General features: G+C 43.3%; 4 protein-coding genes and 1 non-coding gene across 10 annotated transcripts; 2 read left to right on the top strand and 3 right to left on the bottom strand.

Moving 5' to 3' along the window:
- Window positions 1-11,318: 11,318 nt before the first annotated feature.
- Window positions 11,319-19,705, bottom strand: zdhhc20b (zinc finger DHHC-type palmitoyltransferase 20b). Of its 3 annotated transcripts, none has more exons than XR_008754551.1 (14): window positions 19,549-19,703; window positions 18,911-18,937; window positions 18,517-18,611; window positions 18,181-18,301; window positions 17,984-18,053; window positions 17,837-17,869; window positions 17,616-17,736; window positions 16,872-16,907; window positions 16,519-16,651; window positions 15,889-16,015; window positions 15,108-15,197; window positions 14,828-14,928; window positions 14,676-14,745; window positions 11,319-14,585 (listed from the first exon to the last, which is right to left on the bottom strand). XR_008754551.1 is itself a non-coding variant. In XM_055881553.1 (14 exons), exons 1-13 carry the CDS (start codon window positions 19,664-19,666, stop codon window positions 14,680-14,682), a joined length of 1,116 nt encoding a protein of 371 aa, XP_055737528.1. In that variant the 5' UTR covers window positions 19,667-19,702; the 3' UTR covers window positions 11,319-14,585; window positions 14,676-14,679. The 3 variants fall into 3 exon arrangements, 2 of the variants coding, with proteins under 2 accessions (XP_055737528.1, XP_055737530.1); XM_055881553.1 differs by having other exon boundaries at window positions 14,676-14,723; window positions 19,549-19,702; XM_055881555.1 differs by lacking the exons at window positions 11,319-14,585; window positions 14,676-14,745; window positions 14,828-14,928; window positions 15,108-15,197 and having other exon boundaries at window positions 15,895-16,015; window positions 16,323-16,651; window positions 19,549-19,705.
- Window positions 19,706-27,066: 7,361 nt separating this feature from the next.
- Window positions 27,067-57,762, bottom strand: LOC129822962 (E3 ubiquitin-protein ligase MARCHF6-like). Of its 3 annotated transcripts, none has more exons than XM_055881557.1 (26): window positions 57,358-57,762; window positions 57,046-57,142; window positions 55,935-56,008; window positions 55,478-55,621; window positions 44,330-44,402; window positions 43,933-44,104; window positions 43,653-43,845; window positions 43,417-43,478; window positions 43,271-43,303; window positions 42,823-42,874; window positions 42,642-42,700; window positions 42,122-42,202; window positions 41,455-41,523; window positions 40,470-40,544; window positions 39,640-39,774; window positions 39,178-39,297; window positions 36,468-36,568; window positions 36,144-36,281; window positions 31,756-31,999; window positions 31,582-31,651; window positions 29,535-29,716; window positions 29,222-29,356; window positions 29,044-29,133; window positions 28,245-28,377; window positions 28,005-28,140; window positions 27,067-27,453 (listed from the first exon to the last, which is right to left on the bottom strand). In XM_055881557.1, the coding sequence occupies exons 1-26, from the start codon at window positions 57,374-57,376 to the stop codon at window positions 27,366-27,368; spliced, it is 2,775 nt and encodes a 924-aa protein (XP_055737532.1). In that variant the 5' UTR covers window positions 57,377-57,762; the 3' UTR covers window positions 27,067-27,365. The 3 variants fall into 3 exon arrangements, with proteins under 3 accessions (XP_055737532.1, XP_055737531.1, XP_055737533.1); XM_055881556.1 differs by having other exon boundaries at window positions 57,046-57,145; XM_055881558.1 differs by lacking the exons at window positions 44,330-44,402; window positions 57,358-57,762 and having other exon boundaries at window positions 57,046-57,136.
- Window positions 57,763-58,056: 294 nt separating this feature from the next.
- On the top strand, window positions 58,057-58,130 carry trnat-agu (transfer RNA threonine (anticodon AGU)). The gene has a single exon. It is a non-coding gene; the product is annotated as a tRNA-Thr (tRNA).
- A 17,167-nt stretch (window positions 58,131-75,297) lies between these two features.
- zc2hc1a (zinc finger, C2HC-type containing 1A) lies at window positions 75,298-92,497 on the top strand. 2 transcript variants are annotated; one of them, XM_055881559.1, is made up of 10 exons: window positions 75,298-75,443; window positions 76,419-76,498; window positions 76,578-76,694; window positions 77,072-77,107; window positions 85,711-85,852; window positions 86,415-86,566; window positions 86,692-86,794; window positions 87,116-87,221; window positions 88,790-88,900; window positions 89,390-92,497. In XM_055881559.1, exons 1-10 carry the CDS (start codon window positions 75,428-75,430, stop codon window positions 89,523-89,525), a joined length of 999 nt encoding a protein of 332 aa, XP_055737534.1. In that variant the 5' UTR covers window positions 75,298-75,427; the 3' UTR covers window positions 89,526-92,497. The 2 variants fall into 2 exon arrangements, with proteins under 2 accessions (XP_055737534.1, XP_055737535.1); XM_055881560.1 differs by lacking the exon at window positions 77,072-77,107 and having other exon boundaries at window positions 75,302-75,443.
- Window positions 92,498-92,666: 169 nt separating this feature from the next.
- On the bottom strand, window positions 92,667-105,432 carry LOC129822964 (uncharacterized). The gene is made up of 5 exons (XM_055881561.1): window positions 105,085-105,432; window positions 97,151-97,279; window positions 96,959-97,039; window positions 95,417-95,536; window positions 92,667-95,246 (listed from the first exon to the last, which is right to left on the bottom strand). The coding sequence occupies exons 1-5, from the start codon at window positions 105,187-105,189 to the stop codon at window positions 94,959-94,961; spliced, it is 723 nt and encodes a 240-aa protein (XP_055737536.1). The 5' UTR covers window positions 105,190-105,432; the 3' UTR covers window positions 92,667-94,958.
- Between the last annotated feature and the right edge of the window lie 38,747 nt (window positions 105,433-144,179).

The following is a 144,179-nucleotide window of genomic DNA, read 5'->3' on the forward strand; positions in this document are numbered from 1 at the left end:
AACGAGACCAAAGATAACCCTGAAGGAGCTGCAATGCTCCACAGCAGAGATTGGAGATTCTGTCTATAGGACCACTTTAAGCCATACACTCCACAGAGCTGGGCTTTATGGAAAAGTGGCCAAAATAAATAAGCAAACATGTTTGGTGTTTGCCAAAAGGCATGTGGAAGACTCCCCAAAAATATGGAAGAAGGAACTCTGGTCAGATTGAGCTTTTTGGCCATCAAGGAAAACACTATGTCTGGCGTAAACCCAACACCTCTCATCACCCAGAGAACATCATCCCCACAGTGAAGCATGGTGATGGCAGCATCATGCTGTGGGAATGTTTTTCATCGGCAGGGACAGGGAAACTGGTCAGGAATGATGGATGACACTAAATACAGGGAAATTCTTGAGTAAAACCTATTTCAGTCTTCCAGAGATTTGAGACTGGGATGGAGGTTCACCTTCCAGCAGGACAATGACCCTAAGCATATTGCTAAAGCAACACTCAAGTGGTTTAAGGGGAAACATTTAAATGGCTTGGAATGGCCTAGTCAAAGCCCAGACCTCAATCCAATTGAGAATCTGTGGTATGACTTAAAGATTGCTGTACATCAGTGGAACCCATCCAACTTGAAGGAGGTGGAGCAGTTTTACCTTGAAGAATGGGCAAAAGTCCCAGTGGCTAGATGTGCCAAGCTTATAGAGACATACACCGAGAGACATGCAGCTGTAATTGTTGCAAAAGGTGGCTCTACAAAGTATAGACTTTGGGGGGGTGAATAGTTATGCACGCTCACGTTTTCTGTTTTTTTGTCTTATTTCTTGTTTGTTTCACAATAAAAAATATTTTGCATCTTCAAAGTGGTAGGCATGTTGTGCAAATCAAATGATACACCCCCCCCCCCCCCCCCCAAATCTATTTCAATTCCAGGTTGAAAGGCAACAAAATAGGAAAAATGCCAAGGGGGTGAAAACTTTTACAAGCCACTGTATGTGCATTTTACATTTACTGTAATTTCGCAGGCATTTGTTGATAGCAAAATCTGAAAATACTCTGCAGACATTCAGTAATATGATAAGACTATTCCTGGAAAATGTGGGGTAGGTGCAACATAAGACAAAATAATTACAAGGGCTTGAGTGAGAGGTCTAACTGGTCTCTCCAAGTGACCACACACCTCTCCAAAGTGTGCACAGTTCTTAAGTAATTTCAATGCACTTGTAGAACTCAAAGAAGAGTCTTCAACTATAAGGTCATTTTTAAATCCCTCCTAGCTGTGCTGTTGAGGCACTAGAGCAAGCAGTTGTTTTGTAGCTAAGTTATAAAATATAATCTTCAGCGTTAGTCTTTCACAAGCAGTGGCGTGTATTCATGGATGCCAGGTTTCCCCAAAAGATCTCTGTGTTTCATCATTTTCCTTCAGTTGGTAAGAGGCTGTCTCTGTATGTGCAGGCCATCTATCTGATGCTGTCTGTTCAAAAAGAGTATTACACTGTTGCCGCAAGTAGCATTGAATGCAAAGGAAGCCAGAAAGCATTTGGCTTCCCTTGATTATTTTTAAAATAAAATAATTCCTCTCCAGTATCACTCGTTACTGGAGAGGAAACTTTGCCAATGCCATGCAGCAAATGTACTTCAACAAACCAATCCTTCTTCATCACTTCCTCCCCACTCACAATCAGACAGTTACAAATGTTATTCCACTGTCTATGTCCCAACTGAGCTGGCATAACCATGGCGATGTTAACCCTTTACACTCATGGAATTGGCCTACATGGATAGGGCTAAATTTAAATGTTTCTTACCAAAGAAATATGAAAATAACTTGCATAACTATGGTAGCAATTTAATGGGAACTGTTTGTATATAATGGAAAAATTATTAGAGCAAAGGTGAGTACACAACAGTTCACCTGACACAAGACTGAATCCAAACATTACACTGTTGATTGTATGTGCATTTTATATTTACTGTACTTTCGCAGTATTTGTTGATAACGAAATCTGAAAATACTCTGGAGACATTCAGTAATATGATAAGACTATTCCTGGAAAATGTGGGGTAGGTGCAACATAATACAAAATAATTACAAGGGCTTGAGTGAGAGGTCTAACTGGTCTCTGTCACGCCTGCTCCAACTCCAACATCAGCGTAATATAAAACTCACCTGGACTCCTTCACTTTGTTGATTGCCCCTTTCTATATCTGTCTGTTCCTCAGTTTGTTCCCCGTGTCAGCATTAATGTCATTGTTTTTCATGTCCAGATGCTGTCCTCTCCTGTTTCATGTCTGTTCAGTTGGTAAGAGGCTGTCTCTGTATGTGCAGGCCATCTATCTGAGGCTGTCTGGACAAAAAGAGTATGACACTGTTGCCGGACGTAGCATTGAATGCAAAGGAAGCCAGCAAGCATTTGGCTTCCCTTGATCATTATTTAAATAAAATAATAGACATTCAGTGTTGAGCTAAACTGAGTGAGCTCAACTGTGAATGGTCCTGGCACACCAAAATAGTGTCAAGGGAAGCCAGTTTGGATTTGGCTTCACACCAATCACAAGCCAAAAGTAATTTACAGAAAAAGCAACATTGTGTTGTTGTCCCCCGGTAACTAGCTAGCTAGCTAAAATCGTCCTTTTCCTAAATTAGCAATAGATGGAGACAAGGATTTGGACTTGTGGTTTTACTTAATTCTCTGTACCGGCCAATGAATATAACGTTGATTCTGATTGAACCATAAATTCACGCATTGTGCTCCTGGCTTGAGAGGATGGATATTCAATATGTAGCTACACTGAACAAAAATATAAACGCAACATGCAACAATTTCAAAGATTTTACTGAGTTACAGTTTATTAAGAATTCAGTCAATTTAAATAAATTCATTAGGCCCTAATCTATGTATTTTACATGACTGGGAATACAGATATGCATCAGTTGGTCACAGATGCCAGTCAGTCAGTGTGACCACCATTTGCCTCACGCAGCGTGACACATCTCCTTCGCATAGAGTAGATCAGGCTGTTGATTGTGGCCTGTGTAATGTTTTCCCACTCCTCTTTAATGGCTGTGCGAAGTTGCTGGATATTGGCGGGAATTGGAACACGAGAGCATCCCAAACTTGCTCAATGGGTGACGTGTGGTGAGTATGTAGGCCATGGAAGAACTGGGACATTTTCAACTTCCAGGAATTGTGTACAGATCCTTGCAACATGGGGCTGTGCATTATCATGCTGAAATATGAAGTGATGGCGGCGGATTAATGTCTCGACAACAGGCCTCAGGATCTCGTCACGGTATCGCTGTGCATTCAAATTGCCATCAATGAAATGCAATTGTGGTCATTGTCTGTAGCTTATGCCTGCCCATACATAACCCCATCGCCACCATGGGGCACTCTGTTCACAACGTTGACATCAGCAAACTGCTCACCCACACGAAGCCATCTGCCCAGTACAGTTGAAACCGGGATTCATCCGTGAAGAGCACACCTCTCCAGTGTGCCAGTGGCCATCAAAGGTGAGCATTACCCACTGAAGTCGGTTACGAAGCCAAACTACAGTCAGGTCAAGACCCTGGTGAGGACGACGAGCACATAGATGAGCTTCCTTGAGACGGTTTCCGACAGTCGGAAACATTAACTTGCTTGACATTGCTGTAGTAGGTCATGTAACAGTTTTTTTGTTTGTGGACTTCATCGGACAGATGTTGCTTTCCAGTTTTGTATTGAAACAAAGGTGTGGTTGAATTTATTCTGCCACTGTGTCTTCTTATTGTCTCGGCCTTAGGTCTATATATTATGGTGGCAAGGGATAGTTAAATAAAGGTTACATTTATTTAATTTTTTTAAATATCAAGTAACAGGTTATAGAGCAAGCGCAATTATCAAAACACATAGGTTGTAATATAGCTTTTTTTCCTGGCTTCGCTTCCCCAGGGATTTTACCCATGCACCGCTACTTTTCCAAGGCAATTCAGAGAAACAGATTGTAATGTTGGTGCTCATAGAAAGGACTCGTGTGCATTCAGGTGCGTGTGCTTTGGCAAATGTTCTTCAGAATAACCCTGGGTATGACAACATGTCATCTTGTAACTTTACATCAAACACAGTGATCAGAAATGTTGAAAATGTATATGGCATGAGTTTTATGATTTGGAGATGACATCAAAGTCGTTTGAGACTGCTGAGGAGAAGAAGGCTCATAATAATGGCTGGAACGGAGCAAGTGGAATGACATCAAACCATGTGTTTGATGTATTTGATACCATTCCACCCATTCCGCTCCAGCCATTACCACGAGCCTGTCCTCCCCAATTAAGGTGCCACCAACCTCCTGTGATCAAATCCGTACTTATTATAATCCTCAAAGTCTCATCTTTTAAGATACATAGAGTCATCTTAATTTACAGAATTTCCCTCACTACAAAAATGTGTAAAAGTTGCCCAATTACCAGGAGGGATGGGGGGCAACTTCTAGTCGTGCATGGTACTCAAGTTCAGTACAGCTGTCAGTCAAAACCCATACAGCGCTGTGAAGCGCAGAGCCTGAGCACTGACTTCATGTATATCAATCACATTTTTTTCAATCAATCAAATGAATTTATAAAGCCCTTTATACATCAGCCGATGTCACAAAGTGCTACACAGAAAACTAGCCTAAAACCCCAAAGACTAAGAAATGCAGATGTAGAAGGACGGTGGCTAGGAAGGAAAAACTCACTAGAAAGGCAGAAACCTAGAGAGGAACTAGGCTCTGAGGGGTAGCCAGTCCTCTTCTGGTTGTGCCGGTTGAGATTGTAACAGTACATGGCCAAGACATTCAAACGTTCATAGATAGAGGGAAAAAAGCCATGAAGTGCTTTGAAAGGTTGGTAATGGCTCACATTAACACCATTATCCCAGAAACCCTAGACCCACTCCAATTTGCATACAGCCCAAACAGATCCATAGATGATGCAATCTCTATTGCGCTCCACACTGCCCTTTCCCACCTGGACAAAAGGAACACTTATGTGAGAATGCTATGCATTGACTACAGCTCAGCGTTCAACACCATAGTACCCTCAAAGCTCATCACTAAGCTAAGGATCCTGGGACTAAACACCTTCCTCTGCAGCTGGATCCTGCACTTCCTGATGGGCCGCCCCCAGGTGGTGAGGGTAGGTAACAGCACATCTGCCACGCTGATCCTCAACACTGGAGCTCACCAGGGGTGCGTGCTCAGTCCCCTCCTGTACTCCCTGTTCACCCATGACTGCATGGCCAGGCATGACTCCAACACCATCATTAAGTTTGCAGACGACACAACAGTGGTAGGCCTGATCACCAACAACGACGAGATAGCCTATAGGGAGGAGGTCAGAGACCTGGCCGGGTTGTGCCAGAATAACAACCTATCCCTCAACGTAACCAAGACTAAGGAGATGATTGTGGACTACAGGAAAGGAGGACCGAGCACGCCCCCATTCTCATCGACAGGGCTGTAGTGGAGCAGGTTGAGAGTTTCACGTTCCTTGGTGTCCACATCAACAACAAACTAGAATGGTCCAAACACACCAAGAGTCGTGAAGAGGGCACAACAAAGCCTATTCCCCCTCAGGAAACTGAAAAGATTTGGGTCCTGAGATCCTCAAAAGGTTCTACAGCTGCAACTTCGAGAGTATCCTGACTGGTTGCATCACTGCCTGTTACAGCAATTGCTCGACCTCTGACCGCAAGGCACTACAGAGGGTAGTGCGTACGGTCCAGTACATCACTGGGGCTAAGCTGCCTGCCATCCAGGACCTCTACACCAGGCGGTGTCAGAGGAAGGCCCTAAAAATGGTCAAAGACCCCAGCCAGGCCAGTCATAGACTGTTCTCTTTACTACTGCATGGCAAGCAGTACCGGAGTGCCAAGTCTAGGACAAAAAGGCTTCTCAACAGTTTTTACCCCCGAGCCATAAGACTCCTGAACAGGTAATCAAATGGCTACCCAGACTATTTGCATTGTGTGCCCCCCCCCCAACCCCTCTTTTACGCTGCTGCTACTCTCTGTTTGTCATATATGCATAGTCACTTTAACTATACATTCATGTACATACTACCTCAGTTGGGCCGACCAACCAGTGCTCCCGCACACTGGCTAACCGGGCTATCTGCATTGTGTCCCGCCACCCACCACCCGCCCCCCCCCCCCCCCCCTTTTACGCTACTGCTACTCCCTGTTCATCATATATGCATAGTCACTTTAACCATATCCACATGTACATCCTACCCCAATCAGCCTGACTAACCGGTGTCTGTATGTAGCCTAGCTACTTTTATAGCCTCGCTACTGTATATAGCCTGTCTTTTTACTGTTGTTTTATTTTTCTTTACTTACCTGTTGTTCGCTTAATACCTTTTTTGCACTATTGGTAGCCTGTAAGTAAGCATTTCACTGTTGTATTCGGCGCACTTGACAAATAAACTTTGATTTGATTTGAGAGGGTGCAACAGGTCAGCACCTTAAGAGTAAATGTCAGTTTGGCTTTTCATAGCCGAGCATTCAGAGTTAGAGATAGCAGGTGCGGTAGCATGCTACTGTACAGCCACTACGTTCCAATTTAGGCACCATTTTCAACACATATACAGCTACGAGTGTAAAGGGCTACAGGTCCAATGAAGCGGTTTTTTATCACAATATCAAATCATTTCTGGGTAAAATGTAAGAACCTTACTGTGATTGTTTTCAATTAAAATTGTCAAAAATAAAACACATTTTTTATTTTTTTTAATTGTTTTAGGGGGTAGATCAGATTTAATATTTCAGATAGACTGTTGCTTCCATCAATGTAATTGTCTTCATCATTTCCAATCCCCTATATATTTTTGGGGTAAATATATATATATACTATATACTGTACTGATGGCGCAAAAGCCAGGGAGACATAGTGGAGTGGTAACGCGCGTGCAAGCAGTTGCTCCCGACGCCACTTGGGTACACTGCAGCATCCACCAAGAGGCTCTTGCTGCCAAGGGAATGCCTGACAGATTGAAAGACATTTTGGACACTACAGTGAAAATGGTTACCTTTGTTATAGCAAGGCCACTGAACTCTCGTGTATTTTCTGCACTATGCAATGATATGGGAAGCGACTATGTAACGCTTTTACAACATTCAGAAGTGTGCTGGTTATCAAGGGGGAAAGTATTGACACGTTTTTTTTTATTGAGAGACGAACTTAAAGTTGTTACTGACCATAATTTTCACTTGTCTGACCGCTTGCATGATGACGAGTTTCTCACACGACTGGCCTATCTGGGTGATGTTTTTTCTCGCCTGAATGATCTGAATCCAGGACTACAGCGACTCTCCGCAACTATATTCCATGTGCGGGACAAAATTGAGTCTATGATTAAGAAGTTGGAGCTCTTCTCTGTCTGCATTAACAAGGACAACACATAGGTCTTTCCATCATAGTATGATTTTTTTGTGTGCAAATGAACTCAAGCTTACAGACAATGTCAAATGTGATATAGCAGAACACTTGAGTGAGTTGGGTGCGCAATTACGCAGATACTTTCTCGAAATGGATGACACAAACAATTGGATTCGTTATCCCTTTCATGCCCTGCCTCCAGTCCACTTATCGATATCTGAACTCATCGAAATTGCAACAAGCGGTTCTGTGAAAATTGAATTTAATCATAAATCATTGCCAGATTTCTGGATCGGGCTGCGCTCAGAGTATCCTGCCTTGGCAAATCGTGCTGTTAAGACACTGATGCCATTTGCAACCACTTACCTATGTGAGAGTGAATTCCCAGCCCTCACTACCATGAAAACTAAATACAGGCACAGGCCGTGTGTGGAACATGATTTAAGACTGGGACTCTCTCCAATACAATGTTGTGCATCCTTTCAAACGCACCCTTCTCATTAACCTGTGGTGAGTTATTCACCATTTTTGATTAAGAAAACATTTTATATGTAAGATGGCTAAATAAAGAGCAAAATTATTGATTATTGTTATACTATTTGTGCCCTGGTCTTATAAGAGCTCTTTGTCACTTCCCACAAGCCAGGTTGTGACAAAAACTCACACTCATTCTTATGTGTGATAAATGTATCATATAATGTGTGTGGCAGGCTTACAATGATGGCAAAAAAAACAACATTTGAGTGTGGGCTGACCCTGGTGCTAGAGGGGGTACGCAGCTGGAGTTTGAACGTTTGAAGGGGTACCGGACTATAAAAAGTTTGGGAACCACTGCTATATACATTTTACAGACACAATTTATTTTACAATAGTTATATTTTGTTTGATTTTAGTCCTGGCCTCCACCTCTAACCTCCACCATCTATTTCTGATGTGATGGCACCAGGCAGGTCAAAGCTCTTTTCAAACAGCTCTTACGCTAAAAGGGCATTATAATAATTTTCAAAATATTATTCCAACCTCACAGTGTGGAAATATATAAAACACAGGATAATCTAGTTTTTGACTGCACTGGGCATTTAACACCATCAGGCAAGTAACACGGTAGCAATCCAGTACAACAGTGTTAGAGGTCGATGAGGATCATGATAAAGATGATCAGTGGCACTGCTCTGACTAACCTGGGATGGGTCCCATCGGAAGTGTGTGTTCTTGCAGATTATGTGTGTGTGTGTGTGTGTGTGTGTGTGTGTGTGTGTGTGTGTGTGTGTGTGTGTGTGTGTGTGTGTGTGTGTGTGTGTGTGTGTGAGAGTGACTAACCAATGTTGCAATACCAAGACTGACTCCTGTCTACCTCTCACTCTTAAAGATGTGCTCCGGAACTTTGGCAACTACTAAGTATTTTTTTATCTTCCCGCTTTGGGCTGGATATGTCAATGTGTAGTTCATACATGCATAGTCTATGAAAAGAAATACCTAAATTAGCCATTAAATCCCTAGTTAGAAAGCAACTTTTCTGGAAGCTGTGCTGTGCCATTTTCCTCCCATGTGGGCCAGCCCCTAGCAATTTGAGGTCAACCAATGAACTTCGGCCCCTCGCCATATGAGTGACAGCTAGCAAGATGCACACACAACAGAGCGAGAGAAAGAGAGCAATGATGTGGTGCACATATGTAATTTAGCAATTTTTGGTGACCACTTTTGGCTCGTGAGTGTTGCTTTCAGAACTACTGGCTAAAAAGTATACAAAAGTACCAGAGAATTCCAATCTCTTTAGAGCAGTGTCAAAAAACTGCTATGTGCAATTTTCTAGTAGTATGTGAATTACGTGCTGTAAAAGAAAATTACTACTTTGCCATGTTACAGTGTATTCAGACCCTTTGACTTTCTCCACATTACAGCCTTATTCTAAAATTGATAAAAAAAAAAAAATTGCTTCATCAATCTACACACAATAATGACAGGTTAAGATTTTACATAAGACTTCAGACCCTTTACTCAGTACTTTGTTGAAGCACCTTTGGCAGCGATTACAGCCTCAAGTCTTCTTGGATATGACGCTACAAGCTTGGCACATCTGTATTTGGGGAGTTTCTCCCATTCTTCTCGGCAGATCCTCTCAAGCTCTGTCAGATTGGATGGGGTCGCGGCACAGCTATTTTCAGGTCTCGCCATAGATGTTCGATCGGGTTCAAGTCCGGGCTCTGGCTGGGCCACTCAAGGACTTATCCCGGAGCCACTCCTGCGTTGCCTTGGCTGTGTGCTTAGGGTCGTTGTCCTGTTGGAAGGTGACCATTTGCCACAGTCTGACGTCCTGAGCGCTCTGGAGCAGGTTTTCATCAAGGATCTCTCTGTACTTTCCTCTGTTCATCTTTGCCGCGATCCTGACTAGTCTCCCAGTCTCTGACAAGCATCCACAAAGCATGATAATGCCACCACAGGGCCTCCTGGGTGGCATTATCAGTGGTCTAAAGCACTGCATCGCAGGGCTAGCTGTGCCGCCAGAGATTCTGGGTTCGAGCCCAGGCTCTGCCGTGACCGGGAGGTCCATGGTGCGATGCACAATTGGCCCAGCGTAGTCCGGGTTAGGGAGGGTTTGGCCGGCAGGGATATCCTTGTCTTATCGCGCACTAGCGACTCCTGTGGCGGGCCCGGCGCAGTGCACGCTGACCAGGTCGTCAGGTGTACGGTGTTTCCTCCGACACATTGGTGTGGCTGGCTTCTGGGTTGGATGTGTTTTGCGTCAAGAAGCAGTGCGGCTAGGTTGGGTTGTGCTTCTGAGGACACATGGCTCTCAACCGTCGCCTCTCCCGAGTCTGTATGGGAGTTGCAGGATGAGACAAGACTGTAACTACTACCAATTGGATACCATGAAATTGGGGGGAAAAAAATATAATTCCACCACCATGCTTCACCGTAGGGATGGTGCCAGGTTTCCTCCAGACATGACGCTTGGCATTCAGGCCAAAGAGTTCAATCTTGGTTACATCAGACCAAATAATCTTGTTTTTCATGGTCTGAGCATCTTTTAGATGCCTTTTGGCAGACTCCAAGCGGGCTGAGTCTTTCACTGAGGAGTGGCTTCAGTCCGGCCACTCTACCATAAAGGCCTGATTGGTGGAATGCTGCAGAGATGGTTGTCCTTCTGGAAGGTTCTCCCATCTCCACAGAGAAACTCAGGAAGTCTTGGTGGTTCCGAAGTTTTTCCAATTAAGAATGATTGAGGCCTTCAATTGCTGCTGATATTTTTTGGTAACTTTCCCCAGATCTGTGCCTCGACACAATCCTGTCTCAGAGCTCTACGGCCAATTCCTTCAACCTCATGGCTTGGTTTTTGCTCTGACATGCACTGTCAACTGTGGGACCTTATATAGACAGGTATGCGCCTTTCCAAATCATGTCCAATCAATTGAATTTACCACAGGTGGACTCCAATCAAGTTGTAGAAACATCTCAAGGATGATCAATGGAAACAGGATGCACATGAGCTCAATATTGAGTCTCACAGCAAAGGGTCTGATTCCTTATGTCACAGGTGTCAAACTCATTCCACGGAGGGCCGAGTGTCTGCGGGTTTTCGCTCCTCCCTTGTACTTGATTGATGAATTAACATCACTAATTAGTTAGGAACTCCCCACACCTGGTTGTCTAGGGCTTTATTGAAAGGAAAAACCAAAAACCTGCAGACACTAGGCCCTCCGTGGAATGAGTTTGACACCCCTGCCTTATGTAAATAAGGTATTTGTTTTTATGTGCAAAAATTTCTACAAACTTGTTAACACGTTGACATTACCGTGTATTCAGTGTAAATTGATGAGGGTGGAAAAAATAGTTCATTTTAGAATAAGGCTGTGAAGTAACAGAATGTAGAAAAGGGTCTGAAAACTGCACTGTAAATTGTGACTTTCCAAAAGAGAATGGAGTCAGCCTGGAGGTTTTAAAAAACATTTATTGTTATTTTTTTTCCCACGTTAATAGTTTATAGTGGCATGTACTTCATTCACAAAATAGGAACAGGAATAATTAAAATCAGACAAGAAAAATAGTTAGGCTGACACCTTTTTTTTTTTTTTTTACATTATCAATATATATATATATATATTACACACAGTACACTTTGTAAAACATGACATTGAAAAAAATTATAAATCAAAGCTTGCAATAAGCAGAGTACAAATACATCTGCACTGTACATGCAGAAGACACATGGGTGTGGGTTAGTAAAATCAACCCCCCTAAAATATGACAAAATGATCCGAATCTTCCTCCGTTTTGACAGGAGTCACTATTGTGGATTCAGGTAAAATGGTGGGAACGGTTGATGGAGTCTTGTAGGGTCAAACTAAATGGATCTAGTTGTATAAATAATATGGCTGTTTTAACACCACAACCTCCCATCTATCCCCATAAACACATTTACAGCTGAGCTCCATGCTGATGAGCGTTAGCCACATGTTATTTACACAGACTTTGATCAAAATCTAATGTAAAGGCCACGTAGGTTTAATGAAGTGTATTCTCCCAGAATTAAAACAGAGCACTCCAATTAATGTCAAACAACGAGCTCTTAGTCTCTGGGTCAAGTAGTTCAGAGTGTAGCTGTAATTAAATCTATTAGGTAGAAAAAAGAGAGTGGCCATATGAAAAGATACTGCAATTTAATTATGGGTTCTAGAACACAAAGTGTAGAACACAGGGATAACTATTCAGAGTTCCAGCAGAGTGAATTTATAAACCTTGGCCGGTAGCAACCTTACCTCAGTATAACCAAGGTCACCATTCTGAGTGAAATAATCCTGTCTCGGGTTCATTGGTTTATGAGGGAGAAGCTAAACAAACAATGACCGTAGCCGGGGTCAGGAGTTCAAACTAGAATAAAAGAACAACTAGAGGAGGTTCAAAAGGCCTCATTCCAAATTGGATCCCTTGCCCCTCAACCAAGGGCACTTGTCGAGATTCAAAAGGACTAGATAGGTATAAGCAATATGGTGGTAGCTTTTCACCATATTGCTTATACCTATCCAATCGTTCCAGAATTACACAAGAACCTAGAGGTAGGGGTTCCATAACTGTATAAAATATCATTATCCCTCCTTATTACATTCAGAACTTAAACCACAATGACACACACCCCTGGTCCTACTACTAACTTACCCCACACCTCTGGTCTGTAAACTTGTACATTGCTATGGCCAAGAGTAATCTACTGGGAATGTCCTATATCAATACCTTTATAACGTTTGTCTTCACTTTTGACTTCAACTGAGGATAAAACTGTAAAGTTTTGAAACGCTTTTCCATTTATCTAAAACCAGTTGAGGAAAATATGCCCCCCCCCCCCGCAGATTCTGTCCACCCTTGTCACTGACACCTTCCAATCACAGCTGTTTTGACACATGGACACACTACACCACCACCTCACAGTTCACGCAAACTGAGCCCCGAACACTTTCACATCACAGGGAATCTTACTGCATATAATACATAGTGGTCCACTTTAGACCTAAACTCGTCTTGTAGGAACAAAAAGTACTGTACAACAGAAGGTCGCTAGACAGCTGAGAGGTGTCACCACCTGCTGGCCAGCATCAATACCGCAGGGTGGCCAAGCCTCAACAGGTAGGCACTGGGCACATATGGGTAAACCTTAAAAACATCAAGTCACAACGATAAGCAGTTTAATTTGGTTTCCATGACACAGGCCAATGACGTGAGAGCAGAGATGTAATCAAGCATAGAACTAGAATGACTAGAATACTAAAATGGACATTCCCATTCAATGGTCTATGATTTTAATTCTATGGCATCCGGTGTTGTAAACACTCCCAGTTCAGAGGTCAGAGCAGCTGATTGGTCAGCCCTTTATTTGGCAATGAATGGTGACCTCGGGCTGATCTCAAATCACAGCCTATTCCCCATATAACAAACAAGTTTAACCACAAACCCTACATAGCTCTGGTCAAAAGTACACTATATGGAGAAATAGGGTGTAGTTTCAGACACAGCCTTCGTAAAAGGTGATGTTCAAGGTTGTAGTCTCTGATTCGTTAAAATAATCATTGATCAACGTCTAATAACTTGACCATGAGCTAGAACTGGTTGAGGAGCTTGAGGCTATATTGTATACTCTCACATAACATACCCTTCAGCAGCTTGTGAATGAATGTAAACCAAACTATCAATCCATCCATCAACTAACATCTGAAGCTGATCCTTCTAGGCTGTTAGTTACAGCAAGCACCTGCCTGCACGCACACACACACTCTCTCTCTCTGTGTCCTAACAAATCTGCCTACATACACTCATGCAGGCACTCCCTCTTTCCCTCTCTTCACAAATCTGACTACACACACACACCCACTCAAGGACACACCTTTCTTAATCTGTTTTTGGACATGAAGAATGCAGCACATGATGGATATTAAAACGTAATCTTGAGAGTGCAAATGCGCCATGTTGTGTGATGACATGATCAAAACCCAGTTGGAGACCCCCCATTTCACTTTAAAATTGGTTTAGTCCAGCATCCCCTCCAATGGGTCTTCTTTGTATAGTCCAGGTTGTCTTTTAGGCACCCCTTGTAACATCCATCGATAGTACAAACCAAACACCACTAAATTATTTGTAAACAAAATTAGGTTTCTTCCATGTAGTTTTATCAGTCTTGGTGATATCTTCCAGCTTCATAGCATCCATTTTATAAACATTGGGTGAAAAATCTGTACAAAATGATTATGTCCCAGTACATCCTAGCTCAAATTGAGTCTTCTCCCAGTCCAGCTACTTCCTCAGCCGTGGTCCATTTAACACCCAGTCTGTTAGCTTTTGGCACAGGCATTCTCAACTCTGAAGCGTGAAGACTGATTACTATTCCTGCCATCATCAAGTGATGCTGAGATCCATTAACAGTCCTGGGTGGACAATCGGGTCACAGTCAACTAAAATAAAAAATATGTTTACAGTAGGCTGTGCGTGGTTCTTCTGTGCAACTGCATAAATAGTTGTGTGTGTGTAACTTTCTGATGATTAAAAACAAGGCTATATCTATGGTGATGCGTGAAAGGAGTCCGTTTCCATGGTTATGCTGAGTGTGACATTTTCGGAACTACAGGGACGCGTTGGGAGTCTGTTTCCATGGTGCCAAAAAAAAAAATGGTGGTATACTTAAGGCATCATATTAGATGGCTGGTTTCTTCTCCTGAGAAGAGAGTGACAGAGATACATTTAGTTGATTAAATCTAGCCTCAGAAGACAGATGTAGTCAGGGGCAGAACTCTGGTTGGCTCACCTTGCTATGACTCCCTCTCCATTATGATTGTGATGGTCTCACTCCCAGCTGTAACACAGACGTCAGAGGTCTTTATGACCAAAACTATCCATTAGCTACCATCAATACCATTCAGAGCAGAACCTACAGATCAATTGTGAGCAGATACCTACTGTCATTCTCCAGGTGTTCTGTGACGTTGTTGGCATGCTGCTCGTTGCCAAGGAGATGGTTCTGAGACTCGCTGAGAGGACTGGCCGGGGCGTCTTCAATACTGGGAAGAAAATAATCGATTTAAAAACATCTGATTGATAATGCATTACTGAACATGTTTAGATCATATTTGATGATATATATAGTGTATGTCAAATAAAAGTTATCAGGTTTCTGCTTAATCTTAAATCTGACCACTGTTTGTTGGCATTGATTGACCTATTGATCATATTTTATTACCTTTTATTGGCCTCCGGCTGCAAGCTGACTGTGGGCTGTTCTGGGTCAATGTTGACAAGCCGTGATGGGAACGTCAGTCCATCACCCTGACTGTATCACAACACATTACACAGTATCACATCACACAGTATCACGCCACACCACACAGTATCACATCACACAGTATCACGCCACACAGTATCACGCCACGCCACACAGTATCACGCCACACAGTATCACGCCACACCACACAGTATCACGCCACACCACACAGTATCACATCACACAGTATCACGCCACACAGTATCACATCACACAGTATCACGCCACACAGTATCACGCCACACAGTATCACGCCACACAGTATCACGCCACATCACACAGTATCACGCCACACCACACCGTGAGAGAGGAGAAAGAAGATAAGAGAAACTCTGGGCTAGAGACTGGAACTCTGGGCTAGAGACTGGAACTCTGGGCTAGAGACTGGAACTCTGGGCTAGAGACTGGAACTCTGGGCTAGAGACTGGAACTCTGGGCTAGAGACTGGAACTCTGGGCTAGAGACTGGAACTCTGGGCTAGAGACTGGAACTCTGGGCTAGAGACTGGAACTCTGGGCTAGAGACTGGAACTCTGGGCTAGAGACTGGAACTCTGGGCTAGAGACTGGAACTCTGGGCTAGAGACTGGAACTCTGGGCTAGAGACTGGAACTCTGGGCTAGAGACTGGAACTCTGGGCTAGAGACTGGAACTCTGGGTTAGAGACTGGAACTCTGGGTTAGAGACATCCCTCACACTAACCTGGTGAAGATGGGTAGCAGCCAGAACTTCTTCTCGTCTCCAAACACCTGGGCGATGTTTTTCCCAAAGCCCAGAGAGAAACCGTTCTTATCAGAACCTGTCCTGAACACTGGAGCCCTGAATGCCTCTGAGGGACAGAGGGGGGTGTAGAGAGAGGGGGGGGGGGGGGGGGGGGGGTGTAGAGAGGGGGGGGGGGGTGTAGAGAGGGAGGTAGAGAGAGGGGAGGTAGAGGGGGAAAGATGGGGAGTGAGAGAAAGAGAGGGGGGGTAGAGGGTGAGTGAGTGAGCGTCTGAGGAGCGAGTGAGTGTGTGTGTGTGTGTGTGTGTTGAGGGACTGTGTGTTGAGGGACTGTGCGTGAGTTATTTCTATTTTAACCTTAACTTTACTTGCCTAGTTAAGTAAAGAACAAATTATTATTTACAATGATGGCCTACCCCAGCCAAACCCGGACGACGCTAGGCCAATTGTGTGCCGCCCTATGGGACTTCCAATCACGGCCGGTTGTGATACAGCCTGGAATCGAACCAGGGTCTGTAGTGACGCCGCTAGCATTGAGATGCAGTGCCTTAGACCGCTGTGCCACTTGGGAGCCCTTAAAAAAAAGAGTGCGTGTGGGACTGTGTGTGTTACCTATGGTGGACCTGTTCTTCCCTACGAGCCACAGGTGGTAGCTGAAGAGGGAGAGAATGCTGATGCAGAACATGGCCGCCACAAAAAAGAGAAACAAGACATGGAATTTGGCGTGAGTGTCTGGCAGCTCATTCTGGGGAGGAGAGGAGGAGAAGAGAAAAAGAGAGAGAGGGAGAGTCAATGTCAAAAACCAAATGGAGGGAGGGGTGGGGGTAAGAGAGAGGGAGAGGCGGGGCGCCTTTAACCATGTCAACACAACAAAACACAGCACACACACAACGCCATCACACAACATCCACAGGTGCACTTCATGCCCTGCAACAGCTACACTAAGGCTCTGGAGGCTGGGTTACCTTGGGGCAGTTCTCTGCCGATTTCCTCCGGCAAAGCTTTAGTACAAACAGAGACAAGACTGTTAGACACCAGGAGAGGTCAGACGGAGGGAGGGAAAGGTAGAGATTGAGGGGGAGGTGGTGAAGTGTTAGAAAAGGGTTCAGGGATCAAATAGGAGTCACTTGGGGTGAAAGAAAACGAGGTGGAAGAAAGAGAGAAGGTGTGTTAAAAGAGGACAGAGGGGCAGGCAGAGTCAGGGCTGGTGAGATGGCATGGACAGGAGGACATGGTAGAAATAAACAGAGAGAGAGGAGGAGTGGGGTAGACAGAACAGAGAACAATAATAATGTCTGTGAGGGAAAGAGAGGGGTCAGAGAGAGAGCAAAATCTGAAAAGCTGGGAGGGAGGCCAACTAAGAAAACAAGGCGCGGAAGGGGGGGAAGAGGAAGGACAAAAGAAAGAAAGAGAAAGAGGGAGCTGCATAACAGTGAAGCAGTACAGCTGTGAGGCCACAGTGTTAAGCAGCAGGATGTGGGAGAACCCAAGCAGTTACAACAAACACAAATAGTAGCATTTGACACACACACCACTGTCATCCACACACAGACTGTAGCATTTCATACACTATCTTACATGTGGGAAAAAGCACGCACACACACCAACATCTGCAGCATTGAATGTATGGGTGGGTGGGGAATAACAAGACTAAAGCAGTGGATGCCAGAACAGATGCAGGCTGCAGTGAATGTGAGACCATTACTCACTGTCCAGAACTTGATGAAATACTGCAGTACGGTGGCTGCAATGAACAAACAGTACACCAGAGAGTAGCACAGGAACAGAATAAAGAACTTGTAGTTGGAGAATCCCACACAGTTGTTCACCCTGAGAGAGGAGACAAAAAGTAAGTTGAGTTATGATCATACTTGCTCTGAACATTAGAATACTATGATCTACTGTGGATGTGAGGAACCAGACAACATACCAGGGGCAGTGATGGTCCATCTTCAGCACACACCTAATACATGGAAGAAGAGAGAAGAGAAGGAAGAATGAAAAAAACCTTCGGAATCAGGCCATTCAACGGGAAAAGCAAGACTGGAAGAGAGGAGACAGGAAATAGCAGACTCACATGTCGCAGGCAGAACAGTGGTGGCAGCGGTCTGGTTTAATCACCTGACACCGGTCACAGTAGCGGATCGCTGTACACAACACATTAATCCAACTGATAAGCTACACACTCAACGGCCAGGGCTGGATCAATCAACTGGGAGAGAGACAGACAGACACACACACAAACATAGATAGACAAGACAGATAGAGACAGACCTCCAGCCCCGGTGCGTGTGTAGAGGGGTAGGTTAGCGGCAGCCCTCCACAGGATCTCCTGCTGCGACTCTGGTCTCTCCTCCTTCACATACTGCTCCTTCTCTGCCTTAGGCAAGCAGAACTAACAGGAGAGAAAGATGGCAGAGAGAGAGAGAGAGAGAGAGAGAGAGAGAGGAGAGATAAACAAAACAGACAAAGGAAAATATGGTTAGTCCCTTAGCAACATTGTCCATCCACCTGTGTCATTGGAATAAATCTACTCAGACATCTATCCAGTGGAGCTGTGAGCTACAGCATTGTGGATGTTTCAGGGCAGGTATCTAAAAGGCAGGGTACCTCTTTGGAGGGGTTGGCTGGCCTGGTGAAGATGGTCTTCCAGTAGGACCACACAAACATGACGAAGGACAGATGGAAGAACACCATGTAGATGACTGTAAGAGACACACAGACAGAGTCAGAGACACATTCACATCTGGCTTCAACATAGTCAAAATATGAATATCTGCTATCTGCACATGCATAGGTCAAGTGTAAGGGCGCAATTTAGTAGTGTCTACAGTGTGTATGTGTGTTTACGTGTGTCCAAATTGAGCCCAGTCCAGCCAGAGTAAATAAAACTAACTTCAGCCATGGCCCTTGAGCAACAATCCCAATGAGCAGCAAATGGGCCCATTTCAGTAAAAGCCAATCAACCAGTAGAAATCAATCCCATCCAATAACTACTACTTACTCTTTTCTGCTATGCTGGGGATGGTGACTGCAGGGGGAAGGAAATAAAATAATGTTAAGTTTGCATCTGGTGTATGTTGTGGGTGTCAGACATACTGTATGCAGCTAGCAACAACAAGACACATTCCTGTGGACATTGTTGAATGGCTCATTCTTTTTCTTGCATTCCTGGCAAGCTTTCACCTGTCCAGTTCTTGGACATCAATGCAGAGGAAGGAGAGGGAAGCCTCGCCCACTTGAAACAAATAATAAGCATTCTCTATCTTTGTTTTTTCCGTCTTTTACTTAGGTACATTGTTCCAGGTAGAAAATAATGTGAACAGTTCTCTACATCTGGCAAGATGTCGACAGAATAACAGATAACTGAGGTTGGTAGTCTATCGTTGTACCAATGTATGATAGCTTTTAATTAAGTGCTAAAATTTAACAGTTTAATTCGCTAGCTAACGGGTAGCTACAGAGACAGATTATTTGGCTAGCTATAGCGCTACATTGACAGGATCAAACTAGCCAAGCCTTTGTTATCTAGCAGCAGTCGCTCCATTCACTTCCTGTGACCAGCTAACGTTAGCTAGCTAGCACAAATATCAACCATAACACAACGACACTCGCAGTGAAAAGCATTTTTTTAATACTTACAAATGCAGAGCTCTACGACGTACGCATAGTAAGACCAACATACGACTAGGGCGATAAAAATCACAGGTATCCAAGCTAAGCCCCGTTGACAGCATCTCAATACGTGGGTGGGCGCCATCTTTACTCTTCCACCCAAACCGAAGGGAGTGTTTGCGTGACGTCACGTACCAAACTCCCATGTGCAATTCCCTTCATCTCCCGGTAGAGTGCGCAAGTGCCCCACACTTGCAAGTGCAGTCCTAATAGCAAAGCTGGCCTGTACAGCCAACTAGTTGTACAGCCAACTGGCTTCAAGTTCCTTGTTGTCCACATCAACAACACACCAAGACAGTCATGAAGAGTGCACGTCAAAGCCTATTCCCCCTCAGGAGACTGAACATATTTGGCATGGGTCCTCAGACCCTCAAAAAGTTCTACAGCTGCACCATTGAGAGCATCCTGACTTGTTGCATCACGGCCTGGTATGGCAACTGCTCGGCCTCCGACCTCAAGGCACTACGGAGGGTAGTGCGTATGGCCCAGTACCTCACTGGGGCCAAGTTTCCTGCCATCCAGGACCTCTATAGCAGGCGGTGTCAGAGGAAAGCCCTAAAAATTGTCAAAGACTCCAGGCATCCCAGTCATAGACTGTTCTCTGTGCTACCGCACGGTTAGCGATACCGGAGCGCCAAATCTAGGTCGAAAAAAAGGCTTCTTAACAGCTTCTACCCCAAGCGATAAGAATCCTGAACAGCTAATCAAAAAGCTACCCAGACTATTTGTATTGTCCACCCTCCCCCTCACACTCTTTTACGATGCTGCTACTCTCTGTTTACTATCTATGCATAGTCACTTTAACTCTACCTACATGTACATATTACCTCAATTACCTTGACTAACCGGTGCCCCCACACATTTACTCTGTACCCTGTATATAGCCTCGCTATTGTTATTTTACTGCTGCTCTTTAATTATTTGTTACTCTTATTTTTTACTTAACACTTTATTTTTCTTAACTGCATTGCTGGTGAAGGGCTTGTAAGTAAGCATTTCACTGTAAGGTCTACTACACCTGTTGTATTCGGCGCATGTGACAAATAACATTTAGAAAAATGCATGGAAATTCTCTCTCTCTCTCTCTCTCTCCCCCCCCCTTAAAAGATTTAGATGCACTGTTGTAAAGTGGCTGTTCCACTGGATGTCATAAGGTGAATGCACCAATTTGTAAGTCGCTCTGGATAAGAGCGTCTGCTAAATGACTTAAATGTAAATGTAAATGTGATTTGATTTCAACAGAGCGACAAATGTTTATTTAATTGTAGGCTATATCATTCGATTAAATGGCTTCTTATGGTAGTTGTATCTATATTTAATTGACTGCAGAAGTGTGTGTGTGCCTGTATGTGTGTTTTACAGGCAGGAACATTTGTCACGACCGTTTAAAGGAGTGGACCAAGGCGCAGCGTTTTGAGCGTACATACTTGTTTAATATAAGAATTCACCACCAAAACAATAAACGAACACGTGAAGCCAACGTAGTGCTCACAGGCAACTAAACATGGACAACTACCCATCAAACCAACATGGAAAATGGCAACCCAGATAGGCTCCCCAATCAGAGACAACGATAAACAGCTGTCTCTGATTGGGAACCCATCCAGGCCACCATCAACCTACATACCCCTAGACAATGCAAAATCCCCATATATAACAAAAAACCCTAGACAATACAAAAACTAAACAATCCACTCTTGTCACACCCTGACCTAACCAAATAATAAAGAAAGCAAATATAACTAAAGTCAGGGCGTGACAACATTACTGAACCTGCCATGAGTACCCCTATTCTTTTCAGATTCCTAAAAAGTAAGTTCTATTCACTCACTGTAATACACTTTGGATTACAGTTAAATTATGACAATATCCCTTTTATTGCAAAAAGTAAACACTTTCTCCGTGTAGCCTACCTACAGTTTAAGTCGGACGTTTACATACACCTTAGCAAAATTCATTTAAACTCAGTTTTTCACAATTCCTGACATTTAATCCTAGTAAAATTCCCTGTTTTAGGTCAGTTAGGATCACCACTTTATTTTAAGAATGTGAAATGTCAGCATAATAGTAGAGAGAATGATTTATTTCAGCTTTTATTTCTTTCATCACATTCCCAGTGGGTCAGAAGTTTACATGCACTCAATTAGTATTTGGTAGCATTGCCTTTAAATTGTTTAACTTGGGTCAAACGTTTCGGGTAGCCTTCCACAAGCTTTCCACAATAACTTGGGTACATTTTGTCCCATTCCTCCTGACAGAGCTGGTGTAACTGAGTCAGGTTTGTAGGTCTCCTTGCTCGTACACACTTTTTCAGTTCTGCCCACAAATTTTCTAAAGGATTGAGGTCAGGTCTTTGTGATGGCCACTCCAATATCTTGACTTTGTTGTCCTTAAGACATTTTGCCACAACTTTGGAAGTATGCTTGAGGTCATTGTCCATTTGGAAGACCCATTTGGGACCAAGCTTTAACTTCCTGACTGATGTCTTGAGATGTTGCTTCAATATATCCACATAATTCTCCTCCCTCATGATGCCATCAATTTTATGAAGTGCACCAGTCCCTCGTGCAGCAAAGCACCCCCACAACATGATGCTGCCACCCCCGTGCTTCACGGTTGGGATGGTGGCCAAACAGTTCTATTTTTGTTTCATCAGACCAGAGGACATTTCTCCAAAAAGTACAATCTTTGTCCCCATGTGCAGTTGCAAACCGTAGTCTGGCTTTTTTATGGCGGTTTTGGAGCAGTGGCTTCTTCTTTGCTGAGTGGCCTTTCAGGTTATGTCGATATAGGACTCGTTTTACTGTGGATATAGATACTTTTGAGCCTGTTTCCTCCAGAATCTTCACAAGGTCCTTTGCTGTTGATCTGGGATTGATTTGCACTTTTCGCACCAAAGTATGTTCATCTCTAGGAGACAGAACGCATCTCCTTCCAGATCGGTATGACGGCTGCGTGGTCTCATGGTGTTTATACTTGCGTACTATTGTTAGATATCTCTCCTGCAGAGGGGGAGAGGGTTGAAGGTGGGGGTTCTATGACGCCTAGTTTGGGTGTCTGGAATGTCATTGTGCCTTATGAAGAGTTTACACCCTGAACTAGAACATCAAATAAATGGACTCTGGGACAATATATTTCATCATCTGAATGGGTGGGAATAATGATGGATGGAATATGAAAATTAATGTTTATTTTACGATGTTATTAAAAGTTAAATGAAGACTTTACAACGAAAACATTGTAACTTGAAGAGTTTTCATAATGTGTATATGATGTTTACATACTTTACGTTGTGTAGAAAATATCCAGATTAAAGAGAATGTTTTTGTGAAGATAAGACACCCCAGGGAACCCTGAGAGCGTGTCATAAAGACGGAAATGCCCCTTTTTACCTGAGGGTATAAAGCATGTGAGTTAAGAATTAACATACTAGACTAGAAGACCAGGCGCTGCAGCCAAGGTTTACGATTAGTCACGACTTCGAAACGCAACACGAGGTTGAAGAAGACAAAGGAACCTCTTAACAATCAATGCTACGGTTGAGTAGCTGTCTTAAGTACTGTATCTAAGAAGGTGAATTCAAGCAGGACCACCCGGTTATTCTCTTCAAGTCATCGTTTGTCTACACTGCTCTCATTCTCACGCTGGAATCATCTACACGGCTGATTAGCAGTCCTGAGAAGACCGCTCTTACAGAACGAGTGCAAGGAAACAGACAACTAAGAGAAAGGACATTGTGACATCTTGTGGACAATCAGAGCCTTACACCTGAGGACGGAAGAGCAGGCCATCCGAAGATATCCAACAGAGAACTTCTTCACGTAAATACATGCATTACACTTCTTACCCATAAAAGCGGCAGTTCGGGGCAAGGTACTAGGGCTAAATTAAGCATAGTTTACAAATGTATCCAAGTGTTGCTTTTCTCTCGCTCTCTCTCTCTCTTTATTTAAATCTCCTTCTTGTGTAACACGTGTCATATTGTGTTGGTCCGCTAGGGACCTGTTGTTGTTGTATTAAGTTCTAATCAATAACCTAGACTGTGTGTATGTGTATCTTATGTTATCATTTAGCTTCTAAGTAAATAAATAATCAACTAAATTTGTGTGGTACGGAATGATTAGTGAGACCCGGGTTTGTGCAGATTTAAAGGATTATGCGATGTTCAGAATGACACTGATATGAGGAAATGATTGACTGCTATGATATCAAGATTCTGATATATTTTTGAGTTCATTCGGGAAATGGTAACTCATTAAATAAACTTTTCCCATGGTGCCCGAAGTTACTAATGAGTTAATTGTTACGTGATTAATTTAGTCACGTAATAATTAAACATAGTTCATTATTTGATAAATAGCATGTCATAACATTAATGATAGTCACGTCACGACAAAGCACTTAACATGGTCCACACACACCCGCACAGTCATGAAAAGGGCACGGCAGCGCCTCTTCCCCCTCAGGAGGCAGAAAATATTTGTCATGGGCCCTCGGATCCTCAAAAAGTTCTAAAGCTGCATCTTCAAGAGCATCTTGACTGTCTGCATCACCACTTGGTATGGCAAATTCACCGCCCTTGACTGCAAAGCACTACAGAGGGTGGTGCAGACAGCCCAGTACATTACTGGGGCCAAGCTCCCTACCATCCAGGACCTCTTTATCAGGCGGTTTCAGAGGAAGGCTCGAAAAATTGCCAAAGCCTCCCGGCACCCAAACCATAGACTGTTCACTCTGCTACCATTTAGCAAACGGTACCGGAGCATCGGCTCTCGGACCAACAGACTCCGAGACAGCTTCTACCCCCAAGCCATAAGACTGCTAAATAGCCAGACAGCTAAATAGTCAATTAATGGTACCCGGACTATCTACACTGACTATATCTTGCACTGACCCTACGCACACTATGTATTCACTCACACACACTATACCAACACTCCCACACACATTAGTAGTTACTGTAGGGTCGCTTATGTCAAACTTTCTTTCACACCTCGTTGATTTATGAGGGGGCGGGACTTCAAACTAGGATGTGAATATCACACCCACGTGACTTCACACCAGGGTGTAAATATCACACCCATGTGACTTCACACCAGGGTGTAAATATCACACCCACCGTTCTGAGTGAAAATTGTCAAAGACTCCAGCCATCCTAGTCATGGACTGTTCTCCCTGCTACTACACTGCAAGTGGTACCGGAGCGCCAAGTCTAGGTCCAAGAGGCTTCTAAACAGCTTCTACCCCCAAGCCATAAGACTCCTGAACATCTAGTCAAACGGCTACCCAGACTATTCGCATTGCCCCCCCCACCCCCTGCCACTCTCTGTTGTCATCTATGCATAGTCACTTTAATTAACTCTACCTACATGTATATGGTACCTCAACTAACCGGTGCCCCCGCACATTGACTCTTACCGGCACCCCCCTGAATGTTATTTTTTACTGCTGCTCTTTAATTACTTGTTACTTTTATCTCTTATTCTTATCCATATTTTTTGAAACTGCACTGTTGGTTATGGGCTTGTAAGTAAGCATTTCACTGTATTCGGCGCATGTGACTAATTTATTTGATACAGTATGTACGTACTTACCAGTTCAAACCATGTATGGCCAAGACTCACAGTTGGAGACACCTAAGGCCCGCTGCTCCCGAGTCTGTAAGGGAGCAACGATAGGACAAGACTAACTACCAATTGGATATCATGAAAAAGGGATAAAAAATTATGAATATGAATACTATATGGCAGTGTTGGGACGTAGTGAACTAAATATATTTCAACTAGTAAGTGAACTACATTTTGTAGTAGCTTGGTGATAGTTGAACTAAATTCAAACATTTGTAGTGTTTTCAGTAGTTCATTACTTGTATGCCATGTAGCTTACTACAGCAGCTACAAACAACTTTTTGGGCAAAATTAAAATATGGGTGAAGTAGGCAAGAATTTCCTTTCTTTTTCAGGCATCCGACCTACCAAATTCTCACTTGAAACATCGTTTAGTGTTAAATAGGATAAATTAAACCTCTGACTACAGAGTGATCTTGTCTTGCAATTAGTATTCTATGACATTTCAGATTATATTATAATTTTTCACAAAAAAAGTTTGGAGTCAACACTTTTTTTTTTATAAGTAGCTTTAGTTAAGTAAACTATATTTTTCTTAACGGTAACTTTAGCGTAGATTAACTTCCAGTGTGATGTAATTCATCAACTATATTTTCAGAGTAGCTTCCCCAACACTGCTATATGTGTAACAATCTTCGTTGGGAGAAAGAGAGGAGGACGAAAGTGCAGCGTGGTAAGTGTTCATGATGAATATTTAATGGATCAAACTGAACACTGAAATACAAAACAATAAAGTGAACGAACGAAAACCGAAACAGTTCCGTGTGGACCAACAACCACCCACAAAACACACCACCCACAAAACACAATAGAAAACAGGCTCCCTAAATATGGTTCCCAATCAGAGACAACGACTAACACCTGCCTCTGTTTGAGAACCATATCAGGCCAAAAGAAAAACCCAACATAGAAAAACAAACATAGATAACCCACCCAACTCACGCCCTGACCATCCTAAAACAAAGAAATAACAAAATAACTCAAGTCAGAACGTGACAATATGGCCACCAGTTACTATTCAGTTGCAATTGAATGGACCCCCAGGTAGCATGCTCTTGTTTGAATGCATAAACCACCTCAAAGTAATTATTCATAGAAATTACTTCCCCGTTCTTTCACTTTCAGATTCACAGATGGGACAGCTACAGTGATTTCAACCGTGACCACAAAGAGTATTTTTCAATTGAAAATAAAGGCAAATTGGTTATTTATTGGTCCTTGGTTTACACCGGTTGTATCAACTATAGGTGACAAATAGGTCTAAACTTTGATTAGTGTGGGAATGTGTGTTTGCTGTCTAGCGTCCACACAGCTGTCACTGATGACTGTCTTTTTTGAGAACCTCACCATGAACAGCGGCGGTCGCGTGCGACTTGAACTCCCGCACCTCTATGATAAAATCTTTAACCACCGCCGCCGAGGGTTCTGCTTTGAGAATAACGGGCTGTTCTCCTGGCTCTTGTCAGAAATGGGATTCGATGTAACCATCCTAGCGGGAGAGGTGAGAAACACCATCACATGGCGATACGGCAGAACCCCAGAAGCAGGGCCACAGAGTATACAGGATCAGACAGGAGGGAGAGATGCTGGATACAAGACACAGAGCAGACTTCATAGAGAAGTGTGGCTACCATCAGAGCTCCATCTTCTGTAAGTCTCTCTGCTCCATCCTGAAGCCCAACAGGAGGCTCACCTACATGGCCCAGACTCATTACCACCCAGTTCCCCTCAGAGGAAGAACAGAACTAAAACCACCAGAGAGCTGACAGATGAGATACCTGACATACTAAAGGAGAAGTTTGGAAATGTACTGGAATCTCCACTTATCCCAAAAGATGAAGCTATCACACCACCCCCATTACGTAAAAACTTTTTTTTAATGTACAATTTTATAACATGACAATCAACAGGACACAAACAGGAGGCAAATTGTCAGTTTGATTTCATAAATACACTTTAAGATGTACAATGGTGATTGCATTAAATCAAGTCTTTTACGTTTCAGACAACCGAGTCTGCATCCAAAGTATTTACACATGTACAATTCTCAGGTTGCACTTAACCAAAGCAAGGCATGAACACCACTGAGAGAACGAGAGAGGGAGGGAGAACACGAGAAGGGTCGTTTCCAAAAGCGTTGACCTCACACAAACATGACTACTCTGGGATATGGTTAGGGGGCGGGACAGAGCTGGCTCCCCTTGCCTTGCGTTCATAGTTGACAAGCCGCTGCCCAACCAGGTACCTGCAGGAAGGCAGAGAGGGAACAGGGGAGAAAAGAGTCATGTCAATCACAATACTAGAGCACTTACATAGTTTGTTTGTGTGTCAGCAGCTGATCAAGACCTTGAATAGTTAAATCAGGTGTGGTAGTGCTTGGCCGAAACAAAACCCTGCATACGCTGAAGCTCCCCAGGACCAGGGTTGTACTATCCTTGAATGAACAGGCCAGATACAGTGGGGAGAACAAGTATTTGATCCACTGACGATTTTGCAGGTTTTCCTACTTACAAAGCATGTAGAAGTCTGTAATTTTTTATCATAGGTACACTTCAACTGAGAGACGGAATCTAAAACAAAAATCCAGAAAATCACATTGTATGATTTTTAAGTAATTAATTAGCATTTTATTGCATTTTCTGGATTTTTGTTTTAGATTCCGTCTCTCAGTTGAAGTGTACCTATGATAAAAAATTACAGACTTCTACATGCTTTGTAAGTAGGAAAACCTGCAAAATCGGCAGTGTATCAAATACTTGTTCTCCCCACTGTATGGAGATATGGGTGGGTGGTTACTTGTCGTTCTTGATGTGTTCGTAAAGGCGTTTGAACTGTCGTATCTGGAAGGAGAGGATGCCAATGATGGACACAACCATCAGGAGGAATGGGTAGATCCTCCTCTGTATCAGAATCTGCATCTCCGGAGTCACACCTGACACACCAGGAGGGGTACAGTGTTATTAGCGCGCACACACACACACACACACACACACACACACACACACACACTCACACTCACACTCACACACGACTGACCTACGGTAGGTACGACACCGGCTGCTATGATGTAGGGGACACACAGGGACAGCAGCAGCACTGAGATGACAGGGGCAGCCAGCTTACGGATAATGAAATGGAGGTCAATGTTCCTGATGCCGTTAGCATACACCTGACAGGAGGAGAGGTGGCAATGTTATCCTTCACTGGTCACTTTACACAGTATCAAAAGATTAAAAGCTATATTGATCATGTAGAGGGAATGGACATGTCTCATTGGTTTCCACAGGTTAAATTACAGTCACAATGTAAGCAGGGTAAACAGTGTGAGATTGAGAATTCTAATTCTATTAGGTTAAGACATGTTGTCTTTTTTAGAAACTCAGTCTGGCTTTCAGATTACTCTTAAATTGTAAATGGTAGAATGCATCAACAGTTTTCCTCGTCATGTCAGTCATTGCATACCTTAGAGCTATTTATAACTTGTCAGAAATGCCCAGATCAACTAGCCCATGTCAGCTAATGTTTTTTAGCCCATATATTTTGTTGTAATGTTTGAGTCACTCAAATATCATATGAATAGACATTAGACATGTCAAAGTGTATAGAACTGGAAGAAAATTAGCTTTAAAACTGCAAAAATGTTCTCTGCACCCCATGACAAAATGTTTAGAATTGCAGGAAATAAGCTTTTTCTCTCTGCCAACAAGAGTGGTGTGAACAGTTTGAGTCATGAACAGTGCTTGTGCCCATAGAAAGAGATGTGGCACGGGATGTTCCCCAATGCTGGAAGGAACGCCAGGATTAAGGAATAATGACGTGGTGTAAGGTAACACACCTGTTCTATGACAGACTTCAGCCACCACTGGGGACCCATGAGGGTGATGGCAGCAATGATTTTGGCATGGAGCACCCCCAGAGCCCAGTCCTACACACACACAGGGTACAATGAGTCTTACAGTTTAAAATACAGTGATCACTACTATTACATTCTAGCTCTCTAACACACTCAGTACCTGCCAAGGGTAGAAGAGAGGTGTCTGGTCCAGAGGAACGCGTAGCGGAGCAACGATGACCAGCTCAAACAGCAGGCCCAGCAGTAGAGGAATAACACCTGCCACCAGCAATGCTACTACCAGGGTCTTCAGAATCTACACAAACCCACACACAAAATTAAAGGCACGAGATGATCGGATGTTGAAATATTACATAAAGTATCTTGGCCTTGGACACCCAACCATATAAAGGTATCCATCCAGCCACCTTCATAACTAGTACAGCCTACCATATCTTTGTCCACATACAGTTCCAGCAGAGAGTAGGTCTTACCATGAGGCTCCACTCCTGGACTTTGATCATGATGATGGTGCGTCCCTGGGGCATCCAGGCCAACAGCACGGTGGCACCGCGGATGGACAGCCAGCACACGTACAGACCACACGCTGCTGTATACAGCTCATGGATCTTAGAGCTACCCGTCCAGAACGACATCAGCCAACGGCCCGCAAAAACTACAGTACACAGATAGGCTTCAGCTACTTATGAAACAGATATACAGTGCATTTGGAAAGTATTCAGACCCCTTGACTTTTCACATTTTGTTACGTTACAGCCTTATTCTAAAATGGTATAAATGTGTTTTTTTCCCCTCATCAATCTGCACACAATACCCAAAAATGACAAAGCAAAAAATATATATATATGAAATATCACATTTACATAAGTATTCAGACCCTTTACTCAGTACTTTGTTGAAGTACCTTTGGCAGCGATTACAGCCTCGAGTCTTCTTGGGTATGACGCTACAAGCTTGGTACACCTGTATTTGAGGAGTTTCTCCCATTCTTCTCTGCAGATCCTCTCAAGACATGTCAGGTTGGATGGGGAACGTCGCTGCACAGCTATTTTCAGGTCTCTCTAGAGATGTTCGATCGGGTTCAAGTCTGGCCTCTGGCTGGGCCACTCAAGGACATTCAGAGACTTGTCCCGAAGCCACTCCTGCGTTATCTTGGCTGTGTGCTTAGGGTCGTTGTCCTGTTGGAAGGTGAACATTTGCCCCAGTCTGAGGTCCTGAGCGCTCTGGAGCAGGTTTTCATCAATGATCGCTCTGTACTTGGCTCCATTCATCTTTGTCTTGACCTAACTAGTCTTCCAGTCTCTGCCGCTGAAAAACATCCCCACAGCACGATGCTGCCACCACGCTTTCACCGTAGGGATGGTGCCAGGTTTCCTCCAGATGTGACGCTTGGCATTCAGGCCAAACAGTACAGTCTTGGTTTCATCAGACCAGAGAAACGTGTTTCTAATGGTCTGAGAATCTTTAGGTGGTGTTTGTCAAACTTCAAGCGGGCTGTCATGTGCCTTTTACTGAGGAGTGGCTTCAGTCTGGCCACTCTATCATAAATGCCTGATTGGTGGAGTGCTGCAGAGATGGTTGCCCTCCTGGAAGGTTATCCCATCTCCAGAGAGGAACTCTAGAGCTCTGTCAGAGTGACCATCGGGTTCTTGGTCACCTCCCTGACCAAGGCCCTTCTCCCTCGATTGCTCAGTTCGGCCGGGCAGCCAGCTCTACGAAGTCTTGGTGTTCTTGGGGATCTTCAATGCTGCAGAAATGTTTTTGTACCCTTCCCCAGATCTGTGCCTCGACACAATCCCGTCTTATAGTTCTACGGACAATTCCTTCAACCTCATAGCTTTTTTTTTGTTCTGACATGCCCTGTCAACTGTGGGACCTTATATAGACAGGTGTGCACCTTTCCAAATCATGTCCAATCAATTGAATTTACCACAGGTGGACTCCAATCAAGTTGTAGAAACATCTCAAGGATGATCAATAGAAACAGGATGCACCTGAGCTCAATTTCGAGTCTCATAGCAAAGGGTCTGAATACTTATGTAAATAAGGTATCTGTTTTTTATTTGTAATACAATTGCTAACATTTCTGAAAAACGGTTTGTGCTTTCTCATTATGGGGTAGTGTGTGTAGATTGATGGGGGAAGAAAATGTATTTAACACATTTTAGAATAAGGCTGTAATGTAACAAAATGTGGAAAAAGTCAAGGGGTCTGAATACTTACCGAATGACCTATCATGAAAATATTTATTCTAGACATTCAGGGTAGAAAAAAGGTATACAATACATTTCCTACAGCTAGAGATGAATCAATTATACACATTTTATTTAAATTAAGAAACATGTCAAGTGTGGCAGCTAGCCTAGTGGTTAGGAGCGTTGGGCCAGTAACCGAAAGGTCGCTGGTTCGAATCCCCGAGCTGACTAGGTGAATAATCTGTCAATGTGCCCCTGAGAAAGGCACTTATCCCTATAAATATCCCTCAATAAATAATGGAGCGTGTCCATGACCATGTCTCACCTGGTAACGTCAGACACACCAGGCTGGCCACCAGCAGAGTGACACACATAAAGCCTATCAGCAAGACGATCTACAGACAGGAGGAAAGAGACATATTATAGGGGGGGACTTTTCCTGAAGTGGTAGGGCTGGAAGCCTCTAGGTCCACCTGCTGTAATGTGTAGTGTAACTCACCCTAAAGGAGAAGCGTAGAGGGCGTTGGTAGGGTTGGAAGCCTATAGGTCCACCCTGCTGTAATATGGCCTGATGGGCTGCATGAAGCCCCTCCCCAACAACATGGGCGGGGTTGTTATGGTGACCGGGAGCAGGGTTGTTGTTATGGTGACCGGGAGCAGGGTTGTTGTTGTTGTTGTTGTTGTTGACAGGCTGGTTGGCCTCATTGTCTTCCTGTTCACCCAGCAGGTAAGAGTGGAGGTCTCTTGAAGGGGGGGAGGGAGGAGGACAAGAGAGGGAAATGAGGAGGGGTAGGAGTGGGGGGGGGGGGGGGGCAGACAGGAGTGTGGGATGGGGAAGGAGGTAGAGAGAGTTAATAAATATATACTATACTGTTTGGGAGTGTGTGTAAATAAGTGTGAATATGCAGTGCAGGGATCATCAACTAGATTCAGCCACTGGCCGATTCTTTCTTGAGCGGATGGTCAGGGTGCCAGAACATGTAGACTTCAAATTGACCACAAGAAGCCCAATATATATATATATATATATATATATATATTTTTTTTTAAATGTCCGCATCAATCTACACACGATGCCCCATGATGACAAAGCAAAATCAGGTTTAGGCATTTTTGCTAATTAGTCAGAATCTTTTTTTGTTGTTGAAATATTACATTAACATAGGTTTTCAGATCCTTTACTCAGTACTTTATTGAAGCACCTTTGGCAGCAATTCGTTTTCATACATACAAACCTTCGGCAGACCAACAAGTTCAATCTTGATTTTATCAGACCAGAGAATCTTGTTTCTCATGTTCTGAGAGTCTTTAGGTGCATTTTGGCAAACTCCAAGCGGGCTGTCATGTGCCTTTTACTGAGGAGTGGCTTCAGTCTGGCCACTCTACCATAAAGGTCTGATTGGTGGAGTGCAGCAGAGATGGTTGTCCTTCTGGAAGGTTCTCCCATCTCCACAGAGGAACCCTAGAGCTCTGTCAGAGTGAACATCGGGCACTGGTGTAAAAAGTACCCAATTGTCATACTTGAGTAAAAGTAAAGATACCTTAATAGAAAGTCACCCAGTAAAATACTACTTGAGTAAAAGTCTAAAAGTATTTGGTTTTAAATATACTTAAGTATCAAAAGTAAAAGTATGAATAATTTCTTAAATTCCTTATATTAAGCAAACCAGTAGGCACAATCTTTTATTTTATTTACTGATAGCCAGGGGCACACTCCAACACTCAGACATAATTTACAAACAAAGCATGTGTTTAGTGAGTCCGCTAGATCAGAGGCAGTAGAGATGACCAGGGATGTCCTCTTGATAAGTGTGTTTAGTGAGTCCTCCAGATCAGAGGCAGTAGAGATGACCAGGGATGTCCTCTTGATAAGTGTGTTTAGTGAGTCCGCTAGATCAGAGGCAGTAGAGATGACCAGGGATGTCCTCTTGATAAGTGTGTTTAGTGAGTCCGCTAGATCAGAGGCAGTAGAGATGACCAGGGATGTCCTCTTGATAAGTGTGTTTAGTGAGTCCGCTAGATCAGAGGCAGTAGAGATGACCAGGGATGTCCTCTTGATAAGTGTGTTTAGTGAGTCCGCTAGATCAGAGGCAGTAGAGATGACCAGGGATGTCCTCTTGATAAGTGTGTTTAGTGAGTCCGCTAGATCAGAGGCAGTAGAGATGACCAGGGATGTCCTCTTGATAAGTGTGTTTAGTGAGTCCGCTAGATCAGAGGCAGTAGAGATGACCAGGGATGTCCTCTTGATAAGTGTGTTTAGTGAGTCCGCTAGATCAGAGGCAGTAGAGATGACCAGGGATGTCCTCTTGATAAGTGTGTTTAGTGAGTCCGCTAGATCAGAGGCAGTAGAGATGACCAGGGATGTCCTCTTGATAAGTGTGTTTAGTGAGTCCGCTAGATCAGAGGCAGTAGAGATGACCAGGGATGTCCTCTTGATAAGTGTGTTTAGTGAGTCCGCTAGATCAGAGGCAGTAGAGATGACCAGGGATGTCCTCTTGATAAGTGTGTTTAGTGAGTCCGCTAGATCAGAGGCAGTAGAGATGACCAGGGATGTCCTCTTGATAAGTGTGTTTAGTGAGTCCGCTAGATCAGAGGCAGTAGAGATGACCAGGGATGTCCTCTTGATAAGTGTGTTTAGTGAGTCCGCTAGATCAGAGGCAGTAGAGATGACCAGGGATGTCCTCTTGATAAGTGTGTTTAGTGAGTCCGCTAGATCAGAGGCAGTAGAGATGACCAGGGATGTCCTCTTGATAAGTGTGTTTAGTGAGTCCGCTAGATCAGAGGCAGTAGAGATGACCAGGGATGTCCTCTTGATAAGTGTGTTTAGTGAGTCCGCTAGATCAGAGGCAGTAGAGATGACCAGGGATGTCCTCTTGATAAGTGTGTTTAGTGAGTCCGCTAGATCAGAGGCAGTAGAGATGACCAGGGATGTCCTCTTGATAAGTGTGTTTAGTGAGTCCGCTAGATCAGAGGCAGTAGAGATGACCAGGGATGTCCTCTTGATAAGTGTGTTTAGTGAGTCCGCTAGATCAGAGGCAGTAGAGATGACCAGGGATGTCCTCTTGATAAGTGTGTTTAGTGAGTCCTCCAGATCAGAGGCAGTAGGGATGACCAGGGATGTCCTCTTGATAAGTGTGTTTAGTGAGTCCGCTAGATCAGAGGCAGTAGAGATGACCAGGGATGTCCTCTTGATAAGTGTGTGAACTGGACCATGTTCTGTCCTGCTGAGCATTAAAAATGTAACAAGTACTTTTGGGTGTCAGGGAAAATGTATGGACAAAAAAGTACATCATTTTCTTTAGGAATGTAGTGAAGTAAAAGTAAAAGTTGCCCAAAATATTAATAGTAAAGTAGAGTACAGATAGCCCAAAAACTACTTAAGTAGCACTTTATTTTTACTTAAGTACTTTACACCACTGCCATCGGGTTCTTGGTCACCTCCCTGACCAAGGCCCTTCTCCCCAGATTGCTCAGTTTGGCCGGGGCGGCCAGCTCTAGGAAGAGTCTTGGTGGTTCCAAACTTCTTCCACTTAAGAATGATGGAGGCCACTGTGTTTTTGGGGATATTCAATGCTGCAGAGATGTTTTGGTTCCCTTCCCCAGATCTGTGCCTCGACACAATCCTGTCTCGGAGCTCTACGGACAATTCCTTCAACCTCATTGGTTTTTGCTCTGACATGCACTGTCAACTGTGTGACCTTATATAGACAGGTGTGTGACTTTCCAAATCATGTCCAATCAATTAAATTTACCACAGATGTTTCTAGAACTTGATTGGAGTCCATCTCAAGGATGATCAATGGAAACAGGATGCACCTGAGCTCAATTTCGAGTCTCATAGCAAAGAGTCTGAATATTTACGTGAATAAGATTTTAGTTTTTTTATTTAGAAAAATCTGTTTTCGCTTTGTCATTATAGGGTATTGTGTGTAGATTGTTTAGGATTAAAAAAAAGGTAATAAGAATAAGGCTGTAACGTAACAAAATATGGGAAAAGTCAAGGGGTCTGAATACTTTCCGAAGGCACAGTATATCTCTCTATTACACGTGGGAATACGTTGGAACCAATTTCCTGGTGTTTTTACAGTCTTCAATGTCCAACAATATATTTTTGCAATTATATAAAATCACTGCCAGTTGGGGTACCCTGAAGTAGTGTGTAAGTGTGTATAGAAGCATGCATAGAATTACAGTAGGTACCCTGAAGTAGTGTGTAAGTGTGTATAGAAGCATGCATAGAATTACAGTAGGTATCCTGAAGTAGTGTGTAAGTGTGTATAGAAGCATGCATAGAATTACAGTAGGTATCCTGAAGTAGTGTGTAAGTGTGTATAGAAGTATGCAGACTTACAGTAGGTATCCTGAAGTAGTGTGTAAGTGTGTATAGAAGCATGCATAGAATTACAGTAGGTATCCTGAAGTAGTGTGTAAGTGTGTATAGAAGTATGCAGACTTACAGTAGGTACCCTGAAGTAGTGTGTAAGTGTGTATAGAAGTATGCATAGACTTACAGTAGGTACCCTGAAGTAGTGTGTAAGTGTGTATAGAAGCATGCATAGAATTACAGTAGGTACCCTGAAGTAGTGTGTAAGTGTGTATAGAAGCATGCATAGAATTACAGTAGGTACCCTGAAGTAGTGTGTAAGTGTGTATAGAAGCATGCATAGAATTACAGTAGGTACCCTGAAGTAGTGTGTAAGTGTGTATAGAAGCATGCATAGAATTACAGTAGGTACCCTGAAGTAGTGTGTAAGTGTGTATAGAAGTATGCAGACTTACAGTAGGTACCCTGAAGTAGTGTGTAAGTGTGTATAGAAGTATGCATAGACTTACAGTAGGTACCCTGAAGTAGTGTGTAAGTGTGTATAGAAGTACATATAGACTTACAGTAGGTATCCAGCGCTAACAGTCCAGGTCCTGACCAGACCTTTGAGCCACTGCCGTGTGTGACCCTGCTCTAGGAGAGCTGGCAGAACCACCTGCAGCAGCAACAGCTCTAGAGAGAGCTCACTGACTGGGGCATCACTGGAGAGTGAGACAGAGAGAGAGGACAGAGGAGCGGGGAGAGAAAGGAGAGGAGGAGGATAGAGGAAGGAGACGGGAGGGTGTTAGGAAACACTCGCATCCAAATACAACACTTATACACACTGCAGCTCTCCAGGACCAGGGGTGGCAACCACTGCTGGCCACAGTTGAGCCACGTAGGTGTACCTGTAGAGGAGGACGTTGTAGGGGAGGAAGGCAGGGAGGAAGACCTTTATGATCCTGATGGGCAACCACAGCATCAGGAGGACGATAGAACCAAACACCACCTAGGGGGACAAGAGGAGAGATCAAACCCAGAGCTGAGCATATAACTACTCGTTAGGAACAATGTAGGTCTGAAATGTAGTGTTCACCAAGTGCTGATCTCAATGTATCGTGCCACAGACAGGATGAACCTGCGGATGTGTCTGTAGATGTACGTACCAGACAGGATGTGTACGTACCACAGACAGGATGAACCTGCAGAGGTGTCTGTAGATGTACGTATCACAGACAGGATGAACCTGCGGATGTGTCTGTAGATGTACGTACCACAGACAGGATGAACCTGCAGAGGTGTCTGTAGATGTACGTACCAGACAGGATGTACCTGCGGATGTGTCTGTAGATGTACGTACCACAGACAGGATGTGTACGTACCACAGACAGGATGAACCTGCAGAGGTGTCTGTAGATGTACGTACCACAGACAGGATGAACCTGCGGATGTGTCTGTAGATGTACGTACCACAGACAGGATGTACCTGCGGATGTGTCTGTAGATGTACGTACCACAGACAGGATGTGTACGTACCACAGACAGGATGTACCTGCGGATGTGTCTGTAGATGTACGTACCACAGACAGGATGTGTACGTACCACAGACAGGATGAACCTGCAGAGGTGTCTGTAGATGTACGTACCACAGACAGGATGAACCTGCGGATGTGTCTGTAGATGTACGTATCACAGACAGGATGAACCTGCGGATGTGTCTGTAGATGTACGTACCACAGACAGGATGTGTACGTACCACAGACAGGATGAACCTGCAGAGGTGTCTGTAGATGTACGTACCACAGACAGGATGAACCTGCGGATGTGTCTGTAGATGTACGTACCACAGACAGGATGTGTACGTACCACAGACAGGATGAACCTGCGGATGTGTCTGTAGATGTACGTACCACAGACAGGATGAACCTGCGGAGGTGTCTGTAGATGTACGTACCACAGACAGGATGAACCTGCGGAGGTGTCTGTAGATGTACGTATCACAGACAGGATGAACCTGCGGTTGTGTCTGTAGATGTACGTACCACAGACAGGATGAACCTGCGGTTGTGTCTGTAGATGTACGTACCACAGACAGGATGAACCTGCGGAGGTGTCTGTAGATGTACGTACCACAGACAGGATGAACCTGCGGATGTGTCTGTAGATGTACGTACCACAGACAGGATGAACCTGCGGAGGTGTCTGTAGATGTACGTACCAGACAGGATGAATCTGCAGAGGTGTCTGTAGATGTACGTACCACAGACAGGATGAACCTGCAGAGGTGTCTGTAGATGTACGTACCAGACAGGATGAATCTGCAGAGGTGTCTGTAGATGTACGTACCACAGACAGGATGAACCTGCGGATGTGTCTGTAGATGTACGTACCACAGACAGGATGAACCTGCGGATGTGTCTGTAGATGTACGTACCACAGACAGGATGAACCTGCGGAGGTGTCTGTAGATGTACGTACCACAGACAGGATGAACCTGCGGAGGTGTCTGTAGATGTACGTACCACAGACAGGATGAACCTGCGGAGGTGTCTGTAGATGTACGTACCACAGACAGGATGAACCTGCGGAGGTGTCTGTAGATGTACGTACCACAGACAGGATGAACCTGCGGATGTGTCTGTAGATGTACGTACCACAGACAGGATGAACCTGCGGATGTGTCTGTAGATGTACGTACCACAGACAGAATGAACCTGCGGATGTGTCTGTAGATGTACGTACCACAGACAGAATGAACCTGCGGAGGTGTCTGTAGATGTACGTACCAGACAGGATGTGTACGTACCACAGACAGGATGAACCTGCGGATGTGTCTGTAGATGTACGTACCACAGACAGGATGAACCTGCGGAGGTGTCTGTAGATGTACGTACCACAGACAGGATGGACCTGCAGAGGTGTCTGTAGATGTACGTACCACAGACAGGATGAACCTGCGGAGGTGTCTGTAGATGTACGTACCACAGACAGGATGAACCTGCGGAGGTGTCTGTAGATGTATGTACCACAGACAGGATGAACCTGCGGAGGTGTCTGTAGATGTACGTACCACAGACAGGATGAACCTGCGGAGGTGTCTGTAGATGTACGTACCACAGACAGGATGAACCTGCGGAGGTGTCTGTAGATGTACGTACCACAGACAGGATGAACCTGCGGATGTGTCTGTAGATGTACGTACCACAGACAGGATGAACCTGCGGATGTGTCTGTAGATGTACGTACCACAGACAGGATGAACCTGCGGATGTGTCTGTAGATGTACGTACCACAGACAGAATGAACCTGCGGAGGTGTCTGTAGATGTACGTACCAGACAGGATGTGTACGTACCACAGACAGGATGAACCTGCGGATGTGTCTGTAGATGTACGTACCACAGACAGGATGAACCTGCGGAGGTGTCTGTAGATGTACGTACCACAGACAGGATGGACCTGCAGAGGTGTCTGTAGATGTACGTACCACAGACAGGATGAACCTGCGGAGGTGTCTGTAGATGTACGTACCACAGACAGGATGAACCTGCGGAGGTGTCTGTAGATGTATGTACCACAGACAGGATGAACCTGCGGAGGTGTCTGTAGATGTACGTACCACAGACAGGATGAACCTGCGGATGTGTCTGTAGATAGGTAGGTGGATCATCTCCTGGACTGGGTTGAAGTCTGGATCGTTCAGGTTTCTCAGAAACCACAGGACCCCAGGCCTCAGCACCTGACCCAACACAGCAACTCATCAACACACTAACAAAGCAGTCAATGAGAATGTCTCCAAAGTCACCCTATATAGTGCACTACTTTATTTTTATAATAATACATGTTTTAAGGGGTTTTATGTATGTTATTAAGATAGGATAGTGACGAGGAGGCAGGAAAGGTAGGAGAGTTTGCGAGTCAGAAGGGCAAGATTCAGATTCTAACCAATGCCCGAATCTGTTAGCACTAGGCTGTACGGTCCACAGAACTAACCCTATGGGCCCCGGTCAAAAGTACCACACTATAAAAGGGAAAAGGGTGTCATTTGGGTCTCAGCCTAAGTGTGAGCCCTGTCCCCTACCTCTCTCAGTAGGAGGATGAAGGATGCGAAGTAGAAGACGTAGACCATTCCCACCAGCCAGTGGAGGAACATGGTGGTGCCTGGAGCAGACTTAAAACTCAGCTCTCTGTCCTTCAGAGACGCATCAAACATCTCCTGCAGAACGGATGGAAGAGAAACGTGTTTTTATTTAAGAAAGCAGGGAGGAAAGATAGAGAGCAATGTTTGATGATAAAAAGGGAGAGAGGTGGAGAGAGACAGGGGGGAGAGAGGTGGAGAGAGACAGGGGAGAGAGAGTTGGAGAGAGACAGGGGAGAGAGAGGTGGAGAGAGACAGGGGGGGGAGAGAGGTGGAGACAGGGGGGAGAGAGGTGGAGAGAGACAGGGGGGAGAGAGGTGGAGAGAGACAGGGGGAGAGAGAGGTGGAGAGAGACAGGGGGAGAGAGAGGTGGAGAGAGACAGGGGGGAGAGAGGTGGAGAGACAGGGGGAGAGAGGTGGAGAGAGACAGGGGGGAGAGAGGTGGAGAGAGACAGGGGGAGAGAGAGGTGGAGAGAGACAGGGGGAGAGAGAGGTGGAGAGAGACAGGGGGGAGAGAGGTGGAGAGAGACAGGGGGAGAGAGAGGTGGAGAGAGACAGGGGGGAGAGAGGTGGAGAGAGACAGGGGGGAGAGAGGTGGAGAGAGACAGGGGGGGAGAGAGGTGGAGAGAGACAGGGGGGAGAGAGGTGGAGAGAGACAGGGGGGAGAGAGGTGGAGAGAGACAGGGGGAGAGAGAGGTGGAGAGAGACAGGGGAGAGAGAGGTGGAGAGAGCAAGAAGAGAGACAGATTAGGAAGAAAGAGGTATGTCTGTACTAAAGAGCAGATGTCGAGCCACCAGCCACAGATGAGGGGGAAAACTCCTATCTCCACGACAACCAGCAAAGAGACCTGGAACACACACACACCATGTTAAACACACACATGCCAACAGGGACTATGCAGGAAAACTCAGACATTTCATAAATCATTCATTGATGTCAAAGGAAGATTCACAGTAAAAAACGTTGCACTACAACCTTCATTTAGTTTTCCTCTTAAAGTCAAGTCGTTCTACACTGAGTGAACAAAACATTAAGGACACCTTCCTAATATTGAGTTGCACCCCTTTTTGCCCTCAAAAATAGCCTCAATATGTTGGGGCATGGACTCTACAAGGTGTCGAAAGCGTTCCACAGGGATGCTGGCCCAGTTGCCTCCAATGCTTCCCACCGTTGTGTCAAGTTGGCTGGATGTCCTTCGGGTGGTGGACCATTCTTTGGGGCGGTAGCGCAGCCTAGTGGTTAGAGTGTTGGACTAGTAACCGAAAGGTTGCAAGATCGAATCCCCGAACTGACAAGGTACAAATCTGTAGTTCTGCCCCTGAACAAGGCAGTTAACCCACTGTTCCTAGGCCGTCATTGAAAATAAGAATTTGTTCTTAACTGACTTGCCTAGCTAAATAGAGGTAAAATATATTTTTTTATTCTTGATAAACATGGGAAACTGTTGAGTGGGGGGAAAAAAACAGCTGTTCCTGGCACCTACTACCATACCCCGTTAAATATTTTGTCTTGCCCATTCACGCTCTGAATGTTAAACATACACAATCAATGTCTCAATTGTCTCAAGGCTTAAACATTCTTCTTTTACCTGTCTCGTCCCCTTCATCTACACTGATTGAAGTGGATTTAACAGGTGACCTCAATAAGGAATCATAAGTCTATGTTATGGAAAGAGAAAGTGCGTTCCTAATGTTTTGTACGCTCAGTGTTGAATTTAATTCAGATTTACAGTAATAGATTTAAAACCGAAATGTTACCTTGACAACAATATAGCAGACCCCTAGTAGACGGCGGGACCTCTGGAACCTGACCAGAGCAGCAAACCCCTGAGAGACACCACTTAAGAAAAAAACACAGGTTGACACGAGAACAAGAGTGAAATTCTAGAGTCAAGTTCAGGACAGGATCAACAGTCCACAGGAACAGGCAGTACAGTCATTTTTTTCAGTGGTGTTATAAGCAGTTATAGAAGGAAAAATCGTTTTGAATGTTTTTTTTTCATCCTTGCCCCTCCTCCCAACATTAAGACACCTTATTCAGTCTTCAAATCACTATTTAAAACTTTATAATAGGCCTTTTATCATCTGGACAGTCAAGGAAAAGTAGATAGCTAACAATTCTCTCTTTGATTTCTTAAACACTGCGCACCCAGCAAAAAACTGGCCTTTGCTATGGAAACTCAATTGCAGCAAAGTGCAGTGAGGGACAGGACAGGAAACAGGACAGGAAAGTCGGGACAGGACAGGAAAGTTGTCGGGGTTATAGAACTGTGGTGGGATCGGGACAGGACAAGACCGGAATGCATTTTTCCTCCCGTATTAACCTCTAAAACACATAATTTTATACACAAAAACAATGGAAAGGTCTCTATGGTAACACTGCATGGTCACAGGAAGTGATCCCCATCAGTAGACGGAAGGATACGTGACAGAGGATGAGCGTCATGGCCAGCAGGATGTACCCCACGATGGTCGTGATCAGGCCCTCGAAATGGGAAGCTTGAACCTAGAGAAGACACACATATTCAATACCATTCTGTGGTGGCAGAATTTGAGGTGAGCTGTTGTAACTTCTCCAGGGATATGTTCTGTGTTGGACTGGGATGTTATGCCTTTAATACACTCCTGGTATGTCTGCAACCTAACACAAGGCCATTGTGCTCCGGGAATGGTTGCTTGTATAAAGACCTGTTGTGTAAACAATATGATAGTATTATTACCTCCCACTAAATAAGGGACATGGAACCATTTACTCTTCGAGTTCTTCCCTGTGAAATCAGAGATAGATCTCCCCTGCAGCTGCTTGATTAAAGATTGTTCTATTACACAATTAAATAGTCACTGTCTTAATCTTTGGATCAAATTTTCCACAAAAATTCCATATCATTATACCTCTACGTTTTGCTCAGAAAGGCAGGAGAGGTATGATACAAACGGTTCCTTACATATTCCTCAAAGCCAAGTCCCACGACAGAGAAGTGACCAATGTGGTATGGACAGAACGCTGGAAGAGAGAACCAGAAGATATATCAAAGCTCCCAGGCTTATCCTGAGCCCTACCACCGTACCAGGCTAGTTGGTTTTAAGAAGGGTATTACGCTAGAGAGTTTGTGTTAGTGTACTCACCGAACACCAGGATGAAGAGGGTGTTCAGAGACACAACCCAGAACACATGCTCCTGGAAGACGAGAGACAACGCAAAATGTCACGTCACTACTTTCTAGTGCCACTGCTTAGAAAACAGACAACCCCTTCCTTCACTGCAATAACATCCCACATTAAGTCTGCTAATCATACTCTATACCAGGTGTGTAAATATTACTCTATACCAGGTGTGTAAATATTACTCTATACCAGGTGTGTAAATATTACTCTATACCAGGTGTGTAAATATTACTCTATTCCAGGTGTGTAAATATTACTCTATACCAGGTGTGTAAATATTACTCTATACCAGGTGTGTAAATATTACTCTATACCAGGTGTGTAAATATTACTCTATACCAGGTGTGTAAATATTACTCTATACCAGGTGTGTAAATATTACTCTATACCAGGTGTGTAAAATACTTACTAAGAACACCAAGGAGCCATCCAGTCCAAGCATCTGAGGTAGAGAGAGACATTACGAGGTGATCGATGTAGTCATGGATAGTGTTGTGTCATGAAGTTGAGTCATGACAGATGTGTTGGAGATTGTTGAAACTAAACCAGTCTTACCCTCTCCCAGGTGAGCTCCTCTGCTGCTCTGTCCCATTCTAGAGCATTCCAGTTCATATCATCTACACATAGACAGAGAGACAGAAACAGAGATGTAGAAAGAGAGAAATAGTGAGAGAGATAAAGATAGAGATTGATAGAGCGAGAAAGAGATGGGGAGAAAGACATATTATATAACTTAGTATTGCCGTTGCCATATGTTACCCGTCAGCTGAGGGCTGGCCCTAGTCTCCTACCTTGAGCTCCATTGTTGGCGTCCGCATCTTCAGCCGCCGCCGCCTCTTCCTCATTGTCTAGTTCTGGTTCCTCCCCCTGTTCTGGGAGGCCGTCTGGGGGCTCTGGCTCTGCCTCGTTGTGAGCTGGAGGGGCGGCGGGGGCAGGGGGGGCTGCAGGGGGGTCATCAGCTGCTCCCTGACCTGCACCTGCAGCCTGGGGGAGGAATGTGGATGGAGGGGCTGTAAGTGGGTGTGAGATCTTGTGTGCGAATGTATGTGTTACTTTGCGTGCGTGTGTTACCTCGTTGGGCTGTTGTCCAGCTGCGTTGGGCTGGGGCTGCTGGTGGTGCTCCAGCCACAGGGGGGGACCACCATGGACAATCTGCTCTCTTAACCACACCAAGCTGATGAAAGCACACAGCGAACACGTCACCACGAAACAGCCCTGTAGACAGTCCGCCAGCAGGTTCTCTCTACCAGGAGGGGGAGGAGAGAAAGACAGATGAATGTTCTACAACACTGTGATTCAAAAAGGCATTCACATCGGAGTTCTTGTTGTAGGTTGGTAGGAATAATGCAACAATATTTTTTTTGATGACCTATAGTACTGGAAATGGATAAAACATCTCATATGAGGAGGGGGTGAGGAGTTACAGAGTCTGATTGGCGAAGGAGGAGGAGACGACATCAGAACTCACGTGGAAAGCATGTCCAATGGCAGCGTCAGGAGCGAGCTCACGGAGCCGGTAAACAGACACTTGTAGATTCGACCTGAAGAGAAGAGGGAGACCGAGAGGAGCTATGGGCATCTCACCATTGAAGGAAACACTGAAGAGAGATGTATATAAAGTACTCTTAGAATCAATTGAACACCTAAAACATTAACTGACAACTGAAGCCAAATGTGTTTAGGAGGGGGCAGCCTAAGTAATTGTATGAGAAACCCTTATATTGTAATCCTGAATGTTTTCCTCACAGTCCTAATAGAGTGGAGAGTGTACAAACTAGTGTAAGATGGCACCGCCAGATATGTTCGCCTCGCTTCGAGTTCTTAGGAAACTACGCAGTATTTTGTTTTTTTTATGTATTATTTCTTATATTGTTACCCCAGGAAATTTGAGGTCTTATTACATACAGCCGGGAAGAACTATTGGATATAAGAGCGACGTCAACTTACCAACATTACGACCAGGAATACGACTTTCCCGAAGCGGATCCTCTGTTTGAACCACCACCCAGGACAATGGAACTAATCCCAGAAGCCGACCCAAAACAATGGCGCCGCAGAAGGGGCAGACAGAGCGGCCTCCTGGTCAGGCTCCGTAGACGTGCACATCGTCCACCGCTCCCGAGTATACTACTCGCCACTGTCCAGTCTCTTGACAACAAGATAGATCAAATTCGAGCAAGGGTTGCCTTCCAGAGAGACTTCAGAGATTGCAACATTCTCTGTTTCACAGAAACACGGCTCTCTCAGGATATATTGTCGGAATCGGTTCAGCCACCGGTCTTCTCCATGCATCGCGCCAACAGAGATTAACTCCTCTCTGGGAAGACGAAGGGCGGGGGTGTATGCTTCATGATTAACGACTCATGGTGTAATCATAACATCATACAGGAACTCAAGTCCTTCTGCTCACCCGACCTAGAATTCCTTACAAATCAAATGCCGGCCATATTATCTCCCAAGACAATTCTTGTCAGTTATCGTCACAGCGGTGTACATTCCCCCTCAAGCAGGTACCACTACAGCCCTCAAGGAACTTCACTAGACTCTATGTAAACTGGAAACCATATATCCTGAGGCTGCATTTATTGTAGCTGGGGATTTTAACAAAGCAAATTTGAGAACAAGGCTACCTAAATTCAAAAAGCATATTGATTGCGCGGGTGTAATACACTCAATCACTGCTACTCTAACTTCCGCGATGCATACAAAGCCCTCCCCCGCACTCCCTTCGGCAAATCCGACCACGACGCCATCTTGCTCCTGCCGTCTTAAAGGCAGAAACTCAAATAGGATGTACCAGTGACTAGAACCATTCAACGCTGGTCTGACCAATCGGAATCAACGCTTCAAGATTGTTTTGATCACGCGAACTGGGATATGTACTGGTCAGCCTCATAACAACATCGATCTATATGCTGACTCGGTGAGTGAGTTTATAAAGAAGTGCATTGGAGAGTTTGTACCCACTGTGACTATTAAAACCTACCCTAACCAGAAACCGTGGATGGACGGCAGTATTCACGCAAAACTGAAAGCGCGAACCACGACATTTAAACATGGAAAGAGGTCTGGGAATATGGCTGAATATAAACAGTGTAGTTATTCCCTCCACAAGGCAATCAAACAAGCAAAATTCTGGTACAGGGACGAAGTGGAGTCGTAATTCAACGGCTCAGACACGAGACGTATGTGGAAGAGTCGACAGGAAATCACAGACTACAAAAAGAAAAGCAGCCACGTCACGGACACCAACATCACGCTTCCAGACAAACTAAACACCTTCTTTGCCCGCTTTGAGGATAATACCATCAAGTTTGCAGACGACAACAGTAGTGGGCTTGATTACCAACAACAATGAGACCGTGTACAAGGAGGAGGTGAGGGCCCTCGGAGTGTGGTGTCAGGAAAACAACCTCGCACACAACATAAAAACACAAAAGGAGATGATCGTGGACTTCAGGAAACAGCAGAGGGAGCACCCCCCTATCCACATCAAACAGACAGCTGTGGAGAAGGTGGAAAGTTTAAAGTTCCTCGGCGTACACGTCACAGACAAACTGAAATGGTCCACCCACACAGACAGTGTGGTGAAGAAGGAGCAACAGCAGAGTATGTTACAGTCCCTGGTGTCTCTCTGGAAGGAGATCCTCGCCCTGAGCTTGTCTACCTTATTGTCCAGAGACTGAACATTAGCGAGTAATATACTCTGCCGGCAGCGTCTTGGAGCAGGCTCTGGTATAAGTTCAATTGCCCTGGGGGGCACGAACAAAGGATCCAATTCCGGAAAGTCGTATTCCTGGTGGTAATGCTGCTGAGTTACCAGCAGTAGTTACCGCTCTTATATCCATAAGTTATTTCTGGCTGTATGTAATCACACAAAAAACATTCTGGGCTAATAATGTAAGAAATAACACACAACAAAAAATACTGCAAAGTAGCTTAGGAGCTAGAAGCAGAGCTGCCATGTCTGTCGGCACATCTTTTTAACAATGGGGTGCTTTAGGACCATGCAGATGCCTCTGAGTGGTTGAGTAGATAAAAATGGTGCCGCCCTCCCCCCAAACGTGGCTTCCGGACAAGTCTCTTGCAAGGACTTAAGCAAGGACTTAAACCCGATCTAACATCTCTGAAGAGACCTGAAAATAGCTGTGCAGCGACGCTCCTCTTTCAACCTGATAGAGCTTGAGAGGATCTGCAGAGAAGAAGGGAGAAACTCCCCAAATACAGGTGTTCCAAGTTTGTAGCGTCATACCCAAGAAGACTCGAGGCTGTAATCGCTGCCAAAGGTGCTTCAACAAAGTACAGGGTCTGAATACCTATGTAAATGTGATATTTAAGATTTTTATGAATTTGCAAAAGATTTAAAAAATAAAACAGTTTTTGCTTTGTCATTATGGGGTGGTGTGTGTAGATTGATGAGGAAATGCGGTTTGTTGCTAACCTTACTTTGCTACCTGCCAACTTCACAGTTTTTACTTTTTAATTACCGTTTTATATTTTCGCTCGCTCTACTTTTTGATTTAACTTTTTCACCCCGGACGCTTTATCTCGACGTGGTTCATCAGGACCTCCACCAGCCGAAGCTAAGTAGTAACATTAACATTATGCCTTCTAATTGCAGTCGCTGTACTCATTATATACAGGAGAATGATCGCCTTATGGCGAGGTTGCTGTGCTGCAAGCCCAGATTCAGACGCAATCGTTAGGCAAGGGCAATTTAAGTGTCGGAAAGGATGAAACAGCGTCTGTGCCACCAATAAGTACAGATAGTAGCATAAATCCCCTCGCACAGTCCCCGCAGCCGGACAATTTTCTCATGGCTTCTGGAAGGAAATGCTGTAGGAATGCTCAACCGGTGTCACTCATTCAGGTGACAGAAACTTTCAACCGGTTCTCTCCAGTAAGCAGCGAGTCAGTCAGAGCCTTCTCTGGTCTCAACTCCTCCCGTTACGGGGTCTGAGACGCCGAAGCCTCCCACCATTAGCTCTGACAAATTGAAAACCCTAGTCATTAGTGACTCCATTACCCGTAGTATTACACTTCAAAATAATCCTCCAGCGATCATACACTGTTTACCAGGGGGCAGGGCTACGGACGTTAAGGCTAATCTGAAGATGGTGCTGGCTAAGGCTAAAACTGGCAAGTGTAGAGTATAGGGATATTGTTATCCACATCGGCACCAATGATTTTAGGATGAAACAGTCAGAGGTCACCAAGCGCAACATAGCTTCAGCTAGCTTTGTAAATCAGCTAGAAAGATGTGTCAGCATTGAGTAATTGTCTCTGGCCCCCTCCCAGTTAGAGGGAGTGATGAGCTCCACAGCAGAGTCTCACAACTCCATCGCTGGTTGAAAACTGTTTTCTGCCCCTCCCAAAATATAGAATTTGTCGATAATTGTCCCTCTTTCTGGGACTCACCCACAAACAGGACCAAGCCTGGCCTGCTGAGGAGTGACGGACTCCATCCTAGCTGGAGGGGTGCTCTCACCTTATCTACGAACATAGACAGGGCTCTTACTCTCCTAGCTCCACAGTGAGATAGTGTGCAGCAGGCTGTTAGCCAGCCATCTTAGTGGAGTCTGCCACTAGCACAGTCAGTGTAGTCAGCTCAGCTATCCCCATTGAGACCGTGTCTGTGCCTCAATCTATGTTGGGCAAAACTAAACATGGCGGTGTTCGCTTTAGCAATCTCACTGGAATAAAGACCTCCTCCATTCCTGTCCTTATTGCAAGAGATTGTGATATCTCACATCTCAAAACAGGGCTACTTAATGTTAGATCCCTCACTACCAAGGCAGTTACAGTCAATAAACTAAACTGATCATAATCTTGATGTGATTGGCCTGACTGAAAGATGACTTAAACCTGATGAATTTTCCTGTTTATACTAGTGACCATATCCCCCGCACATCGCACAAAGGCGGAGGTGTTGCTAACATTTACGATAGCAAATTTCAATTTACAAAAAAAGAAAACGACTGAGTTTGTCTTTTGAGCTTCTGGTCATGAAATCTATGCCGCCTACTCAATCACTTTATATAGCTACTGTTTACAGGCCTCCTGAGCCATATACAGTGTTCCTCACTGAGTTCCTATCGGACCTTGTCGTCATGGCAGATGATATTCTAATTTTTGGTGACTAATATTCATATGGAAAAGTCCACAGACCCACTCCAAAAGGCTTTCGGAGCCATCATCGACTCAGTGGGTTTTGTCCAAAATGTCTCCGGACCTGCCACAGTCATACTCTGGACCTAGTTTTGTCCCGTGGAATAAATGTTGTGGATATTAATGTTTTTCTTCATAATCCTGGACAAATGGACCACCATTTTGTTACGTTTACAATCTCAACAAATAATCTGCTCAGACCCCAACCAAGGATCATCAAAAGCCATGCTATAAATTCTGAGACAACCCAAAGATTCCTAGATGCCCTTCCAGACTCCCTCCACCAACCCAAGGACGTCAGAGTACAAAAATCAGTTAATTAACCACCTAACTGGAGGAACTCAATTTAACCTTGCGTAATACCCAAGATGCAGTCGCACCCCTAAAAACAAAAAACATTTGTCATAAGAAACTAGCTCCCTGGCATACAGAAAATACTAGAGCTCTGAAGCAAGCTTCAAGAAAATTGGAACAGAAATGGTGCAACACCAAACTGGAAGTCTTCCGACTAGCTTGGAAAGACAGTACCGTGCAGTATTGAAGAGCCCTCACTGCTGCTTGGTCATCCTATTTTTCCATCTTAATTGAGGAAAATAAAAACAATCCAAAATGTACTTTTGATACTGTTGCAAAGCTAACTAAAAACCAGCATTCCCCAAGAGAGGATAGCTTTTACTTCAGCAGTGATACATTCATGAACTTCTTTGACGAAAAGTTCCTGATCATTAGAAATCAAATTAGGGACTCCTCTTTAAATCTGCGTATTCCTCCAAAGCTCAGTTGTCCCGAGTCTGCAAAACACTGCCAGGACATAGGATCAAGGGAGACACTCATGTTTTTTAATATGACATCTCTTGACACATTGAGGAAAATAATCATGGCCTCTAAACCTTCAAGCTGCATACTTGACCCTATTCCAACTAAATTACTGAAAGAGCTGTTTCCTGTGCTTGGCTCTCCTATGTTGAACATAATAATGGCTCTCGATCCACCAGATGTGTACCAAACTCACTAAAAGTGGCAGTAATAAAGCCTTTCTTGAAAAAGCCAAATCTTGACCCAGAAAATATAAGAAACTATCGGCCTATATCAAATCTCCCCTTCCTATCAATTTTTTTTGAAAAAGCTGTTGCGCAGCAACTCACTGCCTTCCTGAAGACAATATACAGTCGTGGCCAAAGTTTTGAGAATGACACAAATATTAATTTCCACGTTTGCTGCTTCAGTGTCTTTAGATATTTTTGTCAGATGTTACTATGGAATACTGAAGTATAATTACAAGCGTTTCATAAGTGTCAAAGGCTTTTATTCACAATTACATGAAGTTTATGCAAAGAGTCAATATTTGCAGTGTTGACCCTTCTTTTTCAAGACCTCTGCAATTCAAGACCTCTGGCATGCTGTCAATTAACTTCTGGGCCCCATCCTGACTGATGGCAGCCCATTCTTGCATAATCAATGCTTGGAGTTTCTGTTTTTTTGTTTGTCCACCTGCCTCTTGGAGGATTAACCACAAGTTCTCAATGGGATTAAGTTCTGGGGATTTTCCTGGCCATGGACCCAAAATATCGATGTTTTGCTCCCCAAGCCACTTAGATATCACTTTTGCCTTATGGCAAGGTGCTCCATCATGCTGGAAAAGGCATTGCTCATCACCAAACTGTTCCTGGATGGTTGGGAGAAGTTGCTCTCGGAGGATGTGTTGGTACCATTCTTTATTCATGGCTGTGTTCTTAGGCAAAATTGTGAGTGAGCCCACTCCCTTGGATGAGAAGCAACCCCACACATGAATGGTCTCAAAATGCTTTACTGTTGGCATGACACATGACTGATGGTAGCGCTCACCTTGTCTTCTCCGGACAAGCTATTTTCCGGATGCCCCAAACAATCGGAAAGGGGTTTCATCAGAGAAAATTACTTCACCCCAGTCCTCAGCAGTCCACCCCCTGTACCTTTTGCAGAATATCAGTCTTTCCCTGATGTTTTTCCTGGAGAGAAGTGGCTCCTTGCTTGCTGGACTTTCCTGGGGGCCCTGAAGCCTTCTTCATAACAATTGAACCGCTCTCCTTGAAGTTCTTGATGATCCGATAAATGGTTGATTTAGGTGCAATCTTACTGGCAGCAATATCCTTGCCTGTGAAGCCCTTTTTGTGCAAAACAATGATGACGGCACGTGTTTCCTTGCAGGTAACCATGGTTGATAGAGGAAGAACAATGATTCCAAGCACCACCCTACTTTTGAAGCTTCAAGTCTGTCATTCGAACTCAATCAGCATGACAGAGTGATCTCCAGCCTTGTCCTTGTCAACACTCACACCTGTGTTAACGAGAGAATCACTGACATGATGTCAGCTGGTCCTTTTTGGCAGGGCTGAAATGCAGTGGAAATGTTTTTTGGGCGGTTCATTTTCATGCCAAAGAGGGACTTTGCAATTAATCTGATCACTCTTCATAACATTCTGGAGTATATGCAAATTGCCATCATACAAACTGAGGCAGCAGACTTTGTGAAAATGTATCATTCTCAAAACTTTTGGCCACGACTGTATACGAAATGCTTCAGTCTGGTTTTAGATCCCATCATAGCACTGAGACTACACTTGTGAAGGTGGTAAATGACCTTATAATGGCGTCAGACCGAGGCTCTGCATCTGTCCTCATGCTCCTAGACCTTAGTGGTGCTTTTGATACCATCAATCACCACATTCTTTTGGAGAGATTGGAAACCCAAATTGGTCTATACGGACAAGTTCTGACCTGGTTTAGATCTTATCTGTCGGAAAGATATCAGTTTGTCCTCTGACAAATCAACTGTACATTTCGGTGTTGCTCAAGGTCCCGTTTTAGGACCACTATTGTTTTCACTATATATTTTACCTCTTGGGGATGCCATTCGAAAACATAATGTTAACTTTCACTGCTATGCGGATGACACACAGCTGTACATTTCAATGAAACATGGTGAAGGCCCAAAATTGCCCTCGCTGGAAGCTTGTGCTTCAGACATAAGGAAGTGGATGGCTGCAAACTTTCTACTTTTAAACTCGGACAAAACAGAGATGCTTGTTCTAGGTCCAAAGAAACAAAGAGATCTTCTGTTGAATCTGACAATTCATCTTGATGGTTGTACAGTCGTCTCAAATAAAAGGACCTCGGCGTAACTCTGGACCCTGATCTCTTATTTGACGAACATATCAAGACAGTTTCAAGGACAGCTTTTTTCCATTTACGTAACATTGCAAAACCCAGACATTTTCTGTCCAAAAATGATGCAGAAAAATGTATCCATGCTTTTGTTACTTCTAGGTTAGACTACTGCAATGCTCTACTTTCCGGCTACCCGGATAAAGCACTAAATAAACTTCAGTTAGTGCTAAATACGGCTGCTAGAATACTGACTAGAACCCAACATTTTTATCATATTACTCCAGTGCTAGCCTCGCTACACTGGCTTCCTGTTAAGGCAAGGGTTGATTTCAAGGTTTTACTGCTAACCTACAAAGCATTACATTGGTTGCTCCTACCTATCTTTCCGATTTGGTCCTGCCGTACATACCTACACGTACGCTACGGTCAGAAGACGCAGGCCTCCTAACTGTCCCTAGAATTTCAAAGCAAACAGCTGGAGGCAGGGCTTTCTCCTATAGAGCTCCATTTTTATGGAATGGTCTGCCTACCTATGTGAGAGACGCAGACTCGGTCTCAACCTTTAAATCTTTATTGAAGACTCATATCTTCAGTAGGTCCTATGATTGAGTGTAGTCTGGCCCAGGAGTGTGAAGGTGAACGGAAAGGCTCTGGAGCAACGAACCGCCCTTGCTGTCTCTGCCTGGCCGGTTCCCCTCTCTCCACTGGGATTCTCTGCCTCTAACCCTATTACAGGGGCTGAGTCACTGGCTTACTGGTGCTCTTTCATGCCGTCCCTAGGAGGGGTGCGTCACTTGAGTGGGTTGAGTCACTGACGTGGTCTTCCTGTCTAGGTTGGCGCCGCCCCTTGGGTTGTGCCGTGGGGGAGATCTTTGTGGGCTATACTCGGCCTTGTCTCAGGATGGTAGGTTGGTGGTTGAAGATATCTCTCTAGTGGTGTGGGGGCTCGGCCTTATATCCTGCCTGTTTGGCCCTGTCTGGGGGTATCATCAGATGGGGCCACAGTGTCTCCTGACCCCTCCTGTCTCAGCCTCCAGTATTTATGCTGCAGTAGTTTATGTGTCGGGGGGCTAGGGTCAGTCTGTTATATCTGGAGTATTTCCCCTGTCTTATCTGGTGTCCTGTGTGAATTTAAGTATGCTCTCTCTAATTCTCTCTTTCCTTCCTTCTCTCTCTTGGAGGACCTGAGCCCTAGGACCATGCCTCAGGACTACCTGGCATGATGACTCCTTGTTGTCCCCAGTCCACCTGGCCGTGCTGCTGCTCCAGTTTCAACTGTTCTGCCTGCGGCTATGGATCCCTGACCTGTTCACTGTGATTACTATTATTTGACCATGCTGGTCATTTATCAACATTTGAACATCTTGGCCATGTTCTGTTATGATCTCCACCCGGCACTGCCAGAAGAGGACTGGCCACCCCTCATAGCCTGGTCCTCTCTAGGTTTCTTCCTAGGTTTTGGCCTTTCTAGGTAGTTTTTCCTAGCCCCCGTGCTTCTACACCTGCATTGCTTGCTGTTTGGGGTTTTAGGCTGGGTTTCTGTACAGCACTTTGATATATAAGCTGATGTAAGAAGGGCTATATAAATAATTTTGATTTGATTTGATAGTCTGGCCCAGGAGTGTGAAGGTGAACGGAAAGGCACTGGAGCAACGACCCAGCCTTGCTGTCTCTGACTGGCCGGTTCCCCTCTCTCCACTGGGATTCTCTGCCTCAAACCCTATTACAGGGGCTGAGTTACTGGCATACTGGTGCTCTTCCATGCCGTCCCTGGGAGGGGTGCGTCACTTGAGTGATTTGAGCCTCTAACGTTATCTTCCTGTCCGGGTTGGCGCAACCCCTTGGGTTGTGCCGTGGGGGAGATCTTTGTGGGCTATACTCGGCCTTGTCTTTGGATAGTAAGTTGGTGATTGAAGATATCCCTCTAGTGGTGTGGGGGCTGTGCTTTGGCAAAGTGGGTGGGGTCATATCCTTCCTGTTTGGCCCTGTCCGGGGGTAACATCGGATGGGGCCACAGTGTCTCCTGACCCCTCCTGTCTCAGCCTCCAGTATTTATGCTGCAATAGTTTGTGTCGGGGGGCTAGGGTCAGTCTGTTATATCTGGAGTATTTCTCCTCTCTTATCCAGTGTGAACTGGATAAGAACATATGAACATTTGAACATCTTGGCCATGTTCTGTTATAATCTCCACCCGGCACTGACACCCCTCATAGCCTGGTTCCTCTCTAGGTTTCTTCCTAGGTTCCGGCCTTTCTAGGGAGTTTTTCCTAGCCACCGTGCTTCTACATCTGCATTGCTTGCTCTTTGGGGTTTTAGGCTTGGTTTCTTATAAGGGCCGTACGCACTACTCTCTGTAGTGCCTTGCGGTCGGAGGCCAAGCAGTTGCCATACCAGGCAGTGATGAGATAGCAAAAGCTCAGGTTGCCCAGCCCGGCGGAGATACAATCTTCGGCAAAATCATTCGCAAGGAGATTCCTGCAAAAATATTATTTGAAGGATGCTCTCCACGGTGCAGCTGTAGAACTTTGAGGATCTGAGGACCTATGCAAAAACCTTTCAGTCTCCTAAGGGGGAATAGGCTTTGTCATGCCCTCTTCACGACTGCTTTGGTGTGCTTGGACCATGATAGCTTGTCGGTGATGTGGACAATAAGGAATTCGAAGCTCTCAACCTGCTCCACTACAGCCCTGTTGTTGAGAATGGGGGCGTGCTTGGTCCTCCTTTTCCTGTAGTCCACAATCATCTCCTTTGTCTTGATCACGTTGAGGGAGAGGTTGTTATACTGGCACCACATGGCACCAAATATGAGCAAATCAGCCATTCTATGCAATATTCTATTATATACTGAACAGTGGTCAGCTGAATTCAATGTGTTTTATTGAGTAGAGGTGTGAATTTCAATTACAGGTTTTTGGAGAACATTTAGAAAACTTGAACAAGCGTCCTGGGGACGGAGCAAACAGAATGCTAGGCCACTGATTTTTTACCACCGTGGTATTGTTATTCTTCACGGAATCGTGATACTTGGCCTGATATCGTATCATTTGTAAAATGTTAGCATCGTGACAAGCCTAGTACAAATAATCAAACACACCAGTGGGATTTACCGAACTGGGAAATGACAGACTGTAATACAACACTGGTCCACTTCTAATTCTCCTGATCCTGTAAAACCATAACACACTGAAACTTTACTTAGTGTGTGTGTGTCTACAGGTTCTTATGTGAGTGATACTGTACTTAAGAGTAAAGTGATGACGCATTGGTGTGTGTATGTGTCCGCGTGTGTCAGTCTACTCACATGCAGTGAGGGGGACCACCCCCAGCCATGCGAAGGCTACCAGTGTGTAGTGAAACCAGTATCGTATGGCCGTGCCCACACTGGTCAGCAGGCCAGCACAGATGTCCTGGATGGGCAGGCGGGGGGGCATGTCTGGGGAGTAAACTGGAGCACAGACAGCAGGGACAGAGAGAGAGGGATGAGACACTCCATGTTCAAAGTTACAAACTTAGTCAATAACTTAGAGAGAATAATAAGGTTGAGAAATGACTTAAAAATAATTAATAGTGTGTAGAACCTAAAAGGGTTTTTTGGTCTGTCCCAATAGGATAACCCTTTGAATAACCCTTTTGGGTTCCAGTTAGAAAACAGGTTTCTAAGACTGTATTCAATGGCAGAGCTTCCCAGTCTGAAGTCATCCCCTTGCAACGGAGCACGTTTTTAGACTGACAGGTCAAAGCCACGGACGGGTACTTACTTGGTGTGAAAGCAAATCTGTGCTTGCATAATTCACAGTACTCCTTTCTGCTGTGCTTCAGCCACTGGACCAAACTGTAAACAACAACAATAGTAAAAGAAGTGTGTTGTAGGGGAGGAACTAACATGTGCAAGTGCAGGCATGGAATACTGGCTTCCTCACTCAAGTAGGGCAATTCAGTTCAACTCACATGGGGCGATGTGTGGGTGGTATGTGAGGTGTGGTGCGTGTGAACGCGAGTGAGACAGAGAACAGCCCACACGGAACCGCCCACAAGACTCTTTCATACATACACCTCAGTCCATTCATTCATTATTCCTCTACTCCTAAATCCCAAACCTGCCTTGCCTGAGCCAATGCCACACACACACACACTACCCAATAAATGTACCAGTAGCATGGCATTAACTACCCAGCTCTGAACAATTAACTACTGGGTTATGTAAGTCAATGATTGCGCCCTAGCTGTTGCCACACTGTGTGTAATGTAGAGTTACACTAGCAGGCATTGAGGCTAAGCCTATCATTCTCACTCAATGGAAAAATACATTGTTATTTTAGACTTCAGTCTAAAATAACAGTCTCAATTACTGGCTGCTATCCTTTGCGTTATTTCAGCACACCCAGCTAATTGTTTTTCCTTTGTTAGACTAACACTGCAGAGAAGCCAGCTGTGAAGGCAGAGAAGCCAGCTGAGAAGGCAGAGAAGCCAGCTGTGAAGGCAGAGAAACCGGCTGGGAAAGCAGACAAATGTAGGGTGGTCACTTGGACGCAGGCCAAAACCATCACCTCAGGACAGTCTTCGGTAAAAACTAGGACCTATGCTATAGCTGTATATCAACATTACTTCCTCCTACTGACTCAAATGTTATTCTATGTCCATTATGTCAGAGGAGGAGTGAGGAGGTTTCTCTATTGCTAATACTTGGGGCTGGTGTGTGTGTGTGTGGTGGGGGGGGGGGGAACTATAAATATTAGGCCTACATACAGTATACAGTGGACTCCTGATAAGTAAAACAATCTTGAGGTCTCAATTCAATGACATTCTTTGTAATTGCTCCTGATGACTGCATACTCACAGTGTGATCAAGTCAGACAAATAGCCACTCACCATTCCTGATGAATGAACTTAATACTGCCGGTGCATACACAGGGGTGGTACAAGGGCTTGTCTGGGGTCGCCTCCGAACGACACACACGACATATATCTGCTACAAACAGACAAAAGAGGATGACATAAGTTAATTTGTTCAGAGAAACACCTTATTTTATTATCGATGGCTCATGTCACTGTTTGGGTGTATGCCGACGAAAAATGTGTTTGCAGCTGACGTTTCCCAGTTTCAACAATGTGGTCTCTAACAGTAGTGTAAATCAGCTGACGTTACAAGTAACGTTAGACTGACTGTAAAATGACATTTACCTTCATCTGCCGTTTCCATTTTACTGGATGACGCGCTCCCCTCTTCTGCAGCAGTAGTTTGCTATCGCAAACCCATTCACAATGCGAAGGCCAGTGTTTTTAGCCGATTTGGAATAAACTAGCTAGCTAGCTATCCTTGATAAAATGGTGTCCACTTTGATGGACACTAGAATCCCAGTCTTGACTTGTTTCGTGACACGCGCAGTCAGAACACAATCGATGTTCCTTTTCACTGCAAGCCGATGTATGTTGGACCGGTAGCGGTTGTCAAACAGAGATCAATAGCATGCATAGCTAGCTACCTTTTACTTTTAAATTCAGCACGATCAAGGCGACGATTAGGTACCTAGCTAGATCTCTTTGACCCGTCACAACATTGATACCTTGCGACAGTGTGCGCCGCTTTCTGGCCGCGGTGTCAGCTTTTGGATTTGGTCACGTAATGTTACGTGGGGCTTGTGTTTTCTGACACGTGTGGATAGTGACACCCTGAGGTATTTAGCTGTTACTACATCATACCAATATGTGACTGAATACCATTTTCCTTTAGATTGATGTCTGATCCACCACTTTACACCGTTCTGGTCTTTACAGTTCATATTGGAATGTAATGTGGTAACTGCACACATTATACTTTACAAATCCTCACATTACGAAAGGTCAAGTATGAGTAACTTATATCATGCCGATTACATCACCGGCGCTGTGGCTTAGTTGGTTAAAGCGCCTGTCTAGTAAACAGGAGATCCTGAGTTCGAATCTCAGCAGTGCCTTTTTGAGACGGCAAATTAGTACAGTTCGGAAGTGTCCCAGCTGAAACAGTTTGATGCGACTTGAATGATTATTACACGTTTGTATTTTCTACACTCAAAAAGCGTTTTTTAAATTGTTCAAATTTGGTTGGAATGAACTTCAGAGTGGGTAGGAACGAACGAATCTCTGAAACTGGAAACACTTATCTCCCTCACTAGCTTTAAGCACCAGCTTTCAGAGCAGCTCATAGATTACTGCACCTGTACATAGCCCATCTATAATTTAGCCCAAACAACTACCTCTTTACCTACTGTATTTATTTATTTTGCTCCTTTGCACCCCATTATTTCTATCTCTACTTTGCACCTTCTTCCACTGCAAACCAACCATTCCAGTGTTTTTTTTTACTTGCTATATTATATTTTGTTCGCCTCCATGGCCTATTTATTGCCTTTACATCCCTTATCTCACCTCACTTGCTCATATTGTATATAGACTTATTTTTCACTGTATTATTGACTGTATGTTTGTTTTACTCCATGTGTAACTATGTGTTGTTGTATGTGTCGAACTGCTTTGCTTTATCTTGGCCAGGTCGCAATTGTAAATGAGAACGTGTTCTCAATTTGCCTACCTGGTTAAATAAAGGTAAAATAAAAAATAAAATGTAACTCACGCTATTTGAACAGGGCGTTCCTTGTGGTCAGCCGGTGACCAGGATTCACATGATTCTCTTCAGCCTCAGAAGAAAAACTAAACTGAACTCTAAGCGGGAAGTGAACAAATGTACATTTCATTCTGCAAAGTCCCCGTTTCAGAGTATGAGTTTTAGCCAGAAATAACAATAAAATGGCCAAGTAAGTGTTCTATTAAATAAATAGTAACACTCAAATCCCAATTTTAGCCATTGCCTACGCCCTTCAAATAAAATATAAAACATGTATTCAGGTTAGAAGTTGTGGGTGGGGGGAATTGGCAAAATAAATAGTGGGGGTACTGTACCAGTAAAGCATGAGCCTATCACAATAACAAACTGTCAAGAAAACTAGGCTACTTGAAAACGGATGGTATAGCCTACCTATACTAAATGCGATGTGGTTCCACGAAAACACTGAGATTTTGCCAATGCAGAGACGTGTGACCGACTTCACAGACGAGCGCGGACAGCACTGGTCTCATAAATTCGGGCCTAATGACCATCGCCAAATGCCATTATGCTATTTTGTGTAACAGATATCTCTTTCCATTCACCACTGTTTGGAGGCTGGAAATATGTTGCAGTTGGATAACGTAAGCGGTCAGCCTGGTAAAGCGTTGGGATCGGGTACAACTATTACCCAGTGGTGTAAAGTACTAAAGTAAAAATACTTTAAACTACTACTTAAGTATTTTTTGGGGGTGTATGTACTTTACTTTACTATTTATATTTTTGACAACTTTTACTTCACTACATTCCTAAAGAAAATAATGTACTTTTTACTCCATACATTAGGCCTTCATTGTAAATAAGAATTTGTTCTTTACTGACTCGCCTAGTTAAATGAAGGTTAAATAAATAAAGGACCCTCTGAAGTGATTTTTTGACAATCAGATGTGATAAAGATGTCATTTACTGGTTGAAATCTGGTAGGGACCTCTTATAACCAGTCATAAATATACATTTTGGGGGTAGGTAAACGCAGTGGTGGAAAAAGTTCCCAATTGTCATACTTGAGTAAAAGTAAAGATACCTTAATAGAAAATGACTCAAGTAAAAGTGAAAGTCAACCAGTAAAATTCTACTTGAGTAAAAGTCTAAAAGTTTTGGGCTTTAAATATACATAAGTATCAAAAGTAAATATAATTGCTAAAATATACTTAAGTATCAAAAGTAAAAGTACAAATAATAATGCAAATTCCTTATATTAAGCAAACCAAACGTCACCATTTTCTGTTTTTTTTTATGTATGGATAGCCTGGGGCACACTCCAACACTCAGACATAATTTACAAACAAAGCATTTGAGGCCACCAGATCAGAGGCAGTAGGGATGACGGGGGATGTTCTCTCGATAAGTGTGTGAATTTAACAAATTTCTCTCCCGCTAAGCATTCAAAATGTAACGAGTACTTTTGGGTGTCAGGGAAAATGTATGGAGTAAAAAGTACATTATTTTCTTCAGGAATGTAGTGAAGTTAAAAGTTGTCAAAAATATAAATAGTAAAGTACAGATACCCCCAAAACTACTCAAGTCGAACTTTAAGAGTATTTATACTTAAAAGTACTATACACCATTGGGTAAACGTAGTTGTACCTGATCCCAACGCTTTCTCACTAAATCATACGTACCAGAAGTCCACTGGCACGCTCTGATAACAAAAGTATGTGCATCGCAAAAAAATATGTTTCTGTACAGTTTGGTCATATTGGAAGGCGCCGAGTTACGGATAACTATTGCCACTTGCAGTGTAAGTTCGAATGCCCATGGGGCGCAAAAAAAAAACCTTTGAAATGTAAATTCTCATTCGTTGAAAATGAAGATTAGTGGCTCAATTAAATCCAACCCTCAATGCAGTAGTTACGCAGTATGTATTTTTCCAATGGTCAAATTAACTCATGGATTGGGCTTGGGTACAGTATAAAAACCAACAACTACTATCAGGGCGACCCCTCTCACAGGCATGCTTTCACTTTCAGATTTAGAATTGTGTGGGCACGGGATGAATATTGAAAACAAAGGAATTGAAGAAAAAAAATATATGCGCCATTAGTCAGAAGAGGACTGACCACCCCTCCGAGCCTGGTTCCTCTCTAGGTTTCTTCTTATGTTCCAGCCTTTCTAGGGAGTTTTTCCTAGCCACCGTGCTTCTACATCTGCATTGCTTGCTCTCTGGGGTTTTAGGCTTGGTTTCTTATAAGCACGTTGTGACAACTGCTGATGTAAAAAGGGCCTTTATAAAAGTGTTTGATTGATTGATTAGAACTCACAAACATTGAACTATGAGCCAACTGTTTTAACAGACTGCACCACCAATCAGTCGAAGCAGTTTGAAAAAAAATAAGAGTTGACCATTGTCATCTATTTCATGTTACAATGGATGTAGCTATGAATATAAACGTATAATCCTCATAGCCTACATGATTTTCTCCTTTGTAAAAGCACGTAAAAGGGAAAGATGAATGGAGAAAAGTACAGAGAGATCCTTAATGAAAACCTGCTGCAGAATGCTTTGGACCTCAGGCTGGGGCGAAGGTTCACCTTCCAACATGACAACAACCCTAAGCACACAGCCAAGACAAAGCAGAAGTAGCTTCGAGACAAGTCTCTGAATGTACTTGAGTGGCCCAGCCAGAGCCCGGACTTGAACCCGATCTAACATCTCTGTGGAGACCTGAAAATAGCTGTTCAGCGACGCTCCCCATCCAACCTGACAGAGCTTGAGAGGATCTGCAGAGAAGAATGGGAGAAACTCCCCAAATACAGGTCTGCCAAGCTTGTAGCATCATACCCAAGAAAAATCTAATCAAATCAAAGTTTATTTGTCACCTGCGCCAAATATAACAGGTGTAGACCGTACAGTGAAATGCTTACTTACAAGCCCTAACCAACAGTGCAATTTTTAAGTAAAAATTAGGTAAACAATAGATAAGTAAAGAAATAAAAAACCAAACAGTAAAATGACAGTGAAAATAACAGTAACAAGGCTATATACAGGTGGTACCAGTACAGAGTCAATGTGCGGGGGTACTGGTTAGTTGGGCTAATTGAGGTAATATGTACATGTAGGTATAGTTAAAGTGACTATGCATAGATGATAAACAGATAGTAGCAGCAGAGTAAAATAGGGGGTTGGCAGGTGGGGAGTTTTGGGGCACAATGCAAATAGTCTGGGTAGCCAATCCTGATAGTCGTGCTAATCGAGGTAATATGTACATGTAGGTATAGTTAAAGTGACTGCATAGATGATAAACAGAGAGTAGCAGCAGCATAAAAGAGGGGTTGGCGGGACACAATTTGCATTGTGGCGGGACACAACGCAAATAGTCCGGGTAGCCATTTGATTACCTGTTCAGGAGTCTTATGGACACCAAGGAACTTGAAGCTCTCAACCTGCTCCACTACAGCCCTGTCGATGAGAATGGGGGCGTGCTCGGTTCTCCTTTTCCTGTAGTCCACAATCATCTCCTTTGTCTTGATTACATTGAGGTATAGGTTGTTATTCTGGCACCACCCGGCCAGGTCTCTGACCTCCTCCCTATAGACTGTCTCGTCATGGTTGGGGATCAGGCCTACCACTGTTGTGTCGTCTGGAAACTTAACGATGGTGTTGGAGTCGTGCCTGGCCATGTAGTCTTGGGTGAACAGGGAGTACAGGAGGGGACTGAGCAAGTACCCCTGAGGGGCTCCAGTGTTGAGGATCAGCGTGGCAGATGTGTTGCTACCTACCCTCACCACGTGGAGGCGGCCCGTCAGGAAGTCTAGGATCCAGTTGCAGAGGGAGAGGTTTAATCCCAGGATCCTCAGCTTAGTGATGAGCTTTGAGGGCACTATGGTATTGAACGCTGAGCTGTAGTCAATCAATAGCATTCTCACGTAGGTGTTCATGTTGTCCAGGTGGGAAAGGGCAGTGTGGAGGGCAATAGAGATTGCATCATCTGTGGATCTGTTTGAGCTGTATGCAAATTGTAGTTAGTCTAGGGTTTCTGGGATAATAGTGTTAATGAGTCTTTCAAGTTTAGCAAAGTAACCATCCAGAAAACATGGATCCCTGCCCTGTCAGTCCTGCTTCATACTCTAATTTAAAAGTAGAGAAGCATTCATTACTAGTGATACACTACTTTATTGTTGTCTTCTGGAATAGTCAGTGTATGAACAGTCAATAGTTGATATTCCTATACTTATTTGAAATAAATATCAGGCTGGAATGTTCATCTTTTAAAATTATGAATGCTACAGTCATCCAGCAGTGTGTTCGATCTCCTGTGCTCACAGACAGACCAAAGGTAGCCTTCTATACTGCTTTGATGAATGGAAGATATGTGGGTCCCTATAATACTGAAACCACCCTAGTCTACAACAACATCGGCACAGCCTACAATCCAACTAGTTATTACATTTGTGGAAGTTGCAATAATTGTAAACTCAGTAAAAAAGTTCCCGGACATGTGTAAATATTTGTATGAACATAACAAGATTCAACAACTGAGACATAAACTGAACAAGTTCCACAGACATGGAATAATGTGTCCTTGAACAAAGCGGGGGTCAAAATCAAAAGTAACAGTCTGTGCGGCCACCAGCTGCATTAAGTACTGCAGTGCATCTCCTCCTCATGGACTGCACCAGAGTTGCCAGTCCTTGCTGTGAGATGTTACCTCCACTCTTCCACCAAGGCACCTGCAAGTTCCAATACATTTCTGGGGGGGAATGGCCTTAGCCCTCACCCTCCGATCCAACAGGTCCCAGACGTGCTCAAAGGGATTGAGATCCGGGCTCTTCCCTGGCCATGGCAGAACATTGACATTCCGGTCTTGCAGGAAATTACGCACAGAACGAGCAGTATGGCTGGTGGCATTATCATGCTAGAGGGTCAGGTCAGGATGAGCCTGCAGGAAGGGTACCACATGAGGGAGGAGGATGTCTTCCCTGTAACACAGAGTGTTGAGATTGCCTGCAATGACAACAAGCTCAGTCCAATGATGCTGTGACACACCACGCAAGACCATGATGGACCCTCCACCTCCAAAATCGATCCCGCTCCAGAGTACAGGCCTCTGTGTAACGCTCATTCCTTCGACGATAAACGCGATTCCGACCATCACCCCTGGTGAGACAACCCCGCAACTGTCTGGTCCAGCGACGGTGTGTTTGTGCCCATAGGCGACGTTGTTGCCGGTGATGTCTGGTGATGACCTGCCTTACAACAGGCCTACAAGCCCTCAGTCCAGTCTCTCTCAGCCTATTGCGGACAGTCTGAGCACTGATGGAGGGACTGTGCGTTCCTGGTGTAACTCGGGCAGTTGTTGTTGCCATCCTGTACCTGTCCCGCAGGTGTGATGTTCGGATGTACCAATCCTGTGCAGGTGTTGTTACACGTGGTCTGACACTGTGGTCAGCTGTCCATCCTGTCATTATATTACTTACTGTCAGGGGTTGATTTACACATTGATCACCCGGGGCAAGCCAGGAGAGCCCTCATAATAGTGGGCTGGTCCTACATTAATATATCAAACGTATGGGCGAGCCAATGTTCACATTTCTAATGATAATAGGGGTGACATAGACGCATCCTGATAAAGGTTGAGCTAACAGCACATTGCTAGGTCTTATCAAACCTGTTGTAACCAGGGGCCGTATAGCTCTACTGGTGTTGAAGGCTTTGATCAAGAGCCAAAACACTGAAGCTATCCAGATGACCCTTAACATCTGGACTGAGCTGAGAGACATGGCAGTGGAACAGAGTGGAGCTGGCTGTCACCAAGTCTGAACTGCAATGCCAAAAAGACAATGTAGACCACAAGACAGTGTTGACCACAAGAGGGAGCCACTGGCAATAAACTCACTAGTCTCCTATTAATGATGAATGATCTTTATTTGTACATCCAAACAAACAACTCAACAATGGCGTCGAGCATAGATGTCAGTCTCACCTTCAAAACTAGTGTTCTTCTCGTAACGAGTTACTAATCCAAACTGATTAAATAATCCATTACGGAAACTATAGCCTATGAGTTTGGATTAATAACTTGTTTGATGAAATACAGACAAAAAAAGAGTAAGTCACAGCTCAATTCCTGGTACAGTGGGTGAGACAGGACACGACCATGGGACAGTAAACACACTGATCAGCCACACGCTATGGAGTGGACATCAGCTAGCAGTGTACGCTTACATAGCAAACCTGTTGGACACAAGCAAAACAGTGCAGCAAAATGAACGGCCATCTTTTAGTGTGTCAGTGTATCCAATTATCACGTCATGTCAATGTATATGACATTTTAGTTTCCAACCCCAGTGCCGTGCCTTGTCAAGTCTCTGGTAAAAGAGGTTCTCAAACTCAGGAGATCTCTTGGTTAAATGAAGGTTCAATCATTTAGAGAGTGAAAGGAGGTTGTTGGTACTGTAAGGATGTCCACATGATTGACAGGGGGCCTGGGCCAAAGGCATCAGGGCAGAGAGGAAAGAGCTGGAGTCAGTGTCCAATCACTGTTCATTGTTACAGTTTAGTTCTGTGTTTAGAGCGGTAACCATAGAGAATCCCCAAGGATGGTTAGGTAAGTTACACTTCCTCTATTGAAAACATCTTCAGCCACGTCCCAACCACATTAAATGGCTTCCTTTCCTTTAGGAAGGACCACCGAAAAGTCAATGGGTAAGATTCCACCACATTTGGATTAATATGGTACGGCAGATGAAAACATTCTGTTCCTTCCCATTCATTCTGTTTCTTCCTGTTCCCCTGAAGTGTACACACTTCAAGGAGAGAGGGGAGAATCGGAACTGGGGTCTCGTCTAATTTCAGCTTCCGTGGTTTAGAAGGAAAGTAGGTAAGGAAAGGGAACTTTTTAAGACTGTTGGGACGCGGACCAGCACAGAGGGCTCAGTGTGCTGCGGCTGCCTAAGTAACCCCAACAATTTATATTATTGGCTCAGGGCAGAGTTTTGAGAGAAGTTGGGGAGGGACTACTGGACGATAGTAGGGTGAAAGATCAGTTCACAGATTAGAAGTTTGGAAAAAGAGCAGCAGTTTGTCCACTGATGACCACTGATCGTCTGCTAGCCCTCCTCTTTACCCCCCTCTTCTGGTTGGGATGAAGACTCTGACGGGGCCTGGCTCTTTTCAGCATCCTCTCCTTCACCTAAGAGAGAGAGAGAGAGGGGTAGGCAATTCATGCATTAATAATGACTCTAAATGACATCATTACATCTGACGTCAGTGAGAGAGAGAAAGAGAGAGAGCAGAAGAAGGGTGTTTGAGTTGAGTCATCCGCTAAAGCAAAAATAAGACACATTGACTATTTCAGCTCATGAAACCAACACTTTACATGTTTAGTTTATATTTTAGTTTAGTTTATATTGGTAGTCCAATGTAATGTAACCAAACATACTAAATGGAGTGGCATGGATAATATAATACGTTTTGCTCTGAGACCAGGTTGTCCCTCTGCAGTATTCTGTGGGAAGGAGCTAGTATACACTTTTATATGATGAGCTAGTATATGATGTCACCATGTAAATATGGACAGCAAGACAACACTATTGGAGAATCTTAATTGTATACTCCTTGCGTCCTCTCGCCTTTCCTCCTCAAAACCCACTGAGGAGGGTCCTCTGGCTTTCTCATCCAATGGGTTTTGAAAAGAAGGTCAGGAGAGAAGAGTATACAATTGAGATTCTCCCTATGAGTTATCAAGGGAAACACATGGCTCGTCTGGCCGCCTGTCGATTTCAACTTCCTGCGTTGGCCAAATTGGCATTATCCTGGCATTGTCACACTTTCTCCCATATGTCATGTAAATCAACACATTGCACCGCTACAGAAAGAGATAATATAGCCCAATTTATAAAACACAGGTCCTGGCAAGTTGATTTTGTCTCAAGTTGAAACACCAAATGCATCTTTCATCAGCTTCCTGACCAACAGGTGAATTATGCTAGCCATGTTTTGAAACAGAGTGTGTCCAATGCTTTCACCGGATTTGTTGATGTTGAGCTGAGCCAAGTCGTGTGATAGGTCGCTGGGACCCTGTGCCTCAGGGGATTGTGGGATGTCGTGTACGGCGTTCCGCCGGCCGGTCCGCTGTGAAGCGATGAAGTCTTCATATGTCGCCTCCACATCAGTCATAGCTGATACACCTCAACATAGCAGGGCCTGGGAGACAGGGGAACACACACACAATGTAAACACACATGCAGTCTCCCAGGGGGGTGGAGGGATTACCCTGTGCCATAAACCAGCCATCTGCTGAGGGGAGCCAGAGGGAAAGCCTTGCTGTTTTTTTTGTTAGCACCCAGAGAACCCAGTCCCTACAATATAAGTGAAATTGCCATGGGGGTTAGGGGGACATGTAATTTATTTAAAATAATAAAAAATAAAAATAGCAGGAAATTAGCTTTAAAGTAGCTGTCCGGTGTTTACAGATTTCTATAAATTTGACCTATAATTAATTACAAAAAATGGTATGTTAAAATGCAGCTTTTCTGTGTTGGAATGGTGTGGGCGTACCCCAACAACCGAATGGTGTGGGCGTACCCCAACAACCAAATGGTGTGGGCGTACCCCAACAACAGAATGGTGTGGGCGTACCCCAACAACCGAATGGTGTGGGCGTACCCCAACAACCGAATGGTGTGGGCGTACCCCAACAACCAAATGGTGTGGGCGTACCCCAACAACCGAATGGTGTGGGCGTACCCCAACAACCGAATGGTGTGGGCGTACCCCAACAACCGAATGGTGTGGGCGTACCCCAACAACCGAATGGTGTGGGCGTACCCCAACAACCGAATGGTGTGGGCGTACCCCAACAACCGAATGGTGTGGGCGTACCCCAACAACCGAATGGTGTGGGCGTACCCCAACAACCGAATGGTGTGGGCGTACCCCAACAACAGAATGGTGTGGGCGTACCCCAACAACAGAATGGTGTGGGCGTACCCCAACAACAGAATGGTGTGGGCGTACCCCAACAACAGAATGGTGTGGGCAAACCCCAACAACAGAATGGTGTGGGCAAACCCCAACAACAGAATGGTGTGGGCAAACCCCAACAACAGAATGGTGTGGGCAAACCCCAACAACCGAATGGTGTGGGTGTACCCCAACAACAGAAAGGTGTGGGCAAACCCCAACAACAGAATGGTGTGGGTGTACCCCAACAACAGAAAGGTGTGGGCAAACCCCAACAACAGAATGGTGTGGGCGTACCCCAAAAACAGAATGGTGTGGGCGTACCCCAAAAACAGAATGGTGTGGGCGTATACCGTTCATAAAAAAAATATTAATGCGAGTAGACTGCTGTTTGGCCATCTCATCCTCCTTAGGAGGCATCATCCTCTATATTGTGTTTTCAAAATACTCCTCCATATACCCCTCTCAATAGAGGCATAATAAGTAATGTCAAACTACGCAGAATTGCAGGAAATGTGTTTTATAAAGTCAATATCTACACTAATTTCACACTTGCACTACAAACACACACTCAGTCAGTGGCATTGCCATCACTGACATCATCTTCCCTTATGAACAGTTTAACACCTCTGAATTCAAAAGCACCTTTATTTCTCAATATTCTACAATTCTTCGCCCAATGAAGGAAACGCTATTGTTTAGTATTAGCATGCATTGGACAAAATCCAAATTCCTAAACGACATGATTTCATATACAGTAACCATTGCCAGGGAGATTGAGGTTAATCCCCACTGCTGACATGATAACACCCTATTAGAGAGAGGTTATACCCAGAATGCAGTGCAAAACGGTGACCACCGGGTGCTATTTTGGGCCTCTATCCTCCTCTCAACTGCTTGGCAGTCAGCTGTGATGCTCAAAATGGTGTCACCGTGGCAGCGATGCTAAACAGCTGTTGGACTAGTAAACACTGGGTCACTCACTACTAATGAGGAACCCAGTCACCCCACACTGGTCATACACTGGGGTTCCTTTGGATTGGTTGTTATATCAACAATACTTATTTGAGAATAAGGTTAACTTGCAGGGGAAATAAACAATTGATACTAAAATAAGAGTATTTGCGTCAAGTATTTATTTGAGTGTTTACGGTATAAAGACAGCATCTTATTGATATGTCTTAATGTCCATGTGATCCTGGTCTTGCATATTTGTGTCAGAAGTACAAAATCAGGAATTGGAGGGGGACTGAGAAGGACGACTGATATACAGTACCTATTACTGTAACTGGGATAGCTGGCATTATCAATACTCATCATCGCTGGTGTGGAAAACACTTTATGCTAAGATTTGTGGCGTGAAGTACAGTATCTTAGAGTCATACTGTACATTCCTTTGCTGTGAGAGTTCAATGTGGCGTGTAGGCTACAGGACTGGTTTTAGTGGTGGGACTGGGATGTACCTGGCAATCTGCACTCTGAAATATTCATGTTTTACATAATTTACACACAACAATACACCTGAGGAGCTAAGATCAGCATAGACTATGAGCTGTGTGTGAGTTTTCCCTGTTTACTGATTGACAAAAGTGTAGTCATTACCAAGGAACATGCCATTTGCAGGATGCCAGAGCAGGGCCCTGTAGCATTAAGGGCAACAGCCTTCCTAAAATAGCCTTCAGACAAACTGCCTTCAGCTGAATAATTCAACAAGTGCAATGTGTACAGACAGCCACACATCCTTCAGTATTCATATCTTAATGACCATAACTGATGAACACAGGCTATTTACCATGCAGTATTGAATCTGGATTTTCATTGGTCTGACGCAATCTGAAGGAACAAATTGGATTCATGGCACGAAAGAAAGTATTTACGGCCAAATCTAGCTAAATAGAAATGTAAGGCTTGGAAATTTCTCCTCTGTGCCCACCCCACTCCCTCTCTCGCTCACATTTCATTTACATATGATGACAGACCTGTAGTTGTGTACTCCAGACTGAAGGATGCTCCAAGATGCAATAGGCCTACATATAGTCCAGTCATCTCTGACAAAACCATCCATTCTCACTATTAGTTAAGGCTTTGGGGAATCATTGCATGGTCATTATGATATTTATCTAGCCTATGTTAATTCATTTCAAACGAATGTGAATTAAAGAGCGCGACAGTGCGTGCAATTTGTTGTTACAGTGTGTCAACCCTGTAATAGCAAACATCCGGCTGTAATCAAATGTATGGCAACACTGTAATCAAATGTATGGCGATGTTGCATTTGCACAACAAGGAGACGGGTTCCAACCAGGCTAAATCAAAACAGTAGACAATGTCGCTGAGCTATTGACACAGACTTCTCTAAAAGCTGTAGCTTGACAACCTGTGAGGCAGAGCGAAAGCGGCACCATTTAAACAGGTAACACAAACCGAAATCGAAGCTTGAAATCTCATTAAAATCTTACCTGTGTGTGCTGAGGACTTCCAAACAGAAGCTGCTATGCACGGTCAATCACACAGCGACATGAGGAAGTCGACTGTCGTCTGTGATTTACGTCGCGACTCGCGTCTACAGATGCAACCGGACCTTTCTTGCTGCACGGCAGGCGCAGTGGCCGCACGTAGGGCATGACGTTTGAGCGCTGGGCACAATGGTTCAGTGGTTGGTCACTGCTTCCAATTTGTCTTCTTAATAATGACTATAAGATATTAGCCTTACTACTTGCAAAAATAATTAAAGAAGTCCTGGATGCAATCATTGATGAAACACAGTCTTGCTTCATGAGGAACAGACATATTTCGAAAAATGTCAGACTAGTATTAGACATACTTGACTACTCAGACCTAATAACTGAGGATAGCGTCATATGATTTTTAGATTTTTATAAAGCGTTTGACACCGTAGAGCATCAGTTTCTCTTCCACTCCCTTGAGAGACTTGGCTTTGGAGATTTTTTCTGTAAAGCTATTAAGACTCTCTATGCAAATGGTAACAGCTCTATCAAATTGAAATATGGCACCTCACCTAGATTTGAGTTAAAGAGAGGAATTAGGCAAGGTTGTCCTATCTCCCGTACCTGTTTTTATTAATCACCCAACTTCTTGCAAATTCTTTAAATAATAGTCCTGTACAAGGTATTTCCATAGCTGGTAAAGAAATTATTATAAGCCAGCTGGCTGATGATACTACACTTTTTCTGAAAGACGCTAACCAAATTCCCATATCGATCAATGTGATACAATCCTTTTCCAAAGCGTCTGGTCTATGTCTTAACATTAATAAATGTGAACTCATAGCTGTCAAAGATTGTGTGACACCTTCATATTATGGTATTCCAGTAAAAAAAGAACTTACATATTTAGGCATAACCATTACAACGGATCAGAAGTCTAGAGGCTTACTAAATTGTAACCCTCTTATTAAAAATACCCAGAAGAAGCTAAATCAATGGCTACAGAGGGACTTATCTTTAAAAGGTAGAGTCCTAATAACCACGGCCGAAGGTTTCTCTAGACTAACATATGGCGCTCTATCTTTATATCTTGACAGTAAAATGAGCAAGGAGATAGACCAGATGCTTTTCAACTTTCTTTGGAGAAACCGTACCCATTACAGTAGGAAGACTATTGTAATGAACACTTATGAGAATGGTGGACTGAATTTTCTGGACTTTACTTCTTTAAATAATACTTTTAAGATCAATTGGATAAAACAATTCCTAAGAAGGCCCACTTCTATCTGGAATTTTATTCCTCATCATGTCTTCTCTACTTTTGGTGGCCTTAACTTCATGTTGTTTTGCAATTATAATATTGACAAAATTCCAGTGAAACTTTCTGCTTTTCCTCGGCAGGTTTTCTTGTCATGGTCCTTAATTTATAAACACAATTTTTCTCCACACAGATATTATCTATGGAATAATAGGGATATATTATATAAAAATACTTCTTTGTTTTTAGAATATTGGTTCCCGAAATAATATTCTATTGGTGAGCCAACTGGTAAATGCAGAGGGTCTTTTACTCAGTTATAAGAAATTCTTATCACTTTACAAGGTCCCTGTAACACCTAAAGATTTTGCAATTGTTTCAGACGCCATTCCCTCAGGTATTCCCTCTGTTATTCAGGAATGTGTCAAGACCTGACCCTTAGAGCCTACCTTCTATTGACCCTGTTGACTCATCAGCAGGAAAGATTTGTTTCCCTTTTGGTCCATCCAACAACAGAGCGATACGAACCTTGTTTCAGCAGGATGTTGTATCTATACCTTAAGTCATGCCTTATTGGAATGGATTTATTGATAATATCTGTTGGGAAAAAGTTTGGATGTTGCCACACACATACCTACTTGTTAACAAAATTAAGGAAGTTTCCTTTAAAATGATTCATAAATATTATCCTGCCAACCACTATATGAAGAGGTTTAAGGAAAACATCAACTCAAATTGCTCCTTTTGTAATGACCACCGAGAAACAGTGTTGCATCTTTTTTGGCATTGTATACATGTAAGAAAACTGTGGCAAGACATCAGTAGATTTATAATTGAACACATTTATGAAGATTTTACACTATTGTGGAGAGATGTACTGCTTGGATGCTTTACATACAATAGAAATAAGCTGAAACATTTGAATGTAATTAATTTCATTATTCTTTTGGCCAAATTTCATATACACAAATGTAAATTTACAAACAAAAAAACTAATTTTCTTACCCAACAAAAAGAAATGGAACTGTATTTTAAGACCATTAAATACTCTACTAACCAAAAAGCTGTTAGAATTGTAAGTGTATGTATGTCCCTTAAGGTCCTTGTGTAATTGTAATGTGATATTGTACCCCCTAGCTCGATTGTCCATTATATATAATCTATATATACTTGTGTTCTCTCATGTACTTTCTGTATTGATTTGTTGTTAATAAAATACTTTAACATGTTTATTTTTTATATAAAAAAAAAAGGAGAAAAAAAAGTGGTTGGTCACTGCTCCTGCACTGGCTCGCCTGTGCGATTAGGCTACTGTAGTGCAAGATGTAGATCTATTTAAATTCTATAACGCCATTCGTATTATTTCTTAGGCCTAACAAAATCAATTATTACATTAACTCAATAATATAATTCAATATATACTGAACAAAAATATAAACGCAACATGCAAAAATGGCAGCGATTTTACTGAGTTTCTGTTCGTATAAGAAAATCACTAAATTTAAATACATAAATTAGGCTCTATTCTAGGAATTTCCATGATTGGGCAGGGGCACAGCCATGGGTGGGCATAGGAAGGGCATAGGCCCACCTTCTGGGGAGCCAGGCCCAACCAATCAGACTGAGTTTTCCCCCACAAAAGGTCTTTATTACACACAGAAATACTCAGTTTCATCAGCTGTCCGGGTTGCTGGTCTCAGACGATCTCAAAGGTGAAGAAGCCTGGGCTGCAGTGTTTACACCTGGTCTGCGGTTGTGAGGTCAGTTGGATGTACTGCCAAATTCTCTAAAATTACGTTGGAGGTTGGCTTGTCGTAGAGAAATGAGCATTCAATTCTCTGGCAACAGCTCTGGTGGACATTCCTGCAGTCAGCCTGACAATTGCACGCTCCTTCAAAACTTGAGACATCTGTGGCATTGTGTTGTGTAACGAAACTGCACATTTTAGAGTGGCCTTTTATTGTCCCCAGGACAAGGTGCACCTGTGTAATGATCAGGCTGTTTAATCAGCTTCTTGATATGCCACACCGGTCAGGTGGATGGATTATCTTGGCAAGGAGAAATGCTCACTAACAGGAATGTAAACAAATGTGTGCACAAAATTGGAGAGAAATAGGCTTTTTTGTGCACATGGAACATTATTGGGATCTTTTCTTTCAGCTCATGAAAGAAGGGACCAACACTTGTTGCGTTTTATATTTTTATTTCAGTATAAGATTAAAAAAAACATCTGATAGGCCTACTCTTGCGAATTGGGAACTACAGATATTGTCGGTTCCCAGTTTTCTTTTCTTATTTTTGTTGTTGTACTAAAACTTAAGCCTTTTTCAATTCTGATTTGAATGTCATTGAGAAAACAGAGAATTATCAAAGATTTTTTTCACAAACATCCTTTCTGAATTTAAAAGTAATCATCTAGTTTTTCTAAAGTATCTGTAATCTAATTTCAATATTTTTGCTTGTAAATTCGTTTTTTTGTAATCCCTTACATGTAAGAAACACCGTACACCTTGCTGCCCGCCACAGGTGTCGCTAGAGCGCAATGTGACAAAGACATCCCGGCCGGCCAAACCCTCCCCTAACCCGGACAACGCTGGGCCAATTGTGCACTGCCTCATGGGTCTCCCGGTCGGCTATGAAACAGCCCAGTTTCGAACCCGGATCTGTAGTGACACCACTGCGATGCAGTGCCTTATACTGCTGCGCCACTCGGGAGGCCCGGGTTTATTTTCTAATATTGTCAACATCTCTGTGTGTGTGTGTGTGTGTGTGTGTGTGTGTGTGTGTGTGTGTGTGTGCGCACGTGCGTGTGTGCGTGTGTGCGTGTGTGCGTGTGTGCGTGTGTGTGTGTGTGAGAGAGAGAGAGATAGAGAGAGTAGGTCCATAGTCGAGACACATATTTCCCTCAGATTACACAGATCTACAAAGAATTCGAAAACAAATCCAATTTTGTTCCCATATCTATTGGTGAAATACCACAGTGTGGCATCACAGCAGCAAGATTTGTGACTTGTTGCCACAAGAAAAGGGCAACCAGTGAAGAACAAACACCATTGTAAATACCACCCATATTTATGTTGATTTATTTTCCCTTTTGTACTTTAACTATTTGCACATCGTTACAACACTGTGCATAGCCATAATATGACATTTGAAATGTCTCTATTCCTTTGAAACCTTTGTGAGTGTAATGTTTACTGTTCATTTTTTAAGGTTTACTTAACTTTTGTTTATTATGTATTTCACTTACTTTGGCAATATAAACATATGTTTACCATTCCAATGAAGCACTTTAAATGTAATTGAATTGAGAGCGTAGAGAGAGAGTGGGAGAGAGCAAGAGAGAGCTAGAGAGAGAGAGCACTGAGCAGTCAGTGTGTGAGATACTGACCCGCACAGCTAAGAAGGAAAACACATTGAGGCCTAAGAATGTGGTTTATTGTGGCAGCGTGTGAAAGATCCCATTCAAACTCAACATATGTGTTCAATACGGAAGTCTGGCTGCTCAAGTTTATTGACATTAAGGCCTAATTCAAGGCTAAATAATTATACTGCAGTTTTACCAACACTCAGGTGACTTGTTAGTTTTATTTGTTTAAATTATAGGCCATGTTATCTTTGCACTGACAAAATATTACATTATGCTATGTTCTTATGTTCTCAAAGGCTAAAACAGTAAACCCCCAAAATATATGTGCTGATGTTAGCAAATTAAAAATTAAAAACTGGGCCAAGTAGGCCTATGGAATGAGCTTTCTTCCCATTGGGTGAATTTCACTCATTGTACTTGTGCACGTGACGTTAAAACGTGAAACTTCAATCCAGAGGGAAAGGGTTGCCTCCCACGCCCCACCTGCCGTTCAAAATAAACAATGCACCCGTTCCTGTCTTGCTAACAGCAAAGGAATGGCCAATGAAATCCTCGGATGTTGGGATGTGGTGCCGTTTCCTAGACAAGTTAGTTGCTACAGCAGCATCAGCGACCGACACAGACAAGGGAGATGGAGGACTTTGAAGGTAAGGTATTTAGTAAATAATACATTGAGGAGATAAACAGTTATCGATTTTACTGTTGAATAAATCCTAGGTTTTCAATGCGACTTCTTATTTTGTTGTGTTGATTTTCGGGGATTTTTCAGTGCCGCAGAACTGCACTATTTTCGTATACCGACCCTTACCGACCTCTTTGCGCTGTCTGGCCAAAACAGGGCGGAGTATGACGCTATGGTTAGGGCGTTATCCCAATATTGGTGGCACTGGTTGTTCGTAATGCATGCTTTTATCTTGTTTTTAATAGTTGAATAGCTGATTGCTATTTGCTAGCTCTAAAGCTATTTGATAGCCTTTCATAGATAGGCCACAGCGCTTGAAGAAAGGACATGTTGTTTGCTTGGAATGGCAGGCTTGGCAGCCTCATGCTAACCGGCTAGCTAATATTGATAGAATAGCCTAGATCAATATTTATTTGATCTCATAACCTAAACAATAGCCTAAAAATTGGTCTTGCACAACCTAGCTAGCTACATCTAAAATGCTTCTCAAACCTTAAAGCCACTGAAACCATCACCAACAGCCTTGATGCATTGCTAGAATGAAGCATTTATATTACTTAGTCATTCTGACTAATGGTCTAACGTTACTATTTTATGCAATTATTTATGCTATTTTGAACCAGTGCATAATAGTGTTTGTTACTTGAATACATTTTGCTTAAACCTGGCACCTCTCGCATCATATTTATGTCAAATGCTGTTATGTTTCAGGCTGCCTGGGTGCCTACCTGATCATTTAAAATAGAATAGAATTTGGTCAAATACATTTCACACAAACAAACAAATAGCGTTGCTATATTCCTGCTTGCCAGATATTCTGTTATCCATTAGGCCTAAGCATATTTCTGTCAAGTACTCTTATGCCCCTGGTGGTGTATCCTAGCCAAGGCTACTGTATGACAGCTCTTCATCTTCTCTGCATCCATTCACTTCTGTACAGATGTGGAAGAGGCTCCGCCCTCCAACGAAGAGCTGATCCCCTGTAAAATCTGTGGAAGGAGCTTCTTCACTAAAGTCCTGGTAAGACACACACACACTATAGCATGTACGTTTATTTTGAGGTTTAAACCTCCCTGTCCCTTTCCTTCTTGCCCTGTAGAAGAAACATACCCCAATCTGTCAGAAAGCAGCAGCTAAGAAGAGGAAGGTGTTTGACTCTGGCAGGCAGAGAGCTGAGGGAACAGAGATCTCCACTATCAAACCCATCAAATCTAAGGTGAGACAACATAACAACACTCACACGCAAACACTCACACGCAAACACTCACACGCAAACACTCACACGCAAACACTCACACGCAAACACTCACACGCAAACACTCACACGCAAACACTCACACGCAAACACTCACACGCAAACACTCACACGCAAACACTCACACGCAAACAGCTCCAATAACTGTTAGGCTACAGACATTCCAAAACGTGCCTCAGACCACAGTGAAAGAGGCTGTTGAAGGGACCTAGTGATGGGTTTAAGACAAGGATCCACTCTACTGTGAAACAAGTCCACATTTGTTAGCTAGATGTGACCATCAACATTTCTGTTTCCTGATCATTTGTTATACACCTTAAACCACTTATGTATTTCAGTCACACACTTCTACCACCACTGCTAAGACTGTGAAAGTAAGTTGAATAGTCTTTATTTTACGTTTGTGTGATGTTGTAACACAACATTGCTGTGTGTATAAGGTATTCAAAAATGTATTAGTCCTTTTGCACTGTATCTTGCTCTATTGTGTCAAGCTCTATTTGAAACAGTAGCCTGGTCAGTAGTCTGGTCAGAATATCTGACCAATCCAAGACTGTCATCTAACAACTGCATACACTAATCCCCTTCCACTCTTTCCCTATTCTTTAACAGACAGTTTTTAAATGATCTTTTTTCATACAATCCATTTTCTAAACTAGAAAGGTAATAAATACTTAAAGCTCTCCTGCATTCAGAACTAAGCTGTATGTGCTTGGGCCATCCAAACCAGAGCTATATGCTCCTAGACTGGTCCCATATCTGTCTGTATGTGCTTTAGCTCAACTCCACAACAAGCAATAGTCTGAGTAGTCTAAATCTAGGTGATAACAGTAGTCTGATTTACGAGGAGTAGCTAGATGCTTAGGCTACATCCTATACTCTACTGCTTCTGACAGCTAGCCACGCTGAATGACATGCATTTTAATGGAAACTGAAAAGGAAAACAATGCTGTATTATGTCCTGAACAGCTGTTTCCTCCCTGCTGGCTACCAGAATAATAATTGGCGATTGTGTGTCCTAAATGGCACCCTATTTCCTATTTAGTGCACTACTTTTGGGAGGGAACCTAGGTGTGTTCTCCAGTAGTGTCGTTTTCATGGGATAAACCAAATCCCAGGTATATACTGTGCTTCTATTTAGGAATCCCAGGTATATACTGTGCTTCTATATACTATACTTCTATTTAGGATTCTAATACACACTAATGGCACTATTCTCCAGGGCTTGAAAATATGTAATCTTTTGGCACTTAAACATCATGGTAAATGCAATGGCTTGTGACTGTCCTAAATTAGTGCACTAAACCAGAGCATGCCGATATCTGGAGGATAAATAATATTTTTGAATTGGGACTGGTGAATTGCACTGCACTTAAATGGAGTTTGCACGTATTGGACGTGCACTTGTAGTGTACTCTGTATAAAACACAGTTTAATCACTGATGAGGGAAACAAGCATCTGATCCGAGCTGTAACCAGATAGGGATGATATGAGGTCACTGGAATTGTCATGTGACCAACCAGGAAGTGGTATGACACTGAACCACTTCTGTCACTAGTGGTCAGTCTCAGATCCCGTGAAGACCTAAAGCATCGGTATAGAGGGTTTTACGTTAGGGCCAGGATGATACCAGTATCGCGATACTCGTTACTATCGTGGCAAGGAAACAAAACACAAAGCGTATTTAACTTCTGTAGGAAAACAGCCCTAAACATTATGTTATCATTCAAAGTTACATTTAATAATTTCCCAAGCTATAGCAAACAAATTTCTACATACAGCACATTTTTAAAATGACCAAAGAGTTTGGTCTGCTTCGATTCTGGTATTTTACCAGCTTTGGCACGCATTAAATCATGAAAATTCTTTTGTTGTCCGACATCAAACTTGTCCTTGTCAATCACAAAGCTTCACAGAAATGCTTGTAATGCATTAATTATCCCCATTTAAATCATGTTGCTCTGAGCTGTACAGTTGTGGCCAAAAGTTTTGAGAATGACACAAATATTAGTTTTCACAAAGTCTGCTGCCTCAGTTTGTATGATGGCAATTTGCATATACTCCAGAATGTTATGAAGAGTGATCAGATGAATTGCAATTAATTGAAAAGTCCCTCTTTGCCATGCAAATGAACTGAATCCCAAAAAACATTTCCACTGCATTTCAGCCCTGCCACAAAAGGACCAGCTGACATCATGTCAGTGATTCTCTCGTTAACACAGGTGTGAGTGTTGACAAGGACAAGGCTGGAGATCACCCTGTCATGCTGATTGAGTTCGAATAACAGACGGGAAGCTTCAAAAGGAGGGTGGTGCTTGGAGTCATTGTTCTTCCTCTGTCAACCATGGTTACCTGCAAGGAAACACGTGCCGTCATCATTGCTTTGCACAAAAAGGGCTTCATAGGCAAGGATATTGCTGCCAGTAAGATTTCACCTAAATCAACAATTTATCGAAGCATCATGAACTTCAAGGAAAGCGGTTCAATTGTTGTGAAGAAGGCTTCAGGGCGCCCAAGAAAGTCCAGTTGATTCAGCTGCGAGATTGGGGCACCACCAGTACAGAGCTTGCTCAGGAATGGCAGCAGGCAGGTGTGAGTGAATCTGCAGGCACAGTGAGGCGAAGACTTTTGGAGGATGGTATGGTGTCAAGAAGGGCAACAAAGAAGCCACTTATCTCCAGGTTAAACATCAGCGACAGGCTGATATTCTGCAAAAGGTACAGGGAGTGGACTGCTGAGGACTGGGGTAAAGTAATTTTCTCTGATGAATCCCCTTTCCGATTGTATGGGGCATGCGGAAAAAAGCTTGTCCGGAGAAGACAAGGTGACCAGTCCTGTGTCATGCCAACAGTAAAGCATCCTGAGACCATTCATGTGTGGGGTTGCTTCTCAGCCAAGGGAGTGGGCTCACTTACAATTTTGCCTAAGAGCACAGCCATGAGTAAAGATTGGTACCAACACATCCTCCGAGAGCAACTTCTCCCAACCATCCAGGAACAGTTTGGTGACGAACCATGCCTTTTTCAGCATGATGGAGCACCTTGCCATAAGGCAAAAGTGATAACTAAGTCGCTCGGGGAACAAAACATCGATATTTTGGGTCCATGGCCAGGAAAATCCCCAGACCTTAATCCCATTGAGAACTTGTGGTCAATCCTCCAAGAGGTGGGTGGACAAACAAAAACCCACACATTCTGACAAACTCCAAGCATTAATTATGCAAGAATGGGCTGCCATCAGTCAGGATGTGGCCCAGAAGTTAATTGACAGCATGCCAGGGCAGATTGCAGAGGTCTTGAAAAAGAAGGGTCAACGCTGCAAATATAGACTCTTTGCATCACCTTCATGTAATTGTCAATAAAAGCCTTTGACACTTATGAAATGCTTGTAATTATACTTCAGCATTCCATAGTAACATCTGACAAAAATATCTAAAGACACTGAAGCAGCAAACTTTGTGGAAATTCATATTTGTGTCATTCTCAAAACTTTTGGCCATGACTATTGTCACAGACATGCTTTGACATTCAGCCTGGGGAACACACAGCATATGCCATTTGATCCTTTTACTTGACTTTGACAGGTAAATGTTTAAACACCCTTATATTTAGCTATTAAGTTATGCATATTTTTAACCCATATCTTTCTAACTAAGCCTTCGAGTGATTTGTAGTTAATCTGTCTTCAGACAAAGTAGCCTAGTAGGTGGGGAGTTTCAAAGGAGAGAAAGCATGTAGCATACAGCATACATTTACTGCAGTATTAGGCCTAATATTTAGCCAATGAATGATGGGTTAATATGAATGAGCTTCTTCAGCTACACGTAGGGCTCATCTGGAAAAGAGAGGCTTTCGCAATTACACAAGCCTTTCCTCTATTCCTTTTCTCCTGGGGTTTCTCCCAGTTTTTCCAAAGTAATCTGCTAGGATTTCCCCAATTAGATAGGATTACATGTTAGAATTGGGTTTTTCAAAACTGAAAAATTAGATTCTGATTTTATGGCTAGGGATAAGGATCTGGTAATCCAATCTCACCTTTTAATCAGGATTAAATCTTGTTTTTGCGTTTTTCTACACTTAAGGGGTAGTGATTAGGACAGAAGGCATCTTGAGAAAGACACCAATGATGATGCCTATAGAAATCTTGTAAAGCAGGAAACGGAGAGGTCAGAAAAGCTGACTTTTCTTGCTGAAGAACAGATCAAGTTGATAGTGCTCCAACAAAGAGAACTGTACATTTCTTCTTTCAAGCACGCTTGACAGATGCTGGGGTTGCGTTTTCAGATGATGAAGACTTCTGGTGAGATGGCAAATTTAGTTAAAAATATTAAACTTTTTTTAAGTGTTATATTAAAAGTTATGCAAATAAATTTGCTTACAAGTGACATGCAAGCTATTTTGTCTTGGCTATCGTCATGTAGTTCATCATGCGGCAGTTGTTTTTTTTTAAAGGTATCTTATCAGTTTTTGGCGAATCGGAAAGGATTAAATGTTAGCATTACGTTTTTCAAAACTGGAAAATTTGAGTCTAATCTTCCGCATAGGGATAAGGATTTGGTAATCCAATTTTGACCTTTTTGTATATGTATGTACTCAAATGTAGGGATTAGGAAAAAAAAAATTTATCCCCAAAATCTGGATTAGGTTTATCCCACTGGAAGGGTGGATTCAGGGTGTGTTTAAAAAGGTGAAAGGCTCTACAACCAAGAAAGGTGAGAAAGTAAAAATAGTTTTCTTACATCTGAAAACCAAAAGTTCATTATATTAAATTGACTGCAGTATAGGTATGTGGTACCTCAACCTGTAAGTAGTACCTCAACCTGTCCAGTAGATGGTGAGGTGTAGGCCTGTTCAATGCACTGAAAATCTGTATTATTTTATCTTGATATTGTGGTATCTGATACAAATGATTTATATACGAATTATTTTCCGAAAAACCGGCACAAAAACAGTCAGATCGATCTGATCCTGGATAGAAAAAAAGAAGATTACAAAATCCGTCTCATTCTGATCCCCCAATTTATTTATTTTTAACCGGCCCCTGGAGTCACAGAAGCTATAGGCTACAATATCTTGTTGGACATTTATGTTGATTATGTTTTGCTGCAATTAATCCTGTTTAAATAACTGTCTGCTGCTACTATAAACAAAATCAGTTGGCAGGGATGTTTGCTGGCAAGTTGTCAATGTGCATGATATCTAACAAAGCGGAGTGAGGGTAGGAAACATGGATCAAAAGGTTCATCAAGGTCAGATTTTGTATTTCTTGCTGAAAGAGCAGATTCTAAGGTTTCTAAAGCACATACAAACTCAAATAAAATGGGGGCATATCCATTGTTTGTTATATGACCTGTCTAGCCCCGGGGTTCCGCTAGCGGAACTCCTCCCACATTCCACTGAAAAGGCAGAGCGTGAAATTCAAAAAATATTTTTTTGAAATATTTAACTTTCACACATTAACAAGTCCAATACAGCTAATGAAAGATACACATCTTGTGAATCCAGCCAACATGTCTGATTTTTTAAAATGTTTTACAGGGAAAACACAATATATATTTATGTTAGCTCACCAACAAATAGAAAAAAGCACAGACATTTTTCACAGCACAGGTAGCATGCACAAAATCAACCAAACTAACCTAGAACAAACCAAAGAAACTAAGAAACAACTTCATCAGATGACAGTCTTAGAACATGTTATACAATAAATCTATGTTTTGTTCGAAAAATGTGCATATTTCAGGTATAAATCATAGTTTACATTGCGGCTACAATCAGAAATTGCACCGAAAGCAGCCAGAATAATTACAGACACAACGTGACATACTGAAATACTCATCATAAAACATTTCTGAAAAATACATGGTGTATAGCAAATGAAAGACAAAGATCTTGTGAATACAGACAATATTTCCGATTTTGTAAGTGTTTTACAGCGAAAACATAATATAGCATTATATTAGCTTACTACAATAGCCTACCACACTACCGCATTCATTCATCAAGGCACGTTAGCGATAGCAATAGGCACGTTAGCGATAGCAATAGGCACGTTAGCGATAGCAATAGGCACGTTAGCGTTAGCGAATAAACCAGCAAAAGATATTCATTTTCACTAACCTTCATAAACCTTCCTCAGATGACAGTCCTATAACATCAGGTTATACATACACTTATGTTTTGTTCGAAAATGTGCATATTTAGAGCTGAAATCCGTGGTTATACAACGTAGCATAACGTAGCATAACGTGCTAACGTAGCATATTTTTCCCAGAATGTGCGGATATTTCTATTAGACTCTCACCTATTCTGACCAAATAGCTATTCATAAACATTACAAAAAAATACATGTTGTATAGGAAACGATAGATCCATTAGTTCTTAATGCAATCGCAGTGTTAGAGTTCTAAAAATATCTTCATTACGACATAAGACTTAGTTATGGTAAGGGAATAACCAAAACCTGAGCGCAAAGCTACTAGTACACAGTTCGACAGATATATGAAATAGCATCACAAAATGGTTCCTACTTTTGCTGATCTTCTATCAGAATGTTGTACCTTTGGTCCTTTGTCCAGAAGCGTCTTTGTTTGGATTCAGAATGTTCTTTTTCCCTCTTGAATTAGCAAGCACACTGGCCATGCGGCGCTAAGCTCTCCAACGTCAACAAAGTCAAACAACGCAACACAACTAACGTCCCGAATAAATTTCAATAATCTAATGAAACTATATTGAAAAAACATACTTTAGGATGATATTGTAACATGTATCAAATAAAATCAAAGCCGGAGATCATATTCGCCCCATAACGACTGGTTTCCAGTAGGCAATAACAGGTCCCAACACGCACCTTGCAGAAAACAGAAAATGGGGGACACCTTGTTCCAAGAGGGCTTATTCAATGTCAGAGATAATCAACTCATTTTTCCTCTCACTTCCTCTTGACATCCGGGTGAAGGTGTATGACGTGCACGTATAGTCATACGTATCATGCCCATTTATAGGCAGTCACTTGAACAGAACATAGATTTCAGACTTTCCACTTCCTGGTCACAAAGTGTGCTGCCAAATGAGTTCTGTTTTACCCACAGACAAAATTCAAACGGTTTTAGAAACCAGAGAGTGTTTTCTATCCAATAGTAATAATAATATGCATATTGTACGAGCAAGAATTGAGTACGAGGCCGTTTAAATTGGACACGTTTTTCCCCAAAAGTGAAAACGGCACCCCCTGTCCTCATCAGGTTATATGACAGCAGTTCCACATATTCCAGTGACAAGTTATTATTTATATTTTATTCTGTTATATTCTTACTATACTGAACAAAAATATAAATGGAACGTGCAACAATTTCTACGATTTTACTGAGTTACAGTTCATATAAGGAAATCAGGCAATTGTTGGTCACAGATACTTAAAAAAAAAAGGTACGGGCGTGGATCAGAAAACCAGTCAGTATCTAGTTTGACCACCATTTGCCTCATGCAGCGCGACGCATCTCCTTCGTATAGAGTTGATAGTGGCCTGTGGAATGTTGTCCCACTCCTCTTCAATGGCTGTGTGAAGTTGCTGGATATTGTTGGGAACTGGGACATGCTGTCATGCATGTCAATCCAGAGCATCCCAAACAGGCTTAACGAGTAACATGTCTAGTGAGTATGCAGGCCATGGAAGAAATGGAACATTTTCAACTTCCAGGAATTGTGTTATCATGCTGAAACATGAGGTGATGGCGATGGATGAATGGCACGATAATTGTCCACAGGATCTCATCATGGTATCTCTGTGCATTCAAATTGCCATCGATAAAATGCAATTGTTTGCCCACACATCTGCCCGGTACATCTGCCCGGTACAGTTGAAACCGGGATTCATCCGAGAAGAGCACACTTCTCCAGCGTGCCAGGGGCTGGTCTCAGAAGATCCCGCAGGTGAAGAAGCCGGATGTGGAGGGCTGGCGTGGTTACACGTGGTCTGCGGTTATTAGGCCTGTTGGACGTACTGCCAAATTCTCTAAAATACGTTGAAAGTGGCTTATGGTAGAGAAATTAACATTATCGGGCAACAGCTCTGGTGGATAGTCATGCATTCAGCATGCCAATTGCACACTCCCTCAACTTGAGACATCTGTGGTATTGTGTTGTTTGACAAAACTGCACATTCTACAGTGGCCTTTTATTGTCTCCAGCCCAAGGTGCACCTGTGTAATGATCATGCTGTTTAATCAGCTTCTTGATATGCCACACCTGTCAGGTGTGAAATCTCCCTAACAGGAATGTAAACAAATTTGTGCATAAAATTTGAAAGTAGTATACTTTTTTTGTGCGTATGGAACATTTCTGATAATTTCTGTTTCAGCTCGAAACATGGGACCAACATTTTACATGTTGTGTTTTTTATAGTTCAGTATATAAAATATATGCGTGTTGACTGTGATCAGGGCAGGGAATCTATGTGTTTCTTTTCTGTTTTAATGAACAAAATCATGAACTATTGATTTAATTTGCATGGCACAGCCATGTAGCAGCCTATGGACAGTACAGACCAGTAACATAATTAAACTCAAAATATGCCATTCTATTAGTCTCTTAGGACCGGCCTAAACAAATGAATAATGCATTTCTTTGTGATGGTTTATATTCAATGGATTTAAAATAGGCCAGCCACATCGGCACACCCCTACTCCCACTCCTCACCGGTGCCGGCATCCGCACGGGAGGTATAAAAGGCTTATGCCAGCAATAATGTGGTAAAAATGGGACTGTTTGAAAGGGTAGCATATAAGCATTGTAAAATAAATAAACAGGCAACATACCGTAAATCCTGTGTGAATTAGGTATTAGAAGCAAGTGAGAGATGTTGCTGAGAGGTTTCTTTCTAAAGTCATTAAAAGGCACCACTTTGGATCCAGTTTCCCTTCATCATTCCAGACGGATGGGTTACTGAAGTGTGTGTGTGTGTGTCTGTGTGTTCCAGCCGGAGCCTCCTAAGAAGCAGTCTAACTGGCGCAGGAAACATGAGGACTTCATTGCCACCATCAGAGCTGCCAAGGGCATCACTCAGGTCATGAAGGATGGGGGACCCTTACCCCCTCCTCCACCACCCTCCTACGACCCAGGTAACAACACCCTTACCCCCTCCTCCACCCCCCTCTTACAACCCAGGTAACAAAATCCTTACCCTGTCCTACGACCCAGGTAACAAAATCTTTACCCCCTCCTACGACCCAGGTAACAATATCCTTACCCCCTCCCCCAGCCCCCTCCTACGACCCAGGTAACAACACCCTTACCCAGGTAACAAAACACCCTTACTCCCCCCTCACCTACAGTACGACCCAGGTAACAACAACTTTACGCAGGTCATTTTTTGTTTAGAGATTACCCCTCTGAAACATAAATTTGGAGATTGAGGTCAATGAACAACGTAATATCTTCGATGTGTTTCCAGATTGTATCCAGTGACTGTGTTATTGTGTTTGTTCCAGATTGTATCCAGTGACTGTGTTATTGTGTTTGTTCCAGATTGTATCCAGTGACTGTGTTATTGTGTTTGTTCCAGATTGTATCCAGTGACTGTGTTATTGTGTTTGTTCCAGATTGTATCCGGTTATTGTGTTTGTTCCAGATTATATCCGGTGGTTGTGTTCCAGGTTATATCCAGTGATTGTGTTGTTCCAGATTATATCCAGTGTCCATACTGCGAGCGGCGGTTCAGTGAGAATGCAGCAGACAGACACATGAAATTCTGTAAGGAGCAGCACGCTCGCATGCAGAATAAGGCCAAGATACCCGGGGCTGTGGACGCCAAGAAAACACCTGCACGCACACAGGTAGGACAGCACTGATGTGTTTGTTTAACGTTTCTTTAAGTGTGTGAGCCATACACCTAGAGTAAAGTACGCAGGGAGTGTGTTGCATAGCATAAAACAAAAGTGTGTGTGTGTGCGCTCCACAGTTCAAACCTCCTGCTCATGTGAAGAAGGCTAACTCTCCTGCTGTGTCCGCTGTGCCCTCTTCCTCCCGTTTACCCCAGAGATCTGTCCTGGGCCAGCCCTCCGGTAACTCACACACGGTGTCTCAAGTCAGATGATGGTGCAGATATTGGTGTAACCCAGGGGTTATTTTACATGCTTGTCTCTATTTCTGCTCAGTCTCTTTTTAGAACACTGTCCCTCTGTCTTACAGAGGACAACTCCAAGTAGACCCTGTCTCTTCTGTGCTAGGCCACACTGACTGAAGCTGAATCAACAAAACCTCTTGGGCTGGGCACATCGGTCATTCAGATACAATGTCACTGAATTTAAGCCATTTTGCTGGAGAGATAGGACTGAGATGTTTTTAAGTCTACACCCTGTGTTCCTCTCCTCTTGTCCCTATAGGGATTTCATCCAGTAAGGTTCCCTCTGCAGGATCAGTGAGGAGAGCTCCATCTGGTTACTCTCCTAACCGCAGCGCCACTTCTGGCCTCACCAGTCCACCTTCAGGGTTAGTACACACACACCATGCTCACAACACTAACACACACACAAATGACTGATGATTGGCTGAGAGAAATTGATGATAAAATGATTGTGGGTGCTGTCTTGTTAGACTTCAGTGCAGCTTTTGACATTATTGATCATAGTCTGCTGCTGGAAAAACGTATGTGTTATGGCTTTACACCCCCTGCTATATTGTAGATAAAGAGTTACTTGTCTAACAGAACACAGAGGGTGTTCTTTTAATGGAAGCCTCTCAAATATAATCCAGTTAGAATCAGGAATTCCCCAGGGTAGCTGTTTAGGCCCCTTGCTTTTTTCAAATTTTACTAATGACATGCCACTGACTTTGAGTAAAGCCAGAGTGTCTATGTATGCGGACGACTCAACACTATACACGTCAGCTACTACAGCGACTGAAATGACTGCAACACTCAACAAAGAGCTGCAGTTAGTTTCAGTATGGTGGCAAGTTAGCCCTAAATATTTCTAAAACTAAAAGCATTGTATTTGGAGCAAAACACTCCTTAAACCCTAAACCTCAACAAAGTCTTGTAATAAATAATGTGGAAATTGAGCAAGTTGAGATGACTAAACTGCTTGGAGTAACCCTAGATTGTAAGCTGTCATGGTCAATAGATATTGATGCAGTGTAGCTAAGATGGGGAGAAGTCTGTCTATAATAAAGCGATGCTCTGCCTTCTTAACAACACTATCAACAAGGCAGGTCCTACAGGCCCTAGTTTTGTCGCACCTTAACTACTGTTCAGTCGTGTGGTCAGGGGCCACAAAAGTGGATGTAGGAAAATTGCAATTGGCTCAGAGCAGGGCAGCATGGCTGGCCCTTGGATGAACACAGAGAGCTAATATGAATAATATGCATGTCAATCTCTCCTGGCTGAAAGTGGAGGAGAGATTGACTTCATCACTACTTTTATTTATGAGAGGTATTGACATGTTGAATGCACCGAGCTGTCTGTCTAAACTACTGGCACACAGCTCGGACAGCCATGCATACCCCAAAAGACATTCCACAAGAGGTCTCTCCTTACAGTCCCCAAGTCCATAACAGACTATGGGAGGCACACAGTACTACATAGAGCCATGACTACATGGAACTCTATTCCACATCAAGTAACTGACGCAAGCAGTAAAATTAGATTTAAAAAACAGATTAAAAAAAAAAACATTATGGAACAGTGGGTACTGTGAAGCAACAGAAACATTGGCACAGACACATGCATATACACACACACAATAACATACGCACTATACATACACATGGATTTAGTACTGTAGATATGTGGTAGTGGTGGAGTAGGGGCCTGAGGGCACACAGTGTGTTGTGAAATATGTGAATGTATTGTAATGTTTTTAAAATTGTATAAACTGCCTTAATTTTGCTGGACCCCAGGAAAAGCAGCAGCTAATGGGGAGCCGTAATAATCACACACCTGCATGCACGCACATGTCAACAAATCCTGTCAATATGTAACACACATTATACGTTGAAGACCACCAGTAAAAACTCTTCCCTTCTTTCTCCTCTTCTTCTTCCTCCTCTCTTTCTCTCAGTGTTGGAGGTAAGCCCCGTCCAGTAGGTTCCTATGGCTCTGTGAAAATCTCTCCGACAGCAGGGGGACTCAACAACAGGAAAGCCTACAACGCAGACAAATACAACTCCAGGTAGGAAAAGGCCTGTATGAGTGTGACTGGGAGATTGTATGTGATGCTTTACTTGTAGTGGAAGTGTTAGACAAAATAGAAGTCCAGACAATAAACACTGTCCTCTTGTGGTTGGTGTTGGTATCGCTCAAAGGACCCTCCCCTCTGACCTTCTCCTCCAGTGGGTTTTGAGAAGGCAAGGAGAGAGGATGCAAGGAGTATGCAATTAAGATTCACCAATAGTGTTGTCCTGCTGTCCATATTTACATGGTGACATCATAGTCAATATGTCTTCTAGTCGCTTTAGCGGATGACAACTCAAACATCCTTCTGCTCTCTCTCTCTTTCTCTCACTGACGTCAGATGTAATGATGTCATTATTAATGCATGAATTGCCTATCTCTCTCTCTTTCCCCACTCTCTCTTTCTCTCCCTCCCTCTTTCTTTGTGTGTGTGTGTTTATATCTTACGCTCTACTTTTTTCCCCTTCCCTGTCTTTCTCCACTTCAGGAGCGATGGCAAAAGTGAAAACGATGTGGATAATGGTGAAATGATGACAAAGTTCTGCAACGAGTGTGGAACCAAGTACCCTGTAGACTGGGCCAAGTTCTGCTGTGAGTGTGGGGTCCGTAGGATGTGTATTTAAGGGAGGAGAGTGAGGGGCAGAGGAGGAGAAGAGAGAGGGATGGAGGAGGAGAAGAGAGAGGGATGGAGGAGGAGAATGGAGAGGGAGAGAGAAAGGAGTAGGAGGATAGAGAAAAGGGGGAAAGATAAGTGGAGAGGAGGGAAATAGGAAATTAAATTAAAGAGGGGCAGTTCACTGGAATCCTGGGCCATGATGCTGTTATGACACTTACCTAGTTAAAATAGTACACGGCAAGCAGGTGTCCCCCCCCCCCCCCCCCATAATATCGTGAAGTCAGTTTGATATCAGCTCTCATAACTGTTAATGTCATTATTATGCCAGTGTTATGTAGGCTTTACTACAGAAGACTCAAGCACATAATTACCCCAAATGTCCACCCTAACCCATTCTTATCCCAACCACTGCCTATGTACCATGATCTACAAGCCCTTTCCAGTATAACCCTAGGTAGGATGAGAGTGGGTTTCTATCTACTCCCTCCCACCCGTTTCTCTCCTGCCTCACATATTCAATGTATTACTATTGAAGTGCAAATGATTGACTACTGATAAAAAAAGGAGTTTAATTATTGTAGATTAATGGAATGTGTGACGTGGCAAAGTGGACTCATTCTTTTCATTGAGTCATGAGTAGAATTAATGTTAAGTATTTGGAAAAGAATACACATTGTTTTTACTGGGACCAGTGTAAGAGCAGGTTGACCTGTTATTGTTATGAATCTTGTCCTGGAGGCAGAACTGAGGTTGTGTCTACACTTGACACTTTCATGCGACTTCTGCTGTCATAATACGAAGATCACATCGAAAAGACGGGGCTAGATGCACAAAAGTCACTTTGGTCTAATTATGTTCACATCTGAAGTGGTCAGGGATGCATTGTGTGTGGATTTCTCCTCAGTCTGGACGCAATCAGGCTACCGAAAGCGCAAACATTGGGCAACATCATCAGCACTCCTCTACCAAATCTCCAGAAAACGTGTGTTTTGGGACAGAGAAGCACCTTTTCATTATAATGTTGGAGGGTTTACGTTCCTAGTGTGAGAGGAACGTGTTTGCTGGCCTCAAATGGTAGCCAACTAGCTAATATTTAGAAAAACATTTCTGTTTGGCTAGTGTTATCCCGTTTGCAATCACTTTAGTGTTGCTCACTATCTTGCTGGCTAGCTACAGAGGTTAGCTACAGTAGTTATGATCATATTTAGCTTATTCCACCGTTTGTAGAATGCATACTGTCATTTGAATATAGTGTGAAAAAAAGGGAATCCAGACACACTGTGGACACAGTAGACACATTTAAATGTAGGTGTAGACACATGACCTGATCAGAATACAAAAGCTGCATGAACTGTCAAGTCTAGACACGGCCTGAGTGATTTCCCCTTAGGACAGATGCAATGTCAAAATTGTCTATATTGTAAAAATTCATGAAAACAAAAATGAGCTTTTTGGTCTTCATTTAGGGTTAGGCATTAGGTTTAGCGGTGTGGTTATGGTGAGGGTAAGGGTTATGTTTAAAATCCGATTTTATGACTCTGCAGAGCTGCCTCCAGAACAGAATTTATGAAGATAAAAACCCCACTAACATGCAGTGTAAGAGGCCATTGCTGTTAAATAGTTGTGGTATAGGTCAGCGTTTTTAAATGATTTTAAAGGCAGCAGTTTCAATACACGATATAACATTTCCGATACAATTATACGATACAAGGTGTTCAAATTGACCATCATTCAGATACTGCTATTTCCACATACTGTATACAAGAAAATGGGTTAATTTATTTTATCGCTCTGTGTTTGTTTTAACTAAGCAATCAAAATGTATTTTTTTAATGGTTTTGTGAAAGCCTTTTTCTGTATCTACCTACATGTGTTCTGTGTTTCCTTCAGTGAGTACGATTACATGCACACGGTAATGCGGTTATTGTGGATAGTCAGATTACCTGATGGCACTCTGATAAATGCAGAAAATCGCCAATCAAAATATATTCGTTCTATCACAGCGACCATGTTAGTTTTGGGAAGCATATTTGATTCTGAGTTCAGACATATAACGTTTGTATGTGAAAACTACTTCTAAGACACTCAAACTCACTTCACTCACATTAAAGTGTGAGGCTCGCTCAACTGGTGCTAACACATGCGCTGATGAAATACACGGCTGGAACACAGATTAAGGTGTTTACATGTCCTAATAATTTGAAAGATTACTCAGAAAACCGTATGCTTACTTAGATTTTGACCGTATGCCGATTTAACATCAGAGTAAGGTGTTTACATTACTACTGCATAGTCTGCCAACTGCTATAGTCTGTTTTAATATCAAATTCTTACTGTGCATGTAAACGTACTCGGTGTTCATTTTGAATCAGTATTGAATGGGATAATCTGGGATTTACGGTACGGGCCGGTACATGCACTGACCAGTCCTCACCAACACTGACCAGTCCTCACCAACACTGTCCCTGCAGGTCACATTCAACCAGTTGCCCAGACCACATCAATGATCTTCAATCATGGTCCTGGACCCCACAGGCTGCGCAGGCTTTTGACCCAGCCCGGCACTAACACACCTGTTTCTACTGTTCTTGATGAGGCTCATGGTGGTTCATTTAGCTGAATCAGTGTGTTAGTGCCGGGCAGGAACAAAAGCCTGCACACACTGCTGCCCACCAGTAAGACTGTAAAGACATCTACCCAACTCATGATATGGGTAAATAATAATTTTACACTAAAAGGAACTCCTATCTAATTTCATCCATATCATTAATGTTATTGTAGTCATCTTTATATTGAGCTGTATCGAAACATCTTAATTTGTGTCATTTTAAAGAACTTGCGATGACTGTAAATGCACCCCGATGCAAGCGTTATTTAGATAATATGCAATGCTTACCTGACTGGATAGGACATTCCTATGCTGGAAATTGACTGTCGTACTTCCGTCCTAAACATTTATCAATAAACATTTCTGAAGAATCTTCTGTGTATTAGTCATTCGACGTGTGTGTGTGTTGTCATCTTTAGCTAGGGAAAAACAGCAGACTGGTTGTATCTGTCCCTTAAGTTGTGGGTTAGTTGGTCTTTAAAGAAGGAATACACCATAACACGTATTTGCAGTTGAATATAAAATATATTTGCAGTTGAATATAAAAATATATTTGCAGTCCTTGGTAGAATATAATACATAGTATACAGTACATGGATAACACAATCATAACTCAATCAGCCTGATATCTGTTTGTTTTCCATGTACACCATTTGGTGCCCAGCCCATATGGGCTTATTATTGGTTCTATAGTTTCCATAGCGCCCCAGTAGCAGCCTAAGCAGAGAGATCCTGTAAATATGAAACTATTTCATCATTTGTATGTGTTTTAAATGTATATATTTGTATCAGCTGTTTTATTTTTTTATAACTGAGTTTTATTCCATATCCATGGGGGTTTTAACCCACAGATTTGAAGATGGACTGCAGGTCAACTCTTTGGCTTGGCTAGCTAGTTAGCTAGCTGGCAAATTGTTTTTGTTTGAATGATGCATCTAGACATTGTACCAGCTTTTTTTGTTTCACCTGGCTGCTGGTTCCTGATCTTTGGAGTTTGAAAACATCAATTGAAGAGTCCCCTGAAGCTTGAGAGGAATTGGAGTGCTGAGGCAAAGGGCTCATAATGAGAACGACTGATGCCCAGAGCTGACGAGGCATCACCCAAGTGGGTGCCATACATTGTGAGGGAGAAGTCCAGTAGCTACATGACTTAGGCTGTTTCCCAGAGTAGCCCTCTACATGATCGTCACCAGACTCTTCATCACCATCTCCCTGGTCACCTGATCAAGCCATGAACTGTCCCTCTCCATCTTTGGAGGATGCAGGCACTCAAAGACTTGACCTCTATTGGTTGACCTTTACTATAGCTAAGCTACTCATGATGATGTATTGGTTGTTTTTATTTTGAAGCTCTATATAAGACCTCATAAATTCGTCATAGGACCATACGACGGGGAGAAATCCCCTGGAATTCCCTTCCAACTCGCAATTACTAGTGGGAAACTCGTCTATGATCCCTGAGCTACGACTTCACCCACATGCTGAACTCACCTACTAAGGAAATTACCTCAATAACAACATTTTCAACAGTTAAATGCAACAAGAAACATTTATGAAAAGCAATCTATTCATATTGTTTTTGAAGACTCTAATTTGTTTAAGCATGGCAGCTATACTTTTAGTTTATGGTTTGACGCAGCTTTCTCAATGAGTTGAAAGCATGTGAATGCATCCAACTCATATTTACGACTTCACAACAGGTAATTACCACCTTCCCACTTGGTTATGAATGCAGCATAAGACACTATGAATCAAATGCTTGAGCAACAAAACACTAAACAAAATAAAATGTTACAATATAAATGCATAATTAATCATGCTAGCATGTACAACTACCACTTTGTCACATTATAAGGATCAGAGTAATTAATGCACATATTCTCCTTCACCAGGCTTTGAAAGTGTTAAATGGCAACAGCAGAAACAGACTGGCACCCAGGCAAAACCACAATGGCAGTTTAAACTCTATTAATGTAGAGTTATAGTGGCCTAAGGATCACATCAACATCAAAACGTCTTATTTTGCTCTGACACACGCAGGGGATAATTTAAGTGCTTCACAATAAAAGTATTACAGGGGTACAGTTAACACTTGTGAGTCAATATGATTTCAGAATAAAAATAAATAGTACTAAAACCAATGCTACAGTTACAATAAGACAACATTGGATATCATGTTGCCTTATGCTTGGAAAACTACTCTACAAAGCTTGAAATCAGGTCAAGATGAGCATCATTCATCAAATAAGGGAAAAAGGCTTGCGCGAAAGGCGTTGGTTGAATTTCACAGGAAGTTTTTGGGGAAGGTTTTAGTAGCCCTATGTGGATTTCAGTTAAGACACAAAGTTGAAAGCAAACATCCTTGGCGTAATAGGCTTTCAAACTGCCATTCTATAATAATAAAGCAACACTGTCACACACCCAAGGCCAGGCTCACTGCCCAATACCACTAACTGGAGCAGAAAGAGGGACATCATGAGCTACAACAATTCTCTACTCAAAAGTGCACTTAATTTCTACACAAGCAATCAATCATCTTTGTTTGTTTGCTTTAGGATAATTGCACTGTGCCACAGACTTATCATTACGACACAAGAGTTTCATCATTGTAACAGAACACCTCACAATTTGTTAGGTACCACAGAGATTTTCGCCTTTGTCTATTATAATAGGATGAATATTTAGCAGACACTTTTATTCTAAGTAAGTGTCTGGCAAGACGATACTACTTTACAGGACGCATGGTATCATTTTTTTCTTTACAGTAACTATACACTTTACAGTAAGTTTGTTGGTTCTTGGTGCGGTTAGCTCCGGGCCACATCTCTCCTCTCATCTCAGGCCTCCATATCTTTCAGCCAGGGACATGTAGCACCCATTCAAGCTGTCCACAAACACCTTCTGTCCACACCGTCTCCTCCTCCGCTCCATGGCCTCTGTGCTCCTCCTTCCCTCCCCTTTATCTCGTCTCTGCTGTTTCCCACTGTCCACCCTCTCCCCTCCTTCCTCCGTGGTCCCTCTGTTCTCCTCAGTTTTCTCCTTTTCCTCCTCCCTTTCTCCTCCTGACTTCTTCTTTCTATTCGGATGCTGATGGTGTGCGCTCTGTCCTTGTGAACTCCTCTGGATGTTGAGAAAAGGGAACATTGACAACTCAATAATAATATGGTCAATCAATATCTATGGGCAGTAATAATACAGTGATTAGATATAAAAAGAGTATCTCAACATTTGTAAGAAAGACATACTGTACATGTAGTGTAGTTGGCTAACTACTAATGAATGGATCTCACCTGTTTTCTAGGACAGTGACGGCCCAGTGAGCACAGGATGTCTCTCTTGAGCCTCTCTAGCTTATAGAGCCTGATGAGTCTGGTATGGCTACACAGCATGTTGTGGATGAACTGTCTCTCCTACAAAACAATGATCAGAGTCATCTGGAGAATTAGATGGACTACAGTGGACATTCCCATTCAAGTCAATGTTCTGTGTTGGTTGTCTACTCTGGTGATGCAGTTCCTAATCTAAAATAGCAGGAAGCAGTAAGGTAACAGCCTTGCACCATTGCCATGTGGTTGATCTTTGGTCAGGTGAGAGATGAGAAAATGAGTGAGGGACGAAAAGATGGAAGGAAGCAGTGGTGGAAAAATTAAGATACTTTAATAGAAAATGACTCAAGTGAAAGTCACCCAGTAAAATTCTACTTGAGTAAAAGTCTACAAGTATTTGGTTTAAAATATACTTAAATATCAAAAGTAAATTTAATTTCTAAAATATACTTAAGCATCAAAAGTAAAAGTATAAATAATTTAAAATTCCTTATATTAAGCAAGCCAGACGCACCATTTTCTTTGTCATGTGTGCTCCCTCTCTGGCCTCTAGGTCACCAGGCTGCTCGTTATGTCGCACACCTGTCACCATCGGTACGCGCATCTGCGCATAATGACACTCACCTGGACTCCATCACCTCCTTGATTACCTGCCCTATATATGTCACTCCCTTTGGTTTCTTCCCCAGCCGTCATTATTTCTGTTCCTGGGTCATGTCTGTCCGTTGTTTGTGTTACGTGTTTGTTTAATTTATTTATTGAAGCACTCTCTGAATTTGCTTCCCAACTCTCAGCGTACATCGTTACATTCTTGTTTTTAAATTTATGGATAGCCAGGGGCACACGCCAACATTCAGACATTATTTACAAAGGAAGCCTGTGTGTTTAGTAAGTCCACCAGATCTGTCACGCCCTGTTATTCTCTATGTTGGTTAGGTCGGGGTGTGACTAGGGTGGGTCATCTAGGTAATTATACATCTATGTTGGCCTGGTATGATTCCCAATCAGAGGCAGCAGTTTATCGTTGTCTCTGATTGGGGATCATATTTAGGCAGCCATTTCCCCTTTGTGCTTTGTGGGATCTTGTCTATGTATAGTTGCCTGTGAGCATTATTATTTAGCTTCACGTTTTGTTGTTTTAAGTTTTCATTTCCAAAATAAAGGATTGAAACATACATAGGATTGGTCTACTCCTTATAACGATCGTGACAAGATCAGAGGTAGTAGGGATGACTAGGAATGTTCTGTTGATAAGTGCGTGAATTGGACAATTGTCCTGTCCTGCTTAGCATTCAAAATGTGTCTAGTACTTTTGGGTGTCAAGGAAAATGTATGGAGTGAAAATTACAATATTTTCTTAAAGAATATAGTGAAGTAGAAGTATTCCAAAATTGAAATAGTAAAGTACAGGTACTCCAAACTACTTAAGTAGTACTTTAAAGTATTTTTACTTAAGTACTTTAAACCACTGGAAGGAAGTTTGTTCATAATATTGTAAATACTCACTTTATCCTTCTCACATTCAGCGATTTCCTTCTCCGTGCAGGTTTTATTAATCACTATTAATGATTCCGTGATGTTGTTCTCCTATGAGTGAAAGCAGAGAGCTCCATTTAACACGATCCATATAAACCGTTTAAAGTCAATTTTGAGATCTCCATGGCAACAGGAAAACCCCTTGTCCGTCATGGTACTTACAAGGTTCTGAAGGAGCGGGTAGATGACAGTCTCGTAGTCCTCAGCGATCTCTCTCATAGTCCTGTTGCTGTCACAAGACAACGCCAGAGGTAGCAGCATGAGAGAAAAGACAGAGATGCCAAGAATATTCTGTGTGTGTGAGAGAAAGACAGACAGAGGGAAAGAGAGAGGTGTAAGTGTACAACAGTCTTAGCATTATCCACAGTAGTTACAGACTCATGGCTCATGCTAAATATTATTTTGATTTATCTTTATCTACTCATACTTTACCGATCCAGGTGAGTGCCATTACGAGACATTTTGGACCTCTGGTCTGGCAGTAGTCAACAGCTAAACTACAGACCGATTGTACCATGTTCAGGACCGGATTAAGAAATCATAGGCCTTGGGCTTAGTTTAAAAAATATATATATGATTCTCTTTGGTGTATTTTGAACACTGCGAGTGGGCTCCTATGGTTAGATAAAAATAAATAATAAACTATTGGGCCCCTATGGGTTTGAGCCCAGTCACTGACTCACACAATTGGCCAGTAACATTTATTTATTATGCAGTTTGTTTTATTTATTATTAATCAGTTACCCAAACAAAGCAGGTCCCCTCAGTTACCCACATGGGCCCCCTACCTCCTCTCCTCCCCCCATCTGACGATTAGCAGAGCGGCAGCAGGCTGTCTACACTCACTGAGTACGGGCTCCTGAATCATTCTAAAAAAACATTTTATATACAGTACCAGTCAAAAGTTTGGACACACCTACTCATTCCATGATTTTTGTTTATTTTTACTATTTTCCACTAATATTCTACAATAATAGTGTAGATATCAAAACTATGAAGTAACACATATGGAATAATACCACATATTTTGCCTTGATAACAGCTTTGCACACTCTTGGCATTCTCTCAACCAGCTTCATGAGGTAGTCACCTGGAATGCATTTCAATTAACAGGTGTGCCTTGTTAAAAGTTAATTTATGGAATGTCTTTCCTTCTTAATCAATTTGAGCCAATCAGTTGCGTTGTGACAAGGTAGGGTTGGTATACAGAAGATAGCCCTATTTGGTAAAAAAAAACAAGTCCATATTATGGCAAGAACAGCTCAAATAAGCAAAGAGAAACGACAGTCCATCATTACTTTAAGACATGAAGGTCAGTCAATCCTGAACATTTCAAGAACTTTGAATGTTTCTTCAAGTGCAGTCGCAAAAACCATCAAGCGCTATGATGAAACTGGCTCTCATGAGGTCCGTCACAGGAATGGAAGACCCAGGTTTACCTCTGCTGCAGAGGATACGTTCTTTAGAGTTAACAGCCTCAGAAATCGGCAATTAACTGCACCTCAGATTGCAGCCCAAATAAATGCTTCACAGAGTTCAAGTAACAGATACATCTCAACATCAACTGTTCAGAGGAGACTGCATGAATCAGGCCTTCATGGTTGAATTGCTGCAAAGAGACCACTACGAAAGGACACCAATAATAAGAAGAGACTTGCTTTGGCCAAGACACACAAGAAATGGACATTAGATCGGTGGAAATCTGTCCTGTGGTCCGATGAGTCCAAATTTGAGATTTTTGGTTCCAACCGCCGTGTCTTTGTGAGACGCAGAGTAGGTGAACGGATGATCTCCGCATGTGTGGTTCCCGCTGTGAAGCATGGAGGAGGAGGTGAGATGGTGTGGGGGTGCTTTGCTGGTGATACTGTTGGTGATTTAGGCACACTTAACCAGCATGGCTACCACAGCATTCTGCAGCAATACGCCATCCCATGTGGTTTGCACTTAGGGGAACTGTTATTTGTTTTTCAACAGGACAATAACTCAAAACACACCTCCAGGCTGTGTAAGGGCTATTTGAACAAGAAGGAGAGTGATGGAGTGCTGCATCAGATGACCTGTCCTCCACAATCACCCGATCTCAACCCAATTGAGATTGTTGGGGATGAGTTGGACCACAGAATGAAGGAAATGCAGCCGACAAGTGCTCAGCATATGTATAAATGACTTCAAGACTGTTGGAAAAGCATTCCAGGTGACTACATCATGAAGCTGGTTGAGAGAATGCCAAGATAATGCCAAGTGTGCAAAGCTGTCATCAAGTGGCTACTTTGAAGAATCTCAAATATAATATATATTTTGATTTGTTAAACACTTTTTTGGTTACTACATGATTCCATATGTGTTATTTCATAGTTTGATGTATTCACTATTATTCTATAATGTAGAAAATAGTCAAATAAAGAAAAAAAAATGGAATGAGTGTCCAAACTTTTGTATTGTATATATATATTTTCTTACCCACTTTTTCTCCCCAATTTCGTGATTATGATCTTGTCTCATCGCTGCAACTCAACGGGCTCGGGAGAGGCGAAGTTCGAGTCATGCATCCTCCGAAACATGACCCGCCAAGCGGTGCTTCTTAACACCTGCTCGATTAACCGGGAAGCTAGCTGCACCAATGTGTCGGAGGAAACACGTTCAACTGACGACTGAAGTCAGCCTGGAGGCGCCCGGTCCGCCACAAGGAGTCGCTAGAGCACAATGAGCCAAGTAAAGCCCCCCCACTGCAACCCTCCTCTAACCCGGATGACGCTGGGCCAATTGTGCGCCGCCTTATGGGACTCCCAGTCACGGCCGGTAATCACAGTGACGCCGCAACACTGCACCACTCGGGAGGCCTCCTTGAGTAATTTTCCTTGAGTACTTTTTCCACCACTGACAGTGTGCCACTGCATGCACAAACACACCCTCAAAAAGGTAAAATGACCTTGGACAGAGAAGTGAGTCTACACACACACACACACACAGACCCCCACACAGCTGATTTTAAACAGTGTGTCCCTGTCACACTGATGATCTCAGCAAAGACCCCGTTCAGACCTGCAATAAGATGTTCCAACCTGGGGGAAACTGATACTAATCACCTAGGGAATGGAGAGGGGAAACCATTTTCATTGAAGTATAGGGTCAAAATCATGTAATTTTATAATGATAAATGAGGATAAAACAGAAATGTTGCAAAAAAAACTCCACAGTTCCAAAGTCTTTTGTTTTCTAATGGGAAGGCGATGCATTCCGAGAGTCAATTATTCCTGAGAAGCTATTGTAACCAAGGACTGGATGGTGAGAACATTCTATTCTGCCCTGGCACACAGCCATGGTCAACACACAGCTAGTGTATTCAAGAGGATCAGACACCGAGAGAGGGAGGGAATGGCAAATAGATAAACTTCATAAGAAAGACTACAGACTCGCTAAAGCTTAATTGTCTGTCTCCTTCACTTGGCTCATTTGGTCCGTAAGAGAGTATTACACTATCAAATGTCAAAGACACATGTTTATTAAAATGATCCCACCAGCTGTGGGTATTAATAAATATTTGACTCTTCTGATTACACGAGCCATTGTTCAAATAATTACGTTTTCTGTTTGGAACCATGTGAGGCATACAGACAGATGAGCCAAGCGTGCAAACACACACACACACACACACACACACACACACACACACACACACACACACACACACACACACACACACACACACACACACACACACACACACACACACACACACACACACACACACACACACACACACACACACACACACACACACACACACACACACACTGCTGCTTATATTGACTTTATATATTTGCCAATGTGGCTTCAGAGGCAGTTTTGTCCTTCAACTGTGAAATTGCACATTATTAATTGATTCATGTGATTCTGTACAGTACATCTGATTTTCTTACTCATTCTGATGGCCATTAAACCAATATGGTTTTAAAGACTGCTTAAATGTTTTAGTAGCTCATCAAGTCCTTGCTTTAAAAATATCACAGAAATTGAAATCATTTACATGAAGCAATTGAATTAAGTTTTATCTATGAAACATGTGAGTATGTGTATATACAGTGAATCCGGAAAGTATTCATACCCCTTGACTTTTTCCACATTTTTTTATGTTACAGCCTTATTCTAAAATGGATTAAAGGGAAACATATTCTCATCAATCTACACACAATACTCCATAATGACAAAGCGAAAAAAGTTTTTTTAAATTTTAGAAAATGTATTAATACTTTCAAACAGAAAAACCTAATTTACATCAGTATTCAGACCCTTTGCTGAGACTCAAAATTGATCTCATCCTGTTTCCATTGATCATCCTTGAGATGTTTCTACAACATTATTGGAGTACACCTGTGGTAAATTCAATTGATTGGACATGATTTGGAAAGACACACACCTGTCTATATAAGGTCCCACAGTTGACAGTGCATGTCAGAGCAGAATCCAAGCCATGAGGTCGAAGGAATTGTCTGTAGAGCGCCGAGACAAGATTGTGTCGAGGTACATATCTGGGGAAGGGTACCAAAACATTTCTGCAGCATTGAAGGTTCCCAAGATCACAGTGGCCTCCATCATTCTTAAATGGAAGAAGTTTGGAACCACAAAGACTCTTCCTAGAGCTGGCTGCCCGGCCAAACTGAGCAATCGGGGGAGAAGGGCCTTGCAGGGAGGTGACCCAATGGTCACTCTGACAAAGCTCTAGAGTTCCTCTGTGGAGATGGGAGAACCTTCCAGAAGGACAACCATCTCTGCAGCACTCCACCAATCAGGCCTTTATGACAGAGTGGCCAGACAGAAGTCACTCCTCAGTAAAAGGCACATGACAGCTTGCTTGGAGTTTGCCAAAAGGCACCTAAAGGCTCTCAGAACATGAGAAATAAGATTATTTGGTCTGATGGAACCAATATTGAACTCTTTGGCCTGAATGCCAAGCGTCATGTCTGGAGGAAACCTGACACCATCCCTACAGTGAAGCATGGTGGTGGTAGCATCATGCTGTGGGGATGTTTTTCAGCTGCAGGGGCTGGGATACTAGTCAGGATTGAGGGAAAGATGAATGGAGCAAAGTACAGAGAGATCCTTGATGAAAACATGCTCCAGAGTGCTCAGGACCTCAGACTGGGGCGACGGTTCACCTTCCAACAGGACATATACCCCAAGCACACAGCCAAGACTACACAGGAGTGGCTTCGGGACAAGTCTCTGAATGTCCTTGAGTGGCCCAGCCAGAGCCTGGACTTGAACCCGATAAGAACATCTTTGGAGAGACCTGAAAATAGCTGTGCAGCGACGCTCACCATCCAACCTGACAGAGCTTAAGAGGATCTGCAGAGAAGAATAGGAGAAACTCCCTAAATACAGGTCTGTCAAGCTTGTAGCGTCATACCCAAGAAGACTTGAGGCTGTAATCGCTGCCAAAGGCGCTTCAACAAAGTACTGAGTAAAGGGTCTGAGTACTGTAAATGTGATATTTCAGTTTATTTTATTTTATACATTTGCAAACATTTCTACAAACCTGTTTTTGCTTTGTAATTGTGGGGTATTGTGTGTAGGATGACGAGGGGAAAAAACAATTCAATCAATTTTAGAATAAGACTGCATTGTACGTGTAACACACAGGATATGAACCTAGGTCTCCCACAGGAGCAACCAACATCCTAGACTGTTAGACCAATAGGTAATTCCCTTTTAGGCTGAAGGCAAACACTGGTTTTGAAGTTCGCAGGCGGGGCTACCTCATTACATGATCATGACCGACTCATGTCCACTCCATTCTGTAGATGTGTGTGTCAGACTGAAAAAACAATAGTCCCTAAGCATATGGATAACACCATAACGTCATTAAAATTAGATAAAGTTTAGAAAATAAAGAAATAATCTGTAATTTCCCGAGTCCATTTCAATATCCAATCAGCCTGGCGTCTTGATTTTGAGAAGTGTGTTTTGCTTTCCAACATTCTGCTCAGAAGTCCTGAACATATAAATGTCTGCTTTGATTGATGGCTCCAATTTACACACCCGCAATCTCTAATATTTAACTCTGACTAATGCATACAATTCAGTTAGCAGCAAAACACATACACACACAAACGCACGCACGCACGCACGCACGCACGCACGCACGCACGCACGCACGCACGCACGCACGCACGCACGCACACACACACACACACACACACACACACACACACACACACACACACACACACACACCAAATGACTGAAAGTATGTGGGCACCTGCTCGTCGAACATCTCATTCCAAATCATGGGCATTAATAAGGAGTTGGTCCCCCCTTTTCTCCTATAACAGCCTCCTCTCTTCTGGGAAGGCTTTCCACTAGTTGCTGGAACATTGCTGCAGGGACTTGCTTCCATTCAGCCACAAGAGCATTAGTGAGGTTAGGCACGGATGTTGGGCGATTAGGCCTGGCTCGCAGTCGGCGTTCCAATTCATTCCAAAGGTGTTCGATGGGGTTGAGGTCAGGGCTCTGTGCAGGCCAGTCAAGTTCTTCCACACTGATCTCAACAAACCATTTCTGTATGGACCTCGCTTTGAGCACTGGGGCATTGTCATGCTGAAAGATGAAAGGACCTTCCCCAAACTGTTGCCACAAAGTTGGAAGCACAGAATTGTCTACAATGTCAATGTATGCTGTAGCGTTAAGATTACCCATCACTGGAACTAAGGGGCCTAGCCTGAACCATGAAACAGAGCCCCAGACCATTATTCCTCCTTCACCAAGCTTTACAGTTGGCACTATGCATTCGGGCAGGTAGCATTCTCCTGGCATCTTATTTATCTTTCTAGCTGGCTAAGTAATACTAGACAGAGCTCTATAGGCCTACATTAACATGCTATCAACATACAAACAATACAGTTTAAAAATGTCATACGTTTTAGTTTCGTCGCTGATGCTAAATGTCAGAGTTAATAAGGTATTATATTTCTGTCCTTTCAGGGGTATAACATTACAATTGTATATCTAATAGGCGTTTGTGTTTGTAGTTCCACTGAGGTGAAGGAACCTACAGCAGTTTTTTGTTGTATAGAAATGCAGTAAATGACTTTCAAATTTCCTGACCTCACTAAAACTCAAACCCTGGTAATAGCCCTGCACACACTGCATTGGGCCCTCAGTTGCTGAAGGGCCCAACATTTTTATTAGTTAACTCTAGCTACTAATGATGCTATATTTGACCCATTTACAGGGATACTTTTCAAAAGCTTCCTATCCAGGTGAAATGGAGATGGAAAACCACATAATGTGAAGTCACTAACTCCCCTCATCCATGTTACATTAATGGGAAATATCATTACAGTTCACCTCTTCCCTGATTTTATAGGCATATTTCTTGTGATAGGAAGGGATTGAAAGTTAGACCTTTCTATTTGAGCTCCAGATCTACAGACGTGCGGTGTTAATCACTTTTAAAGATTCAGTGATTCCTTTACCTCTCTTATGAAAGTGACTTTGCTACAAGTGATTTTAGCTCTCTAGGTTATGCAAGTAGGCTACAATAGGTTGCATACGAGTGAGAACGATCATAGTTCTATTTATATTTTTGGAACTCTTATTTTTGCAGTTCATGAAAAATAAACAACATAAAATTTCAAAATGTAATTGTGTGGAAAAACACATAAAGGTGGCTTGAGATCTCTATATTATTTAACTGCGGCAAATAAATGTATTTTCTGTAAACACCATGTTCTGCTAATTGAACTTTTAAGACGGTCCCTTAGCTGCGAGTGCATAATATGCCCCCATTGAAACCAATCTAAAGTCACTTTTTGAAAACGGAACGGACAAAACAAAGGCTGTACCTTACTCTCTATTATCATCAGATTCTACCCAAATCACTCTAACCATCCAAGGATATTGACAAGCAAACTCCGAATATCAAACCAATGTCCAAACTGAAAACAAATTGATGGTGGTAGGTTAACTTTCAGATATTTCTATATGTGTTTTACTTCGTTGAATTGAAGTCAGTGCCCAGTGGGTTATGGTATTTATAATTCTGTGAGTCAACTGAACTTCGGCTAGACTATACAGTAGCCTATTATGTTACCTACCATTTGTATGTAGGCTACCATTCTTGGTTCATATTCACAAAAAGGTGCCACTCCCACCACTCTGGCTGCGTTGTTGCGTTTTCCATACAGCAGTAAAATGTTCATGCGTTGTAGTGTTTCTTACTGAAATAAATCCCTTCTTTATATTCTAGCTGTAATAAGCCTAGAATAACCAGCCGGGCTTGTTTATCTATCAATCTCCCTGCTTGGCCAGCGGACAGCATGACAATATATTTAACTTCCGTCACTGACTCCAATAGCTTTCACTTTCCAGTCCCGTCTATTACAGAAAGCGCTGTAATAGCCTAATGGACTCGCTACCTAGGGTCTATGTCCGAATTATGTCATTCCTCACAATGTGTGCACTTGTTCACTTCCCTTCACTAATTTGAAAGGAAATGACTGGTATAGGAAATATGGTGGAAACTCCTACTTGCCCACGACTCCACCATTCCAATGCTTTTAGATTTGTGGAAAGTAGGTTAGTGAACGAGGGTAGGCCTACACTTTAGGGTAAATGAGATACTATTGGGACATACCCATAGTGTGCTCCCGCTGGCACCTCTTTGGTCAAATAAGGGGTGCATTCCTCTGCCCAGGCGTTTCTGACACCTGCCAGATCTTACAGCGCCTGAATAGGTATTTTAAGTATCAGCTAACCACATCATATATAGCAATCTGTCAGTTGATAACAGAGTCGATGACCTGGCACACAACCATTGGTTGATGCATGCAACGTCTGAGCGAGAAAGCGCAACCAAGTCCAAGTTACCTGCAGGCCTTGCCCCCAAGTATAGCTCACTGCAGAGCGGCAGCAGTGGACAGGGCTAATGCCTCCATCACACCTACATTGTCATTGCGCAAAATGGTACGCAGCATCATCTGGATATGTGTGCAACAAAAGTTCAACATTCACCTTTTGCTACCATTTCTGTAAAGCCTTCTACACATACAGTTTGACGGATACGTTGATTTGTCTGGACTACTCAGAACGCACTGCAACTGCCTCTGCAATGCAATGCAAGGTAAACGCAGCCTTCCATTGGAAAGACTGTTGAACAGCTTCTATTACCAGGCCATCAGACTGCTGAACAGCTTCTATTACTAGACTGTTGAACAGCCACCACTTGCCGTCTGTCTACCAGGTGATGAACACTCACTCACACAAAACACACACACACACACACACCTCATACTCACTCACACACACACACTCACAGCCAATGCTGCTTTCCCATGTTATAGAGGCATTACACCACTGGTCACTTCCCATTTTACACTGTATTTAAGTACTGTATCCTGACATAGATAATTTTTATATTTCTACTACTGTAGGTTCTATTTCACACTGTTTATAGACACCACATATTTATCTATATACTGGATTCTTGACTTTGCTCACTCTAATATATCTACTGCTGTACATATCATTCTTAGTTTATCTTGTGTAAATTTATCCGGTGTAGATACGTATAGATTGCATTTGGATTACTGTTACTGTGATATTTGGGTTGTTAATTGGATTTGTTCTGACATTTTTTGATTTCTTACCTTTTTTGTGTGTGTATTTTTCTTTACATTTGAATTGTTTTGACATTTGACTGCATCATTAGGAGCTAGTAACATAAGCATTTCGCTGCACCACTATAACATCTGCTAAACTGTGTGCACGACCAATACTCTTTGATTTGACATAGATATCTCGTTTCTCAAATTACATAGCGTTCACATTCATATTCCTAGGCATTACTAATCAAGCATTGAACAAACAGACATCAATGGAGCACACAGATGATCATATTATTACATTCACATGATTTATTAAAATATTACTTACAGTTCTGTATTAATATCTGTGATGTATTGGTAAAAAAAAGTGGGCAATGGATAAATTAAAAACTTAATTGAGCGATCGAGATAAGAGAAACGACAGATATAAAAGAAGACGTATGACATTTTTATACTGTATTGTTTGCATATTGATAGCATTTTAATGTAGGCCTATAGGGAAGATGGGCCATGTGGAGATGTTCATATTAAAACATATCTTTTTTCTCAGGGGACCAACATGGGGCCCGACCCCAAGTTTGGGAACCACTGTATTAATCACTCTCTCTGCTTGCTTTCTCTTTCTCTCTGTCTTGTCTGCTTCCTCCTGCATACTATGCAGCCTGCCTCAGCCTCACCACTGAGGGCCACATCACTGTCTGTCTCAGTAGCATGCTCTCTGTAAAGCAAAGTTATGAGAACTTAGTAGTGTATATTTTACTCCTGCTGAGGTAGGCTCCGTTTAACATTAGCTTCTTACTTCATCCTTCTAGTTGGCTAATAAATACTACAGCCCTTCAACGTTACTGCAATAGAAGTCTCTACCGGCAGCTAGCCACCTGACTGACAGTCAGGTGGCTATAAGAGTGGCTATTAGAGACTACCAGTTATGCACTCATTCTCAGATAATCTTTTTTTCTTTGTTTGGGGGATGTCTGTAGACACGGCAGGAGTCACGGGATGCTTTTAAAATAGCTTTTTTTCCGTTATCTCGCAAGCACACTGTCAGCAGTGTCTCTAGTTTCCTACTTGAGCCGACTCCAAGCTATATTGCCTTTATATATTTGCCAATGTGGCTTCAGAGGCAGTTTTGTCCTTCAACTGTGAAATTGCACATTATTAATTGATTCATGTGATTCTGCTCATTAAATCGGATTTTCTTACTCATTCTGATGGCCATTAAACCAATATGGTTTTAAAGACTGCTTAAATGTTTTAGTAGCTCATCAAGTTCTTGTGTGTAAAAATAACACAGAAATTGAAATAATTTACATGACGCAATTGAATTAAGTTTTATCTATGAAACATGTGAGTATGTGTATATACAGGGTATTCGGAAAGTATTCATACCCCTTGACTTTTTCCACATTTTGTTATGTTACAGCCTTATTCTAAAATGGATTAAATAAAAACAAATCTTCATCAATCTAAACACAATACCCCATAATGACAAAGTGAAAACTGATTTTTTGACATTTTGGAAATGTATTAAAAATTTCAAACAGAAAAAACTTATTTACATCAGTATTCATAAACGTTGTTATAAGACTTGAAATTGAGCTCATCCTGTTTCCATTGATCATCCTTCAGATGATTCTACAACTTGATTGGAGTCCACCTGTGGTAAATTCAATTGATTGGACATGATTTGGAAAGGCACACACCTGTCTATATAAAGTCCCACAGTTGACAGTGCATGTCAGTGTCCCACCCTGATCTGTTTCACCTGTCCTTGTGATTGTCTCCACACCCCTCCAGGTGTTGCCCATCTTCCCTATTATCCCCTGTGTATTTATACCTGTGTTCTCTATTTGTCCATTGCCAGCTCGTCTTGTTTATCAAGTCAACCAGTGTGTTTGTTCTCAGCTCCTGCTTTTCCCAGTCTCTCGTTTTCTCGCACTCCTGGTTTTGACCCTTGCCTCTCCTGACTCTGAGCCCGCCTGCCGACCTGTACCTTTGCCTCACCTCTGGATTGTTGACCTCTGCCTTCCCTGACCCTGAGCCTACTTGCCGTCCGGTACCGTTGCCCCACCTCTGGTTTACTGACCCCTGCCTGCCTTGACCTGTCCATTGCCTGCCGCTGTTGGAATATTAAACCATTGTCAATTCGATTTGTCTGCATCTGGGTCTTACCTTGATTCCTGATAGTCAGAGCAAAAACCAAGCCATGAGGTCGAAGGAATTGTCTGTAGAGCTCCAAGACAGGATTGTGTTAAGGCACATATCTGGGGAAGGGTACCAAAATATTTCTGCAGCATTGAAGGTTCCTGAGAGCACAGTGGCCTCCATCATTCTTAAATGGAAGACGTTTGGAACCACCAAGACTCTTCCTAGAGCTGGCTGCCCGGCCAAACTGAGCAATCGGGGGAGAAGGGCCTTGGTCAGGGAGCTGACCCGATGGTCTCTCTGACAAAGCTCTAGAGTTCCTCTGTGGAGATGGGAGAAACTTCCAGAAGGACAACCATCTCTGCAGCACTCCACCAATCAGGCCTTTATGATAGAGTGGCCAGACAGAAGTCACTCCTCAGTAAAAGGCACATGACAGCTTGCTTGGAGTTTGCCAAAAGGCACTCAAAGAAAGGCTCTCAGAACATGAGAAAAAAGATGATGTGGTCTGATGAAACCAATATTGAACTCTTTGGCCTGAATGCCAAGTGTCATGTCTGGAGGAAACCTGGCACCATCCCTACGATGAAGCATGGTGGTGGCAGTATCATGCTGTGAGGATGTTTTTCAGCTGCAGGGACTGGGAGACTAGTCAGGATCGAGGGAAAGATGAACGGAGCAAAGTACAGAGAGATCCTTGATGAAAACCTGCTCCAGAGTGCTCAAGACCTCAGACTGGGGAGAAGGTTCACCTTCCAACAGGACAACGACCCTAAGCACACAGCCAAGACTACGCAGGAGTGTCTTTGGGACAAGTCTCTGAATGTCCTTGAGTGACCCAGCCAGAGCCTGGACTTGAACCCGATAAGAACATCTTTGGAGAGACCTGAAAATAGCTGTGCAGCGACGCTCCCCATCCAACCTGACAGAGCTTGAGAGGATCTGCAGAGAAGAATAGGAGAAACTCCCCAAATACATTTGTGCCATACTTGTAGCGTCATACCCAAGAAGACTCGAGGCTGTAATCGCTGCCAAAGGTGCTTCAACAAAGTACTGAGTAAAGGGTCTGAATACTTATGTAAATGTGATATTTCTGTTTTTTTTTTTTTATACATTTGCAAAAATGTCTACAAACCTGTTTTTTGCTTTGTCATTATGGGGTATTGTGTGTCGACTGATGAGGGGAAAAAACAATTTAATACATTTTAGAATAAGGCTGTAATGTAACAAAATGTGGAAAAAGTCAATGGGTCAGAATATTTTCTGAATGCATTGTACGTGTAACACATGATATGAACCTAGATCTCCCACCGGAGCAACCAACATCTTAGACTGTTAGACCAATAGGTAATTCCCTTTTAGGCTGAAGGCAAACACTGGTTTTGAAGTTCGCAGGCGCGGCTACCTCATCACACGATCATGACCGACTCATGTCCACTACATACTGTATGTGTGTGTGTGTGTGTGTGTGTGTGTGTGTGTGTCAGACAGACACTGAAAAAACAATCATCCCTAAGCATATGGATAACACCATGATGTCATTAAAGTTAGATTAAGTTTAGAAAATAAAGAAATAATCTGTAATTTCCCGAGTCCATTTCAATATCCAATCAGCCTGGCGTCTTGATTTTGAGAAGTGTGTTTTGCTTTCCAACATTCTGCTCAGAAGTCCTGAACATATAAATGTCTGCTTTGATTGATGGCTCCAATTTACACCCCCGTAATTTCTAATATTAAACTCTGACTAATGCATACAATTCAGTTAGCAGCAACACACACACACACACACATGCTTACACTTACACACATACACCACATGACCGAAAGTATGTGGGCACCTGCTCGTCCAACATCTCATTCCAAAATCATGGGCATTAATAAGGAGTCGGCCCCCCCTTTGCTGCTGTAACAGCCTTCTCTCTTCTGGGAAAGCTTTCCACTAGATGTTGGAACATTGCTGTGAGGACTTGCTTCCATTCAGACACAAGAGCATTAGTGAAGTCGGGCACTCATGTTGGTTGATTAGGCCTGGCTCGCAGTTGGCGTTCCAATTCATCTCAAAGGTGTTCGATGGGGTTGAGGTCAGGGCTCTGTGCAGGCCAGTCAAGTTCTTACACACTGATCTCAACAAACCATTTCTGTATGAACCTCGTTTTGAGCACCAGAGCATTGTCATGCTGAAAGATGAAAGGACCTTCCCCAAACTGTTGCCACAAAGTTGGAAAGCACAGAATTGTCTACAATGTCATTGTATGCTGTAGCGTTAAGATTACCCTTCACTGGAACTAAGGGGCCTAGCCTGAACCATGAAACACAGCCCCAGACCATTATTCCTCCTTCACCTAACTTTACAGTTGGCACTATGCATTCGGGCAGGTAGCATTCTCCTGGCATCTTATTTATCCTTCTAGCTGGCTAAGTAATACTAGACAGAGCCCTTTAACGTTTCTGCAATAGTTAGGAACTTAAATAAATAAGATATGTTTCAATATGAACATCCCACATGGCCTATCTTGTTATAGGAAGGTATTGAAAGTTAGACCTTTCTATTTGAGCTACAGATCTACAGACGTGCAGTGTTAATCACTTTTAAAGATTCAGTGATTCCTTTACCTCTCTTATGAAAGTGACTTTGCTACAAGTGATTTTAGCTCTCTAGGTTATGCAAGTAGGCTACAATAGGTTGTGTACGAGTACCAGATCTCACAGCACCTGAATAGGTATTTTAAGTATCAGCTAGCCACATCATCTGTTATAGCAATCTGTCAGTTGATAACAGAGTCGATGACCTGGCACACAACCATTGGTTGATACATGCAACGTCTGAGCAAGAGAGCGCAACCAAGTCCAAGTTACCTGCAGGCCTTGCCCCCAAGTATAGCTCACTGCAGAGCGGCAGCAGTGGACAGGGCTAATGCCTCCATCACACCTACATTGTCATTGCGCAAAATGGTACGCAGCATCATCTTTACTTTACTGACTTTATTGTCCCCATGGGGAAATTTTGTTGCAGTGTCATGTACACATATAAAGTGGCGTTTAAATTCAAAACAAAAATGACAATACAACTTTCATAACAGTTACATACCAAGAAATAAAAGTAAATATATTATTATAATAAATAAAGAAATAAAACGTTTAAAAAAAAGGCTAGCCTGCTGGCCTTACGGAGTCGATAGGAACATTAGCCAGAGCTATTTACGAGGGATATCACACCTGGCACAAATGATTGTCTAGTTGTGTTTTTCCTGCTGAGGGGTGCCCTATACCTGCGCCCAGAGGGGAGTAGTTTAATGACCAGGTCTATCTGGATATGTGTGCAACAAAAGTTCAACATTCACCTTTTGCTACCATTTCTATAAAGCCTTCTACACATACAGTTTGACGGATACGTTGGATTTGTCTGGACTACTCAGAACGCACTGCTACTGCCTCTGCAATGCAATGCAATGCAAGTGCAGCCTTCCATTGGAAAGACTGTTGAACAGCTTCTATTACCAGGCCATCAGAATGTTGAAGAACTTCTATTACCAGACTGTTGACCAGCCACCACTTGCCGTCTGTCTACCAGGTGATGAACACTCACTCACACAAAACACACACACACCTCATACTCACTCACACACTCACACCCAATGCTGCTTTCCCATGTTATACAGATCAGCGTTGAACACCATAGTGCCCTCAAAGCTCATCAATAAGTTAAGGACACTGGGAATAAACACCTCCCTCTGCAAGTGGATCCTGGACTTCCTGACAGACCGCCCCCAGGTGGTAACGGTAGGTATCAACACATCCGCCATGCTGATCCTCAATGCAGGGGCCCCTCAGGGTTGCGTGCTCAGTCCCCTCCTGTACTCTCTGTTCACCCCCAACTGCACGGCCAGGCACGACTCCAACACCATCATTAAGTTTGCCGATGACACAACAGTGGTAGGCCTGATCACCGACAACGACAAGACAGCCTATGGGGAGGAGGTCAGAGACCTGGCCGTAGGGTGCCAGGACAACAACCTCTCCCTCAACGTGATCAAGACAAAGGAGATGATTGTAGACTACAGGAAAAGGAGGACTGAGCACGCCCCCATTCTCATCGACGGGGCTGCAGTGGAGCAGGTTGAGAGCTTCAGGTTCCCTGGTGTCCACATCACCAACAAACTAACATGGTCCAAGCACACCAAGGCAGTCGTGAAGAGGACACGACAAAACCTATTTCCCCTCCAGAGACTGAAAAGATTTGGCATGGGTCCTCAGATCCTCAAAAGTTTCTACAGCTGCACCATCGAGAGCATCCTGACTGGTTGCATCACTGCCTGGTATGGCAACTGCTCGGCCTCCAACCGCAAGGCACTACAGAGGCTTGTGCGAACGGCTCAATACATCACTGGGGGCGAAGCTTCCTGCCATCCAGGACCTCTATACCAGGCGGTGTCAGAGGAAGGATCTAAAAATTGTCAAAGACTCCAGCCACCCTAGTTATAGACTGTTCTCTCTACAACCACACGGCAAGCGGTACTGGAGCGCCAAGTCTAGGTCCAAGAGGCTTCTTAACAGCTTCTACCCCCACGCGGTAAGACACCTGAACACCTAATCAATTGGCTACCCAGACTATTTGCATTTCCCTTCCCCCCTTTTACACCACTGCTACTCTCTGTTGTTATCATCATCTATGCATAGTCATTTTAATAACTCCACCTACATGTACATATTACCTCAACTAACCGGTGCCTCCGCACATTGACTCTGTACCGGTACCCCCTTGTATATAGTCTCGCTTGTGTTATTTGACTGCTGCTCTTTAATTACTTGTTACTTTATTTCTTATTCTTATCTGTATTTATTTTAAACGGCATTGTTTGTAAGGGGCTCGTAAGTTAGCATTTCACTGTATTTTGATTTGATTATTGAGACATTAAACCACTGGTCACTTCCCATTTCACACTGTATTTAAGTACTGTATCCTGACATAGATAATTTTTATATTTCTACTACTGTATGTTCTATTTCACACTGTTTATAGACACCACATATTTATCTATATACTGGATTCTTGACTTTGCTCACTCTAATATATCTACTGCTGTACATATCATTCTTAGTTTATCTTGTGTAAATTTATCCGGTGTAGATACGTATAGATTGCATTTGGATTACTGTTACTGTGATATTTGGGTTGTTAATTGGATTTGTTCTGACATTTTTTGATTTCTTACCTTTTTTGTGTGTGTATTTTTCTTTACATTTGAATTGTTTTGACATTTGACTGCATCATTAGGAGCTAGTAACATAAGCATTTCGCTGCACCACTATAACATCTGCTAAACTGTGTGCACGACCAATACTCTTTGATTTGACATAGATATCTCTTTTCTCAAATTACATAGCATTAGCAGCAAATTACAAGCATTGAACAAACAGACATCAATGGAGCACACAGATGATCCTATTATTACATTCACATGATTTATTAAAATATTACTTACAATTTTGTATTAATATCTGTGATGTATTGGTAAAAAAAAGTGGGCAATGGATAAATTATAAACTCCATTGAGCGATCGAGATAACAGAAACGACAGATATAAAAGAAGACGTATGACATTTTTATACTGTATTGTTTGCATATTGATAGCATTTTAATGTAGGCCTATAGGGAAGATGGGCCATGTGGAGATGTTCATATTAAAACATATCTTTTTTCTCAGGGGACCAACATGGGGCCCGACCCCAAGTTTGGGAACCACTGTATTAATCACTCTCTCTGCTTGCTTTCTCTCTCTCTCTGTCTTGTCTGCTTCCTCCTGCATGTATTGCAGCCTGCTTCCGCCTCACCACTGAGGGCCACATCACTGTCTGTCTCAGTAGCCTGCTCTCTGTAAAGCAAAGTTATGAGAACTTAGTAGTGTATATTTTACTCCTGCTGAGGTAGGCTCCTTTTAACATTAGCTAATAAATAGTACAGCTCTTCAATGTTACTGCAATAGAAGTCTCTACCAGCACCTAGCCACCTGACTGACATATACGAGACTACCAGTTGTGCACTCATTCTTAGATAATCTTTTTTTCTTTGTTTGGGGGATGTCTGTAGACACGGCAGGAGTCACGGGACGCTTTTAAAATAGCCTTTTTTCCCGGCATCTTGCAAGCACACTGTCAGCAGTGTCTCTAGCCGACTCCAAGCTGGGGTAATTTGTTTAGGCCCTTGACCTGTGCCGCGAGAGGGCAGAGTTAGCTGTTTGAGAGAATGATGAATGTGCTGCTAAAAAGGCAAATCCATGGGATGCAGGCGAACATAAACAAACCATTGTTCACGATTCCACTCATTCACAAAGATGGAGGTGTGATTAGAACAGTCAGATCACAAATAAAAACCTTCTTAGCTTAGATGAACTCTGGGAGCAATATTTAAACATTGACCCGTAATTGATTTCCTTTATTGTGTACAAAATATATATTTGATCATTCTTAAACGCAGCACAACAATGCTGTGTCTGAACCAACCAACCAAATCAATATAATGGTGTTCCCTTGCTCAGACGTTGGATCCATCAACCAATGGTTGCATCATCGACTGTGCTGTGGGGCACCAGACAGATATAACATATAGGTTAGCTGATACGTAAATGAAATACCTATCCAGGCGTTGGAAGATCTGTTATGCGTCAGCAATGTCTAAGCATGGGAACAACCAATGTTAATAGGCAAATTATGTCTTCAGCTGTTATCAAAAGGTTAAGGCCTCCCGGGTGGCGCAGTGGTCTAGGGCACTGCATCGCAGTGCTAGCTGCGCCACCAGAGTCTCTGGGTTCGCGCCCAGGCTGGGCTGGGTTCGCGCCCAGGCTGGGCTGGGTTCGCGCCCAGGCTGGGCTGGGTTCGCGCCCAGGCTCTGTCGCAGCCGCCCGCAACCGGGAGGTCCGTGGGGCGACGCACAATTGGCATAGCGTCGTCCGGGTTAGGGAGGGTTTGGCCGGTAGGGATATCCTTGTCTCAGTATGTAATAAAATGTATGCACTCTACTGTAAGTCGCTCTGGATAAGAGCGTCTGCTAAATGACTAAAATGTTTAAAAAAAATGTAAATGGTTAAAGTCACACTCCAGTGTTGTTCCACAGGAATGGAAGACCCAGAGTTACCTCTGCTGCAGTGGATAAGTTCATTAGAGTTACCAGCCTCAGAAACTGCAGCCCAAATAAATGCTTCACAGAGTTCAAGTAACAGACACATCTCAACATCAACTGTTCAGAGGAGACTGCATGAATCAGGGCTTCATGGTTGAATTGCTGCAAAGAAACCACTACTAAAGGAAACCAATAAGAAGAAGATACTTGCTTGGGCCAAGAAACGTGAGCGATGGACATTAGTACGGTGGAAATCTGTCCTTTGGTCTGATGAGTACAAATGTGAGATTTTTGGTTCCAACCGCTGTGTCTTTGTGAGATGCAGAGTAGGTGGACGGATGATCTCCACATGTGTATTTCCCACCGTGAAGCATGGAGGAGGAGGTGTGATGGTGTGGGGGTGCTTTGCTGGTGACACTGTCAGTGATTTATTTAGAATTCAAGGCACACTTAACCAGCATGGCTACTACAGCGATATGCCATCCCATCTGGTTTGCGCTTGTTTGTTTTTCAACAGGACAATGACCCAACACACCTCCAGGCTGTGTATGGGCTATTTGACCAAGAAGGAGAGTGGTGGAGTGCTGCATCAGATGACCTAGCCTCCACAATCACCCGATCTCACCCCAATTGAGATGGTTTGGGATAAGTTGGACCGCAGAGTGAAGGAAAAGCAGCCACCAAGTGCTCAGCATATGTGGGAACTCCTTCAAAACTGTTGGAAAAGCATTACAGGTGAAGCTGGTGGGGAGAATACCAAGTCTGTACAAAGTTGTCATTAAGGCAAAGGGTTCCTACTTTGAAGAATCGAAAATATAAAATATATTTTGATTTGTTTAACACTTTTTTGATTACTTCATGATTCCATATGTAGAAATTCTACATTTATACAATGTAGAAAATAGTAAAAAATAAAGAAAAACCCTTGAATGAGTAGGTGTGTCAAAACTTTTGACTAGTACTGTATATCGTTGATCAAAGCTCAGAGTGCTTATATTCTTGATCTGACTGAGTTTTAATTGTGCATTCCTCTCTGTGTGTAAGTGTAAGTATGATCAGTAGTTGTTTGTTACGTTCGCCTGAGTCCCCTGGATTTGCCTCCCGGATTTGCCATTTTAGCAGCACATTCACCACTATCTCAAACGTCTAACTCCATCCTGTTGCGGCACAGGCCAAGGCCCTGAGATGTGAAACAAACTACTACCCCAGCTTAGAGTCGGCTAACTGGAGAAGTAGGCAAAACTAGAGACGCTGCTGATGCTGTGTTTGCCGGATGTTGGACAAAAGGTAATTTCAAAACCGTCCCTCGACTCCTGCCGTGTCTACATAAACTCAGCAAAAAAAGAAACGTCCTCTTACTGTCAACTGCGTTTATTTTCAGCAAACTTAACATGTGTAAATATTTGTATGAACGTAACAAGATTCAACAACTGAGACATAAACTGAACAAGTTCCACAGACATGTATCTAACAGAAATTGAATAATGTGTCCCTGAACAAAGGGAGGGGTCAAAATCAAAAGTAACAGTCAGTATCTGGTGTGGCCACCAGCTGCATTAAGTACTGCAGTGCATCTTCTCCTCATGGACTGCACCAGATTTGCTGTGAGATGTTACCCCACTCTTCCACCAAGACACCTGCAAGTTCCCAGACATTTCTGGGGGAATGGCCCTAGCCCTCACCCTCCGATCCAACAGGTCCCAGACGTGCTCAATGGGATTGAGATCCGGGCTCTTCGCTGGCCATGGCAGAACACTGACATTCCTGTCTTGCAGGAAATCATGCACAGAACGAGCAGTATGGCTGGTGGCATTGTCATGCTAAAGGATCAGGTCAGGATGAGCCTGCAGGAAGGGTACCACATGAGGGAGGAGGATGTCTTCCCTGTAACACACAGTGTTGAGATTGCCTGCAATGACAACAAGCTCAGTCCGATGATGCTGTGACACACCACCCCAGACCATGACGGACCCTCCACCTCCAAATCGATCCCGCTCCAGAGTACAGGCCTCGCTGTAACGCTCATTCCTTCGAAGATAAACGCGAATCCACTCGTCAATGAAGAGCACTTTTTTCCAGTCCTGTCTGTTCCAGCGACGGTGGGTTTGTGCCCATAGGCAACGTTGTTGCTGGTGATGTCTGGTGAGGACCTGCCTTAGAACAGGCATACAAGCCCTCAGTCCAGCCTCTCTCAGCCTATTGCGGACAGTCTGAGCACTGATGGAGGGATTGTGCGTTCCTGGTGTAACTCGGGCAGTTGTTGTTGCCATCCTGTTGTTGCCATCCCGCAGGTGTGATGTTCGGATGTACCGATCCTGTGCAGGTGTTGTTACACTTCGTCTGCCACTGCGAGGATGATCAGCTGTCTGTCCTATCTCCCTGTAGTACTGTCTTAGGCGTCTCACAGTAAGGACATTGCAATTTATTGCCCTGGCCAAATCTGCGGTCCACATGCCTCCTTGCAGCATACCTGAGGCACGTTCACGCAGATGAGCAGGGACCCTGGGCATTTTTCTTTTGGTGTTTTTCAGAGTCAATAGAAAGGCCTCTTTCATGTCCTAAGTTTTTATAACTGTGACCTTTTAATTGCCTACCTAATTGCCTAAGCTGTTAGTGTCTTAACGACCGTTCCACAGGTGCATGTTCATTAATTGTTTATGGTTCATTGAACAAGCATGGGAAACAGTGTTTAAACCCTTTACAATGAAGGTCTGTGTAGTTATTACCATTTTTACGAATTATCTTTGAAAGACAGGATCCTGAAAAAGGGCCGTTTCTTTTTTTTTGCTAAGTTTTACATCCCCCAAACAAAGAAAAACTGACTCTCAGAGAATGAGTACACAACTTATGTCAGTCAGGTGGCTAGCTACTGGCAAGGCTTCTATTGCAGATACATTGAAGGGCTCTGGCTAGTATTACTAGCCAGCTAGAAGGATGAAGTAAAAAGCTAACGTTAAACGGAGCTACTAAGTTCTCATAATAACTTTGCTTTACAGAGAGCATGCTACTGAGAACTAATCCAAGATGGCGTAGCAGTCAGACATGTGTTTGTCTTGTCTCGTCTTGTCCCATGTAAATAGTCGGTTTTCTCGTTTTTTGTATATATTTTAATCTCACTTTCCATCTATGAACTGAATTTACTTTCCTGCAACCCGCCTCACCCAATGTGGTACGGATCTGCTATTTTTATACTTCAGAACTGGAACCCCCATCAGGAGCTAGCCAGCTAACTAGCTACTAGCTAGTAGTCAGTTAGCCACTGCTAGCGGTCTTCACCGTTAACTCGGACACCAGCCAGCTTCAGCTCGGGCAATACCTGCCAGTCTGCACAGCGCGATATCAACCCAGAGATTATTGGACTGCTTTTCTCTACCACATCACCGGATTCCTGCTGCAAGCTCTGGACCATTACACTGGATCATCGCAGCTAGCTAGCTGCAACCGAGTGGCTATTGCCAGCTAATGCTTCTGTCCCGAAGCAAGCACCAGTTAGCCTTGAGCGAGCCTCCGAGCTAGGCCCATCTCCCGGCTAGCCGAGGTATACCAGCTAATTCTTGGGCTACAATACCTCTTTTGCCAATTGGCCTGGACCCTTTATTGCCGGCACAGAGCCCCACCGATCCATCACGACTGGTCTGCCGATGTAACCGTACGAGGTGGTTTCAACAGGCTTTTCCGTTGCGATGTCGCCGAAGACCCATCTGCTAGCCCCTGCCCGTTAGCTTTCGGAATCTCCCACTTGCCTAGCGTAGTAGCGACTGCCGAACGGCTCTCTGACACATCTATTGCTGCTCATTGGACCCTATGATCACTCGGGTACACATGCCTCTCCCTAATGTCAATATGCCATGTATACTGCTGTTTCGGTTAGTTATTATTGTTTTATTTCACTGTAGAGCCCCCAGCCATGCTCAACATGCCTTAGATAGCTATTTTGTCCCACTCCCCACACATGCGGAGACCTCACCTGCCTTAACTGGTGCCTCCAGAGACACAACCTCTCTCATCGTCACTCAATGCCTAGGTTTACCTCCACTGTACTCACATCCTACCATACCCTTGTCTGTTCATAATGCCCTGACTCTATTCTACCACTCCCAGAAATCTGCTCCTTTTATTCTCTGTTCCCAATGCACTAGACGACCAGTTCTTACAGCCTTTAGTCGTAACCTTTTCCTACTCCTCTGTTCCTCTGGTGATGTAGAGGTTAACCCAGGCCCTGTAGCCCCCAGCACTAAACCTATTCCCCAGGCGCTATCATTTGTTGACTTCTGTAACCGTAAAAGCCCTGGTTTCATGCATGTTAACATCAGAAGCCTCCTCCCTAAATTTGCTATATTCACTGCTTTAGCACACTCCGCCAACCCTGATGTCCTAGCTGTGTCTGAATCCTGGCTAAGGAAGGCCACCAAAAATTCTGAAATCCAGAAAAAAAATCCAGAAATAAGTCTCTCACTGTTGCTGCTTGTTGTAGACCCCCCTCAGCCCCCAGCTGTGCCCTGGACACTATATGTGAATTGATTGCCACCCATCTATCTTCAGAGTTTGTACTGTTAGGTGACCTAAACTGGGATATGCTTAACACCCCAGCAGCCCTACAATCTAAGATAGTTGCCCTCAATCTCACACACATTATCAAGGGACCTACCAGGTACAACCCTAAATCTGTTAACACGGGGACCCTCATAGATATCATCCTGACCAACTTGCCCTCTAAATACACCTCTGCTGTCTTCAACCAGGATCTCAGCGATCAATGCCTCATTGCCTGCGTCCGTAATGGGTCTGCGGTCAAACGACTACCCCTCATCACTGTCAAATGCTCCCTAAAACACTTCAGCGAGCAGGCCTTTCTAATCAACCTGGCCCGGGTATCCTGGAAGGATATTGACCTCACCCCGTCAGTAGAGGATGCCTGGTTGCTCTTTAAAAATGTTTTCCTCACCATCTTAAATAAGTATGCCCCATTCAAAAAAAATGTCGAACTTAGAACAGATAAAGCCCTTGGTTCAGCCCAGACTTGATTTCACTTGACCAGCACAAAAACATTCTGTGGCGTACTGCATTAGCATTGAATAGCCCCCATGATATGCAACTTTTCAGGGAAGTCAGGAACAAAAATACAAAAAAAGTCTAGCTTTTTCAAACAGAAATGTGCATCCTGTAGCACTAATTCCAAAAGGTTTTGGGACACTGTAAAGTCCATGGAGAATATGAGCACCTCCTCCCAGCAAACCACTGCTCTGAGGCTTGGAAACACTGTCACCACCGATAAATCTACGATAATCGATCATTTCAATAAGCATTTTTCTAATGCTGGCCATGCTTTCCACCTGGCTACCCCTACCCCGGCCAACAGCTCTGTACCCCCCGCCACAACTTTCCCAAGCCCCCCTTGCTTCTCCTTCACCCAAATCCAGATAGCTGATGTTCTGAAAGAGCTGAAAAATCTGGATCCCTAAAAATCAGCTGGGCTAGACAATCGGGACTCTCTTTCTAAATTATCAGCAGAAATTGTTGCAACCCCTATTACTAGCCTGTTCACCATCTCTTTCGTATCGTCTGAGATCCCCAAAGATTGGAAAGTTGCCGAGGTCATCCCCCTCTTCAAAGGGGGAGACACTCTAGACTCAAACTGTTATATACCTATATCCATCCTGCCCTGCCTTTCTAAAATCTTCGAAAGCCAAGTTAACAAACAGATCACCGACCATTTCGAATCCCACCGTACCTTCTCCGCTATGCAATCTGGTTTCCGAGCTGGTCTTGGGTGCACCTCAGCCACGTTCAAGTTCCTAAACGATATCATAACCGCCGTTAATAAAAGAGAGTACTGTGCAGCCGTCTTCATCGACCTGGCCAAGGCTTTCGACTCTGTCAATCACCGCATTCTTATCGGCAGACTCAATAGCCTTCGTTTCTCAAATGACTGCCTCACCTGGTTCACCAACTACTTCTAAGATAGAGTTCAGTGTGTCAAAACAGAGGGCCTGTTGTCCGGACCTCTGGCAATCTCTATGGGGGTGCCACAGGATTAAATTCTCAGGCCGACTCTTTTCTCTGTATATACTGTATCAATAATGTCGCTCTTGCTGCTGGTAATTCTCTGATCCACCTCTACGCAGACGACACCATTCTGTGTACAGTTGAAGTCGAAAGTTTACATACACCTTAGCCAAATACATTTAAAATCAGTTTTTCAAAGTTCCTGACATTTAATCCTCGTAAAAATTTCCTGTCTATGGTCAGTTAGGATCACCAGTTTATTTTAAGAGTGTGAAATGTCAGAATAATAGTAGAGAGAATGATTTATTTCAGCTTTTATTTCGTTCATCACATTCCCAGTGGGTCAGAAGTTTACATACACTCAATTAGTATTTGGTAGCATTGCATTTAAACTGTTTAACTTGGGTTAAATGTTTCGGGTTGCCTTCCACAAGGAGGAATTTTGGCCCATTCCTCTTGACAGAGCTGGTGTAACTGCGTCAGGTTTGTAGGCCTCCTTGCTCGCACACGCTTTTTAAGTTCTGCTCACAAATTTTCTATAGGATTGAGGTCAGGTCTTTGTGATGGCCACTCCAATACCTTGACTTTGTTGTCCTTAAGCCATTTTGCCACAACTTTGGAAGTATGCTTGGGGTCATTGTCCATTTGGAAGACCCATTTGCGACCAAGCTTTAACTTCCTGACTGATGTCTTGAGATGTTGCTTCCCTATATCCACATAATTTTTCTGCCTCATGTAGCCATCAATCCACATAATTTTTGTTCCTCATGATGCCATCTATTTTGTGAAGTGCACCAGTCCCTCTTGCAGCAAAGCACCCCCACAACATGATGCTGCCACCCCCGCGTTTCACGGTTGGGATGGGGTTCTTTGGCTTGCAAGCTTACCCCTTTTTCCTCCAAACATAACGATGGTCATTATGGCCAAACAGTTCTATTTTTGTTTCATCAGACCAGAGGACATTTCTCCAAAAAGTACGATCTTTATCCCCATGTGCAGTTGCAAACCGTAGTCTGGCTTTTTTATGGTGGTTTTGGAGCAGTGGTTTCTTCCTTGCTGAGCGGCCTTTCAGGTTTTACTGTGGATATAGATACTTTTGTACCAGTTTCCTCCAGCATCTTCACAAGGTCTTTGGGATTGATTTTCACTTTTTGCACCAAAGTACGTTCATCTCCAGGAGAATGCACGCGTCTCCTTCCTGAGCGGTATGACGGCTGCGTGGTCCCATGGTGTTTATACTTGCATACTATTGCTTGTATAGATGAACGTGGTACCTTCAGGAGTTTGGAAATTGCTCCCAAGGATGAACCAGACTTAAGGTGGTCTTGGATGATTTATTTTTATTTTCCCAGGATGTCAAGCAAAGAGACACTGAGTTTGAAAGTAGGCCTTGAAATACATTTACAGGTACACCCCCAATTGACTCAAATTATGTCAATTAGCCTATCAGAAGCTTCTAAAGCATGACTTAATTTTTTTGAATTTTCCAAGCTGTTTAAAGGCACAGTCAACTTAGTGTATGTAAACATCTGACCCACTGAAATTGTGATACAATGAATTATAAGTGAAATCATCTGTCTGTAAACAATTGTTGGAAAAATTACTTGTGTCATGCACAAAGTAGATGTCCTAACCCACTTGCCAAAACTATATTTTGTTAACAAGAAATTTGTGGAGTGGTTGAAAAACTAGTTTTAATGACTCCAACCTAAGTGTATGTAAACTTCCAACTTCAACTGTACATCTGGCCCTTCTTTGGACACTGTGTTAACAAACCTCCAAATGAGCTTCAATGCCATACAACACTCCTTCCGTGGCCTCCAACTGCTCTTAAATGCAAGTAAAACTAAATGCATGCTCTTCAACCGCTTGCTGCCCGCAACCGCCCGCCCGACTAGGATCACTACTCTAGACTGTTCTGACTTAGAATATGTGGACAACTACAAATACCTAGGTGTCTGGTTAGACTGTAAACTCTCCTTCCAGACTCACACTAAGCATCTCCAATCTAAAATTAAATCTAGAATCGGCTTCCTATTTCGCAACAAAGCCTCCTTCACTCATGCCGCCAAACATACCCTCGTAAAACGGACTATCCTACCGATCCTTGACTTCGGCGATGTCATTAACATAATAGCCTCCAACACTCTACTCAGCAAATTGTATGTAGTCTATCACAGTGCCATCCGTTTTGTCACCAAAGCCCCATATACTATCCACCACTGCTCTCGTTGGCTGGCCCTCGCTATATATTCGTTGCCAAACCCACTGGCTCCAGGTCATCTATAAGTCTTTGCTAGATAAATCCCCGCCTTATCTCAGCTCACTGGTCACCATAGCAGCACCCACCGCAGCACGCGCTCCAGCAGGTATATTTCACTTGTCACCCCCAAAGCCAATTCCTCCTTCGGCCACCTTTCCTTCCAGTCCTCTGCTGCTAATGACTGGAACGAACTGCAAAAATCACTGAAGCTGGAGATTCATATCTCCCTCACTAGCTTTAAGCACCAGCTGGCAGAGCAGCTCACAGATCACTGCACCTGTACACAGCCAATCTGTAAATATCCCATCCAACTACCTCATCACCATATTGTTATTTATTTTGCTCCTTTTCACCCCAATACCTCTACTTGCACACTCATCTTCTGCACATCTATCACCCCAGTGTTTAATTTGCCATACTGTAATAATTTTGCCACTACGGCCTATTCATTGCCTCACCCCCCTTATCCTACCTCATTTGCACACACTGTATATAGACTTTCTCTATTGTATTATTGACTGTGTGTTTGTTTATTCCATGTGTAACTCTGTGTTGTTGTTTGTGTCACACTGCTTTGCTTTATCTTGGCCAGGTTGCAGTTGTAAATCAGAACTTGTTCTCAACTAGCCTACCTGGTTAAATAAAAGTGAATCTAAAATAAAATTAAAATAAATAAAAATGACTGCCGTCTCATGGTAATTGACCATGAATCAACATAAACCTCCAGTCCACGCGTTATCGTGGACGAAGGCCTGGGTGCCTTGTAAGGATCCGTCGCCGAGAGGATAATATCCCTTTACCATCGGTCCTATTAGTCAACATACAATCAATCAAAAATAAAATAGACGAACTACGATCACGTATATCCTACCAATGGGACATTAAAAACTGTAAGATCTTATGTTTCACCGACTTGTGGCTAAACGACGACATGAATAACACAGCTGGCGGGTTTTAAGCTGTTTCGGCAGTATAGAACTGCGGCCTCTGGTTAGACAAGGGGTGGCGGTCTTTGTATATTTGTAAACTACAGCTGGTGCACAAAATCTAAGGAAGTCTTGACGTTTTGCTCACCTGAGGTAGTTGCTCACCTGGGTATCTCATCATAAGCTGTAGACCACACTATTTACCAAGAGAGTTTTCATCCCTTTTCAAAGAAAATATATATTTTTCAAATTAAAAAAAGAGAGTTTTCATCTGTATTTTTTGTAGCTGTTTATATAACACCACAAACCGATGCTGGCACTAATACCGCATTCAATGAGCTGTTTACGGCCGTAAGCAAACAGGAAAACGCTCATCCAGAGGCAACGCTCCTAGTGGCCGGGGACTTTAATGCAGGGAAACTACGTCAAATTTCTACCAGCATGTTAAATGTGCAACCAGAGGGAAAACAACTCTAGACCACCTTTACTCCACACACAGAGATGCATACAAAGCTCTTCCTTTCCTTTGTCAAATCTGACCATAATTATTTCCTCCTGATTCCTGCTTACAAACAACAACTATAGCAGGAAGCATCAGTGACTCAGTCAACTAGAAAGTGGTCAGATGAAGCAGACGCTAAACTACAGGACTGTTTTGCTAGCACAGATTGGAATATGTTCCGGGATTCTTCCGATGGCATTGAGGAGTACACCACATCAGTCACTGGCTTCATCAATAAGTGTTATCGATGACGTCGTCCCCACATTGACCGTATGTACATACCCCAACCAAAAGCCATGGATTACAGTCAACAGCCGCACTGAGCTAAAGGGTAGAGCTGCCACTTTCAAAGAGCGGCACTCTAATCTGGAAGTTTATAAGAAATCCCGCTGTGACCTCCGACGAACCAACAAACAGGAAAAGCGTCAATAACAGGATTAAGATTGAATCGTAACACTGAAGTATGCATGACAGCATCAGCTGTTCCGGACGACTGTGTGATCACACGCTCCGTAGCCAATGTGAGTTAGACCTTTAAACAGGTCAACATTCACAATGCCGCAGGGCCAGACAGATTACCTGGACGTGTACTCTGAGCATGCGCTGACCAACTGACCAAGTGTCTTCACTGACATTTTCAACCTGTCCCTGACTGATTCTGTAATACCAACATGTTTCAAGCAGACCATCATAGACCCTGTGCCCAAGAACACTAAGGTAACCTGCCTAAATGACTACTTACCCGTAGCACTCACGTCTGTAGCCATGAAGTGCTTTGAAAGGCTGGTCATGGCTCACATCAACACCATTATCCCAGAAACCCTAGACCCACTCCAAGTTGCATACCGCCTCAACTGATCCACAGATGATACAATCTCTATTGCACTCAACACTGCCCTTTCCCACCTGGACAAAAGGAACACCTATGTGAAATTCTATTCATTGACTACAGCATTCAACACCATAGTGCCCTCAAAGCTCATCACTAAGCTAAGGACCCTGTGACTGAACACCTCCCTCTGCAACTGGATCCTGGACATCCTGACGGGCCGCCCCACAGGTGGTAAGGGTAGGTAACAACACACTTGCCACGCTGATCCTCAACACAGGGGCCCCTCAGGGGTGTGTGCTCAGTCCCCTTCTGTACTCCCTATGCACTCATGACTGCATGGCCAGGCACGACTCCAACACCATCATTAAGTTTGCTGATGACACAACAGTGGTAGGCCTGATCACCAACAACGATGAGACAGCCTATAGGGAGGAGGTCAGAGACCTGACTGTGTGGTGCAAGCACAGCAACCTCTCCCTCAATGTGATCAAGACAAAGGAGATGATTGTGGACTACAGGAAAAGGAGGACCGAGCACGCCCCCATTCTCATCGACGGGGCTGTAGTGGAGCAGGTTGAGAGCTTCAAGTTCCTTGGCGTCCACATCACCAACAAACTAACATGGTCCAAGCACACCAAGATGGCCGTGAGGAGGGCACGACAAAACCTATTCCCCCTCAGGAGACTGAAAAAATGTGGCATGGGTCCTCCGATCCTCAAAAGGTTTTACAGCTGCACCATCGAGAGCCTCTTGACGGGTTGCATCACTGCCTGGTATGAAAACTGCTCGGCCTCCGACCTCAAGGCACTACAGAGGGTAGTGCGTATGGCCCAGTACATCACTGGGGCCAAGCTTACTGCCATCCAGGACCTCTATACCAAGCAGTGTCAGAGGAAGGTCCATAAAATTGTCAAACACTCCAGCCACCCCAGTCATAGACTGTTCTCTCTGCTACCTGCGGTGGAATTATTGTAATCAAAAAGGAGAGACTTTTAAGATTATTCAAAGCAATCAAACTTTATTATTTAATTACTACAGTAATGGAGCTGGTTGGTAACCCCCATGGAGGTGATCACAGAACTCAACGAGTTGGTTTGAGCCACAGCATTTTATACCAAAGTCCATCCTCCTTCAGTTTACATGACACACAACAGATGTATGGAATGGGTCACAAAGTTAAGATTTGTATGAAAGATACTTATAATTCACAGCAGACAGCATCTGCTGTGTCAACAGTTTTCATTGTATAGAGACCAGTGTCTGGGCCCCAACTCCATACTGGAGCCATGTCTCCCTGGTACCGTATAGAACAGAAACATTAACTCATGCTCTGGAATGCGGTATCCCCAAAGAGATCGTAAGACATCTTACTTTTTGGGGGATTTTCTTAAAACTGCATTGTTGGTTAAGGGCTTGTAAGTAAGCATTTCACTATAAGGTCTACTACACCTGTTGTATTCGGCGTATGTGACAAATAACATTTGATTTGATCTAAGTGGTCGTTTGTCAGAATATGTGTCATATTCTTCCTGGGGTTGTATATGAAAAGCTTTGATTAAGAATTCATATTGCTAAAATGCTGTCAATTCCACTTTAAATGCAACAATGTTTCACACACATAAGTTATTTTCAAAGAGATGGCTAAAAACATCAAGCGCACTACAATAAAAAGCACAGTTCCACAATAATTTTAAACCTCTTGTTCAATGTTATTCTTGAAAGGGAGAAGCTAAGAAATTAGCAACAACATCCTCTTTGATAACACCTGCTGCAGCAGCTGCAAACTAGCTGAAAACAAAAGCTAGCTAGCTAGACCGTGGGAAAACCACTGCTCGCTATCGCGCAGTGACCTGTTGGCCTTTGAGAAGACAGAAGTTTCCATGCGTTTTGGTAAAAACGGTTCTACCCATTAAGTCAAAATGTGATTGGTTGATTCCTCTGTCACTCCAAAATGTTTCCCTAATACAGTAAAACGGTAGATGCCTTTATCTAGCTTCTGATGGCCTAGCCAACGGCTGACTTAGCTAGCTAGATTTATCTCCACAAAGTACAGCAAAGAAGCATCGTGATTGGATCTTTTATTCTCTTCAGTGTTAACCCTTTCCTTTCCAACAAAAAAATCTGAAAATCATTGAAAATAATAATTACCATTATCATTATTATAATCATTATTTTATAAATCCTTAGCCCTTCTCTGAAGGCGTAGAAGGCCCATTGTTCCTCACTGTGTTTGGGTTAATAATAATTTGTAGAGTGACTCTATGTTCCCTCAACATGCATATTTCAACATGCATATGTTCCCTCAACATCACTATTTTGAATGTGTAAAGAATCCATATGTTGTTCTAAAATATGAACACAGAAATACTGGACATTTTGAACTCTTATTATGGTGGTGATTTGACAAAATTATAATCATGGTCTTGAATTGGCATTTTTCTGGTCTCGGTCTTGACTTGGTCTCGGACCCCTTGTCCCCCTCCCAGTCTCTGTCACGATCGTCTTCTTGATAAACAGTGGACCAAGGCGCAGCGTGTGGAAAATACATCTTCTTTTATTTTAGAAGAGAGAAAAAAACAAGAAACAAACAACTATACACAAACTAACAAAACAACCGTGAAGCTAAATAACGTAAGTGCACAGACACGCAACAAACGTTCAATATAGACAATTACCCACAAACAGCTAAAGCCTATGGCTGCCTTAAATATGGCTCCCAATCAGAGACAACAATAACCAGCTGTCTCTGATTGAGAACCAATTCAGGCAACCATAGACTTTCCTAGACACCTACACTGAACACTAACCCATCTACTCTACTTAACCCCCTAAACCATACAACCACCTTAGACAATACAAAAAACACATACCTTCCCCATGTCACACCCTGACCTAACTAAAATAATAAATGAAACAAAGAATACTAAGGCCAGGGCGTGACAGTCTTGGTTTTGACTCGATCTCGCCCCCTCTCCGGTCTTGACCTTGAATCGATTTGCTTCGGTCTCGGTCTTGAATCAGTTTCACTTTAGATGGTCTCGAACACAACACTATCTAAAATATGTGTGAAGATAATGTCTTGAGTATAATTTACAATGTTGAGACAAGAAGAAGGGGAGAGGGGTGGGTGGCGAAGATATAGTTGTCTCTCTCCAGAATGGCTCAGCTGTCTCCCGCCAATTCTTGGGAATTCATTATTTATTATTTAATTGTGTTAATTATTAGCCTTTTTTTCTAATAAATTCCCCATTTCACGTCACCAGTAGTAAATGTGCCATTGATCCCTGTCATTTGGTTACATTCATTTCTGTTAATGTATGTACTAATTACAGTCATTTACCATTCTCATTCTCTGAGGGGAAATGTTGTTTGCAGAGTTAACAACCTGCTACAATTGTAATAAACAAGTTTTGAATTTCATGAAATTAAAAATAGTGAAACATAAAAAAAGTTAGCCTATTTAGATAAAACTCTGCAAAATATATTCACGTCACCAAATAATTGATTAAAACACACTGTTTTGCAATGGTCTACAGTCGTCTCAGCAGTAGTCTGTAGGGTAGCACCATGCTGTAGCCGGAGGACAGCTAGCTTCTGTCCTCCTCTGGGTACATTGACTTCAATACAAAGCCTAGGGGCTCATAGTTCTCACCCCCTTCCATAGACTTACACACATAGACTTTAACTTCCGGAGGACATCCTTCAACCTATCAAAGCTCTTGCAGCATGAACTGACATGTTGTCCAACCAAATAAAGGATCAGAGAATGAATCTAGTACTGAAAGCATAAGCTACAGCTAGCTATCACTGCAGTGCATAAAATGTGGTGAGTAGTTGACTTAAAGAGAGAGAAAGACAGTCGTTGAACAATTTTGAACAAATTAATTTCTTCCAAAATTAAGGAGAAGCAAGAGAGAGAGATAGCTAGCTATATTTGGTAGTATTTTAAAAAAAATCACTTTCACTTAGCTAGTGAATGCATCTAGCTAGTTTAGTCTACTCAAACAAAGAGGGATGCTATGTTCTGACTGTACACTGTACTGGATGATTGTAGCAGGTTTACTAATGCGTTAGTTCTAGTATTTTGACTTTGACATGACAACGATGTAGGCTGTGTGTAGTGGTTAGTGGTCATGATATGAAGCTTTGGCTTGGAAAGTTTTTTTTCGCCTGGTCCCAGACAGCTAATGTGTTGTGCACTGAATTCCACAAGTGAAGGGAAAAGGTGAGAGGAGGAGAGCTGCGAGAAGATCGCTGCGAGAAGCAAATATATATACAACAAACAAAGTGATCATGCTGTTTTTATGTGGCTGCTATGAAAGTGAACTGTGTTTGAGTGTGATCAGGGTTGTATTCATTCTGTTGAAAAACGTTTCATAAATGGAAGCAAAGGAACGAAACGGGGATAAAAATACCTGAATTTGTCGAATAGAAACTCTAATTTGCAACTGTTTGACTAATGGACCCTAGATGAGCTAGATGCTGGCAAGAGTGTGCAATGCGGTATTGAATGTGTCACTGTCTGTCACCTTGAGTAGTCAAAATTCTCTGGACATTTGCACGTACGTTTCATTCATAGGCTAGGTTGTAGCAACCTCATGATGGGCATAGGTAAAGGGAAAATTAGAGTATAGTAGACCATGTAGTAGCCTAAACCTATCAATGTTACACTGAGCTGGGTGAGTGGAATATGAATGACAGTCATCCAATATGCTGTAATAGAAATACGGCCATGCTCATACTAGTGGAGGCTGCTGAGGGGAGGATAACTCATAATAATGTCTGGAACAGAGCAAATGGAATGGCATCAAACACATGGAAACCATGTGTTTAATGTATTTGATACCTTTCCACTTATTCTGCTCCAGTCATTACCACCAGTCTGTTCTCCACAATTAAGGTGCCACCAACCTCCTGTGGCTCATACATTCTTTTCATTATCCTCCCTCACCATAAATCGTACTGACCACCACTGTTTCATAACCATCATTTACTCGATTAGTCAATGTTTTCACTGTCTTTTGTTTGGAGTGCTATATGTGAGCAATGAGCATGTTTCTGGTTTCTCTGTCCTGATAATGAGAGGGGGAGGGGAAAGGAATGAAGGAGAGAGGGGCGGAGATGGAAACTCACAGTGGTGAGATATTCTGTAGCAAAAGGTAATGTATCATCCTATTAATTATGAAAAAAGTCCTATTACTAGGCTATTCAAAATCAAATCCAAATTCACTATTTTTGCTGGCCGACTATACTCTGTAAGCTGCCCTGCACAATCAACGAACCAAAAGCATCACTTAGGCATATATGTTCCCAGACTAACGGATAGAAAGTTTGGAGTGTAGCATAAGATAACCAGTCCTTCTAGGATGCATTTAATTTAATTTTTTAATTTTTTATTTAACCTTTATTTAACTAGGCAAGTCAGTTAACTGTAGTTAACACTACAGTTGTCTGTAGTGACATCTCTAGCATTACATTACATTTACATTTAAGTCATTTAGCAGACGCTCTTATCCAGAGCGACTTACAAATTGGTGCATTCACCTTATGACATCCAGTGGAACAGCCACTTTACAATAGTGCATCTAGATCTTTTAAGGGGGGGGGGGGGGGGGGCAAAAGGATTGCTTTATCCTATCCTAGGTATTCCTTGAAGAGGTGGGGTTTCAGGTGTCTCCGGAAGGTGGTGATTGACTCCGCTGTCCTGGCGTCGTGAGGGAGTTTGTTCCACCATTGGGGTGCCAGAGCAGCGAACAGTTTTGACTGGGCTGAGCGGGAACTGTACTTCCTCAGTGGTAGGGAGGCGAGCAGGCCAGAGGTGGATGAACGCAGTGCCCTTGTTTGGGTGTAGGGCCTGATCAGAGCCTGAAGGTACTGAGGTGCCGTTCCCCTCACAGCTCCGTAGGCAAGCACCATGGTCTTGTAGCGGATGCGAGCTTCAACTGGAAGCCAGTGGAGAGAGCGGAGGAGCGGGGTGACGTGAGAGAACTTGGGAAGGTTGAACACCAGACGGGCTGCGGCGTTCTGGATGAGTTGTAGGGGTTTAATGGCACAGGCAGGGAGCCCAGCCAACAGCGAGTTGCAGTAATCCAGACGGGAGATGACAAGTGCCTGGATTAGGACCTGCGCCGCTTCCTGTGTGAGGCAGGGTCGTACTCTGCGGATGTTGTAGAGCATGAACCTACAGGAACGGGCCACCGCCTTGATGTTAGTGGAGAACGACAGGGTGTTGTCCAGGATCACGCCAAGGTTCTTAGCGCTCTGGGAGGAGGACACAATGGAGTTGTCAACCGTGATGGCGAGATCATGGAACGGACAGTCCTTCCCCGGGAGGAAGAGCAGCTCCGTCTTGCCGAGGTTCAGCTTGAGGTGGTGATCCGTCATCCACACTGATATGTCTGCCAGACATGCAGAGATGCGATTCGCCACCTGGTCATCAGAAGGGGGAAAGGAGAAGATTAATTGTGTGTCGTCTGCATAGCAATGATAGGAGAGACCATGTGAGGTTATGACAGAGCCAAGTGACTTGGTGTATAGCGAGAATAGGAGAGGGCCTAGAACAGAGCCCTGGGGGACACCAGTGGTGAGAGCGCGTGGTGAGGAGACAGATTCTCGCCACGCCACCTGGTAGGAGCGACCTGTCAGGTAGGACGCAATCCAAGCGTGGGCCGCGCCGGAGATGCCCAACTCGGAGAGGGTGGAGAGGAGGATCTGATGGTTCACAGTATCGAAGGCAGCCGATAGGTCTAGAAGGATGAGAGCAGAGGAGAGAGAGTTAGCTTTAGCAGTGCGGAGCGCCTCCGTGATACAGAGAAGAGCAGTCTCAGTTGAGTGACTAGTCTTGAAACCTGACTGATTTGGATCAAGAAGGTCATTCTGAGAGAGATAGCAGGAGAGCTGGCCAAGGACGGCACGTTCAAGAGTTTTGGAGAGAAAAGAAAGAAGGGATACTGGTCTGTAGTTGTTGACATCGGAGGGATCGAGTGTAGGTTTTTTCAGAAGGGGTGCAACTCTCGCTCTCTTGAAGACGGAAGGGACGTAGCCAGCGGTCAAGGATGAGTTGATGAGCGAGGTGAGGTAAGGTAGAAGGTCTTCGGAAATGGTCTGGAGAAGAGAGGAGGGGATAGGGTCAAGCGGGCAGGTTGTTGGGCGGCCGGCCGTCACAAGACGCGAGATTTCATCTGGAGAGAGAGGGGAGAAAGAGGTCAAAGCACAGGGTTGGGCAGTGTGAGCAGAACCAGCGGTGTCGTTTGACTTAGCAAACGAGGATCGGATGTCGTCGACCTTCTTTTCAAAATGGTTGACGAAGTCGTCTGCAGAGAGGGAGGAGGGGGGGGGGAGGGGGAGGAGGATTCAGGAGGGAGGAGAAGGTGGCAAAGAGCTTCCTAGGGTTAGAGGCAGATGCTTGGAATTTAGAGTGGTAGAAAGTGGCTTTAGCAGCAGAGACAGAAGAGGAAAATGTAGAGAGGAGGGAGTGAAAGGATGCCAGGTCCGCAGGGAGGCGAGTTTTCCTCCATTTCCGCTCGGCTGCCCGGAGCCCTGTTCTGTGAGCTCGCAATGAGTCGTCGAGCCACGGAGCGGGAGGGGAGGACCGAGCCGGCCTGGAGGATAGGGGACATAGAGAGTCAAAGGATGCAGAAAGGGAGGAGAGGAGGGTTGAGGAGGCAGAATCAGGAGATAGGTTGGAGAAGGTTTGGGCAGAGGGAAGAGATGATAGGATGGAAGAGGAGAGAGTAGCGGGGGAGAGAGAGCGAAGGTTGGGACGGCGCGATACCATCCGAGTAGGGGCAGTGTGGGAAGTGTTGGATGAGAGCGAGAGGGAAAAGGATACAAGGTAGTGGTCGGAGACTTGGAGGGGAGTTGCAATGAGGTTAGTGGAAGAACAGCATCTAGTAAAGATGAGGTCAAGCGTATTGCCTGCCTTGTGAGTAGGGGGGGAAGGTGAGAGGGTGAGGTCAAAAGAGGAGAGGAGTGGAAAGAAGGAGGCAGAAAGGAATGAGTCAAAGGTAGACATGGGGAGGTTAAAGTCACCCAGAACTGTGAGAGGTGAGCCGTCCTCAGGAAAGGAGCTTATCAAGGCATCAAGCTCATTGATGAACTCTCCAAGGGAACCTGGAGGGCGATAAATGATAAGGATGTTAAGCTTGAAAGGGCTGGTAACTGTGACAGCATGGAATTCAAAGGAGGCGATAGACAGATGGGTAAGGGGAGAAAGAGAGAATGACCACTTGGGAGAGATGAGGATCCCGGTGCCACCACCCCGCTGACCAGAAGGTCTCGGGGTGTGCGAGAACACGTGGGCAGACGAAGAGAGAGCAGTAGGAGTAGCAGTGTTATCTGTGGTGAGCCATGTTTCCGTCAGTGCCAAGAAGTCGAGGGACTGGAGGGACGCATAGGCTGAGATGAGCTCAGCCTTGTTGGCCGCAGATCGGCAGTTCCAGAGGCTACCGGAGACCTGGAACTCCACGTGGGTCGTGCGGGCTGGGACCACCAGGTTAGGGTGGGCGCGGCCACGCGGTGTGAAGCGTTTGTATGGTCTGTGCAGAGAGGAGAGAACAGGGATAGACAGACACATAGTTGACAGGCTACAGAAGAGGCTACGCTAATGCAAAGGAGATTAGAATGACAAGTGGGCTACACGTCTCGAATGTTCAGAAAGTTAAGCTTACGTTGCAAAAAAAAGAATAAAAAAAAAAAAAAAGATCTTATTGACTAAAATGATATAGTACTGCTGGCTGGTGAAGTAGCTTGGCTAGCAGTGGCTACGTTGTTGAGAGTGAAGCTGGCTAGGTAACCTCGACAATTTCACTAAATTTCTCTAAACTACACAATTATCATGGATACAAGGACAGCAAAGACAACTAGCTAACACTACGCTAATCAAGTCGTTCCGTTGTAATGTAAGTTTCTACAGTGCTGCTATTCGGTAGAAGTTGGCTAGCTAGCAATGTTGGCTAGGTAAGAGGACGGCAGCGCGGCAGGCGAAAAATAGCTGGCTAGCTAACCGATAATTACTCAAAGCTACACAATTATCTTAGATACAAAGATAGCAAAGAAAACTATGTAGCTAGCTAACACTACACAAGTCAAGTCGTTCCGTTGTAATGTAATCGTTTCTACAGTGCTGCTAATCGGTGGCTAGCTGGCTAGCTAGCAGGGTTGACTACGTTACGTTACGTTAGGACGAGAATAACTGGCTAGCGAACCTCAGCGAACCTCGATAACTACACAATTATCACCGATACAAAGACGGCTATGTAGCCAGCTAAGTAGCTAGCTAAGATCGAACAAATACAAATCAAAGATAGCAAAGACAACTGTGTAGTCAGCCAACACTACACTGATCAAGTCGTTCCGTTGTAATGCACTCGTTTCTACAATGCTGCTATTCGGTGGCAAGCTGGCTAGCTAGCAGTGTTGGCTACGTTGCGTTACGTTAGGGCGAAAATAGCTGGCTGGCGAACCTCAATAACTACACAATTATGTTTGATGCAAAGACGGCTATGTAGCTAGCTAAGATCAAACAAATCAAACCGTTGTACTGTAATGAAAATGAAAATCATGAAAATGAAAATCAGACCGTTGTACTATAATGAAATGTAATGAAAAGTTATACTACTATTCGGTAGACGGTGGACGTTTGCTAGCTGCTGGGCAGATAGCAGTGTGGACTACGATAGACGACGAAATACGATAATTACGCAATTATCTTTTATACACAGACGGCTAAGTAGCTAGCTAAGAAGAAATTGCTAAGGTTAGACAAATTAAACCGTTGTACTATAATGAAATGTAATGAAATGTAATGAAAAGTTATACTACCTGCAGAGCGAATGCAAATGCGACCGCTCGCTCCAAACCGGATGTAGGTAACTGAGATGCAGTGCCTTAGACCGCAGCGCCACTCGAGAGCATTATAATACAGTCCACAGTCAAAGGCAATTACTAGAGTTTGTTTAATTTTAGGATATAGGTATAGGATAGACCAATGATGTTTCAAAGACATCTTAAATCAGCTGTTTTTCTGCTGTGAGTAATATTCAGTAGGCTATGTATCGTATAACAGAACAATAATTATTTTAATTACATTTTATTTGGGCTCATACTCATACTAGGGCGGCAGGTAGCCTAGTGGTTAAAGCGTTGGACAAGTAACCGAAAGGTTGCAAGATTGAATCCCCGAGCTGCCAAGGTAAAAATCTGTTGTTCTGCCCCTGAACAAGGCAGTTAACCCACTAGGACGTCATTGAAAATAAGAATTTGTTCTTAACTGACATGCCTAGTTAAATAAAGGTAAAATAAATTAAATATAGGTCTATGCATATTCATAAGCTTTAATATGTGTATAGTGTTCTACATATAGTGTCTTAAATGCTTTGAATGAATCATCACCAAAGAAAGTGCTGACCATTTCTATGTGACTTTGCAACAAGATTGATAATGTGTGATGAGATTTCCTCATACTTCATCGGCCCATCAGCTCCAGGAAGTCTAGAGCTAGAGAAAAACAGTTCCTCTCCCCTTTGTGTGAAACATTCCAACACACATGGGTCATCATTCCAACAGGCAAACACACACCAGTCATCATCCTAACTAGGGCTGTGGTAGTCACAACATTTCGTCAGCCGGTGATTGTCAAGCAAATAACTGTCGGTCTCACGGTAATTGACCGTTAATTAACAAACACATTTAACATGTCCTGGCTTTCACACATAGCCTGTCCTGATCTGGCTATGCCAAATGGCTGTGGGCTACACTAGTTAATTTAGCAGACAAGATTTGCTTAGAATTACGTGGCATTATTTTACATTTTATAGTATGAAAAATACAATTGAACTACACCCCAAGGGGTGGGCGCCAACCCAGACAGGAAGATCATGTCAGTGACTCAACTCACTCAATTGAAGCACCCCAATTGAACAAAGCTGAATAAAATAAAAAGGATATTTTCTCCAAACGATTTGAGGAAGTGCGCACATGCAGCTATTCTGGCTATTCGATGTTGAGTGGTTAATAGAAATGGGTACTCCTATATGCTTAATTTGGAGTTATTAATATAATTTTAGTTTTACAAACGTTGGGCTATATGTTTAGATTTTTAATACATTGAAAGGCTACATGATGCGACTCTAATGATGATTTGAAAAAAGTCACTTGAAAGGCGTTAGCTCTGCTTAGTTGTTTTTGCACAGGCTGTACACACTTCGGCAGTCTCTCTTTCACAATTTGACAAGCACTTGATAATGCCTCGAATTTCTCGGCAGCATCCCCTTTATGTGGCCGTAATGCACCCTAAAATAATCCATGGCTTATGCGGCCATTGGCCGTTGTACCCTTGGCCCGGAGTGCTGCGTTGTGCCCTTCTCCTGAGTACTGAGTGCTCCGAAGCACCTCTCACTCACATGGTTCTCCATTATGTGATCGGGTCTTTCTCACAGGCTACAAGTGAAGACAGACACATCGTGGACGCAACTGCCCGAGTCCTTATCCAGTTCCCGAGGTGCATATTGAAGATATTGGAAGAACTGTTCACATTTAATTTTCGTCACATAAGATGAGTAGGACTAACGAACAGCAAAAGCACTAGCCTATGTCAATCTACTATCCCCCATATTTCTATGCGAGAAATAAATATTCCAAACTTAGTCTGGGATAGTTGTGCAATAGATCCAAAATTAATACAACCACTACCATCTAAAAAAGATTTTACGCAATGTGGCTTACGCAACAGATCAGAACGTTTAGCTTAAAATGTTGATAAACCATTACGCTATTTCTTCACATTATAAGTGCAGAAATGCGCACACTGCAGTAGGCTATAAGCATGAATGTTCCATTAGCAGAAAAAACAACATCCAATTATGCATTTGAGGCTTTTATTATAAAGGTGCATTTATCTTTCCCAAACTTGAAACACACGTTGCTTATGTATGCCAGTTAGGCTCTACACCCCTTGTAAAGAGGATTAATGTGCTTAATTTTAAGAAGCTATTTGTGGTACAAGCCTTGGGCTATGGGCTAGGCTACATGAGGTGTGATTATGATTAGAAAAAGTCACACAAAAAAGCATTGTTTCTTGCCTTACGCTGGGCATCATTCACAAGTTATAATATATAATTCACAAGTGATAGGCTAATATTGTCACCCATCAGACTATTCTTGATTTAAGGCCAGGCACCACAAGCTAAAATTTTGATTTTGCTTCCATCTGTGTCACGACTTCCGCCGAAGTCGGGTCCTCTCCTTGTTCGGGCAGCGCTCGGCGGTCGGTGTCGCCGGTATTCTAGCCATCATCGATCCACTTTTCATTTCCCATGTGTTTTGTCTTGTTTTTCCTCACTCCTGGTTTCAATTCCCTCAATCAAAACACAATATGGGGATGAGGTAATTGGGTGGGATATTTACAGATGGGCTGTGTACAGGTGCAATGATCAGTAAGCTGCTCTGACAGCTGGTGCTTAAAGCTAGTGAGGGAGATATGAGTCTCCAGCTTCAGTGATTTTTGCAGTTCGTTCCAGTCATTGGCAGCAGAGAACTGGAAGGAAAGGCGGCCGAAGGAGGAATTGGCTTTGGGGGTGACCAGTGAAATATACCTGCTGGAGCGCGTGCTACGGGGTGGGTGCTGCTTTGGTGACCATTGAGCTGAGATAAGGCGGGGCTTTACCTAGCAAGGACTTATAGATGACCTGGAGCCAGTGGGTTTGGCGATGAATATGAAGCGAGGGCCAGCTGACGAGAGCATACAGGTCGCAGTGGTGGGTAGTATATGGGGTTTTGGTGACAAAACTGATGGCGCTGTGATAGACTACATACAATTTGCTGAGTAGAGTGTTGGAGGCTATTTTGTAAATGACATCGCCGAAGTCAAGGATGGGTCGGATAGTTAGTTTTACGAGGGTATGTTTGGCAGCATGAGTGAAGGAGGCTTTGTTGCGAAATAGGAAACTGATTCTAGATTTCATTTTCGATTGGAGATATTTAGTGTGAGTCTGGAAGGAGAGTTTACAGTCTAACCAGACACCTAGGTATTTGTAGTTGTTCACATATTCTAAGTCAGAATCAAATCAAATCAAATGTATTTATATAGCCCTTCTTACATCAGCTGATATCTCAAAGTGCTGTACAGAAACCCAGCCTAAAACCCCAAACAGCAAGCAATGCAGGTGTAGAAGCACAGTGGCTAGGAAAAACTCCCTAGAAAGGCCAAAACCTAGGAAGAAACCTAGAGAGGAACCAGGCTATGAGGGGTGGCCAGTCCTCTTCTGGCTGTGCCGGGTGGAGATTATAACAGAACATGGCTAAGATGTTCAAATGTTCATAAATGACCAGCATGATCAAATAATAATAATCACAGTAGTTGTCGAGGGTGCAGCAAGTCAGCACCTCAGGAGTAAATGTCAGTTGGCTTTTCATAGCCGATCATTAAGAGTATCTCTACCGCTCCTGCGGTCTCTAGAGAGTTGAAAACAGCAGGTCTGGGACATGTAGCACGTCCGGTGAACAGGTCAAGGTTCCATAGCCGCAGGCAGAACAATTGAAACTGGAGCAGCAGCACGGCCAGGTGGACTGGGGAAAGCAAGGAGTCATCATGCCAGGTAGTCCTGAGGCATGGTCCTAGGGCTGAGGTCCTCCGAGAGAGAGAAAGAAAGAGAGAAAGAGAGAATTACAGAGAGCATACTTAAATTCACACAGGACACCGGATAAGACAGGAGTACTCCAGATATAACAAACTGACCCTAGCCCCCCGACACATAAACTACTGCAGCATAAATACTGGAGGCTGAGACAGGAGGGGTCAGGAGACACTGTGGCCCCATCCGATGATACCCCCGGACAGGGCCAAACAGGAAGGATATAACCCCACCCACTTTGCCAAAGCACAGCCCCCACACCACTAGAGGGATATCTTCAACCACCAACTTACCATCCTGAGACAAGGCCGAGTATAGCCCACAAAGATGTCCGCCACGGCACAACGCAAGGGGAGGGGGGGGGGCGCCAACCCAGACAGGAAGATCACGTCAGTGACTCAACTCACTCAAGTGAAGCACCCCTCCTAGGGACGGCATGAAAGAGCACCAGTAAGCCAGTGACTCAGCCCCTGTAATAGGAGAATCCCAGTGGAGAGAGGGGAACCGGCCAGGCAGAGACAGCAAGGGCGGTTAGTTGCTCCAGAGCCTTTCCGTTCACCTTCACACTCTTGGGCCAGACTACACTCAATGATATGACACACTGAAGAGATGAGTCTTCAGTAAAGACTTAAAGGTTGAGACCGAGTCTGCGTCTCTCACATGGGTAGACCTTGTGAGAGACGCAGATCTATAGGAGAAAGCCCTGCCTCCAGCTGTTTGCTTAGAAATTCTAGGGACAATTAGGAGGCCTGCGTCTTGTGACCGTAGCGTACGTGTAGGTATGTACGGCAGGACCAAATAGGAAAGATAGGTAGGAGCAAGCCCATGTAATGCTTTGTAGGTTAGCAGTAAAACCTTGAAATCAGCCCTTGCCTTAACAGGAAGCCAGTGTAGGGAGGCTAGCACTGGAGTAATATGATAATTTTTTTTGGTTCTAGTCAGGATTCTAGCAGCCGTATTTAGCACTAACTGAAGTTTATTTTGTGCTTTATCTGGGTAGCCCGGAAAGTAGAGCATTGCAGTAGTCTAACCTAGAAGTAACAAAAGCATGGATACATTTTTTTGCATCAGTTTTGGACAGAAAGTTTCTGATTTTTGCAATGTTACGTAGATGGAAAAAAGCTGTCCTTGAAACAGTCTTGATATGTTCGTCAAAAGAGAGATCAGGGTCCTTCACAGTTTTATTTGAGACGACTTTACAACCATCAAGTTGAATTGTCAGATTCAACAGAAGATCTCTTTGTTTCTTGGGACCTAGAACAAGCATCTCTGTTTTGTCCGAGTTTAAAAGTAGAAAGTTTTAAGTTTTTTAGAAAGACACTTCCTTATGTCTGAAACACAGGCTTCTAGCGAGGGCAATTTTGGGGCTTCACCATGTTTCCTTGAAATGTACAGCTGTGTGTCATCCGCATAGCAGTGAAAGTTAACATTATGTTTTCGAATGACATCCCCAAGAGGTAAAATATATAGTGAAAACAATAGTGGTCCTAAAATGGAACCTTGAGGAACACCGAAATGTACAGTTGATTTGTCAGAGGATATACCATTCACAGAGACAAACTGATATATTTCCGACAGATAAGATCTAAACCAGGCCAGAACTTGTCCGTATAGACCAATTTGGTTTTCCAATCTCTCCAAAAGAATGTGGTGATCGATGGTATCAAAGGCAGCACTAAGGTCTAGGAGCACGAGGACAGATGCAGAGCCTCGGTCTGACGCCATTAAAAGGTCATTTACCACCTTCACAAGTGCATTCTCAGTGCTATGATGGGGTCTAAAACCAGACTGAAGCATTTCGTATACATTGTTTGTCTTCAGGAAGACAGTGAGTTTCTGCGCAACAGCTTTTTCAATTTTTTTTGAGAGGTATGGAAGATTCGATATTGGCCGATAGTTTTTTATATTTTCTTGGTCAAGGTTTGGCTTTTTCAAGAGAGGCTTTATTACTGCCACTTTTAGTGAGTTTGGTACACATCCGGTGGATAGAGAGCCGTTTATTATGTTCAGCATAGGAGGGCCAAGCACAGGACCGTCCAGAGGGCCAAGCACAGAATCGTCCAGAGTAGTGATGCTAGACGGGTGGGCGGGTGCGGGCAGCGATCGGTTGAAGAGCATGCATTTAGTTTTACTTGCATTTAAGAGCAGTTGGAGGCCATGGAAGGAGTGTTGTATGACATTGAAGCTTGTCTGGAGGTTTGTTAACTAGGATAGGGGGCGGCATTTACACGTTTGGATGAAAAGCGTGCCCAGGGAAAACTGCCTCCTACTCAGTCCCAGATGCTAATATATGCATATTATTATTAGTATTGGATAGAAAACACTCTGAAGTTTCTAAAACTGTTTGAATCATATCTGCGACTATAACAGAACTTATTTGGCAGGCAAAACCCCGAGGACAATCCATTCAGATTTTATTTTTGTTGAGGTCACTCTCTTTTCAATGGGTTTTCATTGGGAATCCAGATTTCTAAGGAACCTTCCTGCAGTTCCTATCGCTTCCACTGGATGTCAACAGTCTTTAGAAATTGGTTGAGGTTTTTCCTTTGAGAAATGAAGAAGTAGCCATGTTCAGAATGAGGCTCCAGTGAAGTGTACTGTTTGTTAGAGGCGCGTGACCAGAAAGCATGCTACACATTGTTTTCCCCTGGTATTGAACACAGATCATCCCGTTTTCAATTTTATCGATTATTTATGTTAAAAAATACCTAAAGTTGTATTACAAAAGTAGTTTGCAATTTTATCGATTATTTACGTTAAAAAATACCTAAAGTTGTATTACAAAAGTAGTTTGAAATGTTTGGACAAAGCTTACAGGTAACTTTTGAGATATTTTGTAGTCACGTTGTGCAAGTTGGAACCGGTGTTTTTCTGGATCAAACGCGCCAAATAAATTGATATTTTGGATATATCTCGACTGAATTAATCGAACAAAAGGACCATTTGTGATGTTTATGGGACATATTGGAGTGCCAACAGAAGAAGCTCGTCAAAGGTAATGCATGAATTATATCTTTATTTCTGCGTTTTGTGTTGCGCCGGGAGTGTTGAAATATGATGGTCTGTGATTGTTAGCTGGGGTGCTATCCTCAGATAATAGCATTGTTTGCTTTCGCCGTAAAGCATTTTTGAAATCTGACATGTTAGCTGGATTCACAACAAGTGTAGCTTTAATTTGGTATATTGAATTTGTGATTTCATGAAAGTAAAATTTTATAGTAATTTATTTGAATTTGGCGCTCTGCATTTTCACTGGATGTTGGCCAGGTGGGACGCTACTGTCCCACATATCCCAGAGAGGTTTTAACACAGTGTACAAAGAAGGCCAGAAGTATACAGAATGGTGTTGTCTGCTTAGAGGTGGATCAGAGAATCACCAGCAGCAAGAGCGACATCATTGATGTATACAGAGAAAAGAGTCGGCCCGAGAATTGAACCCTGTGGCACCTCCATAGAGACTGCCAGAGGACCGGACAACAGGCCCTCCGATTTGACACACTGAACTCTATCTGAGAAGTAGTTGGTGAACCAGGTGAGGCAGTCATTTGAGAAACCAAGGCTGTTGAGTCTGCCGATAAGAATAGGGTGATTGACAGAGTCGAAAGCCTTGGCCAGGTCGACGAAGACGGCTGCACAGTATTGTCTTTTACCGATGGCGGTTATGATATCGTTTAGGACATGTTTCATGTAGAACTTCAACTGCTATTTCTAAAACTCTCCATGTTGAATCATATATCATTCAAAAGCTTGTTTTCCACAGCATATCGTTAGCTAGTCCATACATATCCTTTGTAGACATGGTGCTTTGTGCTGAAAGATGAATAATTCCCTGACATCCGATTGGTTATGGGCATTTAAAGGCCTTTTCCGGCAACCTGATTTGTTAAAAGGCCTCACGTGCCGCACTTCCTTGTTTGAAAATATATATTGCGAAGAATCCACATATAGAGACAAAATTAGAAAATTTCAAAGAATATACCTACAGTACGTAAATAAAAATAGGCGATCTCAGTTAGCCAATGCGAGAAAAGCAGTGAATGAAAGAAAAAATGTGCCTGATCAGCCAATCGAGGCAGGGGCAGTACAGGCAAAGGAGGAAAAGGAGGTAGCCGGCAGCAGCAGGTCAATATGCAAATGAGTTGAGATGAAGATGACAACTAGCAG

Source organism: Salvelinus fontinalis, chromosome 25 (assembly GCF_029448725.1).
Source record: "Salvelinus fontinalis isolate EN_2023a chromosome 25, ASM2944872v1, whole genome shotgun sequence".
NCBI classification, from domain to species: Eukaryota; Metazoa; Chordata; class Actinopteri; order Salmoniformes; family Salmonidae; genus Salvelinus; species Salvelinus fontinalis.

Excerpts from the sequence above, each read along its gene's own strand:
- LOC129822964 (XM_055881561.1), bottom strand. The coding sequence starts at position 105,189 with ATGAACATTTTACTGCTGTATGGAAAACGCAACAACGCAGCCAGAGTG. Across the intron at positions 97,040-97,150 it reads ACCCGCTCCTTCAGAACCTT|GAGAACAACATCACGGAATC; the intron begins GTAAGTACCATG and ends TTTCACTCATAG. Across the intron at positions 95,247-95,416 it reads GTCACTGTCCTAGAAAACAG|AGGAGTTCACAAGGACAGAG; the intron begins GTGAGATCCATT and ends CTCAACATCCAG.
- LOC129822962 (XM_055881556.1), bottom strand. Across the intron at positions 43,846-43,932 it reads CTGGACAACAGCCCAACGAG|GCTGCAGGTGCAGGTCAGGG; the intron begins GTAACACACGCA and ends TTCCTCCCCCAG. Across the intron at positions 28,141-28,244 it reads CGGTGTCGTACCTACCGTAG|GTGTGACTCCGGAGATGCAG; the intron begins GTCAGTCGTGTG and ends CTGGTGTGTCAG.
- zdhhc20b (XM_055881553.1), bottom strand. The coding sequence starts at position 19,666 with ATGGCGCCCACCCACGTATTGAGATGCTGTCAACGGGGCTTAGCTTGG. Across the intron at positions 18,938-19,548 it reads CGTCGTAGAGCTCTGCATTT|TCACCATCCCCAGCATAGCA; the intron begins GTAAGTATTAAA and ends TTCCCCCTGCAG. Across the intron at positions 17,737-17,836 it reads ATGGACCATCACTGCCCCTG|GGTGAACAACTGTGTGGGAT; the intron begins GTATGTTGTCTG and ends CTCCTCTCTCAG.
- zc2hc1a (XM_055881559.1), top strand. Across the intron at positions 85,853-86,414 it reads ACCACCCTCCTACGACCCAG|ATTATATCCAGTGTCCATAC; the intron begins GTAACAACACCC and ends GTGTTGTTCCAG. Across the intron at positions 86,795-87,115 it reads TGTCCTGGGCCAGCCCTCCG|GGATTTCATCCAGTAAGGTT; the intron begins GTAACTCACACA and ends TTGTCCCTATAG.